Genomic DNA, 129707 nt, shown 5'->3' on the forward strand with positions numbered 1-129707 from the left:
GGACAAGGAGTTAATAACTAACCTAAGGGTCATTGGTAGCCTCAACGCCAGTGATGGCAAAAGTGTATTTGCCAGGTGCAAACAGAATCACATGAAACAGTAACTTAATTTTTATTTAAAACTACAGAGGCCATTTCCCAATGCTTGTAAATATTTCTGACTGGAAAACTTGGAAAAGCTCAGCTAAGCATGGGAGTCTTTTGTGGATCCCCTACCAGATGAATGATCACAAGAGATCATCGTGTGCGTGTGTAAAATGCCATTTTGCTGGGTATAGATGGAAATATAGCTAAATGGAAATCACCCTGGTTAAAAGGCTATGTGAAAGCAGTGATTAAATAACAAGCAGTCAGATAAAATATAGAGAAAGAGAAAGCAACAGGTGGTTAATATAATTTATAAGTTAAAAATACATGTATGAGAAGTCAAAATAAAGCAATTTAAAAAAAAAAAAAGTGACCAGTGTGGCTTTAAAGAGAACATTTAAAAATATATTAGGAACAAAAAAAAGCACCTTTCTCGGATATATAGAGCTTTAACAGCAAAATTGCAAAGTCAGAGGTGTTCAGTCCCCCTTGTATTTCAGTTCTACCGACAAAATAAAGCGGGGGGGGCCTGGAATTTATTATGTATGATGCTATGGATGGAGTAAAAACTTTGCGGTCTGTAGCAAAGGAAGGTGCGAGAGAGAAGCTACTTAAATTAAAGAGCAAAGTTTCTTCAAGTAGCGAAGGGAACATCCTTAATCATAGTCTTTTCACAAATCTTGGGAATCTGGGGAAATTTGGAAGATTTGGAGGATTCTTACTTCGGCTCCGGGGGTTAACAAAGGATAGAGCCCTGGGAAAATCTTGAGACTCACAAATGCCCGTTCAGTTTCCAGCAAGAGAGCCCCAGTTCGGAAAGCAATGGCCCAGAGAAGGTCACATGCTTTGAAGTTCTCAGTAAAAAAATGATTTCTCTTTACCCTCAGTGTGCTAAAAACCCCTTCAGTTCTGTATAACTCTCTAAATGAGCAACAGCTGGAAGCAAATATGGTTCATCAGGATTTCCTCTAGTTCCCTGCAGGTATCAGAAGGGAGGTTTTCGTCGATGTTCGGCTGACCAGACATGTTCTGCTGTGCTTTCTGGCTTTTGGGGAAAGAAGTAACATTTGTTTTCTTGCTTTGCTTTTTCCTGAGGCCTGAGAAATCACCTTCAGTCAAAGACAGCTCTTTGAGTGGGAACTGATCTGTGCTCCAAAGCACTTCTGCTGTAGATGCCTGGGGATGGTGTCCTGTGTCACTTGGTTCAAGGGCACAGTCCTCGACTCACTTGAGGTGCAGATGGGGCTTCCCCAAGGTCACATTGGCATAGACTGGGAGGGGGTTTCACCTTCTTCCACAGTACAGAGTGCACTTTTTTTGCAGGGCTGTCGGTTGTGTTCATGGATCGCTTCCCCACTCCTGCAGGGATGTGGGCACGGGGCTTGTCGGAGGCTTCTGCCATGCCTTGCCCTTGGCTTTGTCAAGCTTTGGGCTTGAAACTTAACGTAAAGTAGCTGGACAACACGTGTGTCACAAGTCAGCAATACACAGGAGGTCTCAGCAGACAGCCTGGTCGGCCCTTCTTCCCTCTGAATCTCTGAAAATACTTTCAAGAGTCACTTGAGAAGGTTCTGAACAATTACTAAAATTAAACTTTTTAAGATCCACAGACCAGGTACATTTTACCAGAGAGCTTAAAAGAGATTTGCTGAAGAGCGCTCTGAGCTATTCATGTTGATATTTCACATGTCCTGGAACACTGAGACAGTTCCAGATGACTGGAAAAAAAAGCTAGTTGTTGTTCCTGTGTTCAAGAGGATAAATGGGATTGCTCAAGCAAACGCAGGCACATTAGCCTGGCATCAATCCCAGGGAAAATTATAGAAAGGCTCATAGGAGACATGACTGGTAAAGAATTAAAGGATACTGATGCAATTAAAGACCGTTGGTGCAATAATATGGAGAGCAGATCCTGTTGGAAAAAATTAAGATCTCTTTTTAGAGAGTGATTACAACGTGACTGATAAAAGTATGTTTGCTGGCCAAATCACTTGATTTTGTGCGATGACTTTCTGATCTAAGCATCAGCTTGTACAGATGTCTAGGCTGTGCTTGTTGGTGAAGAATCTTCCACTGAACCTTTTCTTTCTTTTTTTTCTTTCTTTTTTTTTTTTAATGGGATCTTGTTTTATATAGGATTTTTCCCATTTGGAGAATTGAAACCATATGTTTTTGTTTTGGTGTATATTGAAATATCTCAGTTTGCTAAACGGAAGCAAAGCTGTACTTGTCCATGATACTGCAAAGTCTGATCACAAATGTAGGTATAATGTGCTTATGCATTTTGCTGTTCCATCGTAGGGGTAGGCTTTTTGGTGGAGTTACACCTTCATGAAAAGTTCTTGTGTCCATCCTGGACTGACCACAGCATTGTCTGAAATCCCATTCTTTGTGGGGAAACCATGAGGACAATTTCAAGTTTATCAATCTACAACCAAATCACACAGACTGTGGATTCTCTCAGCGGGCCTCTGGAGTTAGAACAACAAATCTAAAGAGGTAATCAATAGCTTTGAAAGCTCCCGACCTCTGAAGTTGGAGCCTAAGCCAACCTCTACCAAATGGAAAGAAGAAAGACAGGTCTTACCAGGAATTTTCCCCAGTAGCACCTTCTCTGCTAAGCCCTCTGCTGCAAAAGTCTCCTTTGAAAGCAGGCGGTTCAGGCGACCAATGCAAAAGTGAGACTATTTGCACTACCGCTGTGAGTTACGACAGCAGTGTGCAATGCTTCTGAGGAGTTATACCATCCTCTCTGTTTGCACCACAGCTTTGTACGGGCTCAGGCAGCCTCTACCCTGTGTTGCTCTGGAGGTCTCACCTCTGGCAGCACATGCCGTGTGGTGGATGGGTCAGAGTACTACTGTCCTACATAGCACAGTGGAAGGAGGTCAGTGCAGGCACCCTTCCACATTAACTTGACATTTCGTCTTTAATTCCCTTAAGTTTTGTCGCTTTCAAAGCGAAAAAGAGAACATAAGGGTCTTCGTTCCTCTTCCTCCTCATTCCTGTCCTTGTCGCCGCTGTGGCTTTCTCAGTCTTCTCCCTGTGCCCAGCAACGCCCAGCAGCTCTTCCTTCCCTCTTCCCTAAGGTTCCTCCCTCCCAGACTGTCCTTCCCCTTCTTGTCTCTTCCTTTGGTCCCTCTCATTTTCCTTCCTAGCCACCCCTTGTCTCCAGCCTTTCTACCTCACAGCTGGCAGCTTTCCACATTCCTCCTTGCTCCTGCTAGCCGCTGAGTTTTAACCTCTTGGAAACAATCTCTTCTCTCCCATATCCTTTAACCCGTTGCATCTGGAAGCTGGTGCTGACACAGCTGCAGCGGCAGAAGGGACCACTAGTGAACTGCCCACTCCCATGGCCACCACTGCAACCTCACAGCTGTTACTCCGCTTCCCAGCTTCCAGGTTAAAGGGTGGCTTTTTTCTTTTTTTGGGGGGGTAGGGTGGGGGTACTTTGAGTTTCGCATCAATTGCCATTCATTGGTTATTCCTGAACTGCTCCAATCCAAAAGGAAAGGAAATCAAATGCAACTGTGTTGATCCTGGATTTGCCACTTTTATCCTTCAAAAGGAATCTAAGAAGTCGCGTGCATATGGCAACGAGGAACCATCACAAAAAGGGATAGCATGTTAGATGATAGTAAATATTGACAGATACGCAGCAGATATCTGTCCCACTCCTTGCTTTTGCTCTCTCTCTTCCTTTCTTCATACTTCTATCTCAACAGCCAGCCCTGTTTCTGCTTTCTTCCATCTGGCAGCTCTCAGAATAATCTCACCCACCTGTTAAATGAGAGAACGTCAAGTTAAATTTACAGCAGGGCCTGGAAACAGGATGCTACAGAAAAGTATTTTAATTAAAATCCTCTAATTGGATGCATGCTTCCTTGTGAAAAGGGAGCTGCCAAGAAGGGCCTGATGTCACCACCTCTACCCCCGTTTGCCACGAAAGGAGGGCGATTGAAACCAGCTCTCAAGGTAGAAAGAGGAAAGAGCATTTCCAGGGAGTTTTCCAGGGTCACCCTTGCAATGCTCGTTCATGGGAGGTTTGCCCCTTTACCAGACTCAGAGCAGAAGATGGGACAACAGCTCTGCTACTTCTGGTCAGGCACTTTGCAGAGTAACAAGCTGTCACATGTGTGTAAGGATGGGGCAATGTGAAACCTGAACTCTGGAGAGAAATCCGACAAATATAAAGCCTGCCTCTGACGTGGAGATCACCATCGCACAAACTCTCCTGGGAACGCTCCGTGCTCCGCTTCGCCAGGCAATCAAGTGGGATTTTAAGACTGCAGTTGCTGGAATAGATGCATGAATGGAGAGCAATATTTTGAGCCAGAAAGCAAGATGTAAATAAAGAGCAAGAGACAAATGCATGGGGTTCCCATTTGGAGAGTCTGGATGACCATGTCTGTGCTTGCGGATGGGGCAGTGGATCCCCATCTGGACGCACTGTCAGCCCGAGATCTGCTGCAGAGCGTTAAATGCAGCGTTAATAGGTTAAACTGCAATTGTCCGGTAACTGCACAGCGCTTGGAGAGAGGGATAACAGTCTGGGTATGTTCAAACAAACAAGAGCGGGAGCCAGGAGGAAGTATTTGGGGAGAAGAGGGAATTAGCAAGTGCTGTAGAACTGCGTCACTGCAATGTAACTCTAACTCTTCTAAATGCTATGCAAATCCATCGACACTATATACTTCCTGTAAGCATGAAACCTCTGACTTTTCTTTCCTTGTTAGACAGTAGTTAACTGTTATGAAAAGAGAGTCAGAGAAAATAAAACGCACAGTACATGCCTCTATCTAAAGACATAGTAATACTACTAACAATTCACGACATTCTGCAATGTTTATAGGTTTTTCCGTTAAGTTGCCCACAACACGGGGGGCGGACGTTTGGCACCACCGCATTCCTGCACCTCCAGGTTGGTAAAGGTCATTTCCCGAGAGCCTCAGGTCACAGAGGAGAAAAGTTCCCGGCGCCCTCAGGTGTTTGCCAGCCCTCCTTCCTTGACAACAGAGAATCCTTTCATAAAACACATTCATTTTATGTTTCGATATTTTTATGCTTCATTGGCCTATTTAGAAATTGGAAAATCTTACATCCCCTCTTGAGAAATCTGGCAGGCATGTTTGGCTCATGCTGGGAAAGCAAAACCACTGGCAAACCCTTCAGCCTTTGCTAAAATTTAAAATGGACAATCCAACTGCTAAAGGCATTTTGAGCATCCTTTGGGAATGCCGGGGAATCAAGCATAAAAGAATTAAGACCTAGGGAAGGGTAATTTTTTTTTTCCACGGCAAATTCTGGGGTGCAAAAGTGACTTCCAGACCAACAGTACAGCTCCCGAAAACAGTAGGTAGGTCAGGTTTTTAGGGTAATGGAGAATAGAGAAGCCAAGACTTTTGTCCCTTCAGCTTTTTGAGTCTCACCTACATACTTGTCAAATGGAGAGCAAGCTTAGCAGCAGCTCTGAAAAAGTGTTGAATGCAGTAAATGCTTGCACACAAGGAGCACTATTTGCCTATTCTTCAGCAATCCATGTCACCAAATGTGCTCTGGAAAATGCTCAGGCACTGCTTTGGTGAGGAGGAGCAGAGCTGGTGGACCAGGAGTGCAGGGCCAGTGCTGCAGATCTGGGGAGGGTGAGAACAGGGATAGGCGTTGGAGAGATGCTCTTAGGACGGCTTGGAAAAGAACTGCTGACAGTAGAGATTACCTGGCCAGCCAGAGCTCAAAATGGATATTCGTGTACACATAACATCTTATACAACCCAAGATAATGGAAGCATCCCATGAGGTGCTTACCATGTTTTTTAAAGAAACACATGGTAAAGGTGCTCCACTGAATGAAGAACGACTTTAGTGTTGAACTAGTGCACAAAAAATGTCCTTGAGAGGCTGAAAGTTTCCGTAACAACATTGCTTTATAGCTGCATTAACCATAGTGTGCTACAAAAGGTATTAAATGAGCATGGAAGTAGGGTTCAGATCCTCAGCTGATGAAACATTTCTGTAGTTCGAAAAATTTGCATTGTGCTTCCTGCTAAAAAATCTCAGGAGTTTGCAGGCATACAATGAAATATTAAGGTTCTACCTAAAATCCTTTAAGTAATCTACAGCACCACGAGCGTTCAGCCATAGACTTAATTTGGACCATATGAACCTTGTGAGTGATTTTCAAGCAATCAGAAGGTAGCAGTTCAAGAGCAAGAGACAGCAAAATATCGCTAGTGCCATACTACAAGCCTTGCACAGTATATGCACAGAGTGCCAGGAATATCCAGTCCTGCCCAGTTGTTATCAGGCTGTTAAGCTGATATATAAAAGACAGTGAGAAGTGTTGTCACTTGCAGCAGGGATCAACAAGGCTGACTGAGCTCCATAGCAGTGACTATAAGTGGAAAAGTCAGTGTCATTTTAAAGAAAGTTTTAAAAAGAGAATAGACGATAGGAAAGAACGGAAAAAGCAGAAGATCAGGGAGAGCAAGGCTGAAAGGAACTTCCCTGCAACCATTTAGTCCTTCCCTAATGCTCATGGTGGGGAAAAGCTAAATGTGACCAGTCGCAGAGGCTCTTATAAGACCAGACTGCTGTTTCGATGAAGCAAACACTCACCTGGTTCAAGAAGCACCCAACTGAGGCAAACTGTCTGCAAGGGGAGGTGGTTTACGCCAATGGATGGTTGTTTTGGGTCTCCTGTTAAAACTCAACCCTGTGCTGCAGTTGACCTAGAAAAGCAGGGGGATGGCAATGAAAGGACTTCCAGTCAGTAGATGCTCATAAAAGACAAGCCTTGCCAGCATGCGGTGATGCTATCTGGCTGCCTTCTTGTGGCTTTTGGCAGCCTCAGTAATTGCAGCCAGCGTCTGAGAAAGTCGTGGTGGCTGGGCTCGCCACTCACTTCTCGAAGTTGTCACTCCAAGTTGGGTGTGAGGCCAAGCTGTGCGGCCAGAGCCCCGTGTGGGTGTGAGAAGCTGGCCCTGTCTTTTGTCAGCCTACATTTGCTCTTTGGGGACACAGCTCCAATTTTTAACGCTGCCAGCCCGGTATGTCTCACTGCTCCACTGGCCATTTTTAAGGAAAACGTTAATCACATGTATTAGTTACAAAGAAAAGACTGTAAAGTCCAAACCACTCAGGTTAGTAGCATTGTCACTGGCACACTCCAGAGCTTAAGGCATGCCTGAATCATTACCATCAGCTAAATCAGTGTAATATTTTTAACAAGGGACTGTTGCATTTTGCAAATGTTAAGGCTTTTAATGGAAGAATCCACCTAGTGTGAGTGCATCTCTGGGGATACCCCCCTGTCACATATGAACTGCAAACCAGAGATTTGGTTGCTCCACACGATGCTGGTGAGGCCCTGGCAGTGATCCGCATTGTGAACAATCTCTGTGGCACCACTGTTAGAAGATGAAAAGTCTCCAGCTTCTGCAACTGGATCTGTGCCCACTGCTAGAAGGTATCAAAGTGCTTGAATGCTTTGGGGTGCCTGAGGTCTGGAGAGTACACAAGCACCTTCCATTGCTTACCAGTTGCTTACCCTTCTCCCAGAAGTGGGTGGGAGCTCCAGAGGAGTGATCTGGACCCATCATTCCTACCCTGCAGCTGTAGCCACCCTTCCTGCTGCCTGTCCAGGACCACATCCTGGAGGGACTAGTTTTGGAAACCTGATAATGCAAGGGAGAATCCTGGGTGTTGTTCAGAGGAAAGGTTTGACTCTTTCCCTAGCAAAAGAGACACAGAGCTGGAACGAAAGCCTGCCTACGCTGGAAATTTTATCACATACTATAAGTTGCCAGGTTACTTGGTGACCAGCCGTCTGGAGCTGAGCTGTGTCGCTGGGTCCTGGGACCAGCTTCAGTTTTGTGTCTTTGATAGATGATGAAGAGCTGGGTGCTCCAAATCCCATCAATGCCCTCAGAGACCCTTTTTCTGAGCTGGCTTTGTGCTGTGAGCCCAGACTTGCTCCTTGACAATTGTGGCCAACAGCAGGGAAGCAGCATGAGCCAGGGTGGGCTAAGCCTGCAACTGAGACAAACTGAATAATCCCAGCTCCTAGACTCATGCTGTTCTCAACCAGTTCATCCCACCTCTCTGTTTCTCTCTTAGCTGGGCCTTACATCGACAGTCCCAAAGAAAGGCAAGAATGGCAATTCACGGTGTTTCAGAAGTGCTGTATAACTCCGAGGGACTGCACTGCATCCCCCACCACCAGTGCTCCCGTTGCTGCCATTTGTCATAATCAGCCGGTAAGTGTGTCCAACTTTATGCCGAGCAGCCAAGCAGGAAGGGGTAGCAAAAGTCCTCCCCACTTTTAGTAGAGTGTTACTCCATTAAGGCTTGGTGTGCTGTAGAAAATGCATTCCAACTGGGATTTCTGGGAACAGATCCTCACCCTTCCTAGAAGCCCAGTATGCGTAGCCTGTCCCAAAACCCTGCTAAAACTTATCTACCTTGACCCATGCACTGAGACGTTTGAGCCCACAGCCAGTTAAGGGAAGGGAAGATATCCCACCCCGGGCACTACTAATCCAAGAGCCAGAACCACCCTGCAACTCCTTCTCCAAATCCCCTTTGCGCTTAAGCATCATGTAACTAAACACATGGCTTTCATTGTTTTCACCTATTTCTTCATTTAAATGCCCAAAGGAATAATTTCCCAACACTTGACTTGTATGTGGTTGTTTCAAGTTCAAAATACAGCTGTCAAGCCCACACAAAACATGGACTCCATTTCCCACTCTTCCCCTCCCTGGTGAGGGAAGAGTTGCTGTTTGTCTTTCTGCTCTTCCAGCTCTCCCATTGCATCCCTCCCAACCTCTCCAAGGCTCTTCCCTCGCCTTTCTCACAATTTTCCTTACTGCTGTGCTCCCTTCCTCTCCTCTGCAGCCCTTGACTGTTCACATCCTCACTCTGGACCACCCTGCCCTCTCTTCTTGCTGTGCCTCGGTATTTCTCTCTGCTCCCTCAAGCTCACCCATGCTATCCATATTGCTTTTGGCCTCCTCCTCCCTGCTGCACCCTGGGCTGTCTTGTGCATCCCCAAGCTCCCCATGCCACTCTCACTACCTGTCCCTGCTCCTCAGCCTGTCCCTAATTCCCTGCCAGGCTTTCTAAGAAGCTGCCCCTTCCCTCTGCCTTTTGAGGCTCATTCTCTTCTAGCTGTAAGTGGCCTGCCAGCCTCTTAGAGGCTTTCATTTCCAGGAGCATCCAGCTGCTGGAAGACTATTGTCATCTTGGCTGAGGACCGGCTCAATTCAAAGTTACTGGGAGTGACTGCTCTGTTGGTCAAGAGTCTGAGAGAATCACAGAATCACAGAATCATTAAAATTGGACAAGACCTGTACGATCATCAAGTCCAACCACCAACGCAACACCACCATACCCACTAAACCATGTCCCACAGTGCCACGTCTACATGTTCCTTGAATACCTCCAGTGATGGTGACTCCACCACCTCCCTGGGCAGCCTCTTCCAGTGCTTCACCACTCTCTACGTAAAGAAATTTTTCCTAATATCCAGCCTAAACCTCCCCTGGCACAACTTGAGGCCATTTCCTCTTGTCCTGTCGCTAGTCACTTGGGAGAAGAGACCAACACCCACCTCACCACAACGCCCTTTCAGGCAGTTGTAGAGAGCGATGAGGTCTCCCCTCAGCCTCCTCTTCTCCAGACTGAACAACCCCAGCTCCCTCAGCCACTCCTCATCAGACCTGTGCTGCAGACCCCTCACCAGCTTCATTGCCCTTCTCTGGACACGCTCCAGCACCTCAATGTCCTTCTTGTAGTGAGGGGCCCAAGACTGAACACAGGATTCAAGGTGCAGCCTCACCAGCGCCAAGTACAGGGGAACCATCACTTCCCTAATCCTGCTGTTGGAAGATGGAGCCGCTGTGGATAGTGTTGATTTGTGTCAGTAGATCATGAGGGAAAAATATCAATATCAGATAATTCAAGCCTTGTTAGACATGGTTATATGTTGAATCCTCTCATTCTTTTCTTGGGCTCCCTGCTTTCTCCTGAAGGTTGTTCAGCCTTCCCTCCGTCCTCAATGACTTCTGCTTTTCTTTTTTCCTACCATTTTTTCCCCTGGTGTTCAAGTTACAATGAGGGGTAAATTAATTAAATTGAAAACAAATGAAAAATAATGAGTCTCAAAAAATACCTTCAAGACAATGTCCAATCACAAGTATAGAAAAAGCTGATCTTGAAATGCCTGTACAAATCAAGGAGAAAGACTCAAAACCAAACTGCATGTGAAACTGCAAACGGGGCGGAGGGGGAGGCAAAAGGAAAATGCATGACAAATTCACATGAAGTGTCCCAGACAGCTTTTGTCTGCACAGAAATGGTTTTATGGGATTCTCTGCAGAAAAAGGAACAAAAAAATTAAGGAGTTGAGTTCAAAAGATCAAGTTGCATTTTCATTGATCTCAGACTTGTAAGAGCTGCCCCATCAATCACAGTTGCTTAAAAATTCCTATTAATGGCCTCAAGTGCTGGGGCTGCCCATATGGTTCATCTTTGTAACATTTGGGCATCTCCCTGGGAGCAGTGTGAGATCTATCAGTGTCAGAGCCAGACACTCAGTGCTCATCCCTGCACTCCCGCAAGCAGCGTAAGGAAAATACTATTATTACAGGACTGAGGAGTTCCATCTGATCCAGGACAAAAGTAGCAGCAGAGAATGAGAAAAGAATAAAGACCAGAAGATTTGGCTTTCAGAGATACTGGGGACAACTGCAGACCTAGGTAAAAATCCCAGTGTGTGGTCCAAAAGGCATATGGGGCAGCTTCAAGCCAAGGTGCACAGAAATAAACACCTGATTGCACTTAAGGAGCTGAGAAGAACATGGCTGGTGGAGGCTTTCAGATTGGAAAGGAAATTAAGAGGAGAATCCCCTACCATTATACTGAATTATGTGATTAACACCATGGTAGGCTGGAAGTCTTGTCAGGCACAGCTCGAGCTCGTCTTGTCCTGAGGAACAAGATCGGCATGATGGTAAATCACTGAATGGTGATTTTTAGATAGAGCTTTGTAGGTGTACAGACAGGAGCTGTGCTCCTCACTGGTAGCTGACTCATGCCCATGGGCAGCAGATGTACTTTTACTGAGATGAAGACCTTGGCTGTAGGATTTGGCATATGGACTTCCGTATTAATATGGACAGAATATTAGGAATGTGCTTGATGTGGCGCACATGTTTAAGACTTTCCCCTATTTCAGAGGACCATCCCATCTAGCCAAACTGACTCCATGCCCTTAATGCCCTTAGTTTTCCTTGGAGACATTTCAGATCCGGAGCCAAAATTCAACAAACAAATCTTTCTCTCTAAGGGGCACAAATTTCTCTTTGTAGTAAGTTCTCCTTCTTTGTTGCATTGGGAAAATTGTCATGAGGATGTATTTCTAAACTGGGTCTTCAACTGAAATCCACGCTGGATTTAATCAGCAACAAAATAACTCAGATACGTACACTGGAAGTAATTGTGCTGCAGCCTGACTTTGGTAAGAGTTAGAGGATTCACTTTGCCACTGTTGTCCCAGAAGCTGTGACAGAGCAAGTAGGAGCCACCGATATGGCCAGGAGGTCCTTTGAGTTTGCAGGGTCTTTCTGCAGAGAAATCTGTGAGGGAAGAAGAATGTTGACGATCCCTACTCCCCTCATGCTACCGATTTGCCCCCAAACGGGTCACAATTTACGAAAAAAGGGTGAATTATCTATAGCTAAACAAGGTCAATGCTGTGTCAGAGAGCGAGTGATCACTTTCTCTCCAGGTGGGCTGAGAATTACGTGGGATGCAAGGCTTAGGTGCTGCTCGCGCCGGACCAAGGCTGAACAAAGGTCTACCTCCCGAGGCCTGAGCAGAGGCAGTACACGTAATGCTGTGAGAAAAGTCGTGTGCCGCAGAAGCAGGAGGAGAGCTGAGATGTCAATGGTGTCAGCCCTCCCTCTTCAGAGATCCAGCGTGCTGCAGCGAAGGGCTTGCAAGAAGGATTAAAGATAAACTTGTTGAAGTGAGGTCTGCCGCATGTTGTGCGTGCAGGGACACTCTCCTGCTTCTCATCCTTGATACACACACACGCACGCATAGATGCACAATTCCTTTACAAGCAAGCTGTTTGCAAGCAACGATGCTGAATCTCCGTGCGCATTCACTATTTCACACATTTTCATCCGGTCTCCTTTTTCTCAAGTGCTTATGCATCAAATTTTTGAGAGGCCAATAATGGTTGCCTGCATTTTCTGGATGTCTTTTTCTTCTTGGTTCTACAGAGTGTCTCTCTTTGCAGCTTCAAGAAACCACTCTGGTTATTTTCTCTTGGCCAGTTTGATCCTGCTTCGTGCTCGCAGGAGAAAGAACACTTTTTCTGGTGGCTGCCTTAGGATCCCGGCAAGATGCCATAGTCTGGGAGATGAGAAATGGTGACCTCATGAATAGGGGGAGGGAAAAGAGGGGGCGAGACTGAATTTTTGGTTTTCTACATTTAAATCCCATCAGGCTTTGTGTTTTCATTTCAAATTCTTTCCAAAATACTGTATCTATTTTCCTCCAAGATTCTATGACCAAAATGACTTTACGCTTTGCCTCCACTGATTATTTTTCTAAATAGAAAGAAATTATTTGTCTTCAAAAGTATTTAAAACCCACCCAACAAAAAGCACCCAGAAATAAAGCAAAAAGTGGGAAGATGTGAGTGCTGTAGAAACAGGCAAGTCACAAAAGAGTTAAAGTTCTTTACGCGTGGCCAAGTTAAATAAGACCTGGAGGGACACATGGTTCTCCCCCCAGCACCCCCTGAACTCTGGGGTGTGGGCTCCTGAAATGCCTGGGAGGCAAAGTTGGCCCCCATTGTGTCTTGTTTAATTTGGCTGCTTGAAGTGCTCACTTTTTTTTTTGTAATTTGGCTCTTCCTGCAGCTCTCACACCTTCCTTTAACGTAAATGTCCTTTACATTTTCAGCATGCCTTTTCCCCAGCCCTCCATACCATATTGTTTGGACAACTGTCTCTTTTTCTCTGTGCACCTACACAAGGCTGCTGGCACAGGGCTGTGTTTATCCGCACGCAGCGGGAGAGTGAAACCAAACTGAAGAGCACCGTCGGCACAAGTACTGCGTTTCCAGGGGTGCACTTTTCAGCCTGGCAATTGTGCCCTGGAGATTTCTGCTGGCCAGCAGCAGGACTGCTCTGGAGCAGCACGCAACGGTCAAGTTTTGCTGCCTGCACAACCCACAGCCTTTGCAGCCTCAGCTGGAAACTCTTTCACCACCGCCTTGCCATGGGTCGGTGATAAAATACTAAGCTTGGTCCCACTAAGCCTGCATGTCTGGGTGATGTTGCAACAGCGACGTGAGAAATATGGCTCAGGCTACCTATGCTTGGTGGTGTCAGTCATCACTCAGCACTCTCTTCCTCCTGCCTGGCTTAAATCCTGAAAGTATAAATGGAGCAACATTACCTTTAATGCAGAACCCAGTTGGCCAAGATGGGGACATTGTCATCGCTTCTACCAGTGATTACAGTTTTGCAGTAAGTGGAGCAGAGACCGGTGTAGGGTATGCATGGTCAAGGGCAGATCTTCCGCTCAGTTTACTGGTATGTAAAATGGCGCTACACTGCCTTGACCAGCAAGGGAGGTGCAGGGATTACTTAGTTAAAGTCTCTAAGTGCCTTGGCCACGGCAAGCAGAGGATAGGTTTTCAAGTGCTACCGCAAAGAGGAGGTTGTAGGTATTTTTCTGGCTATATAAAGCAGCAAAAATTACCTTAAAAATTAATCAACATAAAATAGGAAAACCTGAAATTACATTTTGTTGCTATATGAAAGCCTTTATTTAGAGATAAACACCCAACAACTTTTCTGAACAGCAGTCAGCTCATTCTCACACTGAAGGTGATTCAGTCTGCACTTCCAGCATTAGAAATGTGTTCACCCTGAAGTATGTACCTGTCTGAAAGGGCAAGGCCCGAAGTGGGTGAGAAAAATGCAGGAACGGAAGAAATGCCAGCTGTTGAGACCAGACCAGAAGGTTGTGGGAGCGCATCCATCCATGTCGCTGCAGACTCTCTTTCAGGGGCTGCTGGGTCAGGAGACATCGTGTCTATGTCTGGGGACAGCATCGAGGACAGAACTTCTATCCTTTCCTCCACACACCACCAAAATAGTCCTAGAAGAGAGACTCCTGCTGCAATGCCTCTTCAGGGACTGAACACCAGCAGCCAATAACACTTTTCTTTTTGTTATTGCTGTGCAAAAAAAAAATTAAATAAAAATAAAGATCTGAAATCTGAAAAAGTGCAGTCAGAAACCTGTGGGGCCAGGAAATGGAAATGGATGGCTGGACACTTTGGGATTGTTACAGGCAGCTCTGGTTCAGTGAGATTTGCTGGGCTGCTGCTTTGCTGGCCTGGGAGATACATTAGAAAATGGTATTTAGAAATCATAAATAATCTCATTATATCGCTGCTGTTAAGCATTCTGGGAAACATGGATAAAAGCAGTGGAGAACTCAATTAAAGAACCCCTTAGTGGCACTATTGTGGCAATAGCTGAAGGGAGAAGAAAACATAGATATTATGGATGGATGAACCTAGAGAATGTTTTAGGTTTGGATTCAAGCTCAATTGAAATTGTGACCTCCCCACTTGCTTTGTAGGGGCAACTCATGGATGCTGTATGTTGCTCCTTCTGTTGTAGAACTGTTGGACATAGAAACGGAAAATAGCGTTAGCACTGGGCATCTAGTCCACAGCACACCCAGGACTGTTCCTGCAGTACTTTCCTGAGCTTTAGAGCTGTGACTGTTCCACAGCTAAATTCAGCTTGTCAAGCTGCTTGATATTCCCCTTGAATTTCCCTCTTCTTGCTGTATCTTCTCTCCGCATCATGTTGTGTATGATGAAAAGTAAATAATTGCTGAAACTTGGTGTCAAAGGGTGTCAAACTGCCCTGAACATAGGTCACGTTGACTTGTACATGGCTATGGCCCCATTTCGTAGATATTGTTCATTGATGCCAACACAATGAACACTGAATAGTCTACCAGCTTAGACCTGAAAGAGATGGACATCAGCAGATCTCTTCATATCAGGTACCATGACATGCTCATACACACACGATGTGAACATGACCTGGATATTAGAAAAGAAAAGGCAAAGGGCTAAGGCCACGTGACAGGTAAGCCTTGCTCCCTCTCTCTGCTCCTCCTGTTTTTTACTATTTGTAAGCCTTAGTTGACGGCTATGGTCACATTCAACAGACTTTTCCAGCCTTACATTTCTCCTATGCCATTGCAGAACCTCCCCACCATGTCCTATGTGGTGGAAAACACAGACCCCAGAATTATTTATTTCCTCAGTTCAGATTTGTGCATAAGTAGATAGGAGCCAGGGCCTTCATTCTCCAACAGAAAGCACGTATGCTAAATGAGGAATCACTATTAAACAGGTCTTTAACTCCAGAACTTCTTTGAATCAGACTGCTTCCTTCCCATACCATGGCAAGGATGGAAAATGCTTCCCAAGTCCCCTGTTACAGGGACAGACAGCTGAGATAACTCCTAACATGTCATCGTGTTTGTGTCACCCTGGAAATTAATAAAGAACAATTAGGCACAGCATAAAACCACTCATGTTTGTGTACAGACAACGTAACCAATTTTACGTGCTTTTAATTGTGAATGTTTAGTGTTTAGTTGCCTGATACGTTTAGTAGCTATAAACTGTCTATACAATAGCATATGCAGTGTAAACAACAAATTTAATACAGCACATTTTATGTGTAAGGAGTGAATACATTTCCTTTCAAAGGCTGATATTTTTGTTGATATGATTTTAATCTTTGTGGTCAGAAGCTAGAGCATCGCAAGGTCCTGTGGACAAGTTCAATTTCTCCATCCGAGAAGGAGGGCAGTTTACTATTCATTACCCAAAAGCATCTGAGATACTCACAAAACATCTTTACAGACTTTATGTTGTCCCTTTCGACATGTGTTCATGGCCAGTTCTTTCTTATTTTGGATGTGTGTGCTTTATTTTTCAGTTTTATGTAGGTTACTTCAGGCTAACTTAACCTCCTTTTATATACTCTTTTATTCTTTTTACTTTTTTTCCCCTCAATTCACCAAATTTTTTGTTGATTTACTCTGGTCTTCTGTAAAACTTGAGGCTGCTCCCAACTTTGTAATGTTCACAGAGTTAGGAGCTGGAGTATTTTATGGGTGATACTAGAGCTGTAGGAACTGATGTAACAAAACTGAGTGCAAGACTCTATGCAAGTAGAAGTGATTTTTATTTAGTTTTCTAAAAAAACATGAGACTGCCAATGCGGACATGGGACTCACAAGCTCCAAATATATGTCTCCGAGTATTCTGGGCAGAATCACTTGCATGCAAGGGGAGAACGCCATCAAACCTTCACTTCATCTTCCCGTTTTCTTTTCACTGGTGGTAATGAATTGGTTTTTAGATGGGTCTTTCATACCTTTCAGGAGTCACAGGTACTGAGCTTTCACCTTGGAATCTTGGTTAATTGCCCATCATAACCCTTGAGCGACATTGCTGCACGTTGTCTTCTCCAGCCTCATTTTGGTTAGCTTGCCATCAAGGCTTGGCTTCTTGTTGGGGTTACAGGAAGAGAAAAGGCGCACACAGCGTGCTGTAGTCTTGTTGCCATCCTCCCGTTTCCGTTTTCTGCTGTTGAGGAGTCATCTGTGCTGTGATTTTGGTGAAAGCAACGCATTCCTCGGTGTTCACCAGTTTTGCTGCTGTTGATCGCGTCCCTGGCTATCAGTACAGGCCATTCTTCGAATCCTTGCTCTCATGTTCCTCTGGTGCTTTTGCACACACACATCTGCATTCGTACTTCTAACTAATCTTAATATTTCTGTATACAGACCTTTGCATAGCAACATAATATAAACCATGCAGTAGAGTGTTGGCCCTGCTTTGGATGGTTGGCAGGCTGTACTTAAGTTTACGCTGGGTTAATTGCACCACAACTTGTTCCAGCTTTACCGGGAGAGGCAGCTACAGGTTAATTACATCAAGTCTCCAATCACTAGACCAGATTGTTTATTTAATATATCAAACTGACTGCAGTTTTTCTTTGTGCCCGTTCCTGGGCCAGTTCCACCAGCTTAAAATGCAGCTGTATTAATGTGCAATTACCTGACTGCACGTTAAGGGAAATGTTACAAACCAGCTCAGGTAGGAGAGGAACTCGAGGCCATGTCACCCCTCCCGCCGCCCCCTGGGCACCCCTGATTCTTACACGGGAACCACTGGGAAGGGGGTGGGTGCTGCAGCATGTCCCCAGGGCTGTCATCTGCGTAGTCTGGAGGGAAAAGCCCTTCCCAGGCACAGGCACCTTCACTGAGGATGACTACAGGCAGCCTGTCTTTTTGGCTGAACAAATTTAGAACATTACTGGAATAAGAACAGCATCTGTAGGAACTTCAACCAGTGTAAAATTATACAGGCTCCTAATCCTTCTCCCCCACAGCATGCAATGAGTTCCACATTGAGTCAGAAAAATAGACGAGCTCAGTGCTCCAGAGATAGATTATTGCACAATTAACCCTACTGTGGAGGTTTATTGCTCCTCCCTGGATCAGCCGATGCCGACCACTATCCAGCACAGAAGCCATGCTCATCCCTGGGCGGTCGCAACTCGACAGCGTGCAGCCATGTGAACTGCTCTTTTCCAGTCTAGTCCTCCGTTCAGGCAGGCTAGAACTATTGGAGATTTTTATTGTAGAAAGGAGCTAATATTTAGAGACATGTGCTCCTGCCATTCATGGTCATGTTGGGGTCCTCTGGGGTGCTCAGCAACAGTCACTGACATGGGAAAACAACCCTTGAAAAGAGTTCCAGGAATTGTAGCTGTATTCTACACAGTTTCCTAGACAGCAATTACAGGCAAATTAGAAGGAGCAGGCAGAAAGCTGAGTGAGCCGCTCCTCCAGCAGCAGTTTTTGGGTCAGCAGACCAACAGACAAGCCTTCAGAAACTCAAAATGCTGGGTTACAGACCTGGCCAACACGCCTGGTCCTGCAGGATGGTTCTCTAAGGAAGAACCAGTGCTGAAGGAGTCAGATGTTCCTTGGACGGGAAGAGGCTTATTTATAGCGAATTACCCCTTGGCCATACCAGCAGCCTCCTCACAAAGTTCTGTCACTGCTTTTAGAGCTGCATTTCTAGTGCATCTGTGGCATGTCGTTCCTCTGCCCGGTCCTCGGGTGCACTTTCAAGTTGTTGTTGTTCCATTTAGAACGATGCCCAACAAGCAACACCCAGCAAAACTCATCTGCTAGTGCTAGTCTAACATGGGATGTGTGCTCTGGGTCAATGCGCCTAGTTCTGTTGGGGAAAAAATCTGAACACTTTTTTTTTTTTTTTTTAAATGGCAGATGACTATCTGTCAGCCCTCACCTACATCAGTAAAACTTCACCCGGTGTGCAATAAATCAGCCACACTAGCAGATCATCTGCTCTAATTTTTGCTGTGGTATATTTAACATAATGTCACAGGCTGTGTACCCAATTTGTATTTACGTTTGTGCCCTGAGCATTTTGCTTTAGCACATAGTACTTACATTCCCTCCAAGAACACTATGTTGCACTGGAGTGCAATGTCCTGGTTTTGCTGAGCTGCAGGGACTGTGGTCACGGCTAATATTTATGTCCTGTGCCTGTCAGCGTGTTAAGGAATGAAGCTAAATAAACTTTGCAAAGCTGACAAACCCTCTCTGATTATTTTTGCCCCATCCTTTTCATTTGTGTAACAAGTTGCCAGGTTTGCATTTGGAAGGGCCTGTGCTGCAAGATGAGGGATCTCCTATCATCGAGATTTCCACTGCCCTTCCTGGCATTTGGATCGGGCTTTTAAAAAAGGGTACCTCTTCAAAGAGCTACGTAGTGTTTCACCTTTTAAATTTGCAGCATCTAACTGGGAGATACAGAGCCTTCCCTTCTCCCGGACTGGAAGCCAGAAGTCTGCATGGGCTAAGAGCAAATGGTCAGCCCAGGAGTGGTGGAGAAAAGACCCCCTGGTTTCTGCAGCTCTTGGTAGATCCTCTGGTGTCTAATAACATGCATATGCCAGATGAGACTTGGGGGGGTGGCGTGCATGCAGGATACCTGTTCCTTGTGTGGCTTCTTTGAACGAGGCGGTATCACATGGTGACCTTCCCTGCACTGGGAAAATGAGTAAGGGTCCCGTCCTCCTCCTCTGTCTCTTCTAAAGAAACGTGAGAACTTACATCTTTGAGACTGTGACCACACTATCAAAGCTGCTTAAAGTTGGCCAAGGGGTTCAAATGTTCGTGGTGAAGTAGGGAAGGAAAGAAGGGGAGAGGAACCACGCAACTGCTGCCTCTGCCCCCCACGCACACGTGCTTTGCAAATGAACCATCAAAGGGCTCCTGGATGAGAGCATAACCATGCCAGGGGGGCTCTCAAGCCCTGTGGTTAGGGCGGTCACCCAAGGAAAAGGAGTCTTCCAGGGGTGGCTGCTGTGTGTACCGCAACCCGGGCCGCCCACCGGGCAAGCTGATCCCAAGCGGATCTCCCAGATGGGCCCCGGTGCACCTCTCCCATTGCCCATTGCCATCACCTCGTCTCTGGGAAGCCTCAGTAAAAAGTGGCAAATGGCTCAGAGCCTTGCATCCCTACGGGGGTGGCAGGCGGAGAAGAGCCACTGCTGTACACAAGATACCTCCATCATACCTGAGTCCGCTTCAAATTCAATGCTCACCTCGTGTTTCTGGGGGGTGTCAAGGCCTTAAGCAGATTGTCTGCTCAGGGGAGTGTTACCCTGGGAGGATTTCACCCGTGCACCTAACTGAACACTGAGGAAATCATTTTGACATGCGTTAGCCTGTTATTTTTGATACTGCCCTCCAAACACGGCTCTACTTTTGCTTTGCACAGTGTCAACCAAGGAAAAAGTTTACTATTTTTTCCCATTTCACTGTTAGCTTGTTTTTAATTCTCACAGACTGTCAGCGTAGCTTTACATCTTGGGACAGGGAAGCCTCTCTCAGGTTTTATCCCTGTTATTTTTCAGTTGTGATGCTGAATATTCTGATCCTGACTCAACAAAACACTTAACCATATGCTAAGATGAAGGAATAACTGTCCTAACTAAGCTCTCTCATTTTATATATGTGCCACGTAAGACCTAAATAAATGTCTATAAATACGGTCAATAAATATGGTCAGTAAATGCTCACCCTAAGGTCAGTAAGTTTCATACTGAAGGCAATTGGATGGAGTAAGATGATCTCAGTGTGCTGAAGAGCTTGGCTGGATCAGGGACAGGGTACTCAGTACCCTGAAGGATCAGATTGCTGAAGAGTCTGGGTGACAATTTCAAAGCTCTTCCCCACAGATTCCTACTGAAATGCATGGAAACTGGGATTGCAGTTCCTCACACTAATTCTGAAGGTTGTGCCCTACATCTGTCTTTTGCTTTCTTCAGTGACTATTTCCAGTGATAATTCTTGTTGAGATTAATTTTTTGTTTTAATTAAGGTTAGAAACATATATTTTGATACTAAGAATGATTTTGGTTTTGTTGACTCACATTCTCTTCTTAGCTGAAATACTTACTCGCTCACAAAGAATTAATTGGAATAAATAAGAAAGAGCAATCTAATGCAAATAGCCAGCAGAAGGAAATACTGGTTCACACAACATACTATTAACTTGTAGAAATCGTTGCCATAGGATGGAGTCAAACGCAAAAGCACGGCAAGCCTCAAAGCACAGATTGAAGAGTATTTCTGAAAGATTCTGAAAGGACTTTAGAAAGGCTATAAAACTCCCTGTTTCAAGATTAAACCGATTAGTAGGGGTAAATAGAAGACAACAAGGGGAGGGGCAGGTTCTCTCCCATCCATAGTCCCTCAAACCCTTTTCGGCAGCATCCACGGCTAGACACCATAAAAGCCAGAATAGAGCCGGACAGACCAGGCACAGAACTGGGAATGGTATTGGTATATTTGTCTTCCCCTGTAAAAATAAAAATTAATAAATGCTTCCAGAATTTATCTTTCAAGGTCTTTCTACCTTCCTGGTGCTTTTTCAATTCAGAAAACAAAAATTATTGACACAAGGAAAGCTGTAAACTCTGCAGCCATAACTTACAGCCAGGTTTGGGGGGGCTTCAGCTTCCCCGCTGCTTTCAGTGTTAATGTCTCAATCTCGTATTAGGAATGTAGTGCAAATGAAAAACTGACACATACCCCAAGATGACATTTAAAAACGAGAAACAAATTATACTGTTATTTGTAAGTATTATTTTCTATATTGACTGTGAAAAATTATTCTGAAAAGCTTTTTATTAGACTTTAACAATCAAAATAACAATTCTAGCTGTCCGTAAGACAGACTTCCCATGAAAGCAGGCACCTTACAGATGTCAAGCACTCAGTTTTTAAAATTTCTTGAGAAGACAGAGTTTTAGTTTTTATTGTAATATTGCCTGGACTTCACAATTTAGCACCATGTCTTCATTTCCTCTGCCTCGCAAACACGCATGGCGGTATTTTGAAAATGTCTGTCTCTAGAAGACCACTGCGGAAGCCTCACAGACAGAGAAAAACACAGAGGGAACAATTGCAAAGATTTATTTAGCGCATTCTGTGCTTGGCACTTAGAAACAGAGTTCCGTGCATAGGGCAAATCTTTATACACCTTTTTCTTCATACATATTTTACATACCATTTTTATTGCCCTCTTTTATATTCATAATATTGAATCCCTCACTAGGCATATAAATACATTTATCTACAACACCTCACAACAAATCTCAATAATATCTGTATTCTGTTACTTGGTATTTGCATTTTCACACAACTTAAATGCATAGCTTGCACCAAGCTACAATTGTTTTCTTACTTTTAAAGGATTTGAAGAAAAAAAAAAAAAAGAGAAGAAAAAAAACAGAAAAGAAAGATGTCAAAAGGCAACGATCTATTTGGTTAAACAGAGATCATGTGTCAGGCGGGAGGCTGGCGAATACTCGACCTCACTGTTACTGAAATGCTAATGGTTTTCTATGGCAACTCTTGCATGCAAGGTGAGGGAGGCCGGCTGCACTTCCGTAGAGCAGAGCTCTCTTTTCTCATCGTTCTTCCCCATGAGCTCAGTCTGGACAGTTTCCTCCCACTGGGTTGAGTGCTATGGGACACACGTTCCTCACAAAGGCTGTCATCCTTTCGGTTTGGGTGCATCGCTTCGGGTCACGCCAACAGGAGCTGAGCCCCCTCTCCCCCATCCATCTTTCCAAAGATCAGTCCCCACTTACGTCTGAGGCTCACTTGTAGGTTAAAACTTTTCTCTCTCTTCTCTCTCTCCCATCTCCGTCTGCAGGCTGGGTGCTGGTAAGCTCGGCCCTCGCAACGAAACCGCTCGTCGGGCAGAGCCATAGTGAAAACGCAGAAACATCTTTGGGAGGAGAAGCTCCAGCCCAGCAGCGCCATTCCTGTGCTACAGCGGGAGAAGGAGCCGAGGGCCACTGGTGCCTTCAGAAATGGGCTGAGCTGCTCCAGCAGTGAGGAATGGTCTGGGAAGGGGGAGGTCTTTAAAGCTACGGGCAGTGCAGCTTCAGAGGACGAAGCCTTGGGAGTCTGCCTTTCTTCGACACCTGGAGGAGACAGCACAGGGGCTCGGCTCCCTCCACACCGAGAGCTCACACAAGCTGAGAGTTAATGCGTAAACGGTATATTCAGCTGCTTCTCTCCAGCTTCTTGTTAAAGTCATGCCCTTCTCTCTGCAATGTCCAGAAAGAGCAGATGCTCCATGCCAGGTCTGGAGGCCCTGGGCTACAACAAGCTGCGAAGGCTGTCAGTCGAGGCTTTCCACAAGGTTCTGTGGCACATACCTAGATGGCTCGTGTTCTTATTTATCATTACGATACTAGTTCCACTATAAGTTTGAAGGCAAAAAGGTACTGGGATGGGTTTACCCCTAGAAATGACGAAGGTCCGGCTGCCTTCGATGCCAAGGAGGGGCACGGCTTGTTAGACCATGTGCACAGACATCTGTGAGGAGGAGCCCTGAACCGCACCGTACTGTCTGTTGTCACAGGCATTGGCCGTCTGCTGGTTGCCGGAGGGAGGGCTGATCATGTGCATCCCGTGATCCATCCCCGTGGAAAGGTATTGCCTCTCTCCGAAGGCCCCACCGGATGGGGAAGAGCAGAGTAAAGTGCTTTGGGAGGTGGTGAGTTTCTCCGGGCTCGCCGCCAGCCTGGGGGAAGCAGGGAAATTGTATCCATAGAGGTTGTAGGGATTGTGCAGGGAGAAGGCGTTGTAGGAGCTCTGCTGCATGTGGCCGCCACCGAACATGTGTGAAGAGGAGGAGGTGGAGGCAGGGTTGCCTGCTTGCATGACATACTGAAACTGGGAGCTGGGGAAGGACCCCAGTTGGCCGCTGTACGCCTCCATCTTGCTGTTGCTGGGCAGGGAGGAAGGAGTCGGCATTCCTGAGATCAAGGATGGAGTCCTCTGAGGCATGAAGGTTTCGGAGGGCTGCGAGGCAGAAGCGGTGCCGCTCTGCAGCCGGTTGTAGCCACCGTCGCTCAGCCCTGGGTAGCTCTGCAAGGCGGCCATGTTGCTTCTGGCACACGGGGGATAATCAGACAGGTTGAGGTTGCAAAGCTGACTCTCCCGGCAGCCAACGTTGAAAGTGTTGGGGGCCAGATGAAAGGCTGGAGGGGAGCAGGATGGAGAAAGAAGGTGAGAGGAAGCGGAGGGCGACGGGGTCCCCGTGCTGGAGGTGGTCGGGGAGGTGCCTGTGCTGCCTCCTGCAAAACAAAACACATGGGAGGATGTTCAGAGCCCGGGACCACATCTGCAAACCGAGACGGTCTCATGAAAAAAAAGCTTAGTTTAATAAAGAAACAAGGGTGGTAAAATAGCCGCTGGAAAACTCAGCCTTTCTTGGCAAGAGCCCTCGATTTATTAATAGCATCCCTTGGTCCTTCCTGATGCTTTTTTGTTATGATTTTGTTTTTCAACGGAGATTTTCTTCCCTTTTAAAATAGGAAAGAGAAGCAAGCGTGCCACAGAGCAATCGAAGGCAGTGGGAAAAGCTGCAAGGAAGCACGGCTCCATCAGTCAGGAGATCTGGCATGTTTATCTAGTCCCGTTTTAACAAAAAAAAAAAAAAAAAGTCTCATCTCCCTCTCCTGGTCTGCAGGAAGGCCACCAGTCAGTGGGCTGCATGGCCCCGCTACAAACATGCTTTATCATCCACTCGGGGGGCTTGTGTCGGGAAGTGGCTGAAAGCATGTTGGACTTCTGCACTGTTCAACAGTGTTTTCGGATGGCTTGTGGTGCAGCGGTGCCGCTTTAAGCCAGAAGTAACACTAAAACGAAGGGACACAGTTTCAAGCTATAGCCTGTTTCACCAAGCAGAGATAGGGCATGTGTCAGGCTTTTCAATCCTGTGCTTTAACTTTTAACTTTATGTTGTATCATGGGTGTTAACAAAATATTGATATATATGCATGTCGGTAGTATCAATGTATTATACATTCTTCATGCTATGAATGATAGAATTGATTATTTTGCACAGCAGAGATGCTCACATGTTCTGACCTGGGAAAACAATACTGCGTAATACTACCAAGAACAGTAACAAACTGAAAGTAAGTGATAGGAAGAAGCTGATGGCACAACTTCGAGCTTGAGAAGATGTTGTTTATAGGCAAGATTCTGAGTTAGAGGAAGCTTGCTTGGTCAACCAGGAAAATCAGTTCTGTGCTTAAGGAAATGCAATTTTCTGGTGTGAAACGTATTTTTTTTGTTTGAATGATTCCCTTTGCATCAGATCCCATTTCTGCATTAGGGAAACTAACACTGAAGACTCTTGTAGAAGGAGCAAAGAGGTGCTGGGGAAAAGATTTGACATGGGGATAAGTAGAACCAGAGGAACTAGGAGGACAACTGGTGAGGCAGCATTTTGGACAGGCTAGAAGATGACAGGTGAGAGGCCAAGGGACTGGAAAAGAAGGCGTTAGAGTGGGCAGCTGAAATTTAACCAAGCCGGAGATTGCACATTGAGGATCAAAAGTAAGGGACAGCTTTCTCTTGCATTGCCTTGTGGAAAAAAAACAGCAGGATTTTGAGACCAGTCTAGGTCTGCTGCAAAATGGGGGAGGAACTGAATGCAGTGCTGCTTGATGAAAAGAGAATAGGTGATGCTAATGGTTAAGAGACGCACTAGAAGGACAGGTTCTGCGTCAGCATATGGTGGTGAGAATGTAAGTAAGATTATACCTCAGCACAGGAAAGACATGGACCTGTTGGAGTAGTTCCAGAGGAGGCCACAAAAATGATCAGAGGGATGGAACACCTCTGCTACGGAGAAAGGCTGAGAGAGTTGGGGTGGTTCAGCCTGGAGAAGAGAAGGCTCCAGGGAGACCTTATTGCTGCCTTTCAGTACTTAAACGGGCCTTAAAAGAAAGATGGGGACAGACTTTTTAGCAGGACCTGTTGCGATAGGACAAGGGGTAATGGTTTTAAACTAAAAGAGGGGAGATTCAGACTAGATATAAGGAAGAAATTTTTTACGATGAGGGTGGTGAAACACTGGCACAGGTTGCCCAGAGAGGTGGTAGATGCCCCGTCCCTGGAACCATTCGAAGTCAGGTTGCACAGGGCTCTGAGCAACCTGACCTAGTTGAAGGTGGCCCTGCTCATGGCAGGGGGGTTGGACTAGATGATCTTTGGAGGCCCCTTCCAACCCAAACTATTCTATGATTCTATGTATGACTCTCTAACACATCTAGGATGAAACGGAATGGGGCGTTAGAGTGAAAATATAACTTTGAGACATTAATAGTATTTGGGATTTTTTAATTTTAAAAAATTTTGAAACAAGAGCCAGAAAAAAAGAAAAACAGCCTTGGGTGAGCACAGCCTTGAGTGGTTGCAGCTGACCCAGGCAGCATCAAGAAAATGCACATTTCTGTGTTGCTAAGTCAAAGCAGCCGTTCCCATTACCAACCATGGGGATGAATGCTTATTGCTAAGCCACTGACTCCTTTTGACTTTCATTCAGAAGCATAAAAGAGAAGCACTGAGTCAAATCTACATTAGCATTAATGAGAAAACGTGAAGTTTCAAAAGGCATCATGGACTTTCTATATTCCCTTCTTGACAACACTGAAATGCTCAAACTTGCTAGTGCACTTTTGCTCCAGAGTTCAAAGACTTTCTGTGTGAATTTCTAATTTAGTGTTTATTGTAAAAGGTACACTTCCCTGGTTCATTTGAAGTCTCTGACAGATAATCTGTGGCTAATTTTGCTGCAGTAAGTTAAGACAGTAGCTCCTCCAGCCTTTCTCCCTGTCTCTCTGTTACAGGTTGTCAATACTGCAGCAGGATCGGCAGAAAGGAACGTCTGCCTCTACACAAGTAGTTTCATTGCAAAGTCTATTTTAGTTGAAATTAGTGATCAAGGTGAGTTTGAACCGAGGTACACAACTACAAACACACATTTCCTGTTAGCCCTGCACTAAAAAGCATAGCCTCTGACAGAGAGGGCAGGCAGACAGCTGAGTTCATAGATCATCACTTTGCTATCAAAGCTCAAAATACAGAGGTCACATAATCACAAAACAAATACAGCACAAAGTGAGATGTATTTAACCCACAGTAGTTCCGCACTTGATTTTTTACACCACATATTTCATGAACAAACTTCAGACGGTGACTTACTTGGCTGACAGTGTCTGGAGAATAAGTAAAAATACATATGTATAGATGTATGAGCATTTAATGATCTGTTTGAAATAAAATACGTAGAATAAATCTATAACTACAATGTCTTCATTTCAGCCTTCCTTTACCCCATAGTTAACCTTTAGAAACTATGCAGGAGAGGAGCACGCACACCAGTTACCTCAAGCATTAGGTTTTAAACATCTGCTAAGGAGTTACCATTGAGTCGTACCCATAGCTGAGGCTTTGTCTCCACAGAGAGTAAGTAGAGATCTCTGATCAGCAATCACAAGGTATTCTTAATGGTTCCAAAACTGAAACACTGAATTGCACATTTCAGTTTACCCCAGAAGAGGGACTAAAGTGATTCTGCTCTGAATTATCCCTATTTGCAGGCCAACAGAAAAACCCTGAAGTGACAACACAGTGATTAGGAAACAAAGTAAAAAAGATTTTTTTCTTTTTCACTGTAACTTTAAAATGATGAGGAGGTGAGAGATCCATCAACGGGAGCAAACGCCAGACCTGACAAGTGTCTTTCAAGCATGCTTTGCTGCAAATGCCAACCATAAGCACAGGACACACCACAATTCTGCTGCAACAGAGCATAATGCAGGAGCCTGAAGTTCCTGATCATTTGCAGAATAATTTTTACGCCTTCAAGTGGAACAGGAAACAAGACAAAGCAAGGCTCATCTCAGCTCACCCTCTTCAGAAGGCAAACAGCTCTACTCCGCTCTGAACGATGTTTCTGATCTGTCTTTGCTGGCAGCACAAAGTACTGGCCAAACACAACCTGGACTTTTGTGAAGTTATAACTTGGACTGTAGTTGTTACAAAGTCAGCCAAATACCCCTAGAGATGGCAGCAAGCCCAGCAAGTATATCCACACCATACTAGAGTCTCAGATACACAGATGTGTATGTCATTTTAATGGAAGGAATGAATACAAACCAATCTAGTTAAACTGATACACAAGGCTGTGTTTAGGTCTGGTTTAAGTCAAATGAAACCACATTTAAGGAAGAACAAAATGAATCTCTCAATAATTCTCCTCTGTTCCTTTTCTCTACTCGCTATTGCCCCGGAAATAATTGCCAACACCAATGGCGTTTACCACGAATGTCACAGTATCTCTCACCTTCACACTTACCGTGATTCCAGAGTGATTAATGACTACTGTGTCCGGTCTTCTGAAGATCGTTTCTGGCCCTGCATACATCAGTCCCAGCTGTTAGCAAGTCACATTTGTATAAAATGCAAGGTTCGTAACTTCAAAACCCCCTCCTTTGTATCTGAACCCTGCCCCACAGGGCAGATGAAAGCGTCCGTCCTCACAGTGTCCTGCCGTTATGTCTCGGGCTTAGCCAAGCCCTGGTGCCATTCTGAAAGGAGCCTGCTCTCTGTCTGGGCAAACAAGTGATAACTAAGTTGACCTTATCAAAGGGACAGGAGCATTTCCAAAGGGGGGGAGTGGAAAATGATCTGGTGCAAGAAAGGTCAAAAACTACAAACTGGACCAAGAAGTAAGAAATCATTGGTAACGAGGGGAGGTGGGAAAAAGAAGAATGAAATCATGGTGGAAGGCAGGGAAACCCTGTGGAGAGGGTGGAGTGCAAAGGCAAATCTTCTTCCTCACGTCAGCGTTCTCTCTTGTGAACACCATATAGAAATGGTGGCTGTGCACCAGTGTCAAATACCTGCCCACGAGGAATAGGGAAGAAACTACAGCTTCTCATCTGGATACAAACAAGAACGGCCATTAAAACTTCATCTCAAGTAGCTTATGACTGGTCACCTGTGACCTTCTGAGCCTTGGTAACGGTTCTGTCTATCTATATGTTCCCAATAGACTCTTGCTTTTGCTTTTACCTAGACTGAGCTTGTGTTAAGGACAATTTCAGAGTAAACTGCAAGTCCAAACATACCCAGTCCACAGGTATGATGTGCCTTAAAATGAGGGGCTGGAGTATTCTTGAAGTATTCAGCACGCCAGGGTGTCTGAAAGGCAAAGGGGACCTCTTCTACACAGGGTAGGTCACGTAGAGAACTTCTAACACCGCAGTGTAGGTGGAAAACACATCCGCCAGCAGCCAGTGTTAGCCAAGGGAGCTTTCTGGCAACCGGGAGATGGAGGGAGAGCATCAATGCCAAGGGAGCCTGAAGCAATTTTGCATGGAAAAATTTCTGGGATCTCTCTTACGAATGACACCACACTAGTCAGTTGACCCACACCTTATCCCAGCCTCCTTTATCTGAAAGATGTACATAGATCACACTTTGGACTCTACTGCAGCGTACTCTCCTTGCTAATATTTCCAGGCATCGGTTGCTACCATCACCTGCAGTGCCTCTGTAGAAGCCTCTCCGTCCTTGAAGTCCTTGCTTAGTGCAGAGGAGGAGAGCAAGCGCAAGCTGAAGCTGCGGTCTGCACAAGATATCCGAACATGAGGGCCATGCCCTGTGCAATGGTAGAGTCTCATCAGACAGCTACAGGTCAGAGCTTTAAAGTAGTTTGGGCAACTTGATCGCTGCCATTATCTGACCACATCAGCAGGCTCCAGCTTTTGGTGCGGTTGGGCTCGGGCAATGACAACCTGGTATTCACCACCTTGTTAAGAACAGATGTGGCTGAGGGTCCTCAGAGCTTGTGCCCTGACTTTCCAACAAGGATGGGAACCGCAAGGTGATTTGTCTTAAGATTTTACATTTTGATGTGTCAGTCAGGACAAAGTTATTATTATATGAAGAAGCAAACGCTTCTTCAACAGCTCAGCCCACTTCCACCTGCAAGCTAGTTTAGCTTATCACAGCCGCAGATATGGGCTGCAGGTTCAGCACGGCCAACCTATAGCTCAGAGGCTGTACTCAGCCCAGAAGGACAGTGTCCAGCCCACAGCCTCGGCCCAGCCATCTTCTCCCACCTTTGGATGTGAGCAGGACCTAGCCCGAAGAGCAGATGCTTGGGAGCGATCGGTGCACAGCCTTGCTGATCCGTCTCCTGGAGGAGCCACAGCCCCTCTTCTGACACACACCCAACAGGTCAGCATCTCCACCGTGGGATAGGCATGTGTCCGAGCACCTGAGGGTGCGGGAAAGAGGGGCTGTGGCCACTAGTCATTCACCTGGCTCGCGGCTCTCCTCCTGGCACTTTGCTTGAGCTAATAAGCCCTCCTGAGAGGCAGTTTATATTCACTTGGGCACAGAGCCATGCTAATGCAGCTCTCCAGCTTTCCAAATGGAGCTGGCTGGGAGCTGGCATGTCTGTGGCCAGCGTGGAGCACAGACAGAGGAGCCTGTCCATGCAGATGTACTCTAAGTCACTCCTGAAAGCTCTGATTTTTGTGAAGGCTCTACAGACATGTACACATATGTAAGGGGATTTCCTAAAGCATGGGAGAGACCAACCCTTCCCGGTTTTTTGCAACGTTCTACCCTTGGACACAACAGTAAGTAAAAGTGATGGCATGCATGCAGGAAAACAAATTTGAACAAAAAGGTAAAATCCCTTTCCTGTTCTGTGCACTCGCACATGCATGCACCCTAAGTAAGGTTTATGAAACTTACTCCCTGTCTTCCGAGTTACTGTACCTCTGGATGCAGAACAAAAATGAAGTACTTGCCCAAAGGTGGAAATCTGAGATGATTATGAGGGAAGGTTTGTGCAGATTGTCAGGTGATCTGACTGATGGATTGTGAGGCCAGAGGGTGCCACTGTAATCATCTAATCTCATGGCCTTTAAAAGCCAGGCATAGCACAAACCTGGATTCATTCCTGCTTCAAGCAGCACATGCCCAGTCCTGCTCGATGCCTACTTGCATCTCCAGGCATCTAAATGCCACAAAATCAGGTGTCGCTCCTGCTTTCACGTATCATGACAACTTTTGTCTTGCAAGTATAACTGCCAGCACAAGGTCTCTCTTCCCATTCCTAGTTTTCCAAAACTCAAACTTACAACCTTCAGAAGGACTGAAAGATTCTTCATCACATCATTCCTGCGCCACCGCTACCCCTCTGATTCCTTTCTTCGCCACCTCGGAAAACTAAACAGCTTTGATGCCTCTTCCTAGTCCTCTCACCAAGCAAGGGCAGGGACACCTGGTCTGTGACGTGCTGGACTCTTTCTTCATTCTTTCCCTGTTTCTAGGAATGAAAACTTCCCTCTTTCATGGGAATGAGAGCCATTTCTGTCTTCACAGAGTGTAGCTGCCTGTTTTCTCTCTAGAGCCCTTGGCCAATTATCAAATTATGAATCCGCTGGTAAAATCTTTAAAAGGCCCAAATGAGAGCTGAAATCTACCGCATGCCAAGTTGCTGGGTTGGTAGGGGAAACATAAAGAGTGCTTTGTAGTTCTTTGAGATACAGCTCACAGAGCACAAAAAAGATGGTTACAGATTTAAGGGGGGAAAGTATGAATGGTACGGTACAAAAGTGAGAAACGAAAGGAAATTTTATTTCAGATTAGTAAATTATAGCGAGGATCTTCTTTATAAGTTTGCCTCAAATTACAAGAATCACTGGAATTAATGGTAAACCTAACAACTCACAATAACACTTCCCTTTAGCTCTTACAGATTTCTGCCACACAGACTGAGCAGTCAGAAAGTTAGAGATAAAACTTGCTTCAATCATCCTCCAAGATAGAATATTTTCAATCTCTAATGGTAAAAAACAACCCTTTTTCTAAGATGGACAAAAAGTACAATTCAGGACATCTGATTTCCATTCCTGCCTATATCCAGAGCACCAAGAGAGCTTTCCCAAAAGTGAGAGACGACATCACCTTCCCAGTCCCCCGAGACTGTCATTAATGTGGTGGGTGTTGGTCTCTTCTCCCATGTAACTAGTGATAGAATGAGAGGAAATGGCCTCAAGTGGTGTCAGGGGAGGTTCAGGCTGGATATTAGGAAAAAATTCTTTACTGACAGAGTGGTGAAGCACTGGAAGAGGCTGCCCAGGGAGGTGGTGGATTCACCATCACTGGAGGTGTTCAAGGAACGTGTGGATGTGGCACTGTGGGACATGGTTTAGTGGGCATGGTGGGGTTGGGTTGATGGTTGGACTTGATGATCTTACAGGTCTTTTCCAACCTTAGTGATTCTGTGGTTCTGTGATACACGGTTTTCTCATTTAAACACACGGTATTCTTGGGCCAACTCCACAACGTGACTTTCTGTCTTGTGTGCAGGCGGTTGTAACGCGGCGTACACAAGACTTTTGTGAGCTGTACATCAGCTCCTACAGAAATGTCTCCTGTTCCCCTTCATCAAGTACAGACAGATCAACTCAACTCAGGCTTGGAGGATGATGAGCAGCCCACTTCAGTGGAGAAAACTGCTCATCAGTGGTAATTATGCACTGTCCCTCACATTTACAACCATCACCTGGGCACAGACATTGACAAGGGGGTCGTGTAATGAAAGCTACCCCAGGAGATGACACTGAATGAAAACAGGATGCAGAAAAGGACTCCGTGTGGCACAAATCCTTCAGAAAGTCGCAACAGAAACTGCTGCAACTTTGCAGCTGAGACTACCTGAAATTGTGGCGGTTTCTTTGACGGTGACAAAAGCAAACTGAATTGCAAACCTCTCCTGCCATTCTTGATGGAGTCTGCTTTGGGCCAACACAGGCCCTGGAAGCTCCAGCATATTAAATGATTAAAAAAATACAATAAACAACTACAAAACCTGAGAAGCACTGTGGTTCAAAATTTCTGAAGTGAGGAAAAATGTCTCAGTATTGTGGCAAACTCAAAGCACACGCCACTTTCTACTTGTGACAAAAGAATGTGCCTCTCTGAGGAAATTGTGCAAATCTTCAAAGTATAATTGCCCCCCTCCATTCACTCATGTGAAATCTGATCACCACCCATGAGATAACAGAGATTTTAGGCTTCAGTATTTAGACTTCGGCGTAAACCCTCCCTGGAGTAACAGAGTGCTTCAGGCTCCTTTCAGGTCGTCAGGGAGCGGCACAGACTTTGACTCTCAGCCCCTTGTGTCACATCTGGGAGGGTGTTTTAGCTTTTCACCGTGAAAGATGAGACCTTGAAGCACCAGAAACACCCCTTCCCTAAAGAAAAACTGTCTGCAGCTCTACCAAGAAGAAGCTGCAACAGTTTGTTCCCTGTTGCTTCGTTTAGATGAGGCAATCTACTAGCCATTTGAAGTATGCAGCAGAAACCAGCTCTTGATCCCAATAACTCTGGCAACAACTGCTCTGTTTCCAATCTCCTCTTCAAGGTCAAAAGAATCAAGAAGATAATTGAGACCAAACCCAAATATCTGACCTCTGCCAACAGCCTAGACCATTCACAATTGATTTCGAAAGGAAAGCAGTGTCCAGATTATCCTGGTGGCATGGCTGAGAGAACTGATGGCTGCCGTCGGGAGGCAAGTGGCCAAGCAGATGTATTCATAGGTTGTTCAGCCTCCTTTGACATCAGCAGCTCCGCTCTTTTGGGAGACGCTATTTTGGGGATCTGGGATCTCAGATAAAGTCAAAAGGATGTTAACAGTTACTTGCTTCTTTCTGCCTCACGGTGCCTCTGATGCCGCCAGATGAAGTTCTGGAGGGCTCAGTCTTCCCTCCACTTGACACCAATACACATTTGTGCATTCATGATACTGTTTTCAGATGGGTGCAATCAGGGCAGCTCTCTGAGCACCACACCCGACACAGAGAAGAGTATGCCAAAGAAGAAATGAGTAACCAGCAGTACAGAAAAACTTTGGCAAGACAGAGGTGATGCCTGCCCGAAAGGGTAATGTTTACAGTCAGGGAAGCTGGAAAAGCAGCAACACCTCAGCTCAGAGTATCTGTCTCCCATCTGCTGATATATCATACAGCCTTAGGGTCTGTCTGGACTCATCGCTACTACAAGAAAACATTGTTCCTTTCCAGCAGTAAATGAGCAGATTGAACCTCTTCCACACAGAGGAGAGGGAGCCTTTTGTGCGTATCCTTGCCAACACAAGACTGCAGTGTTACGATGTTCCCTCTCAGAGGAAGACGGTAGAAGCTGTACTCAATCGCCAGTTTGCACACGCACATGCTCTAGAGATAGCAGCATATCTGCTCCCACCAGAGATACCTGCTGATACCAGAGATAGCAACAGTTGTCTTACCAGCGAGGAGCACACCCCTCTTTGCTTCCAGTACTGTTTTAGACAAGCTTCAAGCTTTTGATGCTAATCTCAACAACCATTAACAAAGATTTTACAGACTCCCTAATAGGTGGCCTTTCTATGTCAGGACTCCAGTGCAAGATCAATGGAGATGCTCAAATTGATGGAGAACGGGTTGAATCTACTGAAAGTAATTGGTAGAGTCCTCAGCAAAGGCACTTATTAAAGCGAAAAAAAAAAACATTTGAAAGGAAAGCTGCCTTGAGAACTCACCAGTCAAAGCTAAGATGTTTGACTCTGGTGGACTTGGTGCGCTCGTATCGAAACCGTAATTTAATGGTGAAGTAAAAATGTATGTGCCGCAAACCTGCCGATACATCACATCTTGTGACTCTCATACTGGTCCTGAAATTCTGCTTGGGAGGCAATTCTTTTTACCAGCTGCCATGGTACCTTCGATTTACTTCTTGCATAAGTCATCAGCTTTTGTAGGAAGGATCAGATACTGATCACTATTCTAGCATTGTCACAGTGCCTTTCTAGTCTCTATGTCCTGGCAAAACTTACAGTCACTGATAGCAATCTGCTCATCTCAATATCCTGTGGGAAACTGTAAATCACATAGGAGCCAGCAATGGCTCTTTTTACTCTTGGAAAGTGACACAATCCAGAGTTACTGGAACTCTTATTTTCTTTTTCCTCATCTCTTTTTTTTTTTTATGTTCCCTGTTAAAACCAAGAAACTGAGCCACATATTTTTAATAATGAGAATCTGGATGAGGTTCAATCTAAATTTTGAAAATATATTCCAATTAAAGACTTTAATAGATTCTTGGCTTTCCCCACATCTCATTGCCATGTGCATTCAATAATCCCAAGCCCCCTTTTTCCCTAGTAATAAGTAGACTGCAGAGCGGGTGACATCATTCTCCAGAAGGTCAGCCTCTCCTGGACTGCCGTTTTCTGAACATTTTTTGCAAAGTTTTTGTTCGAGGGGACTTTCCTTTTTTCAAACTGGCTGCAGATCTGCTGTGATTGTGTCAAACATGGCGCTTGCCCTTGTAAAGCTGCAATGACTTTTGGACTGCGTGCTGCAAAAGGGAGGTCAGAGAATTTCACTGACAGAAACGGCATGTTCTTCCCCTTGGTAGGGCAATACGGTGACCACTCAGGTCACAGACCTGCCGAGACTTACTGAAGCGCTTTACTTCAACGCCAACACGTGCAAATAAAGCTCGTGGACTGCTAGAGTCAGTCGCACCAGGCATCTGTGTGACTGGTCGTGATATCAGGCTCTCCCGCTTGTGTGGCAGCTGAAACCTATCACTGTGTAGATTAGAGAGTTATTTAATCCCTGTATGAAACAGCTGCATCCAGCGCGCCGAGTATCGATTCGGTGTGTCACTGTGGCCCTTGCTCAACATACAGCTTGGGCCAAACAAATGAGCAAAGCACTAGGATTCATGTTGAATGGGAGAAAGGATAATGTGGAAAAAATTAGAATACCTTTAGATAATTATATCATGTGGATGCATCTGGAATACTCGGTGCAGACTTGTTTTTAAAGAAAAGATTAAGGACCTGGAAAACTTCCCACTTGAAGAGAAAAGAAATGACTGGCGCTATTCACTGTGAGAAGCACAGAAGAGGGACAAAAAAACCTGTAAAAAAATTAATTGTATGAAGAAGGTGGAGGAGGGGGAACTTCTGTTCTCCTTATCTTGTAACATCCCACAAAAAGGGATGAACATTCAGTCACTGCAGAAAAATCAGAGCCACCGTAACGAAGCATATTCCACACAATTGTGTCATAAAAACATGGAAATCGCAGTCACAAGAGTCTATCGAGGATGGGCGACACAAAGCTACCATGTATTCTTCTCTCTGCAAGATTGTATAGGCTGTAAAGATTCAGTACTTGATCTTCTTTTCGATTAACTATGCAAACTGAGCTTTCATTCTCAAACACCTTCTCCAGCCAGCAAATCATTCTACTTTTTTTTGTCCTGAATCCTCTTCAATCTCTTTCCACCCTTTAAAAATACGTACAGTAGAAGACTATATTGTAACGTCAGTTTGCAGCTAGGAAATTGTCTCCCCACTGCTTACCACTATTTTTTTTCTACACTGCATGTGCAGTGGCTTATCCACTGAGACCTCCAAGTTCTTGCCAGCGCCAACGCTTTCCAGCACACTCAGTAGGTATGTACGTCCTATGTTTTGTTCCCAGACACATGATATTGTATCCGGCTGAACTGAAAGCCACACTTTGTTTGAATGCATGCAGGTTACCAAGCAATCTCTATTGCTCTTCATACCTTTGTCCCCATCATTACTGACCCCTCTGCAGTCTTTATGAGACCTGTAGCTTTTAAAAACTGCATTGTTTCATTCAGTTCTCGACAAGTTAGTACTGGAACCAGTCTCTGCAGAGCAACACTGGGACTGTTCTTACTGGATGGTGTTTTCATGTTTATCACATCAGCTTTGAGATCAGTCAGCTACTCATTTCTTAATACACGCTAATGCTAACTTTTCCAAGCTGGCACATGTGGCAATAAGTTAAATGCTCTCCAAAAATCCATCACATCTATACAGTTATTTCTATCAGTGAAATCTCTAACTTCATCAAATAATTCAGTTGGGTTTGTTTGACAAAACTGTTTTGGAAAGGCAGATAACACTTTGATTTCATGAAAAAATTACCAAGTGACAGAAGAACAGCTAAGAATCCATAGCAATCCATAGCACAGAAAAATCTAGCTGGAAAGCAGCGAAGGCACCATATTAATACTGAAGTCACAAGCTTCTGCCCCAAAAAGCATCATTTTTTCTACCACAGTAAGGGGGATTCATCTCCAGAAAAAACAAGGCTGAATTCCACAGTTCCTACAGGGGATCTGCTCCAGCACTTCATTAGACTTCATATAACTGGAGCCTATAGCTTTTTTCCTATCCACCACAGACAGCATTTTATTTCAGTACTATTATGTACTCTCTCCCTCCTCGCCAGGCTGAACAACCATAACTCGCTCCTCATCGATGTTTCTTCCTAGGCATGTGGCCGCTTTTGCTGCTCTTACCTTGTCTCTCTGCAGTAAGTATGCACTCCTCTTAAGCTGCAGTGGACACATCTAGTCCCAAAAGTCTCCTGTAGCCCCAGTGCAGTTTCCCAACTAACCATTCAAGGGATAAAATGGAGGCTTGCAATTCCTCAAAGGTTTATTCAGAAACGCCACATATTCACCCAGCTTTAGAGACAACAGCAGACTAGAATTAAAGTGTCTGTTTATTAAAATAATACCCTGAAAGCTTCTAATTCATAAATATGCAGGGGTATGAGATAACAGCATGCAGCTTAGAGCACTGAACCTTCAGGTGGGAGAGAGGAGTAGAGTCCCAGGCAAGTCTCTTTCGTGAAAAGACTGGCTAAGGCTCAGAGGGTCTGAGGTGCAATAGCTTATCCTGAAGTCAACTGTTAAACACCAGTGATTTACTCACCTGTCACACAGTTCATGTGCTGGAAAGCAAGGAGATGAAGAGGTATGGGCACTGTACATCCTGGTCATCTTAGGTTTGGAGGGAAGAATCACATGTGGCTTAAAGCCACCTCAGCATTTCTTGCTCTTTCTGCCAGCAATTCCAAGGCCTCCAGACTAGAATATTTGTGCTGGCCCTTGGGGGCTGTCCCAGCAGCCAGAAATTAAAATAGAGTGTGTTTGTACCTTGGCTTTGCACCTATCACTGAGAGCAGGGGTCAGCTTGTTGCAGCAACCACGGGAGAGATGAGCACTATGATGGAGGGAATATTTCTGATTTATTATCTTGGGGTTGTTTCACATGGCTAAATGCAGAGCTCGAGAGCACTGTTTCGTAGCGAGTTTGAAGTTTTGCAAGGGACCTGTGGACACAACTTTAGTTAAGGGCTGCCCTAAACCTAGTGGTCTGTGGTGCAGTGGTGGTGGTCTGCACAGAGCCGGCTGGTCACAGGGTACTGGCTTGCTTCCTGGTTTTTCAGCTGCCAAACTATATTAAAACAAGCTAAAAATACATTAAATATTTTCCTTTCCTAATATTACCTTACCACGTAAGCAATAGCTGGACTTGCCACTAGGACGTTATCTGATAACCAGCGCAGAAGAGGGGAGGTTTGCGAACCCAAATAGGGGGCGAGACAGAGGAGGGAGGCTGCTTCAGCGACCGTGACCAAGAGCAAAGGCTGTTATGTTTCTATTTAAGTGGGTGATGAAAACGTTTCTGAATCCCTGTTTTAACCCACCTCCAACCACACGCCTCGCTGCAAGTGCTCCTCAACACATGCCCCTGAGCTTGTGCAAAACCTCTCCTGCCCTGTGCTGGGCAGCCCTGGCAGGCATTGCTGCTGCCCTCCCTCTGGAGGAGCCCATGCCATCCCCAGGTGGTTTTGAGGTCTGGAGGGAAGTTTTGGGGTGATGCCAAGCTCAAATGTGAGAGGCTGAAGAGTCTCTTACACCAGGCATGCATTTGGTTTTGACGTGACAGGTGTCACATTTGAGCATGGCTTTGGATTGTTTCTTTTCTTGCATTTATATTGGAATAAAAAAAAGCACCAGGTTGCCCTGATACCTCTCCTCCCAGTGATCACTGTGTTTTTAACTAGAAATAGCTGCAGTGAAGTGAATGGGGAAGTCCTATCAGTGCAAAGAAAAAAAAAAGAATGGTAACAGAGCCTGAAACTGGAGATGAAAGCCCTACTTAACAAACGAGAGATGTAAAGGGCAGAAGCTATGAAAAGACACAGCATGAACAAGCGGAAAACACTTGGCCTACCCAATAATTCTTCCCAGCCTCGTACTAACAGAAACGCTCTCCAGCAAGGCCCCCAGCTTTTGAAAGCGCGGCAGCATGACATTGGGGGGAGGCACATTTGTGGTCTCCTAAAGCTTCCAGAGGACACATGCCCCTTCCCCTTGCGCTGCCATGCAAACAGCAAACTCTAACTGTAAATGGAGAACAACGTGTCTGACGTGCTGGAGTGTTTCCTCGGGCTCTTAACTCAACAACTCATGCCGTGTACTTGGGCTGGTTCTCCCAACCCTGCACTCTTTCCTGGTCCTCCTTCTAGCTCTTAGGTGCACTGGGGACACCAGGGAGATGAAGTGGTTGGACTGTACCTCATGAGGCATGGCCTGTCCACCATTTCCATCTATCCTCTCTGCTCAGTGTCCTTTCACAGCAGTCAACAGCTCAACGAGGTGCATGAAGCAACCCCTCCGCCCGCCAGACGCACAGCAGAGTGCATTGCTGCTCTTACACCCTCTTCTCCTGCTCTTTCTACAGCTCTTTGCATGCCCTTTGTACGCTCACCTTGCTGCTTCTGCATGGTAGTGAAGTCTTCGAAGGTGAGGGTGCGCACGGGGGGCCTCCAGAAGGCATAGGTCTCCATAATGGCCTCCAGCCCCGTCCTGTGCAATGAAAATAAAACAAGGAGAGAAGAAGAATGTCAGTTAGCTGGCAAGGGTATCAGTGCCAGGGGAAGAGGGCTCCGACTTCACTTGACAGGCTGCCAGTGGCCACCAAAAGGTCACCTTGGCATCTGTGAATTCCTCAAGCGAGCCTTCCCGCACAGGTGCTAGCCACTAGAGTAAAATGGATTTCAAAAGCTCCTAACAGTCTTCCAGCACCTTTTTCTCTTTTTTAACAAGGATCCCAAACTTTCTGTCTGCTTTGCAGGGGACACGTGACCGTCAGCTCCTCAAGGCATGCTTTACCGTGGAGCGGGCTTCCACACTTTGTGGATGCAAGCTGTGATGCAAACAAGGGAGGTCTGGGATTCAACCTTCCTAGTCAGAGAGATTTTGTGAATTGCCTTTCCCTGCCACCTCCTAGTTCTGGACACTGCTTCGAAGTGCTACGGGAAGCCGTCCAAAAAGGAATCTCCTTGGTTTTGGACTTCAACTAGAAATGCGTAAGAGGATTGCAAAAGACCAGTGGCATCTCTGCTTTGGGTCTCTGTCTCACTGCAAAGACTGTACCAAAGAGAAAAAGCCAAAAATCAAGTGAGAACTTTTCCTCTTGAAGGGCTGGGGTCTCAGGTTTGTTCTTATTCTCACCGCAGAATGCTAGCTCTGCTGAAAGTCTCTAACGCCACAGGCTCAGTGAGGACATATGCTCATTATCAGGGAAAGACCCCCAAGTTCTTTGCAAGACAACCCCCTGGGGTTTCTTACCAGGAAAGGCTCTCCTCTGTGGAAGCTGCACATTGCTTGGTTCCCCATTCCTCACCTTCCCCTGCCTCATTTCCAGCAGTAGGTTATAGCCCTCGCACTGACCGAACATGACTAGGGATGCTTCATCAAACGCAAGAACATATCCCCTTTCAATGCAAAAGGCTCTAACATCCCCAGAGTCTCTCATCAGACGTTGAGCTGATACTGGAGCTGCCTTTTGCTTCTGAAAATGTCTTCCTGCACGTGCCTCCACTCACTCAGTTAACTTTCCAAAGTCTCCCCGGAAGCTCGGATGCTTTAAATACATTGGAGTTGGCAAACCAAACTCTGTATTTTAAGAGGAGGTTTAGAAGAGAGGTTGTTGCATGGTGTTTATTAGCTGCTAAGCTGTTAGAAGTAGAAACAGAAGACATCTCTGCATAGCAGTCTCACACTAGCGCTGAGCACATTACAACAGAACTATTTGGTTAATACAGTGGCCTCTGCCAGCTCGTGGAGCTCAGAGACAACAAGGCAGCACAGAATGTGAACCCTTCTGCTAAGCTGGGCTCTGTGTGCAAAAGCAGCTCGTCGACTACCGGTACCACCCCCAGGATTTCCTCCGCTCCCTGTGTGAGAAAGCCACACATGTTCAGACTCCATCCACTTCTCGACACACACAGCTGGGAAGAGAACAGTGCCTTTTTGCAGCCTCATGAAACGATCCCCAGCCCAAACACTGAGGGAGAGGACCTTCTGCTACCATATATCCTGGGGGCATAAAATGCCCTGAGCAAGTCGCAATGCAACAAGACCTACGGTTGAAAGGACCTGCCTCGATGATTAAAACCAAGTAATACATCCAGAAATGCAGACTGAAAGTTCCAGCTGTGCTAATCCAGCTGCCACAAGGATCGTGCGGGGAAGTAGGGAGGCCAGCTCACTAAAACTAGTGTTCACACCGCCTGGCTCAGTCATTAGATCCCTGGGCACATAACCCCACTCTGCACCAGCATCCAACTTCCAGCTCTGCTCTCATGACTCCGTCCCAGTAAAATCCAACCCCTACACGGAGGTGGCTCAGGGAAGCAGTAAAGGCAGGTTAAAGCTATTACCCCCACCTCTGCCTGGAGCTTGCATCATTCTCAGCTCAGCTTGACTCACAGTTCAAAGTTTCTAGCTCTCCGTCTACCACTTTCCCCTGTATCAAGACAGTTCTCACAAGTACCGTGTAATTTGTACTTCTAAAAGAAAAGGAAAAAAGAGAATATAGAGAGATAATAAAAAGAAGAAATAAAAGAGTAAATCAGGAGTAACAGACTGCTTTCAGGGGTTGGACTCCACTGTGCCTGTGAGTCCACAGAGGGTAAAAGGCAGCAAAACTGCAAAGCTGCTCTATTCCTGCCCTGTATGCCAGGGAAAGGAGGGATGCCACCAGGGACCCACCTCCTCCTGCTCCAGGGGAGCAGGGCTAGAACAGCCCCTTCGCTGTGGACACGGCTCCTGTCACCCTCCCCTTTCCACACTGCAACTGCTGGCAGCAACACTGTGGCTTTACAGATTGCCGTGTAATGCTCCAGGCAGCACTGCAGCCACCGGTACCTGAAGAATGGATGCCAACCTCCACAGTTGGCTTGAAGCCACCTCTTTCCCCTTCCTTCTCCAAATGAGACTCCTTTACTCCCCCAGAGGTGTGCACATGTTGAACATGCATTATGAAACACCCTCCCAAAGTATGTGGATGACAGAGCTCAAAGTTATGTCCAGTTCTTCTTTACACAAATTTAGGTCCCTGTATACCAGACCATCCTTTTTCTCCTGGTTTGGTTTGTTTTGTTTTTTTAATCTTTGTGCAGAACAAATGTTACAGGTCTTTCTGAAATAGTATCTAAGCAGAACACATCCTTACTGAACTTTCAGGTTCTTCCATGCATCAGACAAGATCCATGAGACAGCAGCCTGTTGTGCTGACCTGCTAGGCACCTACCACCCCACGTATGGAGTACTGCAGAAAACCAACGTGCAGCCATTGCAAAACAGCATGGGCCAGAATGCACGCCACCTTTGCGTGACTGATTTTACAACTTTACTAACCTTTCAATATATTTTTTTTTCTTCTTCCTGTGATGTATTCTTATTTTTGTAAAAAAATGGTGGGGTGAGGGGGTGGGAACCAAGAAACTCCATTGTTGTCAACTCTAACAACCCTCTCTCCCATAGCAGTTTATGACATTAGTGTGGTACCGAGGTATCCAGAACTACATCAGTGACCTCCACCACAGGACAGAAAGGTAATGCTCTCCTAGTCAGCAGAAATAGGAGCACTATTCTCTGTGTGTTCGAGCCCCAACAGGGAAAACAAACCCCACCTGGCCAATGAAGAGACATTTTGGGACAGCAATAAATGCTGACAAAACAAGAATTGTTTTCAGCATTTCTGAAATCTCAGCAACTTCTTTTGGGCTTTGGTGAGGGCTGCTGGTACCAAGTGTGCTGAACGTTATCCATGTGGCATCCACTTTCTCTTCCAAAGAACTGCACCGAAAAATTGACTTCAAACTGTCTATCAGGCCATAAACCCTCCCCTCTCACACCATCTTTATGAAGGAAGTAAAAAAAGTATCAGAAGAGGACTCACTGCCAGCTTTATTTTAATAAGGTCAGTCCTTTAAAAGGTATCCAAAATTCGCTCTCTCTTTTTCATTCATTTTTTTATTTTTAGTGCTATAAAGTTTTAATAATAGGCAATAAATGAAACCGTTCCATTGTCTGAAAAATGAAAAAAGATGTACGAGCTATCTGTGCACCTCCATAATCCATCCCATATGGCCGACCTTGCCATTCCCGCTGCACGCAGGATTCAGGTCATCGTTTCATTGTTCAGTGGGGAAGCCAAACTATTGGCTCCAAGCGCCCTCCTGGCTCTCTTACCCTAGACAAAAGCTCAAAGAGCATCTCCAACACAAACAACTTTTATCCACCTCAGCTGCCCACATCTGAAAGGAAAGTGCCGTTGTTTGCCTTCAGCTTAGGTTTTTTTCTTCCCTCACCCTGCTGGGTTTCCTGACTGTTGTCCCTGCTGGCTTCCTCCCGGATAAGGAGCTCCCGCAAGCATCCCACCGTCAAATGAACTTTACTCAGTCTCCAAATATAGGTTCTGTGGCATTAAACCTGCCGCCTTACTACCCAAATATTTGGCTAACTGAGCTCCATATGTCAAAAGTCTGGTTCTCAATCTCTTGAAGTTCAGGAAAGCGACCAAAACCTGCCCCGTACGTACATTACGTAGGTATCCTTTCACCACCAGGACCAGTTCTCGTTTCACTTTTACAGATGCTTCACGTGCAAAGAGGGACCAAAACTCATGTAGGGGGAAACTCTAATAAGCGGGAACTCAGATACAGCCTTCTAACACAGGTTAATTCCCTAATCCATCAAGGCTCACGGCTACATTGCTGAACACCATTAGCGAGCATGGTTTGAGTGCTCAGAGACTGCAAAACAACATCTGGCTGCTGAGCTGTTTGCATCCTTCCCTCTGAAATACCTCGCTGTTCCTTCTCCCAGCACAAGGACTGAGGCAGTCAGCTGTGAAGGGAGGCAACCATGCAAACAACTGAAGGAGATCCAAGACGGGATCTGTGAAAAGATCGCTCCCCCAGATGGGTACGGGCAGTTCCGTCATGATGGGGTGTCTCAGAGCAGCAGGTTTTTAGCAGTCTCTTGTACTAATGAAGGGAGACCACAATCATAAGGAACCATACGGGAAGGCTGTGAGCTGACAGAATTGAAAGATTTGGAAGGGAAGCTAGTTTTAAAAACAACAGTCAATCCCATAATTTCTGCAGCAGGCAACAACAGTGAAACCACACCAGAATAAGAAATAAGTGAAGGAAAAACATCCCTCTCCATTTCATATAAAAGCCTCAACACAAAGCAGAAAGGAAATGTCCAAGGGAAGAAGTGGTCTAAGAATTCCTCTTCTCCCACCATGCTCTATTTTTTCCAGTGTTTTTTTTTCCTCCATCATTTGCTGGCAAACTCTAACCATGGCTCTGATTCAGTATCCTGATGTCGGTGGGCTATGATGCCCTGGAGCAGCCTCAGACACTCTGTGGCCCCTGGTGCTGCCACACTTTGGTTTTTTTTCTTTTAAGACCTTATACAGAAAACCTCTTGGACATACACTACACTTTCCTGCTTCACAAACGGCCCCTTTTTCAAATTACCCTGTTTCTTTTTCAAAGGAGGTCTACATTTTCAGTGGGACGTTCTCCGGCTACAGCCTGATGGCCGTAGCTGACCGAAGTTGTTGTGAGGACATGGGAAGCTACAGAGCATCATGATCGTCACTCAGGTTGACCACTGATCCTGATGAGATTAGAAGATCACAAGGGGAAGAGGAGCCAGCCAGCACAGTTAAGAAAAGTCCCATTTGGAGAGGCCTTGCCACACACAGCTTGGACCGTAATGCTTTTCTCCCTCCTACGCGTACATCTATCTACGTGTCCTCTTCAAAGGGAGCAGCTGAGCCTTAGAGTGTCCTCTGCTAGTTGACAACAGCAATGCAACCTTAGCCAGACCACTGCTGGTGAGGCAGGCGCCTGACTGCTATATATGCTTGCAAATACCTTTGCCTGTTTTTTCTTCCTAAGGCCTCAGGCTGCTCTCTTTGATGTGTAATACCTTAAAGATTTTAATTCCTCTTTACATCAGCAGAGAGCCTTACTGAGCCCTCCCCACAGCTGCAGCCGTGTAGCAATTTCCTGCCCTTTCTTAAATCAATGAGCTACAAAGATCAGTAATTCCCAACCTTTTCAGGAAACTGTCCAAATTCACTGGGCTAGGACCTTATTAATGCCTTCCACGTTAATCTAGCCCACCATGTACCTGGAACTGCATCAATCCCTCTTCTAAGGCCAGCCTCCAGTGCAGCTGTATCTCTGCACACAGGGAAGACCTTGCACCCGGGGCACATACTACTTCCCCCACGCAGGAGAGGAGAACAGAGTAAGTCACATATGCCTCAAGTATCAGAACTGAAGCTCACAGCGGGAATTAAAGAAGGGTGGTAACATCTCTTTGCATAGCTACAGTAAGATGAGAACAGAGGAGCTGAGCTAGGAAGTCGCTAGGTGGGTGAGATGTCTTCTTTGTTGTCATGGGGAGTGTAGCGTTTAAATGGGTGATGGGCAACACGGGACAGTTGCCCATTCACTGAACAATTCCCATACCAAACTATGAACGAGGTAGCAGTCCTGGTGAACACACACGAGAGGAGCGTGCAAGTAAAAACTGAATTACAGTGCCCATGGGGACAGCAAATGGGGGCTACGCACACAACTTCCACTCTGGTCTGCACGTTCAGAGCCTTGCTTTACAACCCTAGGGTTCTTGTAACGTAGTCATATGTGTCTAATTCTATAATTAATTTCATGTTTAAAGCCTTTGTCACACTGATTTGAAGGGTACCCACGTCTGAAATATTTGGATCTGCTACACACTCTGCTGGACTCATGAATGGCAGAAAAAGTTGGAACTTTTTGTTTGGACTTTCTTATTCTTTTTTGATAACTCTGTAATGTCTTTTACTAGCACAAAAGGTGTTTTGATTAAAGTTCCTGTGTACTATTGTGTTGTTAAAATATAACGTATTCTAAATCATGTTTAAGGTGTTCTACTTAATCTTTTCATAAAAAACCTGACGAAATTAAGCAACACAGTCGAAGTGAAACAATTTGACATCACTGGAGAAAACCTGAAATTGTTTGAAACTAGAACATTTTCGCACTGTTATCCTGCAAACCTATCAGAAACTCAATTTCCCTTCTAATGTAAAGCGAGCATTTGTGTTCCAAGTTTTGGAATTTCCTGTGAAAACGAAAATTAAAAAAAGCCCTTCAGCCAGCTCTACATATCATAAAGAACAAGCAAAAGTATCTAGGTCGCCTCTCCTACAACTTTCATTATTTTGCAGAGTGTTAGCCTGGGACCTATTTGTCTGGTTTACAATCTGCAATCCTCCATTTTTCTATCTCTGTTCTTCATTTTAGTAACAACAACAAAATTTTCTTTTTAAAAAAATCTACAGTATCTCTACAAGTTCATTTATTTTACCTAATTCTTTGAATATCATGGCACCATATCAGTAATACATGAACAGTTTACTAATAACTTATCAGAGATGCTAAAGAACATTTTAATTGTGTTTCTCAACAAGTGGAAAAGCTCAGAGGAACATGAAAAAAATAGAAATGAGCATAAATAAATTAATTATCCAGCAGGAAAAAAAAAAACAACAGCAAAACATATATACAGAAGAAAACAGCCTTGAAAGCAGTGGTAACAGAATGGGTACAGAGGTAGCAGTGAACAGGAAATTAAACATATGACAGCAAAAAAACACAGTCACAGAAAAAAAGTTGTCAAGCAGGAAAGTGATAATCTGTCTTTACAGATATGTCGTCTAAGAGTATCTAAAACCCTCATCGGGGTTTGGGAATGCAGGATCCAGGCGGAAACAGGGTCAGGCTAGCTGGCTAACCTGGAAAGTATTTTCTAAGGAAGCCAATATTATACATTGGATCTGTTTAGGCAAAGTAAACCAGTCCTTCTAACTCCTCTAAGAACTAGTCTACAGCAAACTTCTTCTGTAAGAATTAATTAGGATCACAAAGCGCCTTCCTCAGCCTTCGACACACGCCCTGTGCACTCACTGGGGGAAGGAGAGAGATCAGTGAGGAAACACAAACAAGCTCCTCTTACCTGTTTCTCCCAGAATCTCTGAAACCTTTAGCGAAGGGGTTCCTGTCAATTTTTAATCTGGTGATCTACAAAGGAAGAAAAAGCGAATTAGTTGATCTCTCAATTTTTTTTTTTCTATCAACAGATGAAAATCACTGATAATTACCACTCTTGCCCACACCACCGGTAAGATGATCTTTCACACTTTCCCCAGACTTATATTAAAGTTGCCCTTCCGTTATCCATGAACAGATCATCTGCGTAGCAAATGAACAGTGCCCGAGGCAAAAACCTGACAGTATCGGGAAACCTGGCACAGCGCTGGGCCTGAGAATCTGTTCCCAAAGGAGCAGCACACCTTGGACCCAGGCGCACGACCCCAGGAGCTGTAACTCATCGATGGCCATGTGCTTCGGGAAGCCAGCACACTGCTCAGGTTTGGCTGGTATCTAGGTTATCCCAGCCTCAACACTCTAGATATCCAGCAGCTGGATGCACTCATGGACCTTCAAACAGTGCTAAGGAGAAAAGGCCAAGCAAAGCACAGGTTACAGCCTCCAAAGACGGCAGCTGGCCACCTGGTCATGGGCACAAGGTGCTGCTGTTCCAGCCAGCATCTGGGTGGCCCTTCAAGGGTTTTCTGGTCTGGAAACCACTTTTTTTCTTTTTTTCCCTCCTCTAAACAAAGACGACAACAGCTAGGCTGAGTGCTTTTAGGGAATCTTCCTTCCTGCTTTATTTTTAGACATGAATTCCATGTTGGTAAATATGGAAAATAATATTGGGATTTTGACCTTGCAGCCCGTGGTATCATACTCCCTGTCGGCTATTCCCCAAGCTGGTACAGCACGAGAGCTTCCCTCTGCCAGCCTTACCTTCTCCTGGAGACACTGTCCCTGGAGCGAAAAGAGAGCGAGATCTCCAGATCCTATCAAATTTGAGGTGTTTTTGCTGAAACTGCTCAAAAGGGACTAGTTTAATACAGACTGATCTGAAGCGGATTTGCAGGTGTTTTGCTTCTGTCAGAACCAAGCCCTTACTCTGGATATTAACCTCAGATCTGGAATGCAGCTCCTATTTTTGCAGAAGCTTAATTTGTGAACTTAATTTCCGCTAGCCTGACTTTGCAGCTGTCCTGGGACTTGTGTGCACAGAGAGAGATATGTTCTGTGCAGGATGGAATTACAGCAGAGGGAAACCCTGTGGTGGATTTGCTAACATTTTACAATTGTTTCCAGAGACGCTTCTCCCAGTAAGGCAAAGTTTTACAGCCACTGGAGGGCACATAGGCAGATTCAGGGGATTTAAATTTATTTTTAATGAGAAGGCTTCTCCAACCCATCAGAATCTCCTTGACTTGTATTATAAAAATCCACTCCACAATTTTGAAGGGGGCACAATGCCCAAATGTTTGGAATTCAGAGAGCCAGGAAGAAATTTCAGTGCTGCTTTACACTGAGGTGGCTTACAGAGCCAGTGCCTGACAGACATCCCTCCCTTAGCACCTCCTTACCTACGTAATAATGTCTTATAGGTCCGGTCATTAGGGAAGAATGACAGGCTTCTTTCCTGTCATTTCTTCTCCTTTCTCTATCCTCTTTCCATGTCTGGTCTACAGTTAAAAGTCTGTGGAGTACATGCGTTTGGGCGAGGGGGGCAGGAAATTTCAAATGCTGCAATGGCAGCAAACCCACTGTTGTGTTGCAGTATTTTTTTCTGCTGGAATAGTTCATCCATTTTGGATCCTAATTTAAGTCAATTCAAGGGGACCAGACAGAGAAAAAGTTAGGAGTGGGTATCCAGATGCAGTCATGGGAGCACTGTAAGTACGTGTGCTCCCTCCTATATGTGGCAAAATAAAAACTCTGAGGTGGGTGTTGATCTCTTCTCCCATGTAACTAGCAATAGAACGAGAGGAAATGGCCTCAAGTTGCGCCAGGGGAGATTTAGACTGGATATTAGGAAAAATGTCTTTACTGAGAGAGTGGTGAAGCACTGGAACAGGGTGCCCAGGGAGGTGGTGGAGTCACCATCACTGGAGGTATTCAAGGAACATGTGGACGTGGCATTGTGGGGCATGGTTTAATGGGCATGGTGGTGTTGGGTTGATGGTTGGACTTGATGATCTTACAGGTCTTGTCCAACCGTAGTCATTCTGTGATTCTGTGTGTGATTCTGTGAATTTAGTGAATTGTTATAATTCACAATTGTTACAAATTGGGTAAATATTACAAACGGCCCTGAGCTGACTTGACATGGGTCTCAGTACAAGAACGTCCACTGCATTCATGAAGTCATTCTTCAGACACACAGATGTTGTCATGGAAAAAATATTTACTTCACCATTTCTGATTCCAGACTCCTCTGCAATTTATGGCAGAAAATTGTATAACCTGTTTCCCTAACAGGCTTGATAACAGATTATTTTTCTTCCAAGCCGGTTTGTACCCTCATTCTAGCTTATAATGGTACCTTGCGCTCTCTAAGTGGACACACTACTAACACAGCAAAAAGCTTCACCAACTGAGATTCTGTTTCACATGGCTGGAAAAAAAAAATTATCTTACACGGCCCTTTTAATGCCATCACAACCCCCACCCCAGTAAGGAGGAGAATGGCAGGAAGGGGAAATGGGATGTGCATAGTACCCCTCACCTGAGAATAAAACAGGGAGTATTTTAGGAAGAGAGGCACACTGAGCCCAAAGCATGACAAAGGTGGGGTGAAGGCTAATGGGAATCCCTGAGCAGAGGTGGCTGGCAGATGAGCAATACGTAAGGAGACTACGAAGGGAACGGGTGGATATAAGGAGCTCTCAGTGTGTGCAATGAACATGCCTGCAGAAGCGATGAGGCAGGCCACCTCCTCAAAGACTAGGACACCGTCTTTCACTGGCCACTGAAGGAGAAGGGGGAGCAAATGTGTGTAATCCACAACGAGGCCTTTCCAAATCTCCTTTCTTTGCTGGTGTCTCAAATGCTTACATTCTCAGATGCTCACATTTTCCTCACAATTAATTTCCTCTTAAAGATATAATCTCTTTGGGGAAAACAGGGACAGACAGGGAATTCTGTAATCAAACACTAGTGTGCACTGAGATTACATTTCTTACTGCCATGAAGTCTAGTTGAAGAAAAAGGGCAGATCAGTAACAAAGCTCAGTAGTCAAAGTCTCTACAGATAGGATCCCACTGCGGCAACATCTTTTCCTTATGATATCCGGAGTCAATAGTAACAGTCTCCACCGGGAGCTGTGCAAGATCTGAATCAAACCTGAATTATGCATGAGAATTTCAGTTCATAGGCAATACGTGGACTGCTGCTGCTTATGTTCAAAGGCTTCTTTTGTCAGCAAACTGATGAGATTGTTCTTCTCTAAAACTTTTTCCTTCACTGCTAAAAAAAATTTAAAACCAACTGTGTGTTTTCTCTGTGAGATAACAGATCTGGACTAGTTGTACAGCCTTAAAATTACAGTTTGTACCATGAGGCAGGACAGAAATGTGAACACAATACATCTCTTTATGGTTGACCTCACCTTCTTACTTTTCCGTAAAAACTGCAGGCACCTTATCTGCAAGGTGGTTTTCTAGCTAGATACCTCATGTCTACACACTACCCCATAGCAAGCATCTTCTTTTTGTGCAGAAAAAAACCCCCAGTGAGCCTGTAAAGTGTACACTCTTCTTGAGCTACGTTACTTAGGGAAGGTAACGTCTCAAACACAAAGAGCACACAGATATTTTTATGAACACCCAACATAAAAGGAGCCTGAAGGCACGCAGCTTTACCTGTTGATTTTGGTAGGCTGTCACTGTGGTGAAGACAGTCTCAGGGAAGTTGAAGGTTTTCACCCCATCTCCTGAAGGAACTGGCTTTGTAGGAGAAAGATCACTGCTGAAGTCCTTGCGGATGACATGAACACGGGGCTGGTACTTATGCATAGAATGTAAGATTATCTGAAGAGAAAAGAAAAGGAGAAAGAAAAGGATTTTATTTTTTTTTCCCAAATATTCTACACTACATCCAGATGTACAAGGAATCAGGGATGGACTAAGGGCTAATATGAAGAAAGTTACCCTTTTCTTACAAGTATGTATGAGACAGTTTGTGCTATGTGCAGAGAGAAAGGGGCTTTATAGGGTCAGGCAACATTTTGAGGAAAAGCACTGAAGTAGGGGAAAAAAGCTCCATAACTCCAGAGAGAGACTACAGACACGTGAGCCCAGCAGGACACAGGAGCATGAAAGCAGCAGCAGCAGCACCATTTCACGTCTGAGAAGAGTGAGGCTGGGGCAGCAGGCCCCAGGATTAGCTTCTAACTTACGTGGCCTTGATCATCGAGCTCGTTGTTGGTCAGCTTGAGCTTGTCAAAACTGACCACCTGCCTCATCCAGGTGTCTCCAGAAGCCAGGGAGTCGGGATGGATGTAAACCCTTGGGGGCACTGGGGAGTCGGCATTGCCAGCCACCATCCACTTAGAGCTGTGATACACATACCTGAAAGAGGAAGGGGAGATGGCTAAGGGAACTTGTCGCTCACTAACTCACTGAAGGAACATTTCCAGGGCTCCCCTTCCCCTGCCACCCTACCGCACGCACCCCAAGCTCTCATTTGCAGTCAGGGGAGAATGTGCTTTATTGCAACCTCCTACCTTCTAAATGAAAGCCAGATTACCCCTGAGCCACTTGTTCAGACTTGATTCCTTATTAAAACCACCTTTGCAGTTATTTTCCCTGCAAAACTCTGCCACATGTGCCTTCTCAACTCCTTAACCCTCTCTGAGCCAGAGTAAGAGGCTAGAAAATATGGGTAAACAAAGCCCTCTCTGAAAATATTAATAAATGCCCTGTAATTTCTAGAAATCTGCACTGGCTGCCGGGCCAGACTGTACAAAACACATGTGTCTTCACCCAGAAAGGGCAAAATCCAATGGATACCACAAGAACAATTGATAAAACAGAATTTCTGGTTTGAAATGTTGCAGAACTGGAAATTCCATACAGGATAACAAATGTTGGGATTAGAGGAAAAAGTAATTTTTGTGCTCCTGGTCTTTTGTGATCTTTTGTATTCCTGATCTAGCCACCCTATATATGCCATAAATTTCTCTATCACAGCTTTGCCTAGACACTTTTTTTCTTTCTGTCCTGTGGCTCCTTCAGCCCGAGACATTTCACAAACGGTCCTGCTAATACCTTCTGCCCTGTTCTGCCCCTCATTGGGTCTCTACTCAGCTCTTCTAAGCTATTTCAGTCCTTACCTACAGTGACTCATTTCCTGTATTTTCACAAGAAATGCAAAAAAAAAAAAAAAAAAAGAATCTGTTCCTTTCACTGCTAGACTGCTCTATGTGGCTGCACAAGCTAACAAGGACAGGAACATGGTGTAAGACAGTATCTTTATTTTTGACATCAGTGCTGTCAGAACCACACTCAAAGAAAGGGGAAAAACATCTAGCTGAGTATCAGCCACTGCCTTGATGCTTCCCAGGAAAAGCATTTTCCTGAGAAACACTCTGCACAATCTGAGAGCCAAAATGTAATATTTAGCATTTGAAGCAGAGGATCAATTCCTGAATCCTTGAAATGTGGTGCAGTCAAGACTATTTGGCAAAAAGACTTGCTCTCAGAGGTCTTTTAATGAGTATAGATAAATCACCTCTGTCTGGATAGCTTTCTGGGATGCAGAGGACCATGAGTTTTCCAGAGTACTTTTTAGGATCAGAAGCCCATTAATATCAGAGAAATCTTTTCTTCCTGTCTTTCAGCTCAGCGGTGGAGATTCACCAGAGGGTTTCTCAACGGCTCCACACTGCAGGTCAGGGCCCATATCCCGTGTGGCTGCTGTGCTGGACAGTGAACACTTTTAAACCAAAAATCACTCAATTGAATTCAGGCCAGACCTGAGGCACCCATCTTAGTTCAGCTGCTACTTGCCCATTCCTTTCTTGCTGAAGTCCTTCTAGAGGATCCAGATTCCCCATTGATAACTCCAGTTATCAGTTCCCTCAGACAGTCGTTGCTAATCGTGTCAATTGTGAAATGCATGCTAGGCATCTCCCCGATTAAAAACTGCTATTGGAAAAGAGCAAGATTTCAATCTAGAAGTGCAAGAGAGTACATTAAACCTCTGGGTTTGTGTCTCATGGTTCTGGTCAAATCAACCATGTTGGTGTAAATCAACATGGTCTCCTTCAGCATACCTTTGCAATGGTGTATAATGGCACGTGTCTTTGCCAGGCTGTCATTGTCAGTAAGTTATCATGAGGTTCCTACCTCTGTGCCGAAAAAGCTTACCTGTATCTCTTGTTATCCACAGGCACAATGTCCATGGCAATATAATATTGCTGGTGGGGATCCAAGCCTGTAATTTTCACTCTCATGGCTGGAAACATTCTCCTAGGAAAAGAAGAGTAGAAATAAGGAAGAAAATGGTGAATAAGGAAGGAAATGGTGAATAAGGAAGCTGAAGGGGCTCCTTAGACCTCTCTCTGACACCAGAAGCACGCTACTTTACACAGCCCAGGTCTTGGCATGACTCCTCTGGGCTTGGTGTGGGTAGCAAAGACTGTGCTGGCAGTGGTTTCAATCTTCAATTTCTCACACTTAAGAACAAGAGTAGCAGGATAACAGCCAGTAGGTAACAATAAAACACTCCCAGTCAAGCACTCTCTCTGTTCCCAACTTCTAGCAGACAGTTCTGCTATGCTCCACCCAAACTGTCCCCTCTGGGCATTTCTAGGATGGGCAGTGTACCTTCTTCCTGCTGTTTTTCCCCCTGGCCATCCATCTATAATTATTCTCTCATATTCCGTTAAATGCAGGGTCACTTTAGTTCTCTTTTTTGAGAAAATCGCATTTCAGCATAGGGTTTGATAGTAGTGGAGTAATATTTACAGCAAATCCATTATCCCGAAAGATCCTCTCACTCTTATGTTTATAGCTATTTAAGAAAAAATGCCTCTCAAATGAATCTGCTGATTAGGCATATATTTCTCATTTAACAGAAACACTGGCATTATCATCATGGTTTCCTTGAAGTCCTGGTAGTATTTTGTGCAATCTTTTTAATAAGTGTTGCCCTTTCTACGTCATATGATTCAGATCTGTCTCAAGCATTTTCTCCTGACAGGTAAGTTATGAAACTTTACACCAGCAAGAATCAATTCCCAGCCTTTCTTCTTCTGTCTGAGCACAAGTTTAGCTCTGCTGTGCCCTAGTCACTGTCCTGGAGGTGTTGGTAGCTAGGCAATTATTTCAGAAGAGGACAGCCAAGAATGATTTTAACCTCAAAGCATGTCAGTGTTAGTGTGGCTATGGCATAATTTCTCCTTCTTAAAAATTTTCTGGTTGCTGGTAGTCCAATTGCCATTCTACACTTCCTGCAAACAGCATGCTGAGTCAATTGTTTATGCCATATTATATTTGCAACTAATGCGGTATTTTAACGTCTTCGTGAAATCTGAGGAGCAGAACTGGGTGAAGTGCAAAAGGAAACGAGCAGCAGAGCAGAGCACTGAAAGAAATCCTGTGCTGTTTCACTGACTGTTAACTCAAACCTGAGCTCTACTTGAGTGGCTTCTCAGCCCTTCTTATCTGAGAAAACTTGAGCTGAGGTCCTACAGGCTGGTGTTACTCGGTTGCATGACTTCTGCCCAGAAGATACAGAGCTTTGGTAGGAAAAACTCTGAACGTACTGGATGCTCATAGGAAATTGCATTCTGCTCCTCTGATAAGTAGATATAGCCTTGTGGAATGAGGGTAGTTTGGATGGAGGGAGGATATTAAAGGGGAATTTAAAATCACAATGCCAAAATTGTGGAAAAGTGTACAAGAAATGTCTGTCCACTGTTTCTAGGGGCCATCCCTAGAAAGCACTGTGACACTTTCTTTTCTATTTAGTGAGGAGCTGTGAAATGTCAGAGAAGAAGATTTAGATCTCCTCCCAATGTTTCTGTTTCTCAAGGTATTACCGGCGAACACAGCGTGGAGGAGGAAGCAAACAGGAAAGTTTACATCAGTGTCTCCAATCACATCTCTAATACTGTGCACTGAAGGGATGCGGCCACGAGAAGCTATTTTATTCTTTCCCAACCAGGTCACATAGGTCCACTTGCAGAAGAGAGTGGGAAGGAGGAGGCTGGTGCTCAGCCTTCGCCCTACCTGCAGCTCTTCCATTTCAGGCCACTGAGGAGGAAAGTTCTGACCTATTAGTAACTGCATCTGCCTTGGAGAAGGGCATTTATCGGGGGGGGGAAGGGAGAGCCCCACCCCACAGCGGCCGGAGCACAGCTAACGTGAGTTACGAGAAACATAAAACTGTCAGAAAACTGTCTGCAGAAACCCTTCAAGGAGAGAGCAGATTTGTGCAACTAACGGCGTGAGTTTGCTAGTTGAATGATTTGGGGGGAAAAAAGGAAGAATGGATTAGTCTTTGGTGGCTTGAGGGCATTACCTTGTTTCTACCACAATGGCTCATTAAATCTGCCAAGCCAAATGGGTACAGGATGTGCCATTTTACAGTCCAGCTCTCCTTAATTGGAGAGAGGTGGCTTGGGAGCAGCTTAAGAGGTAGGTCATGTTTCAGAGGGTTGATGAGAAACCCAGGATTAAATCTGAGTCTCTTTGGGTCTAAGTCTGAGCGCTGTATTGGCAAAATTGAAAGCTGTGTGTCCCAAGAAGCTCTCTCCAAATCTGCAGCCCCGTGTAAAGTTGCAGGATAGCCTGTGGCGTTGTTTGCTTATGAAATGCCTTGTAAAAGATTACCACAGACCATTCAACAGGCTTAGAGGCTAATCTCTAAAATGATCGGAGAGAGCTCGGCTGATCCCACTGCTTTCTCGAAGGTTTAAGCGTACTTTTAAAGTTTTGTAAATTATTACTGTTTTTCTTTTTCTGTGGGTGTAAAAGTAACTCAGGTTTCTTTGCCATAAGGATGTGGCCTGGAACTGCCACAGCAGGTCTCCAGCAGCACTGCTGCGTGGAAAGGGGAAAATGGAAAAGGCAGAGGCACACAGTGGCCGCTCAGGGATGTACTCAGGTGTAATCCTGGTTTAAGTCCCTGTGCTCTGTGTTTCCTCTTGGCTGGCTCTCGGCCCCCCTATAGAAAATGTGAGGCTCAAAGGTTTGGAAGGAATTCAGGCCATTTGAATATGGCTGTATTAATAAACAGTCAAGAATCTTTCATCTAGAAAGATATCAGCTGGCTTTATAGTCAACAGCTACAGACACGAAGGCCATCTGTTTTCATAGGGAACATGTGATGACACTTGATATATATTTTAGGAGGAGGTTTTATATCAGCAGCAGTTTGGGATGATCAAGTTATTTATATGTTAGCTTTACCACTCAGCAGGAAAACAGTCTTCCTAAACTTAAACTGTGAACTTACACACAGTACCCTTTTAGGGGAAATCTGATGTGATATGAAATATGTTATTACAATTATTTCAGGACCACTTAGAAGTGTTTTATAAAGCATTTTTGCAAAAATCATGTGCCTCAGTCTACTGAACTCCTGTCTCCTTCTACAATGAGAATGAGGCTCATGAAACTCTGAATGTGAAGAAAATTAATGATATATAAAGATGTCTAAAACTGATTAAAATAATATTTGCTAGCACAGTAGTGTACTGATATTAAGAACCATGTTTGGGAACTGTCAGCAATAGAAAGAAGTAGTTGGATTGTGGCAGCCAGCATTTTTTTTTTTTATTGTTAAAATTTTTATTTAACACAAAAATCTATTTTCCTTTGTGAAAACTGTTCAAAGAAGGAGGATCACAGCTATATCCCCAAACTGGAGGGTTTTTTCCCAATAGTGTAATGCTTCAGTTTCTAACCCTTAGGAGTCTCAAGGTGCCAACTGGATAGTTTAGACTGGATATTAGGAAAAATTTCTTCCCTGAAAGAGTTATCAGACACTGGAACGGGCTGCCCAGGGGCGTGGTTGAGTCACCATTCCTGGAGGTTTTTAAAAGACGTGTGGATGAGGCGCTTAGGGACGTGGTTTAGTGGTGGACTTAGCAGGGTTAGGTTGATAGTTGGACTTGATGATTTCAAAGGTCTTTTTCAACCTAAATGATTCGATTTGATTCGATTCGATTCGATTCAATTTTAGCTCTTATCCCTGCCCCTTGAGCCAGCATATGTGAAGCTTGTGTCAAGTTGGATTTTTCTTCAAAGTTGGCCTGCTCTGAGTGGAGGCATGGGTCAGATGACCTCCAAAGATCCCTTCCAGCATAAATTCATTCTCTGTTTCACAGCTTAGTTTTAGAGAGGCCAATTCCCAGCTCGGGGATAAGAAATTAAAAGGTACCTGGTGGGTTGTCTCAAAACACAAATGCAATTCCTTGAAGCTCTTCAGACATTGGAAATACTCTTGTACAAACAGCTTAGTGAGCAGAAGTCAGATGAGAGTTTAAAAGGACTACAGAATGTACTGTACAGTTTTCATGACTGTTTAGTGTAATCATTTATACACTGCGTAAACAACAACTCAACTTAAATAAGATGAAATTTGCTGAAGGGTGACATGTGCTAAATGCAAACCCTAAAATGAAGGGATGTACTCTTCAACTGTAGCAAAAGACAATTTTTCTGTTGACAGTCATAGTCACAGAGTAGTCACTTCCCAGTCATAAAATATCTGATTGAGAAACTCTGCAAAATAATCTGATTTAGGTTTGCAGATTAAGTGTGCACGGTGTTTACAATGTGCATGAGTTTACAGGGCAGGGTGAAGTTATCATTGCTATTTTATATCTCATATTTCCTTGCATTTAAGACCGGTGCCAAATATATATTTCTTTATAAAAACAAACCTGTGAGGGAAGGCAAGGCAAAGCAAGGCAAGGCAAGGCAAGGCAAGGCAGGAATGCCTTTCTGTTTCCCTCTGCAGCATGGGATCATGTAGAGGAGATGTTTGTGTGGAGAGGAAAAGCTGAGGGCAGGGTTTGGGAGCAAAAGGATTTATTGTTTATGAGGGAGAAAGAGCCCAGCAGATCTTCCCAGTAGCTCCCAAAGGGGACATTTTTCTGGAAGCTGGAGAAAGCCTATCTGGCTGACTAGGCCAGGACCTCTGGGCAGCAGTTTGGTAGCTGTAGCCTGCCAGACCTTGTTCTGAGAAGTCCTCTCTAAGGGCCCCTTCAGCATCAACAGAGCTTTGCAACAATATCCTTGCTGCTGTCTTTAACTGAAGAGCACTGTGGTGCCCACCCTTCCTTCCACTGGAAATAAAAGAAAGCATTTGGTAATGTAAACAGCCCCAAGTACACGTTTCAAACAACTCAGACTCATGGTTTCAGGGAGGCAAACTCCAGACAAAATACCATTTAACCCATCAGGAGGCACAGAGGAGTCAGCAGAGGACAAGGTCACCTGTTCTACTCACTGCTGGCTTTTTCCACTCTTATTACTGAGCCTGGCCTCGGCACTTAGGTTTGAGCCATCCTGCCGTACAGCTGTGATAACTATGATATGACAGATGAGATCATTTCCCTCATTGTTGAGATGAGATCCTGGCTCTGTGACAGGTAGAACCTGGGTCCCCAGAGGAATACCTCCTGGCAGGACTTGTGTGCGTGGCCGCACTCGTACAACCACCTCTGTAAACAGTAGGCAGCGCTTCCCTTCCAGAGCAGGACTGAAGCACTCCTTACGGTGCATTCCCCCAGTAATACATGCACACCGCTTTCCCCTTTGGGCAGCACTTCTATGCAGCGTAACTAAAAGTTACCTCTGCAGCTCAGGTGACCGTGGACTTTAGCTAGGGATTGCAGGGGGTTTGGGTTTGCCAGGGTACGTGCGTGATTACCGTTGGTCAAAGGGAGTAGAGAAGAAGAGTTAAAGATGTTTTTAGGACTAGTTGCTTAAATCAGTATGACCTGGGGCTTAAGTTAGATTTATTTTATTTTGTATAGAGTCTAAGGTTGCCTATCAAACAAAAAGGAGATAAAAGTGATTGCAGATTTGAATGCACTGCAGCTGACAGAAAGCCATTTGCATCTTTTGCACAAAGAACAAAGGATTCTTGCTATAAGCATCTTATTGAATTCTGAATAACAACGTTTTGATGGAAAGGAAGAAATGAAAAGTTCTAAGAGGACTGAAGTAGGTTTAGGAAACAGACAAAAAATAGACATCTATAAATACAGCATCAAGAAAAGAAAAAACAAAGCAGAATGAAATAGGAGTGGGAGCCTGAAAGTTAAAAAGTATAGCAGGCCTGACATAGGCAGGATATAGCTCCAGAAATATGTTTGAAATGAGAACGTAGGTTAGAAACTAGCATTACACTGTAAGAGCAGAAAGACATTGCGGGGTCAGGCAGGAACCAAGCAGTGCCTTACGAGTCACAGAAAATTAAGGAGCAGCTGTAGTTATAGGCAACTGAGTCTGTAATTATAAGGGCTTTCAAAACAAGAAGGCCTTACAGGACTCACACAGGGTTTCCAAAGAGAAAGCAACAAGAAGAGAAAAATCTTCCCTGTGGGAGGAAGAAGTTGCAAATGACACTGTGCGTCTCTCACAATTTCAATAAGTAGTAGGAAATCTTCAGGCAGTAACAGCAGTTCTGCTATTTTTGCCAGAAATCATACAATCTAATCTATGGGATGCATCATATATCATACATCTCATATGGAGAAACAGGACTGCTAGACTCAGCTCTCACCCATCACAGACACATCCTCTCTGAAAGAAAAATGTTTAATCTGAGAGGTTAAACATTTAATTTGTGAATTTTATCATATCTATACGGACCATGCCCAATAAACAGATGTACTACCTAAAGAAACTGCCCATCTCTTCATTATGTTTTGCAGTGGTTAACCTACAAATGTAGTCAGCAGGGAAAATAATTCCCTCCAATATTGTTAACATTGCTTCTGGAGAAGAACATCATCAAGCAGAAAAACTACATATATTTAGTAGCTATATAGATTTTGTGTGGGCAGCCAGTGATGAGCCAGCTGGCTATCAGGACTCAAGTAATGATAAGCATCTTCTTTCAGGGAGAAAGAATATTATTTAGGATTGTAAAGAATATATGATTTGCACAGTAAGTTATGGCTCTGTATTGTGATACATGGTCTTTCGTAAGTGGAAAGATTATCAAGGCTGGAGCTTGCAAGGGCACTTGAGAATGCTATTAATGGTGTTACAGAAGAAAAACTCAGAAAGAGAAATATTCTTTATAGTCCTTACAGGTTTCCCTACATCTATTCCCTACTAAAAATTATAAAAATACATATTTTTGGGCTGCTTCAAATAAAGTTAGGGTGACTATCTTTCTTAACATGTGCTGTTAAACACCTCTGACAGCTGCATAAACAGGGAAAGAGATATTTCGTCAGAAAACGCAGACCAAGGTTTTCCCCAAAGCATAGAGACCTCTCCTCCAAAACATGAAAACCAAAATCTTTGAGCCAATATCTAAGAAAATCAAAACATTTTTTTTTTTTTTATTTGGGGCCAGGTTGAAGCAAAGATAAAAAATCAGATGGGGGAAGTGAATCTGTATGTTTTGGTTTGGGGTGCTTCTTTACTAAATGGGGCTCATTTTTCCTGTCATGGTGCTTCACTGGAATTGTTGTTCAGCTGCATCGTGTACCCACATGGAAGGAACTATGTACATCTCACAAGAATTCTTACTTAGCTTCCTCTTATCACTGTGTCATTAGGGATATGTATCTATTGTTTGTAATGATGATATGTGATGTGGGAGGCTGTATTTGTCAGAAAGGCAACATGAATGGCAAGTCCCATGAACCACTGCTGACATGAAACATTTCAATTCATAAATGTCAGAACAATAGTTTTCTATCAAAAGCATCAAAATACATAGTTCCAATCAACAAATAAGAGTTTATAGCTCAAAGACAGCAGATGACAAGTTTCAACAAAAAGCTGGTTTTTAAAAAAAAACAGCAATCTAGTCAATATTGTAATTACCTAAAAACTTCTAAGGAACTACAGAATCTTGTTGGCATATGTATCAGTCTGACCGCATAGAAATTTTTTGTTTTCTGAACTGATCCAAAGTATTTAATTTCATTATGTTTTTTCTCGCCTGAACATTTCACTGTGTTTTTTTCCATGAACCCTTCCTTCTCCAGGATGCCTGCCAATGCTGTCAAGGCTTTCATGAGAAGTTGCGTTGAACTGTTTGCAAAATTGCAGTGGCCTTGATGTTGCAACTTCTTCGGTGACTTTTTTTTTAAAAAAAAAAACATAATCAGGGTATGGCTTTTTAAGATCCCAGAAGGGTTAGCCACTTCATTAGGAACTGTGTGAGCTGCTGAGATCATCTTCATACCAGTAAGCTCTGGGCATTTTAGTCTGCACTGGTGTTGGTGGGCTTCAAGATATTTATGCTGCTGTTAAGTCTCTGTACTCCATCTATTGTAAGAGAATTAATTCTAGTTAATCCAACAGGTAACAGTATATTATTTTGATTTTCTGAGACAGCATGGCCCAGGCACCAGGACAACAAAGTCAGAAGCAAGGAACTTGATTCTGCCAGTGTCATATTTAATGATGCTGGACAGACCACTCAATCTGTTTAGGTCTCAATTTCACCCCCTATTAAAAGAGGATAATAATAATTTTCTTCACGTCTGCATTGACATCTCCAGGGAAAAGGTGTTGCATAACTTCTCCCAAGTGGCAAGTGACAGGACAAGAGGAAATGGCCTCAGGTTGCACCAGGGGATGTTTAGGCTGGATGTTAGGAAAAATTTCTTTACTGAGAGAGTGGTGAAGCATTGGAACAGGCTTCCCAGGGAGGTGGTGGAGTCACCATCACTGGAGATGTTCAAGGAACATGTAGACGTGGCACTGCAGGACAAGGTTTAGTGGGCATGGTGGTGTTGGGTTGGTGGTTGGACTTGATGATCTTACAGGTCTTTGCCAACCTTAATAATGCTGTGATTCTGTGATAACATCAAGTGTTCTAATTCCTGTTACTTCGCCTCTTCCATTCGAGGCGGAAGGGCAAAAACAGCTGCCCACTCTGTACTGACGCAAGATGCTCCCCGTGCCAATGAGATCATATATCTAAAACCGGGACCTAATCTGGTTCTGATAATCGCCTTCGGGGATTATCTGGGTTGTTTGTCCGATACAACTTTCCTCAAATTATCTGGACTTCCTGGGGCTACAGAGCGACTGCACTCACATCACAAGAACATAAAAAAACAAGTCTAGCTGTTCTGGCAAATTCGGAGAGCAGAGGCATGAAACCAAATGATAAACAATAGAGCACCGTGGGTTTTCCCCAAAACTTGGGGGCAATTCCCGGCCGCACGTCCGCGGAAGGGGCGGGACAGCTCCCGGGGCAGTCACGTGGTTTGCTGGCGCTGGCTGGCTCTGTCCATGGTGCTGACCTCTCTCTTCCCAGCAGGACGCGGCATTAAAACCCCCCGAGGGGAAGCAAAGAACACCACGTTAAGGCAAACGTGGCTGAAAATCCCACATCGCTTATTCTGTGAGGGATCTAGGGATTTACAGTTAGCTTCGAGTTGTGTTTTGGCAAACAGATTTCCAGCCATTTTTGAATAGTAGACAGCAATGAAGATCTTACCATTGGCTAACGGCACGGCTGGGTGAGTTTTTCTTTTTTAAAAAATCTTATTAGGGGCTCTTCCTAACCTCAGCTGGTATGGTATTACTTGCAATAGCATAGAGAAACATTAAGCCTGCACATTTTTGATACAGGAAGTCATTAACATTTTATCTATTTAGAATTGCAGGAAGACATTCATTTGGTGCAAAGGTGAGTTTGAATTCCACTATATTTTAGATTAAATCAACTGGCTCATGAAGTGCTACAGGAACTTGAAAGGAAACTCAAATGGCTCACCCCCAAATTCATAACTCATCTTAAATTCAGTACAGCCAACAGCACAATGATCATTTCCTGATTTATTTGCTCCGAGGCAAGACTATCCTCAACAGCTGTGAGTTCTCCTTTGGAGCCACTGAGTCGAGCAGTAATATGAAACAACTTTACCTGTCTTACAAAAGCTAGTAGGAAATAAAGCTGTGAAACTCTGACAGCCATTTAGTTTTTCCTGCATATTTATTTCTTAAAAAAAAAGATTTTTTTAATTTTGTTTTGTTATGATCTGGTTTTTAACTAGACAGAAAGCCAGAGATATCTTACCTGCCTGCTTTCGTGATGATCATCTCTGTCCCAATGTCATGAAATCTTTTCCAGAGGTCAGCACACTGCAGCTCTACCTGGATCTCTTCCATGGATGAAGGTGGGGGAGGCTGAGGGCCTGAGCCACCAGACGTAAGGTCAGAATGGGAGCCGAATGAGCAGGACGTCCTTTCTGCCAGCACCTCTGTGTCTGACCCAGTGCTCTGCTCCGAATCTGCAAAGTAAAGGCACCAGGTAAGACACTTCAGTTCTACCTGCTGTGAGTGGTAAAGGGAGGGAGGAGGAAAGCCAACAAGGGAAGTGCTAAAGAACAGTACGATGGCCTTTTTTACACACACACACATATATATATTTATGGTTTGTTGTGATTTATGGCCCAATTTGGGGCTTTGGGTTTCCAACATGACATCTGGCATTTTTGTCAAGTTTTAGAAACAGCTGAAAAAAGGACCTTCAACATAAACTATAAATAGTAACAAACATCACCACAATGCTGGGAATGGAGTGCAAAACATAGATGAAAAAAATAGAAATGAAAAAAAAATTAATTCAACCCATCGTTTCAATCCAAGATTAGATGGGCTCACTGGAAAACTACACTCCGTTTAATCGAATATCCTCCTGCACTACTATTGAAGAGTTGGTTATTTGTAAACAACACTTTTTTTTTTTCCTTTTAATATCCTTGTCATCAAAAATAATGAAAAAAATATTTTTTTTATTTTGCTGTTTCACAGCACCGTTTTGGAAATGCGTTTTACTTGCTCCTATAATATCTTTTTTGGAACAATGATATTTCCTGGGAAAATAACCATGCAGGTTTTGGTGAGGAAAATGTTCTAGGCTACTGAAGGACAAAAAGGGGAGATAGTAAACATATGGAATGAGATACCAAGGAAAGCAATTGAAGCAAACTGCAGAAAAGAGCATGTGAGACAACCACTTCTCTTTATGGGGGAGAAGAAGAAGAAGAAGGCTTGCTCAAAAAATAAGCAAACAAACAAAAAAGTGAGGTTGGACTGGTTTAAAAGACCAGGTTGGCGTGTTGAGTCAGATGGCCATTTCTTTGCCAAAAATATCTCATGTCTGTATTAGGTGGGTATGGTACATATATGGTCCTAGCTCTCATACTGTAGGGCTAAGCTGGAATTTTGCAAATAGCAGTGTTATTTTGCAACAGGGTGCACACCCACATTACATCAAAATAATTCAGAATACATCCTGCAAAGCAATGGGTTTATGTTTTGAACCTGATTTTTAACAAATTGGCACTCGTATTATACAGATGATCGACAGAGGAGTAAAGTGATGTGAAGCACACAGTCAAATGGCTCAAGAAGAGCTTTGTAGATTTCGGGGATGATACAGAAACAATACTTTAATGACCTCCTTGATCACTTAAATACAAGCATCCCAGTGAAGGAATAAAATAGCCATTTATATGTATTCCCTGCACTTTAAGACAGAAAGAGAGACCTCTGTCTGAAGGGGAAACATAAGGAGACAAAAAGTAACAATCTGTGTTAAAAATGCGATGAAATCACCCCAGCTAAAATTCCTTCCACACCAAGCAAGTGCCAGAAAGTCTTTAATAACCCTGAGGTCATGCAGGCTGAGCCTCAGATTTATAGTGTTTCTGAGAGACAGTGTCTCCTGGAGCAGCTTGCGCACCAGTGCAGAGGGCCGTCGTTAAGAAGAGGCTGGGGGTGAAGATGCCACCTGCAGAACCACCAGCCCCAGCTCCTGCCACATGGAAAAATTTCTGGAAAATTCATACTGCTGCAGTGGCATGGACGTAAACTGTTTGGTATGTGAGAAACTTACAGCCCCCAGTGCGATCAGGAAGCCTTTCTCTTCTGTGAAAACCTTAGGTGAATACATCATTGGAGGGTGGGCTTGGACATTTTCAGTGAACTTTGCCAACAATTTAGACAATCTGACAGTACAATGTAGAAATTCTGTAGGACATTAGAAAGGTTCAGTATGTATTGCTCCCAATTAATTTTGAACACCTGGTCCTTTTTGTCGCCCACTGACGCCCAAGATGGGCTGAAGCAATAACAGGTCCATCCATCTAAAGGAGTAGCACAAACCTACCAACAGAGGATTGTTACACGGAGACCAGTACTACACCCAAAACTGATATCCTAGACACGAGCTGATTCAAGATAATAGGAGATAACCTGCTGGGATTCTGTGGCCACAAGACAGAGAATCAATCTGAGAGTACAGAGGGGCTGAGATATTTGCTTCCTTCTTGAGGAGCCCAGTGATGCAGGAGCAAAGTGATACCTACCCGCTTCCTCTAGCTCAAATTATTCCACCTCAAAGGGTTGGAGCGGGTAAGCCTGAGTAGGGGGCACTATGCTCAGGACGTTTGTTTTTCTAGTGATGGTTAATCACTTTATCCTTCAACAAAAAGCAAGAATGTGCTTCACAAATGACAGCAAGAGCTTTTTGTATGTCTACTTATGTGCCGAACCATCAACGAAAAGTCTTACAGCTTCTGTGAGGTCCTAAGAAAGTAAACACTGGGGGTCTGAAGAGACTCGACCTAGGAAAAAGCTTCTGTTACAGAGTCCTCGTCTCTGAATGAGGTCCTAGCCTGCAGGTTTGCATCTAAAGAGACTTTCGGGCCACATCATCTGTGCTTGGTGCAGGCAGACTCAGAAAGTCTGTGCGTCCTTTGAAGCAGTACGGTAAATGGCCAACAGATGGCACTTGGCTAGATGCTGTCCCCGCATCCTTCCAGCGGTTCCTGGACAGCCTTCAAACTGGGCCTGTGGCTGGAGTCTTGGGGATCCCTGGGAATTGACTGGAATTGCATGCTGCAGAAAATTAAATATCAGAGGCTGAACCCCCCCCCTCCCCTCGCTGATTTTATGCCGATGACATTCTACTGGTTTTGGAGGGGTTTTTTGACAGTGATGGAAGTGGAAGGAGAGCCACATCGTTGGATATAATTTGCCATGCTGGCGTAAATCAAAAATCTCAAAAGAAATTCACTGATTACTGATGTGGCAGTACCTACCCAAACATGCGATACCACACACAGGAGAAAAAAAAACTTCTTTTCTTCCAAGGACTATTACTTTGTGCCCTGAACTATGTCCTACAATTACCCACAAATTAGTGCACAGAACAGCAAGTACCCCTCCTTCCTCCAATTTTGGAAATGGGAGAGGGGGAGTCACTAGTGTTGCTGCTCTTAGTTCAGTCTCAGTAGGCACTGAGATGGGTTTTGGTGTTTTCTTCAGCCTTTCCTGAGCTAAGCCCTCCTGAATGGTGTCATCCAGTTGGAGACACTGAGTTCATTCCAGACCCAGGGAATTCAGGGGAAGTTAAGTGCATCTGACACATGAAAATCATCCCTAATGACGTCCAGCTCTGTAAGACTCTGTGACTCTTAGCTAGAGTTCTCTACACGTGTTAGGATTTTGGATTAATCAAGAGACAGGTGTCAACATCTGTAAGTGAGCAACATACAGAGGGGTGCAGGGTGAACCAGTCTCGATATGTAGTAATTAATTGTGGCAGCTGGCAGCTAGCACAGCTCAAGCCACTCTGCTGCACATACTTGCTCACAGTGAAACAAGACAGGAAGGAGATCTGAGTTTTCTTCTGACATTCGAACAGGGAGCTTGGTTTTCTTCCTTCGCAGTTTCAGTGGGGTGCAGCTTTGCTAAACGCAAAGACATTACTTATACTTTACGTTGGTGTAAGCAGAGGGAATTAGGGAACAGCTCCTCAAGCTCCACAGAATCACAGAATCATTAAGGTTGGCAAAGACCTGTAAGATCATCAAGTCGAACCATCAACCCAACATCACCATGCCCACTAAACCATGTGCTGCAGTGCCACGTCTAGAACATGCCTGTGAACACCCTGAGGTGCAGATTGTGGCTGGTACCACATATTGTGTCTGACTGAAGGACAAACAGAAGGATTTCTGAGGAAGATGAGCTTCCTAAGATTTCTTCTAGCTCCAAAGTGACAAGATAAGATTCTTTGCCTCTCCTTAAAGAGATGCCTTGTACAAAAGCCCACATGCTGAATCTGAGGTCCAGCCACAGGGAAATGCAGAACCCCATAAAGTGGCTTCCTTCCAGAGTTAGGAGACCTTCTCAGACTACTACAATAGGAATGCTGGTTCTCTGGTGCCATGTTAGGTTGCAATCTGTGCCACTTTTGGCGTATGTTAGGCAAGCAGCAATTAAAACAGGTTTATGGTTTTCTCTTGCTAGGGTAGAGTCCAGTCCTTCAGAAAGGATACTTCAAAACCAAGCTCATCCATTGCTGGCAACTAACAAAAGTGGGAGCAGATGCAACTGAGGTTTCTAAACCTACAGTAGTCCACTGGACTTTCAGTTGACACAGTCTCAGGTCAAAATGTTCCTCATTGCTTTTATAGGCATCCATGAACTTGCGCCTTCTGATCTTACCTACTTTTCTTTACAAGGTCTTTCCTCTCACCCGTCTGCTTGAAGAAGAGCCCTTCCTGCTGCACCATAGCTATTGAGGTGAACATCTCTAAAGCTCCTGCTTACTGCACAGTTCATATCACTCTGCGTCTTTCATCTCCCTCTTCTTGCGAACCTCTCCTAAAACCATCCATTTCCACTCTTGCTTGTTCCTTATGTTCTTTTTTCTGATGTTTCCACCGATTATTTCTGCTGTTCTATGGAGTGATGTATAGCTGGAAGAAAACACAGCCCTTTTGGGCTGCGTGGAGAACGACCTGCTGACCACAGGGGAATGTCAATGCTTAACCCCTCCAGTCTAATACATTCTCCCTGACAATACAGAGAAAAGTTCATAAAATACTGCCCCTTGTTACAGGCAGCTTGCTGGACAAACAGGCTGACCAACTGTTCTTGACCATGGGACTTGGCCTGATCTGTCAAAAGCAGCCAGGCTTTTGCAAGCATTGTATTTCAAGGCGTTTGAAACTATCAAACGGGACACTACTGAAAAGGTCATGGAGAAGACCCATGGGTTCAATGTGCAAAAAAACCTCTCTGAGGCCTGAAGTATAGCTCTCTTTCACTGTCGCTGTGCAAAAAGGCTGTTCCCTTTCTACTACCCTGTTGAATGGCTTCCTATCAGCCCTTCTTACCACACCGACCACATATCCAGCTACTGCAGTTTAACAGTGTCGGACCTGGAGAGAGGACATTTCTCAGCACTTTCAGCAACCGTTGAGCCTACCAACAAGACCACATGGTCACTTTCAGAGCTCCCAGGGATACCATGGCTGTTGCTGAGATTACAGAGGAACATTAAACTAGTTCAGATTTTTTCTTTCTTAATCCTTTCCCCATCTCTACTATCTCCAGGTCGCCCTGGAAATCCTCAGCTCATAATTTCTTTTGATCCACAAATTCCCAGGCTTCTTGTTGGCAGATAGGAAGGAAAACACCATTCTCACAACCATGGTGACTCTGAGGTCAGCATCCCCACTGGGTGCCCCAAGATGATGGAAAATTACCCCAACTGGCTTCCTGCGTGAACACTGTGCGTTCTGGGATCAGAGCCCTCTTACGCAAAACAGCAAACTGCTACTGCCTGCCTTCTTCCGACAACTCAGCTGCCTAGAATTCCTCATCTACATTCCCTGTTTTTTCATCAGTCTGGTACAAGAGGCAAACTGGTATGTGAGACATTAAAAGACATTAATTTTCTAAGCAACTTTATACATGGATCTTCAGCAGAATTTTCTCTGCAGCTGGAGCACAGCAGGGAGACTGCTCCCCTTATTTAACCAATAAAACAAAATGAGCTCAGTTTAGTCCTTGGCCATATCACGCAGCTCATGTACTCAACAAATGTTTTACTCCAAGGTATCAAAGAATGTAAACTACAGGAGTGAGAACAATGACAAAAACCTTATATACATAAAATGCCACCTACCTAGAGGAGCCCAAAGGACTCTTTCTCTTTTTTCTTTTTTTTTTCTTTTTTTTCTTTTTTTTTTCTTTGCATACGTGTAGCTATCTAATGCAGATCCTGTCAGATTCCATTAGCATAAAGATTTCTCTTGGGTGGAATGTGGCAGCTGTTACAAGCTGTTAGGGTTGGTGGGGTTTTTTTGAACTGTTTATTTTTGTTTGCAAGGTTAGTGAACACTTAGTGCAACAGGTGGTCCCTCCCTCTCCCCTGCAGTCAATTTGCTGGCAATCAGGATCTGCAGACTACAAAGAAGGTACAAAATTCTCTCCATAGGCAGAGAAAAATTGGGGGATGTCCCTTTTTTTTTTCTTATGAACTCAGCTGAAATTAACAGAGCAGACACCTTGCTTTTGCTGCTGGTTGCAGGCAGATCTCATGTTCTTTTTAGATTTCTAATTTTCAAACTGGCTACTGCCACCCCACAAAACCAGCAGCATAGGAACCATGAAGATAGCAATGGGGCGTTACGGAATTCGGATACAAAATGTCACACCCCTATGAAAGTGAAAGAACAGAAACTCACCAAGCCCGAACAGTTTAGGAGAGTGGAAGTTCATCTGGCCATGGCGTGGTGGCTACTTCAGGTATACAACCGTTTTCCCCCAATAACTAATACTTGGGCAGAAGCTAAACCAAAGACGTCAGTAACTTCAAAATCACACAAGAAGGCCAGCTGTGGCAAAGACAGGAGGACCAGCAGAGGTGGAGGAGGAGGCTGGAGTTCAACAGAGCTATTCAGATTAGCACGGCTGCATTTTACGCAGCTGATCTGGCAATTGCTCTTGCTGTAGGCAAAGGTTTCTAAACACTTCCCAGGTGATTGTAACCATATGCACATGCTTCAGGCAACAAATAACACCAAGATAGTTCTGCAGGTGTTCTTATATATTGTCTTATCCCCCTGAACTGTTTTCCTTTCATCCGCATACCCTACTACATCAATCGTGCATTCTTCCAGCATTAGGCCCATTATCAACTCCATACAGCTGGAATTTGTAACCTGTTTATTACTGATAACAGAGTCATAGAATGGTTTGGGTTGGAAGGGACCTTTTAAAGATCATCTAGTCTGTCCCCCAATAATATTTATTATTATTACATTAGTGAATACAAGTTGCAACCAATATCAGGATTTACTGATCTGGAGACGGTACAAGCTTGTCCAAACCGAGAACTTCATCTATACTCATGCTGCATTGCAATCTCAGACAGCCAAAAGAAGCATTCAAGTAACCGATTTCCAGCCCAAAACCCTTTCATGAAACCACAGCAGGGCAAAATGGCATTAATATCAGCAAGACTCAAAAAGATGAAACTAGAAGACGTTGTGTAGATGGGAAAATGTGGCATAGACAAATAGAGACCTGATACAGTCACAAATGAAATCAATGAGAGACAAGCTGATTCTGAAGTGAAGAATTCCTCTGGCTCTTTAACCTCAAAGACTTCTTCATCCTTCTGAATTATAATTTTATAAGGAGTTTTCGTAAGATGACTTGAGCTAGCAAAGCTTGTAATATACACTCAAGCTGATGGCTGCCCTTACCAAAACAAAGACTGAATATAAGGCCAGTATGACATGGAATTATTACACGTCTATATCCCCATGGCAAACACAACTATTAGGAGAATATAAAAGCAAACACAAAGACAAAAAAACACGGTGGCTTTGGCTCTAAATGCAAGTCTTGCATCAACTTGACTGTGCACTGCCAAGGACTGACTGCCTCTGCCTTGGCTTATTCCATGTAAGACTCCACAAAGGGACACAAGACCCAGCAAAGAAAAAATCACCCTGATTCACTGGTAAGCTCCAGCTGCTCTGCTCCACTCCAGCAATGCAAAACAGCTGGAAACCTGGTTTAACCAGCAAGTTAAATTGGGTTTATGGCTTCACAGTATTGGCAAAGAAGTACAAAGCAGCTGGAGTTTACTAGTACACTTAGCCCCTGGGGTTTGCCCTCAAAAGTTAACTCTTGCTCCAGCCAGGAGAAAGAATACCAGCCAAGGTTAAACTTTAAAGTTATTTTTTTATCTCACAACCTATTGTATTTCTTAAGAATGCTGAGAAAAAGAAAGCTTACGCATTTTGCCAATATACAGTTTAGGACCAGACATTCAAGAGACCAGCTCCAGTTTCGAGCTGCCTCAGCTAAAAATGGAGATGTTGGCTGCTAGGCTCTGAAGTCACCCCTGGCAAATACAAGTTCTCATTACAGAAGTGTAAGCTAGGTGACCAAGAGTGTTCTGAGTAGTATCACAGCATAGGATTTCTTTGTAGACTTCATACCCAATCCCACCATATTCTCTCAGGAAACCTGCCTGCAGCTCATCAGTCTGTGCTTTAGATTATCCATCACAACTGAAAATATCCCATCAAATGGATGTCAACCAATAACCTGTTCTATAAACTCCCCCATCTCTGGATTGAGGTAATTTGTTTGCTGAAAAATATTTTGTAAGCATAACCTTTCCCCAGCAGAGGCTTCTGGCAATCGTATTTCAGGAGAACAAACCCCACTGAAGTAGGAAAACTTGGACTCCGTTTGTATGAAGTTGTATTATTGTCTTCTGGAAAGCAAAAAATAGCTTGGGTCTTCAGTATCTCAGACTAGCTTTGAGGAAAATGCAATTTGAAATTTCAGTATAGAAGAAACCAAGAGATTCCTAAAATTCCCCGAGGAGATTCTCTGCAGCTGTCCATCAGCATCACCTTAGGCCAAGGAATCACCAGCACAGCCTCACAAAAAGACTGCTCAGCAGCAAATATGGAGAAAGCCCATACTTAAAATGGTAAAGGGCTTAAAAAGAGCACGCAGAAAAATAAGTTTCGGTTAAATCATGAGATAAAATAAAAGAGCGAGCATAATATTCAAGAAAATGTAGAAGGACACAGGGAATGGCAACCTTTAAAAACCTGAGAAGTACTACAGAGAAAGTGGGATGTTATTAAAAGAAGAGGGAGGTGAAATTGATGACAACTTTAATCTGGCCAAGATCCTGAACTGTACAGACTACAAAGAATTTGTCTGGCCAATGTCCAAGAGTTTTTGTAAAATTAAAGAGTGGAAATGCACTTGAAAGTTAGGGAAAGCTAAAAAAAATACGAGACCAGGCATTAGATGCATTATATGCTGTAGCCTGTAAACACAGAGTCATTATTCTTATAAATAAAACCATACAACAAATATTTAGAGACCAGCCTAAACCAAAATGTTGGCTCTAAATAACCACAAATTGTGCAGGAGTTTGAAACTAGATCCCAGCTCAGTGGCAGGCCCTTCCCTGATGGGAGCGGGCACAAGCTCTGGGACAGTCTGTTTCTGGATTCTGCGGCTTGGACTGCTCTCTGCCAGCCAGGAAAAAAATATCATTCGTAGAAAAGGAAAACATGACACAAGATTAATGCCACAGAGGTATCTATTCTCTCTGAGACCAATGGGAAATCGCCGAGAAATTTAAAATGACTGCAAAGTCCAGAAAACGTTGCCGTCTTTTTGTAGGTATGAACACAGCTCAAGCAAACGAAGATTAACTTTTTACATATTTGCAAGCTGATATTTGGTGGCCTACAAACCACAGGGAAAGAGACATTACATACGTTTCCCTATACCGTGGTGGTTATCATGACAGCAGTATCAGGGAGCCAGCTGGCATCTTAGTAACAAGAAATGTCTAACCCTTTCCCGAGTCCCGCTGAGCTCTTGGCACTGCTGTCTCAGGGCGGTGAGTTCCACCGTGTAACTGTGCACACAAGAAGAGAAAGAGTCCTTTTTCACTTTAAAAAGCATTGCCTTTTCAGTGTGAGTGTTCATTATACAATGTTATAACGAGATAAATACCACTCTGCATACTGCTTGTATTTCCTTTCAAAAGGAAATCATCAGGAAATTTCCATGGGAATGGTTTTACAAGAAAAACCCAGCTCCATTAAGCTGAAGTTCCAAGTTTAAATTGTTTCTTTTGTTCACAATCTACAATTTTCTTCTGGGAAAATAGTAATTATCAGGCTAGTCCTGTTGAACTGATGTTTGGGTTTGTAATAGTTCAACAAATCATTAAACTACATTTTTTTCATCCACATGCTACATTAGCCAAGCTTCAGACCCCCCACCTCCCTTCCTGAACCGGACTTTGGAAGACTATCTGCCCTAGTACAGTCTTGATTGCCCTCTATCTAAACTTCTTGACTGTAATCCAAATCCTTTCAGATTTTATCCATAACAAAGCTTCTCCTTGACTCTAAACATTTTAATTGCTCGCTCTCTGAATCTGTTCTTTTATTACGTCCGTGCGTGCGCACACACACAAAGACACATAACTGTATGTATGGGATTGAATTCTTAAAAATGTATTTGGCTTTGAAATTGGTGATCTGCCCCTGGCTCACATAGCAGAAATTATATATTTTCAATGGTACTTTCCGTTTCTTGCAACCTAACGTTCTGTTTGCTGTTTTGATCACCTCTGCAGAGTGACCAGATGGTTTTACTAAACAATGAGCCTGGGGCATTTTTCACAAGTGATAAACATATTCTTCCTCTTATTTGCTTCACGTACAACCGACTCACATCCAAACCAGCCAATTTTCCTGCCTCTGACTATGTAGCCATGCAGGTTAGGGTCAAGAGAGAAGATTCTCAGAAGCACTTGAGCACGGTGCTGATGTTTTTAACTTCTAGTGTTTCAAGACTGAGCCAGGAACATAAAAAAGTACTTTTAAAAGTGACAAAACAGAGGGTGGAGTTCATATGAGTTCATGGGGGACAGAACCACGAGAGACTGAATAGGTCACAGCGCTGCATTACAAGAGTGTGGTGTATGGACTTGGAAAGGATGCCTTAGGAACTTCCATCCAACCTGTGCGGTGAAAGGCAACCGTGTCATACAAAACCAATTTAATTTGAAATCTGAAATATCAGACACACATGCCAAGCCATGAATGGAATCTTCCCTTCAACTACAACCAAGAATGTACCTTATATCAATCTGAAACAATTATCTTAACAACTTTAAAATAATCAGGCAACTTAGAATCATAGAATGATAGAATTGTTCAGGTTGGAAAAGACCTGTAAGATCATCAAGTCCAACCATCAACCCAACACCACCATGCCCACTAAACCATGTCCCGCAGTGCCACGTCCACAGGTTCCTTGAACACCTCCAGTGATGGTGACTCCACCAGCTCCCTGGGCAGCCTGTTCCAATGCTTCACCACTCTCTCAGGAAAGAAATTTTTCCTAATATCCAGCCTAAACCTCCCCTGGAACAGCTTGAGGCCATTTCCTCTTGTCCTGTCGCCAGTCACTTGGGAGAAGAGACCAACACCCACCTCTCTGCAACCCCCTTTCAGGCAGTTGTAGAGAGCGATGAGGTCTCCCCTCAGCCTCCTCTTCTCCAGGCTGAACAACCCCAGTTCCCTCAGCTGCTCCTCAAAAGTTGCAAAAGTGAACGATGCTTAGGATGAGGCTGTTCACAGAAAGTGTTACAACTGTGAAAGTTTTCGAAGTTGCGAAAGCTGATCCTTCCCTCCACATCCAGGGAGTGGTACCAGGCACTGATGTTTAAGAACATCTTAATAATTAAACCACTGCCCAGATGAGCTGAAAGCTTGATGTAGGCAGCACATCAACAGCAGCTGCAGTTGACAGAAGACAGGGAAGGGGATGCTGAAAGAGACCTAGGGGTGAGAAAGGACAGATGAGTGGACTTCTGTACTGTCTCATTCGACCAGATGAAATAACCCCCTGCAATTCTGGGCAGTGCATACAAACACCACGCTTCAGTGAGAGCAGGGCTGGGGCTGCGTTTAGCAACCAGAGCGTGAGGAAGCCCTGGAGCTAGAGGCTCCCGCTTCACGTGCAGCAGAGGAAGGAGACGCTGAGTTATGTTCCTCCTCAATCCAGCGGACAGGCAGGATGAGGAAGGGGCAGGGGACAGGGGAGCATGAGCTTCATGCCCATGCTAAGAGGTGGCACAACAGCAGGTATAAGCTGTTCTCCTATGGAGCAGCAGTGCAGCAAGGAATGAAGTCATGGCTGAGAGAGACTCCAGGCCCTCCCCAGCTCCACCGCAGCAATTAAATTAAATTAACCCCACTCAAAAGTCAGACAGTCTGGACGCTCTGAACATCAGATCTTGAACACTAACCATTTCACCCTGCAGGTCTGCTCCTGTCAGGCTGCATAACTTGTTAACGCAGACGTTGCCAGCAACGGGATTGTGGAAGTTTCCACGTGCTTCCACAGAGAAACAGCAACACAAAACTGGTGGCTTAGCCTGGAGGATCAGTCTCAGTGCATGTATTCTTTCCTTTTCCCTTAGCATCCGTGCTCCTTGGATGTGTATTTGTGGCTTGGCTTTTTCTCTTCTCTTTTACTAACTGTCTTCAGCTCAAGCTCCCAAAGTCACATCCTGACACATTCTGCCAACCGCAATCCCACACGTCAAAATCCCTACATGCAGTCACACGTCCCGATTCCAGGAAGCACACACTGCTGGACTTTGTTGCCTTCCACTGAGCCACCCTGATTTACGCCTGCTGAAGCTATGGTCCCGAGCGTAACAACACCTACACTGAACAGTTGTCCCACATGTGTATATCCTGTTAGCCGAACAACAGATGCACCAGCATGCATCCGCACACATATTCCAACATCTGGAGATCACAAGCTAACTGTAATAACTCCATGAACTTCATTCATCTTTACAAAACTCACAAACACTTCATCTATACATCCACTGAAGAGGTGTATAACCTTTTCCACTTCACTGAAAGAAGTATGTGCTCTTAACCTGGCATTCACAGTCACACACACAGAAATACAACCAAGCACTTGCACTCCTTCTTGAAGCATACATTTAGTCCCTTCTGAATAACAGGGCACAAATGGTGCTTGACTTAAACACTTCACAGATGTTGCACGTAATGTCCGTACAGACATACACCTCTTTATTTCTCAGTCATACCTGTACATGTGCCTACATGCCCTTACCTGCTATGAGGCTCACTTTTCCACTTTCTGGCTAGAAGTCATGCCAGAATAAAACTGATAAAAGGAAATGAAGAATCACATCCAAATATCCAAATATCTGTTAGCTTAAAAACATCCCACTGCTTAACACTAAAATTGATACTCGCATAATTCAGCATTTCTGGATGTTGGAAATTTCCAGTCTGTTTTCTTTGTTTCTCTCACCCACATCTAATCTGAAAGATATGTTCACGGAGAATGTGGGCAAAACCTTCTGATAGTTTGTGCTTGGTATTTTAATTCAGAATGCTTGTGTCTGCCTGGCTCTCAGTCCGGCACCCTGGAAACAATGGGGTGCCCCACCGTGATGTTCTCAGCAAACTATACCTTACAGCAAAATATGCTGGAAAGCACACAGTCTGGAAGCACTGAAGTTGCAACGGTCTCAGGGTTTGCCTGATTCCCCCAACATCAACACCAATGCATCTGTGGTGACCTCAGCAACCTGTTGGCTCCTGTGACCTCAGATAGCATCCTTTATGGATGTCAAAACCCGGGCTAGTAATTTTCTCTGTGTATGAATACCCACACATTTTCAACCACGCAGAACTAAACTATTTCATAACCCATTCTTTTAAAAACTTTAAAAGCATGTACTACACTTGAAAAATTATACGCATATTTTGAGTTTATTGAGGTTTTTTCCCAACCATCTTCTCTCTAAAAAAGTTAGGGGTTTTGACAGTAGAAAGAATGGCTTGCTGTATCTTACTGCAGATGAGAAGAAGAAATGTGATGCATTCTACTGAATTACTTTAGAACTTCTGGTTAGAAAAATGAGGATGACAATTTTCATGAGGAAAGGAAATCTGCAAAACTCTCAACATTTTCAATCTCCACTATAGGTAAGAATGCGAATGCGCCATATATTTTTGAAGTAGAAAACAACAAGAATGTACATCACCGTAAACTTCTACTTCAGCCTTCAGAATATGAGTTTAAAATTATCAAGTTTCCAGTTCTCAAGTGTGCAAAAATCCCTGGCGGCTAAATGAATATACTTTAATACAACAGCAACTTCTCAGGGTTCTGGGTGTCCTGGAAAATCAGCTCCGATTGACGTGATTTGTTCCACTGTGCTGTTAACTACGAAATCGAAGGGTGTATGTAGTGCTAGTATCATTAAACATTTCATTAATAAAAAGACGTAGAGACAACGCATTGATTTTGCAGTCTTCTTGTGCCTCCCAAAAAGCCCTGTTCAACCTCACTCGTCTCTCCAGCGTTAGAGCTTGCACATTGAGACACTCCTCCAGCGCTTAGGGGTTTCCATCACAAACAACAGTGGCACAGAGAAAACTGATAGCGTGCTACTGCCGAAACCACACAGACTGGAAAGACAAAATCATTCACACTAGAGCCTAGAGACAGAAAGACACCCATGGACACCAACACACCAAGAATTCAGGTATCTACCAATCCTACCAGTGCTGGTTACCATTCAGCATATTCCACAGGAAAGGTCTTAATGAAAAAGCGTGTGACTTTCTGACATACGGACGATCAATAGCTCACATCCTTCCCAGGCGCTGCTGTTGATTTATCTCACTGGTCAGCTCAAGAAGAGCAGAGAGGCAAAGCAGAGTTTTAACTGTCACTGGGGTTTCATTACAAGTGGGGTGTAAGTGCACAAGCAGCCAATTAGCACATCCCTTATTGGTCCTCTAAACATATTATTTCACCACTTAATTTATCATCTCTTGTGCTTTTGTGCATCCTCCTGTGCCCTCCTCATTGCTGAAATGCTGCCATCTGTGCTCACAAGTTCCTTTCAGCCCTTCCCATCCTACAGCATACGGTGGTTGGGGAAGCACTGAACTAATAAGAGATCCACCAGTTCTCATGGGGGCAAAGAGAAGGAAAATACAGTTTCATTTCAAAACTATGTACTTTTCTCCCCATCCCTTCACCTTTCCTTCAACCATACTTCTGTCACCTTCTTCTTGTGTGGTAAAATTTGATGGGAAAAGCAGCCCAAGCTTGTCTCTAATGCTGCTGAGCTTGACCATGTGGCTGCAGGAGGAGGCAGCAATTTCCTCTCCTAGTACAGTTGTGAAGCCCCACAGTGACGCTTCAAAGCAAATCTGTGACCCACCCCTTCCATCCTGGAGCCCAGCAGGGTCTAAGAAGCAGCTGGGCTGCTCTTCGGTGAGATGCTTTGTGGAAGGCAGGGAAAGCGAGGGAGGGAAGGCAAGAAAACAAGGATAAAACAGAAGTTAAACAAATGTACGGAGTAAGAAAGGAGAAGGAAGAGGCTGGGGATTAGGACAGCTTATAGGAATTGGCTTCTGGACACCAAATGCTGTAAAGAGAGGACAGTCCAGGAAGTGTTAGAACCCGGTACCTTACACCTTCTCACAAAACACCCAGCAGAAGGAATGACAGTGAGCCAGGCTAATGTCCTCAATGCCATACAATTCCTTCCCTCCCTTTCCACTGCTGGCTGCAGCTCAGATCTGCTCGAGCAGATGAGATTATTTCCTCCTCTGTGCGCCAGGTAAGCAGGGACCTCTCAGCCCATCTCAGCAGCTTGCTTGCCCACTTCCATTTCATGTTTGGAGGAAGATATGAATGTAATACAGAAATGTGGGGCTGCTTCAATAGGATACCTTTTGTTGCATGAGGCACCCGGAATCCTGGCTGGAGAGTCTGGTCTTTGTTTAAATCTTACAGCATTTAGGTGTAAAGAAACTAAAAAGCCTTTCACCTGTCTGCAGACTTCTTCTTCTCCCAGCTCTGAGCAGACAGCATGTCTCACAGCACTCCTCACTAACAACACAGTACAGTTGCAGGGCAGTTCCACTGAGCATAGAGGAAGAAAAAAAAAATGAAAAGAGAAGAGAAGAGAAGAGAAGAGAAGAGAAGAGAAGAGAAGAGAAGAGAAGAGAAGAGAAGAAAAGAAAAGAAAAGAAAAGAAAAGAAAAGAAAAGAAAAGAAAAGAAAAGAAAAGAAAAGAAAAGAAAAGAAAAGAAAAGAAAAGAAAAGAAAAGAAAAGAAAAGAAAAGAAAAGAAAAGAGAAAAGCAGTTGGCTGAAATTAAATGACTATTTCCACAGCTGAATCTCAAGGTGTCTTTGCAAAATGCCAGTTTCACAGCCACAGGTATCTTTTTACTGCTAAAACAAGTTAGGATATTTACAGAACGGTAAAGTAATGCACTTTGGCAGCCTCGCTGGAAAATAGGAGCAATGAGTTTCCCCCAGAAGGCAGCAAAGCAAATCCAACATTACATCTATTACATCCCCAACCTCTCTCTTACTTTCTCTGCAAACTGGGCAAACCCCTCCCAAGCTCACGATGTCAAGGATTTTAGAGAAAGACAGCTAACTGCCTTTTATTTATGTTACTGTTAAAAATGTGCCTTTCTTGCAGGGAAGACGCAGTTGGAGGATAACCTATTCCACTGTTTACTGAGTGGGAGGAATGGAGAAGGTCACATCCATGAGACATGCTTTGTGCAATAATTCTGGTGCTTCTAAATCCAGCGAGGCATCTCCACGTGGACTTATAGGCCATGGATACTTCTGGGTTACTTAGATAGCAAGCATCATGCCGGGTTTGTTTTTTTCTTGAGTAAAGGATACTTTACACTGATTGGTAATCAAAAAACTTCAGTAAGAACCTCCCACGCAGAGAAGCCCTTGGAGCACAAAGCAAGTGTCCCGTGCAGGATATTCTAGGGCAACCTATGGTGTCCCACCCATCTCCACCCCATCCACCAATCCCTCCATCCCACCCACTTCCATCACACTCATCCACCCTCACACCCCCAAAACTTGTACTGCTCAGGTCCCTCGTGCTTCCCGCAGCACACGGCCGTGCCGCACTCCCCGGAGGGACGGGTAGCAGAGCGCTCCCCACTTCACGGCACAAACAGGAGGCACCCACTGTCCCCCCCAGAATCACAGAATCAATAAGGTTGGAAAAGACCTGTAAGATCATCAAGTCCAACCACCAACCCAACCCCACCATGCCCACTAAACCATGTCCCGCAGTGCCACGTCCACACGTTCCTTGAACACCTCCAGTGATGGTGACTCCACCACCTCCCTGGGCAGCCTGTTCCAATGCTTCACCACTCTCTCCGTAAAGAATTTTTTCCTCATATCCAGCCTAAACCTCCCCTGGTGCAACTTGAGGCCATTTCCTCTTGTCCTGCCCCATGGAAACCCGAGCCACAGCCATCCCCTCCTTCGAGAAAGGCTGTGACAAAGAGCGTTCCCTCACCCCAGGGAAGACCATGGCTCTCTCCTGCGCGTAGCATGGGGCACGTGCGCCAGCACACCCCTCCTGCAACCAGTCGGTTGCGCTCCACCTCTGAATGTGACATTATGCTTTTCCCTTGCTACCCTGCACCTAATCCATTATACAGCAATAAGTGTTGTCAGCTATACATTGAGAAAGAACAGGAGAATGTATACCAGAGAGTGCTATAAGACAGCTGCTCCTGCCATTCCATAAAGGTACCGTTCAGTTGTCTTGCAAGGCTCCCCCTCCTATATGAAACTCACGCAGCTCAAATTTCAAAGTCTTTCTCAACAGATTTCAGCAAGTCCACACAAAGCTTTGTTTGGATTTCCACCGCAAGCAACAGCACACCTCCGCCCTGACACCCAGGAAGCGTCCCAATCCTACCCATGAGGTACCAAGGGAAAACACCATCTGACTGGGAGAAAACTGTGTTAAAAATTCAACCCTTAAAATTTACCCTCCAAAGCTTTTCCCTGACATCGTTTACCTAGCCTACCTCACAAAATATTCATCATTTACCAGGCCAGAGATTCAAATGCTGTAAGATGGCTGGTGCGAATAGCTTTCTGCAAGCATCACATCTGCCATGGAGCAATTTTGGCCCTGGGTGGAGCTCCTATATGAGGGCCTATGTGGACTCGGGCAATCATTATGCTAAACCCCCAAGAAGCACACAAGACTGAGCAGCCAGCTTGGGTGGTGGGAAGAGGAACTGAGATGCCCCAAACCCATCTTAAAGAGGAACCGCTGCGCATCCATGAAGTTGGGGATAACTGTTACACACCCTGAGCTGGGCTTGATCCAGATTTTGATCTGGTGCTGAAAGACTCGGTAAACCACTAGCTGTGTCCTAAAGACCTGTTGGTGCTAATGCTACATCTTCAAAAGTGACACTAGCTTTCTGGAAAGAAATCAACTGAACCAAAGCTGAGCTCTTCAGAGCCTACCCAAATGGTCTTTCGTTCTCCCTGCGTAACAGACAGCATCATCTTCAGGTCCAAATGCTCTGTTTGTCACCCTCTTAGCCTTACACAAAAACTGCACACTTGCAAATAAAACACCTAGCCCAACATTCACAGGTTTATGACACAAAAACCTGCTAATAATTACTGTAGGAACATTACACTTTTTTTTTCACATAAATGTACATTTTTATCGAACTCAGGAAGATGGAAAGAGTAGCAGGGCTTAAAGCCAAAATGTTTGTACTTACACCTACTTTTATCTAACTTTCAGGGCAGAACATACAGGAGAGCAAGTAATAGGTAAGAAGTACATTGCTCCTCTTTACATGAACAGGCCAATGCTACATATTGCAATGACCAAAGCATTAATCTACTAGTCGAAAATAGTGGCCATCAAATTTTTAGTTTCTACTCTTGGTCTAGCATTTAACATCAAAATGAGCAAACAGAAAAAGTCCTATTAAGACCACCAGCCAAGAGTCCAAGGGCAGCCTCTAGATGTAAAAAAAGGTCTCAGGTCTATAGCTGAGCTAAAGAATCGGTTGCTTTTCATATAACGGTGATAGAAGTGTCAAGAAAGGCCATGTGTAGGGCATCTTGCAGAGGGTGATACACAGCACTAATGGCTAGTAGACAAGAAGATTGTTAAACAAAAGCAAATGTCTGCTCTGAAATGCTCCTTCTGGAAGACTGCATGAAAAAAGAATGAGACTGAACTTTGCCAGGACAGACACCTCCCTTCATCTCCAACTCTGCCAGGTGCCCACCCTGTCTGCGAGATATGTGATGAGCCGTTACTAAAGATTACCCGTACCTAGAGGTGTGAGACCCGAGCTCATAAGGAGAGCTGGAGCTTCCTCTGGGTTTCCTGCGTAACACATTTCTCTACAAGGCTCTGAGCAGTCCTTTCTCTTTTACTCGGTTTCTTAAAACCCATGTACACCAGCAGCCTATCTCCACATTGTGAAACTGATGTGACATTAGCAAATCCTGTGCCTTTTTATGATAAATCCATAAGATTTGTCAGCACCAGTACTGATAAGATTTGTCAGTACCGGCATCTTGTCTAGTGCAAAATCATTTTTTCTGGGACCTAACACAGCCTTGCCACAGTTACATTTGTGGAAAACACCATTGCAAGGATAAACTGAGCCCTCTGCTGTATCACATCCCTCCACGCTCTTACCTTTTTCCACTACATCATACAAAAATGAAAAATATTCTTGTTTCAAGGACCCGCTCAGCCTTTTCTGTCCTCCCCCCATACCCACAGAAGACACCGAAAGGCTCTCAGTGCCACCAGTTATTCCCAGGTACCGAGGTGCTACAGATCTCAGTGAGCACCACTCTGACTTCTCCTATGGCACCTTCCACCCACGGGAGGAAACATTCACACAACAGCCAGGTCGTTCTTCTTCCTCCAGCCTTCCCTTCAGACTTGTCCCCACCAGACCCATCTGAAAGCACTGGGAACAGTTACAGTACAGCCAACTCTCCACCCTCACCCGCTGAACTGATCCCTTTGTGGTTCCCCCACTCTTGCTGCCTGCAGGAGCGGGCAGAGGAGCTTGGGAACCGGCAGGGAACTGAGCAGGAACTCCAAACGCAAAGACCTACAAGCAGTGAATACTGCTTCTGTCCCATCCCCACACACCGACCCACTGAGCAAGTCCTGCCGGAGCAAGGACTGTGCGCTACTATTTCACCCTCACAGCGAGAGTGGCACAGCACTCGGCTTCAGAGGAACTAGGTATGTGTACCTCCAGCTATAAAATGTTTGTTTAACTGCTATATTGAGCTGCTGGAGTGGAGCAAAGCAGCCTTCAGACTGCTTAGCACCTGACCCGCTGTTTTTTTCTGATTTTATTATATCTCTTTACAGTATCATTGCTATTTCACACTTTATTTCTTTCACAATCCTTAGACTGTCTATGCACTCCTGGTGATTTACTGCATGTGATTTCCTCCCGTTTATTTATGCACTCGAATACTCCACAGCTTTTTATTTCAAAGGTTTGCAAAGCACTCGGAAGAATCTGCCAGGAACATACGGCTCTTGAGCAAAAAACAAATTACAGTTCATACCAATCAGTCAGACAGGCCAGCGCAGTATGCCTAAGAAGGAACAGATCTTTCAAAGTTCACAAGGCAGCATGCGTGCCTTGATAGTACAAACCACCAGAAAGCAAAAACCTCTGTGGTAGCACAGACATGTTTTAGTGCGGATCCCAATAAATGCTTTAATTTCTGCATACAATTTAAAGCAATTCTATGCAGAATTTGTCAGAGAAAACTATTACATTCCAGCTTCTTCAATAAGCTTGAGCAATTTCTCACTTATTTTAGACCAAGGTTGGTTTGAGGGGGCTTACACAAGGGTTACACATGCCCAAGAGCAAAGACACACATCCACTTACATACAATGCCCTCGCACCCCTGCCAGGACTATTCCGCTGTGCCTGTACTTGCCTGTGCTAGAAGCGTCCTGGGGAAGTCCAAGCTGAATCACACTCACCAGAATTGCTCAGATCTGAGCCACTCCCTCATAGGGGCTACGATTAATTCACAGTTGCTACCTCAAAGTAGCAGTAAATCCATTTACATTCACCGATGGCCAGACTGCCTTCCTGTACAAACACAAAACCCTCACACAGAAGGCCGAGTCGGGCTCACTGAGGACTTGCACCTCAAGTTATTGCTGATGGCACCGCTATTGGCTTTACAGCAGATAGAGCCACCACACAGCCTGAAAACAATTTAACGCTAGCACCAGTCCAATAGCTTTTGCACCCATGCATTCCACTGTGAAAGGACATCCTCCCCTGCACAGGGCTCTCCCGGGTGGGGAAGGAAGGAGCCAGGCTCCAAGGGAAAAGAGATCTGAAAGCTGCCAGGGACAGGAGGAGCCTGGGCAGCAGATCCCTTCTCCCAGTTCCCTGGCTCTGCTCCTGAAGTCAGAGCATCCAGCAGGGACCGTTACAGGAGAAACACGGGTGAATTTTAGGTCCAATTCAGTTACTGTCTCAGGAAAGGTAACCTTCAGACTTCCTAAGCTGAACACTCCAAATTTTAATTTTTAATATTATAAAAACCTGTTCCTCCTTAGAGGCATGGGGCTCTCTGATCTCAGTAGTTTTAAATGGAGCGAGCAAAGTATGACAGGGACGATAAGAGCAAGAAGAATACAAGGAGAAAAAGGGTAGAAGAAGCAAGACGAAAAGGACCTGGAAGGACATAGTGGATGGAAATAGATGACGTGGTGGCATTATGGGGAGAAAAATAATTTAAGGGAGGGGAAAGGAAAAATAAAAACAAAAAGCCAAAGAGGGAATGAAATAAAGGAAAAGGGAAAAAATAAAGCAAAAAGAGAAAATCTGCCCACACATACACAAAATAACTCAGTGACTGCAGACTTACTACCCAACAAATTGAATCACTGAAAACATTCTCAAGAATCTCCTACGTGGCTTGGAAGCCAATGCAAACACTCAGGAACCACCTCTCCTGCCAGAGCGAAGGCTACAATACTTTTTGTTTACCAAAATTAAAGCTTTAATTGCAGGATTCCCTAAAAGATCTGTTGGCTCATATTCCCCCCCAAACTCTTAAGACTGTCCTGAGTCCACAGGTTTTCAGAGGAAGGAGGTAGAAACACTGCAGGTTGCACAATGGTGAGAAAGGGGAGAAAGCAGGGGAAAAGGGGAATGGGAGAAAGCTAAAGAGATCAGCACGAGAAGAGATTAGCAGAAGACAAGACAGTGAAGAGCTATAACAGCACAGCTTTAAAAGAGCATAGAGCAAATAATAAAGCAAAATAAACATCAAGATATTAAAAGGATGTTAGAAAGACATAAAAACATGAGAGAAAAACATAAAGAGAAAACAGACTATGGAAAATGCAAGTCAAGCTGAAATTCAGAAATTACTCTGACACTGCTAAATGGTTTGAACAGCTTCCCAGTGCTCCGTGGGTATAATTTCTATACTTCTGTGAGATGCCCACGTTGCATGAAGCAGACAACCACAGTCAAGCGGGCAGAAAGCCACATATGCTGGATTATGGAGGAAATCTAAGAAACTCCTCTAATACTGAATCTTAACCCAGCACTGTATTTCCTTGTGTGCATTTGACTCAGTGCAAAGTAACTCCTGTTCTCTTCTCAACCACAACAGTTACATCTATCAACCTCGATAGCATTTTGCCTCATTTACAGTGATACTAGGGATTTCTAATTAGTCTCCATTGTGCTCTCTTTCTGCACAGGTATAGCTCAGGCAGCAAACCAAAGGAGAATCAGCTCTCCAGTGTAATATACTGGCGAAAATATTTCTACAACTCCATCTCAAATGAGCAAGCTCTTGCAGAGGACCTTGGAATGCACCCACTCATACAGCCAAAGCCAGGACTTCCCCTACCATCCTGTGGCAGCTTTATTTGGATTTATTTGGAAAACATGCAAAGACAACGTGTAAGAGAACAGATGACAGCATGAAACCACTGTCGTATCATTGGGCTCCAAACTGAGGTAGGACCTCTCTCTTCTCCACCAACAGAAGCCTCCAATACCAGAAAGCACTCACAGAAACCCAGGGATGAAAACTGCTCAGCTGCCTCAGCTTCTGCAGCTGTTAATCCAGCTGCAGAACAGGAGAAAACATTGTACACCGCCTTCAAAATTCCCCCGATAGCAGGGAGAGGGCGGGTCGCGGTGCCTTACACAAAACAAAGAGTAACAATAGAATTTATTGCTGTCCACATTGTTTCTCCCCTGTTTTCTCACCCACCGACACCTCTTGGTCAAAGGAGGTTGAGGGACTGCCAGCAGAAGGCTTGGCTGGGTCCCACGGTCCTCTAACATCAGTCTCTTGAGGAGAAGCCTGTAACCACGGTGCCTTATGAGGCTGCGCACTGGCAGGTGGAGATGGAAGTAGATGGACCATGACACAAAGCTCATGTCATCAAGCAAGAGCAGAGGCTGGCTGGCTGCCCACTGCCCAGCCACGGGGATGGGGGTGTGGGTGGGTGTGTGCATTTGTACCTGCAGCAAAGGATCCGCTGGGAGAAGGAAGGCAGCAAGGAGGCTGGATGTTCAATTTAGAACGCTAATTTAGTAATACAAGACACTAGTGTTCTTCTTGACTCTTTGTTGTTCTAGTCCAGTTGAGAAAGTGATGGTAAAATGAAACTCTAGCTGAAGCTGGTCAAAGAAAGCTGATGAAACATTTTTTCTTCAGAAAATGCAATTTTGTGAAAGTAGAAGTGTTTCGAAGAGGTATTATTGTTGTTTTATAATTGAAACTATGTCTAATTCTCTGTTTCCTTTTGATGATTACAACCTTTTTTGTACTGACATTTGCAAAAATGTCAATGTTATCAGGTCCACATATTTTTCTGAAATGTTTTGCATAGTCCCACTTACTAAAATATTTTACCTTGTACTATATACAGTGATACAGAAACCAGAAAAATAAAGTAGATACCAGGCAGAGCTGTGGAGTAAAAGAACAGATGCTGGAATGATCCAGTCGATGGAAGGAAAAGCGAGCAGCTCTTGTTCCCTTTCCACTGCAGTATGTGATTTTGCAGGTGTCCTGCTCTGCTGCAGGCTCCGGTTGGAGTGGGAAGGCTATACGGCCACATGCCTGTTACAGCGTAAAATGTCCTGAAAGAGCATGACTCTTCCCATTCTTCAGCCATTCCTAGGTTAAATCCATTCCATTTCTCAATTTACAAGCCAAGCAAGTTTGGGGAGGGTTTTTGTTTGTTTCTCTTGGTTTTGGGGGGGTCTAACCTTGCAAGCTGGCCTGCGACTTGAGACCCAAGCTGAGCTCCTTCTAAGAGGTTCCCCTCCACTGAAATAGATTTTATTCTTGCAATTGCAGCAACACCTTTCCTGATGGAAAGCAATCTCCCTTCTCTTGCTACTCTGACTCTACTGCAGCAGAAGAAAGAGGAAGTTGTAAAAAATACTTTTTTTTTTTTAAAGCAGAAATTACTCTAAAAGCAGCCCTCCACAAAATAGAGGTATTTACACATAGTGCTCCTAAGATTACAAGAGATTTTTAATTTTAGCACAGGTTTTTGTTTATTTGTTTGCTTATTTGTGGAGGTACAATTTATAAGCGTCAGCTCTGCCCTCTGACTAAGAATCACTCTTACATGGCCTTTAGGACACAACCACAGAAGTAAACAATGTTTTAGAAAGTACTAACTCATTACTCCCCGATTCCTCTGAAAACCTGTGCTGCAGCATAATCTTAAGACAGACAGTACCCTCTGTAAGTGTACCCTAAAGTAAGGCAAGGTCTAAAGAAAAGCACTTTCTTTGCCACGAACAGTGAAAACCAAGGTTTCGGTGCCATTCACTGTCATTTCTTCAGGATTCCTTAAGCGGTTAATCCAGCTCCTCCTATAGAGCAGGCAGGCACCAGCCAGCTGAAAGTCGTCTGCAGCGATCTCCTGTTCTGCTGCCTTATTTTTGTTCGAGTTTAGGAGGGTTGCTGGTTTTTTAGCATGAGATTTCGATGGAACTGAAAATATCTCGTAGCATAAACTCCGCAGCATGCTGTGAGTAATTTACAGCTGCCAAAACCATCTAAATCAAATCCCACGAGGGATTCTTCTTTCTTCAACTCATGCACGTTAGAAAACAAAAATGGCCAGCAGCCATCCTCCTTCTCCTCCTCCTCTTTCGCTGAGCAGATTCCTGCAGCTGGAGCAATGTCATTAGAAGCTGCACTTAGGGACTCCAGGGCAGAAGCAAGGCGCAGTTTAGATATGCGACTCAAGCGGTTCGATTCACAACAGCAGCTTCACCATTTCTTTTCTTTTCCTTTTTTTTGTCTTACCAAAAAATGGGAAGTGGGAGAATTTTGGAGGTGAACCTTGTGCTCTGAATTCTCAGCATTGCACAGGGTGCCGGCCGTACTATTATTTGTAATCACCATTCATCCGACTGCATGCAATGGCGGTTCAGGCATAAATTAGGATTTAATGTCTAACTGGTGTTCTGCCTGTACGGTTTTTGTGATCGTGTTCAATTAAAACAGGTTTTTAAGGCAAACACTGGGAAATCTATAAAACACCATGCAAACCAAATAAGCACACAGAGTGATTCAGGTTTTTCCTCCAAAAAAACCCACAGGCAGTTTTGAAAAATGTGTGCCTTGATTTATTGATTGAGGAAGTTGTTTCTAAGGAGGTTTTTTGCCCTCATTTTTCAATTTTCAACCTCCGAAGAGAAGCCTCAGGACTATGTGTGTGCAAGGTGGGGAGTTCATCTTCCATAAAATGCTGGAGAACATTGGGATGAAAACCAGCAGAAGACACAAAGTATTGGATGAAGTCCTCAACCATACAGAAGACAGAGAAAACAACTGTTAGTCAGGCTCACAAAACGCTGCTTGAGGGACGTCACCAAATGGAAATAGCGAACCGAAGCAGAAGGGCAGCAAAAAGAAACAATGCCACGGAAGGGTTTCAGAAAAAAAAATAAAAATGTAATTGCAGAAGGACTTGGTGAATCGTAAATGTCACATTTCATGACTCGTGGGCGAAACTCCCCACCCGCTCTCATGACTGCACTTGCTCAGGTCAAAGGAGCCCAAACGGAGACGTGCACGACCCGGGTCTGCGTGGGGCCCTGCAAAAAGCAGCCGAAGGTGGCAAGGAGGCTAAACAGAGACGCTGCTGCCGTCGGGGCCTGCTCAGCTGCTGTTTGGTACAAAAGAGACCGTGGGGCCCCTGTGGAGAAGGTTCAGAGCAGTTCCCAGGGTTTCCTTCCCTCCGCTCCTCCCGTCCCACTTCCCTGCCCTGGGCTGAGCCCGACTGCTCGGGCTGGGTGCTGAAGTCTGGATTTACGCCTCTGTGCATTCTAGTTGCTGTACAGTAGTTATTCCCAATAGCTTTTGCTCCTTATGAAAGGCCGATAATAGTTATTTGGTGAACACTGACAAAAAAATGTTCTGTTCTGAAAATCTGTATGGGCAATATGCTGTGCAGCCTGGCTATAAACTGCTGGTTTCCTATTTTTTCCATAGTCACACAGTTTTCCCTAGCTCTAGTGTGGCGGGCAGGCTTTCCCGTGAATTCTTCCTCTTCTAGAGGATGGAAGGATTCCAGCCTTTTACTTTGTCTCAGAAAGGTGAAGCAGTGAAGCCGTCCTCCTCTTGCAGAGCAGTATGTGACAGACCGTTCGCTTACACTTCTCGTTCCCCACCGCCGCAGAAAATATCGGTTCATCTTCCACTGCACAATGCAAACCAACAGCGAGAGACGCTGATCGGGTTTCTGTGTGGGATGATTCCCGTAACCAGGTCCTGTGGTCCGCTCCACAACAAAATTCAAACTAGGTTTGTTTTTTTTTTTAAGAAGCTTCTCATTGTCTTCTGAGTCCCTCAAGCCAAAAGCAATTTTCTCCAGCATTCTTCGTACCGCCGCCTGCATGGGGTTGCGGTAAAAGTTCATATATTTGTAAGGTCCTATTCAGAGATATTTTCAGCGCACCAGAAAATGAAAAACATTTTAACAGAGGAGGAAAAAATTAGCAACATATTAGCTAAAACTGACTTCCAATTTAGAGCCATCAGCAACCGCTGGTATAGTTAGTACAGAAAACCTTTCCAGTTCAGGTTTGGTTTTGCTCTGTAATTCACTCTTACATAGTCAATGTGACCTGAATTATGCCTTCCTGATGCTTCCCTTATGCAGAAGCAGTTTTGCTCTTCAATCTCCCCAACCCCCTGTTTTCCATTATTTTTATGACGTTATTTTTCATACCACTTTCCTTTCCGTGACGACTTTTTTTTTCGCCATGAAAACTTCTGAACCTGTGAATTACACCAATTTTCATGCCTCTCCTCCTTTACCAGGACAGCAAACTGCACTTCCAAAAGACGGGTTTTCTGCAGAATGTCTCATTCATCCTCCTCGCTCCAGCCTCATGCAGTCTGAGCAGGTTTCCTTCTTGCTCATATTAGCCCCTCTTTTGTCACCAGAAGCTTGCCTGGATGTAATCTGTATTTGCAAAACTCCTTCCCGGGCCTTAGAAAGGTTCTATTAGAAAGAATTAATTAAGCAGTGTTACTAAGAAAGCCAACACTGAACCTTACGGGGAAATCTGCAAGCTGGGTGAAGAGTAGATTATTTCACTTTACCTTGAGTCAGCTCCTTATTTTTAAAATCAATCTCAAAAAAATGGAAAAAAAATATTCATGCCACTTTACAGGAATTCTTCTTCAAGGGGCTATTGAGACATTCAGGAGAACTATACTAAGCCAACAAAGTTGGTAATTTAAAGCGGATTTGCTAAACTGCATTAAGCCACTTAAGTGGAAATCCCTACTGATAATTAAGAAGACCTTGATCTGATTTTACATACTTCGTCTCTAGAGAAGGATTTCCATGTAAATTAGCTAACACATTAAAAATTAATCCATATTAACTTTCCAGCATATCCCTCTGTAGCAAAGTCCGGAGTTAATGTACTGCCAGTATTACCATTAAAGTTCAAAAGGTTTCAGGAGCTCCTGAGTAGCTATTTGAATACCTAGCAACTGTGTCAATGAAGAGAAACTACAACAGACTAAACACGCTGCTTTAACCATGACTATTTAAGAGTCCTTCAACCCTGTCATCTGTGGTGGTGATTATATACACTTCCAACTTATTTCAGCAGAGCAGGAGGCCCTTCGTCACATGAGCTAAATGCATAGGACGGAGGCGGTAGGAAGACAGGTCCAACAAGAAGACTGCAAGTGGAAAGCTGCCAAAACAGCTCGTTTCATCTGCAACCCGCTCACCGCCCAAGTCACAGGGATCATTGGAAAAGCAAGAGCAGAGAGGGATTTTTATACAGAATCGTTAATTTTTCTGATGGTCCAGGTGTGGTGGACAAACTCTATATACAGGCTACCACTTCTGCACTCCCTCCTGTATCCCTATCATCCTCTTGGGCATGCGCTGTGCCTGCGCGTTTTCTGCAGGGAAGGTGTCAGACCAGTCCAGCTGCGCATGGCTGTAAATCCACGTCTAGCTTTTGGCTCCTGCTGTCCCACACTCCTGACGTTCCTGATTTACCTTTTAATTGGTTTTGCTTTATGGTTTTGCTTTATTTTCACCATCTCTTACCACCACGTTGTGAACATAATCCCAGCATACCCGGTTGTCTATATACCGACAATGTGTACAGAAAGAATTGGGATAATATTCAAGTTCTGGACACTTTGGAGGTGGCAGATCCATGTTTGCTTGTGCAAAATTTCAATCCTTTTCTTGCTGTCCTCCACCTTATTTATTACCCACTGTTACTCACTCCAGCAGACTCAGGAACCCTTACATTCTTCTTGGTAATATAAGGATTTTCAGCCTCTTACACTGTAAGTACCTCTAATGGCTAAGAGAGATGAGAAAAGATCTTGGTTGTGCTGCCCTTCATGATTTATGAGATAATGCTGGTGTGTGTTGTGAACAACTTACATTTTGGCTCCGTTTTAGGTTATTCTTAAGTGAAATGAGTGAATTTGAGCAGAACGTATGCCTGTTTCTAAAGACAATGGGGAGGTTGGGGATGTGTTTTTCATGGAAGACGATTGGGAAGTGTTTGCTTTTGAAAGAAGCAAAGGAAAAAATCTCAGAAAATCCACTCGTTTCCCTGTAGTTCAGTGTTCTGTGCAAATGCAAATGTATGTATATTCGTATGCACTGACACACATCCAGTTCAAACCAAAGAACGCAAGCTCTGGTACTATCGCTATTTTCCCCTTCTCTAGTTCTTGCCTTCTCCTAGGAAAAGAGATAAACAGCAGTAGTTATCCCTGCTGCTGCTGCATCCTCCCAAGCTCCTTCCCATGGCAGGGTAAAGGAGTTAGAGGGCTGGAGCCTGCCTGCCAAAGCAGCATGCTCACAGGACAAGCCTAGAGAAACCTTAAATGAACATGAGCCGGCGGCAATTTGCACCAAATTGGAGTGGAATGGAAATATCCCTCTGCAAAATGTCCAATCGTTGTTCCAACCCACCGGCCTGCAGGAAAGGAGGGAGATTTCTGGTTTAGGACGTGTAAACTGCTCACTGGAGCCTCACCTCGTCTCTACAAACAACCGAACCGTTTTTAGTCCACTTTTGAAAAGTAAAGAAAACCACCCCTGAGCAAAGGGCAAGCACAGTGTATTTCAGAACGGCTCTCTAGGATTGCAGTAGAGACCACGGTGCTACCTATTATTTACATAATATATTAGTATTTATATTATAATATATTAGTATAATATGTTAGTATTTACATAATATATTTCACACAGTCAAGTGTCACAGAATCACAGAATCACTAAGGTTGGAAAAGACCTTTGAGATCATCAAGTCCAATCGTCAACCCAACACCACCATGCCCACTAAACCATGTCCCGCAATGCCACGTCTACACGGTTTTTTAACATATGCCAACATTTTGGACCATTTCGTGTGGAAAATGACGATATTCCATGTTTCGTGCATGTTTTGCAGACATACCTGAAACCCTCAGTTCTGTTGTGATCTCTGCTATATGCACGAGCAATTTTGTTCTTAAATCTGTCTCCCTGTTTTTGTATTACTAGAACCAAAAATTTACCTTCAGTCTCCTATTCATTTCTTGGTAATTATCTTTTCTCTCTGCACTGAGCAGTTGCAATTGTTCGGTCTCTCAGCCTCTGAAGGCTTGAATGTCAGAAATAATCCTGAGCAAAGATCAGGCTCTCCACCAGTGCTTGATGACGGAGGCAGCACCCTGCCGTACAACGGGGGTGACTTGGTAGCCACCGACCCCAGGCTGCAGGACCAAAGAATGGAAGCCCTGTGTCCACATGAATTACAGCAGGACCGAGATTCCCCAGGCCCCAAGCAGCTGCAATTCTAGTATTACAGCAAACTATCAGCAGGCAGCAAGGCTTCCTGATAGCAGGTGTGAGAGCGTCCATCCATATAATCACTTTCATAAAAATAGTTTGCTTGAGGGTGGGGGCAGAAGATTAACACTTTTTGTGGCTAACAGTTGAAGGGTCAAATTGTGTTCTCAAGCCTGACCCGAAAGTTGGTTAAAAGTGCGCGGCTATTTGTATTTAGAAGCAACTCATGTCAATGTCCCAATACAACTTGGATTTGCGGATTGGAAAAGTCGGGGTCCTTAGGAACCCATAGCATGAGGGAAGCAATGGGCAAAGGAGGCAATTTTGGCCAGAGCTTTAAATGATTGGAAGGAGTCAAGGGCAAATTAGCCAAAACCAGCAAGGAAGTCTGCATTAGTAAGTGTTAAATGTATCAGGGAATTTACAGGCATAACATTCTTCATCAGAAAACAGCAATAAATATTAGCTTGTAGCCTATAAAGCTAAGAATGCTGCATTAACAATATCAATGCACTCAGATACATTAATACAAATACAAAACAACAATTACTCATGCCTGGGACTCAGAAGTAGGACAGAACCATGTAAGAATGATGAAGAACATTTATATTTATTAGTAACAGAGGAGGATGCTCAATAAATTCAGATCAGTCCCCTAGGAGTAAGGATATTCGACTTGGCAGGCCGAGACCACTTGTGCAGAACAATTCTACGAGACTTGGCTGAAGAGATCTCTGGCCTGCTGTGATGGTCTTGAACATATCTTGGAAATGCAGGGGAATGCTGAGAGACTAGAAGAGCATCAGTAGGAAGGGAATGGGATGAGCGGAGGAGCTCCGCTGATGAGCCTGGTGTTCCTTCTGGGCAAGAAGAACACGAAAGCCGGGAAGGGATCCCATTCATAAAATCACCAAAGAATAAAGATATAAATAAAGCTATATCACATAATTCTATGGAACATAAATCTTGTCAGACAGGGCATGCTAAAGCAGGCAAACGCAAAGTTGTATATTTAGGAACAAAGAATGGGAGCCAAACCTACAAACTGAGGACTGTGTTTTGAACAGTGGTGTGTCTGAGAAGGGGTGGGGGGTCACAGCGACAAGCAACACGATATGAACTCCCAGTGCAATGCTCTGGAAAAAAACAAGTAACTGTGTTTAAACTGGGGAGTATTAAGTGGGATTTGAGGCAGTTTTAATCTAGATTTTTAGAGTTTTTTGAAGTAGCAGTACTGCTACTGGAATACTGTATACAGTCCTGTGCACGCATATGCTAAAGGATGTTTAAAAGTTCAATGGGGTAGAGAAAAGAAACAGCAAAATTACTTCTGGTCTGGCACCAAATGTGTTACAGAGAAAGACATAAGGAGGTCTGCCTGCTTCATATACCAACGGAAGACAGGGTGAGTTTATTACGATGCAGGAATATGCTTAGAGTACAAAACATGAAATATAAGAGAATTCTTTAATTTCCTGGAGGATGGAATGACAAGAACCAATGCAGGAAGGTGAAGCCCTTTTCTGGGGAAAAGAAGACACATGTTCTTAGCAGTGGGGTGGTAAGTCCTGCCGCCAGCGATGCTGAATTCTCCCGCTTCTAAACCTTTTGGATGAAGCCTATGTGCTTTTCTAGAAGATATGCTTTAGCTAAATAAAAAGGTGACTGAGTAAGATGCTGCAGCCTGTGATATGTGGAAAGGTAATGAGACAATCTAACCGTCTCTTTGGCCCTTAAACTCTGTGTATCGAAACTGCCATTACTTATCACGATTAGAAGGTAGGTGGGTCTCTGTGGATTTTTGTCAAAGTAACCGAGAGTGCTGTTAGGGCCGAAGACCATTCCTTACTCCACACAAGGATACCATAAAGCTCCAGGCATCTCGGATGATTTCATTAGGAAGAAATAACTCTTTTAGTCCTTGTGCTCATTAAACTTAGAGGCTTTTGTATTAGAGCATTGAACAATGAAGAAGCTGTTGGCTTTGGAGAATGATGATGACTTCCAGGGGGCTTCACAGCCCATTTTCTGTGTGAGACTTTGACCCTCTTAATATTAAAAGAAAAAAAAAACTAAATAGAAGTTCAACATGTGCATTTTCACTAATACCATATGACAGCAAATATAGAAACGGTGAATATTGCTTTGCATTGTAAGAGAAACATATCAGCTGCTAAAGTCATTTATTGGTAGAAAACAGTAAAATACTATAGCTAATCAGTGTAACACCAAGAAAAGCCTACAAAGGCCACTAGGAGCCATCAGTAGGTTATTCAGTCCACGCCACTTGTGGTCTGCAGCACATCCCCGCTAGTGGAAAAGGTTTGAGCTGCAGTGTTAAAGTACGTACCGTACTTGTGTTTACTTGTAATAAAAACAAAAAGCCACTGTTGTGAAAGAATGTTATTAAAGCTAGAAAGCCAAAAGTTCTCTTTGGGTTTCACTACAAAAAGGATGCAGACATCACAGGAGTGATCAGTTATCTACCCTATTCAGCTCCCCTGAGCTTCCAAACCAGCGGGAGTTTGAATCAGAAATAAAGCGGAAAAAGCCTGAGAGGTAAAGCAAGTTCCTTTTCATCCGATGCAGACGGACCAAATTCCATAATGCCTTTCACCTTCCCGCCAATGGCATGAATCCAGAGGATCTCTGTTGACAGGAGAAGTATTATCGGGAGCGCATGTCTGCATCAGCTTCTGTGCTAAAGGCAGCTCCCGAATGCATCGATTTGACAGTAAATTTGCAGCAAAGCCTGCAAGAGTAATTTAATGTTTGCATTAGGTCCTGAATTAGGTTGCTTTGCTATTTCCCTTTGCATCCGGGAGCATTTACTGTTCTGGCTTATCCTATACTCTCCTCTGTAGGCTCAGACGGAAAGAACAGGGAGAGGTATTTTTCTGCTTGCACATTTGTCGGGCTTTACATCTTGCAATGTTTATGGCTTTGATGTGAATTTTAAGGAAAAGCTTACACTGGGCTTTGCGTGGGCAAATTTGCCACATTCTCCCACTTCATGATTTCATCCAAACCATACTCCAGAAGCTCTGGTTTTAATATCCTAATGCGTTTTTTTAATTCAGAATCACAGAAAAATCAATACTCAGGAAAGCAACACCCTCAAACTATATAGAGTTCCCCTGTTAAATTACCATCTTCAAGCTCTCTTGATCAGGTCTGATTTCCTCTTTAAACTCCTTTAAAATCTCTTATGAGCCTTGGAGATCACTGTAGAGCATATCCTGCTTTCAAACATGCTTTCACAACTGCTCAAGGTTTCGAGAGACTTAATAACAAGCAGCACTTCCCCCGTCTGGGCAGCAGAAATCTCTCTAGCGAGGCAGGGTGCCTTCCTTGCCTTGCCTTTCAAAGAGAGCAAAAGCTTCGGGGACACCCAAAGTCTTCTGCACTGCCAAGTTACCCCGGATGGTGAGGCCCCCTCCATATGTACGAAATAAAACTCCTAGCAGACACCCTCCGCTTGACAGAGACACCATCTTGAACCAGGCACGCTGCCACTCGGGTTCAGGCAGCCTTTTAAACCCCGTCCTTCGTTTGATTTGAACTATCTGCCGCAGATCAGCAGGCGAACAGCTGATTTTTGGGGAGGCTTTCAGGCAGGCTGGCAATCGACCCCGCTGGCCAGGCTGGCAAAGCTTTTAAAATCATGATGCCCACCCTTCCCTACTCTCTCAGCATCTCTCTCCATTTTGCAAACACCTTCCACTTCAGTGGTCAGTACCTCCTGTTAAGGAGTAATTTCTGGTCACTCGAATTTGCAGTTGCGCTCCAAAGCGCACGGGATGCAGCAGTGCTCAGAGCCCCAGAAGGGTGGCAATAAGGTATTTAAGACAGGAGAAATTCAGGATGGCTAAAGTTAACTCAATGAATGTTAGGGCAGCGATATGGAGTATGAAACACGGGAAGCAAGGAAGTAAACCAAGTGTAGTAAGAAGCCTGAAAAGTTATCTGAAGATTTGTCATCTCCTCTATCAAGACAAGGGGGGTTGTGGTGAGGTGGGTGTTGGTCTCTTCTCCCATGTAACTAGCAATAGAACGAGAGGAAATGGCCTCAGGTTGTGCCAGGGGAGGTTTAGGCTAGATATTAGGAAAAATTTCTTTACTGAGAGAGTGGTGAAGCACTGGAACAGGGTGCCCAGGGAGCTGGTGGAGTCACCATCACTGGAGGTGTTCAAGGAACGTGTAGACGTGGCATTGCGGGACATAGTTCAGTCGGCATGGTGGTGTTGGGTTGATGGTTGGACTTGATGATCTCAAAGGTCTTTTCCAACCTTATTGATTCTGTGATTCAGTGATTCTGTGAAGGGGATACTTGCTGTTGCAACAGGCAGCGTTGAATTGTTTACAAAAACATCAGCTAAAAGGAGTAGAACAACAGCCTTGAAGTTTAAATGTTAGAAAAGCAGCAGCTGGAAAGCTAGTAGAACAGATGAACCGATTCAAACGATGCCTTTAAATGTTAAATGGTTGACCAGCTGAAGTCAACAAGTTTTACAAGCAATAAAAAAATAAATATAATAACACAACTGTACAATTACAAGAAGCTCCTTTGCAGGCCACCAATGAAAGCTGCTTGAGATGCAATATGAGAACAGACACCATACTGCTCTTCAGGCCATCAAAAGGAAAAGGGGTGGCAGTTTTATTAGTCAAATACCTCCTTTTCATCCTAAAAGCCTGGGGTTTGAAGATGGCAGATCTGTTCTGATCAAAGACCTCTAAAAGGGTAACTTAAAAGAGTGTATACTCCATACTGTTCCATCCAGGGACAAGCCTCTTTCATTTCATTCTTTTTTTTTTAAGAATTTTTAATAAAACTTAGGAGAGAAGAAAGAATTGTAGTCAGTTCATTAATCCAGCCCTCGATAGACCAAGGTGATCAGGATTTGCAGATAAGCAGGTAATTTAAAGCTAGTCACCTTGTTAGATGCTGGTAATGTTCAAAAGGTGGTAAGCTCTTAACTTGGGGGATGCTCTTACTGTCGTCAACCGTGTGATGCGTATTCAGGCACCAATGTGTTCCCTCTCACTAGCAGCTTGCTAAATCATGTTACTTCGATGTCTCTGGATGTAATCAGTCAGTACCCTCACTCCCTGTGCCTAATTTTAAAAGACTGAAATTTAAAACAAATTATATTGATAGCAACTGGATGGAACTCTGTTCATAACTTAGGGCAAAAGAAGTATCTATAGCTTTTTCAGAGTTATCTAAAAGAAAACAGTAAGCTCAGTGAGATAAGAAAACTCTGTGGGATGCTTGTAAGGCAAGGATAAATGGTAAAGTTACCAGTAAAGCTTTCCATCTTAAAAAATCAAGAACCAGTGAAGAAAAAGGCCTGGTGGATCCCTTTCGGTCCGAGATAAGCAGAAAGGTACTAAAAGGTTTTGTTAAAAAAATGCATAAATCTACAGACATTGAAGGGACTGGATTTCCTGCAAGTCTGTTAAACAGAACCAGCCTAAAAATGCATAAACCAAAACATTCTATAAGGGAAAGATGGTGGACAGGCTTTAAAAAAACGCAGCTAATATGGCAGTTTCTTCAAAAGGGACAGCAAGGGACATCTGGTAACATGTTGAGAAGAGATGCTGGGTGATTTGAGACTAAAAGGTTTTATTGATTGCAGGTCAATTCTCCAAAAGCCAACAAGTTTTAAATTGCTTTAAGGACTTCTTTCCCACAGAACCACAAGAAAAATACAGAATTCTTGGATAACCCACTTAAAAGGAGGAAGTGAGGACTATCATCGACAGTCTGAATGCAAATAAGGCAGCGGGAACAGATGGGTTTATGACCAAATACTGTGTCATTAGACCTATCTATCGAGATCATGTGAAGAAGAGGTAGTTTCTCTTCCAGAAGAAACAAATAAACTAGAATTGGAAAACCCAGATAGTTGCAAAGCTTGAAAAACATACAGGTTGGACTTCTTGCCCCTGGATGTGGAAATATGATTGATTAAATAACAGGAACTTACAGTCACGGCACTAAAAGTACAATTTTGAAGACACGTTGAGGACTTGCACTTATGCTCTATAAAGATCTTACAGCTCGTCTGCTAGTGGATTGAATCTCTTCAAGGGGAAGGCAGTTGAGGAGGCCTTGCTGACAGCTGACGGATGTTCATTTTGGCCACGAGGAATTAAGCAGAATTCTCAAAATAAAGCAACTGGGGGAGAGATCAGAGACAGGACCTGCGCTAACTCTCTGTGAAACCTTCAGCACGGGATGCCTCATAAGCAGTGGTGATCCAAACATGCAGATGCAGCTCGGCTTCTACACATAAAATTCTTAGGCAAGATAAAAGGGAAGTGTTGGGTTTCTGCATTTCCCAAAAAAAGCTCAGATACAAAACTATTGCGGATTAAAGACTCAATGAGATAGCTGGATATCACAGATCTTTTAATATGTCATGGTGTATTAGTCTGGTCCAAAATATCAAATTTATTTTTTTAAAAAAAGGAACTTTAAGAAACAGAGTACGAACAGAGATTTCTGAGATGGGCTAAAAAAAACCTGTGACAATTAATATACTCCCTCACATTCTTTTCCTGTTTCACTACTTACTTGTATGTGTACCAGACAGCACTTTAAAGACTTGAAAAGCTGTTGTCATGCATTTCATCTGGCAATAGGCAGAGCCAAAACCAAACAGCTCCGTACTATCAAGGCCTCCCACCATGGGAAATCTTACAGGGCTGAAAAAGCGGCACATTATTACAGAGCTCAGCTGAAATAAGGAGCTCGGCTGAAGGATGTTTTGTACTTGCGGGCAAAGGCATGTTTGTAGATTGATGCAGAATGAGAATGGTGTGAGGAAATTTCTGAGATGAGTGCTGCATAAGAAAGAGATTAAGGACAAAAAAAATTAAAGCCACCGCTTTACTTGGGCTTCCTTTATATACAAAGATAAACAGGAAAAAACTCTTTTCCCTTCATCTTTCCCCATATACCGTCGTGGTTAAAAATAAAAGATTCTTCACTCAATCTAATGTATAGTTCTGTTTGCATTATGACAGCTGTCACCCATTTAGATTAACTCTTTCTGAGGAGGATATCAAATCTTATTAAAAGATCTGTGATATTAAAGTAAGAACTCCTCTCTTCTATCAGCCGTAGCAATCAGCAATAATCGTGTAAAAGCTCTCATCTGACCTTTTTGCCCTTTTGAGCAACAGACATAGATCAACTCAAGGGAAAAATGGAATATTTTCTAAAATACATCTCATTTTAATGGATAAACAGATACGTCAGCATCGGGAATGAGAGACAGAACACATAAACTACTCATCCTCCAGGCAATTGCTGCACGTTCTAGCTGTGTTCTGGTCTGGGGTTTTTAGTCGTCTAAACAGAAAAATCTCTTTGTTTTTGTTTTTGTTTTTTTCTTTAGCGGAAGGTAAATAGCTTAGGAAGTGCCTGGCCTGATGATCATGTGCCAGACAACATCTGGAGAGAATTATCAGCAGTAATGTTGCTGTAGGCAAGATGGTCTAAGAGTATGAGCATGGGGAGTTTTCTAGGGAAAAGCAAAGAAAGAGGATTCTGAAACAAAAGGGGGAAGCTGGACTGTTGGGGAAGAGGTAGTAAGAAATGAGCTGAACAGAAAGTAGCTTAAAGTAGCCAGGAATAAGCAAGAAGGAGCAGGGTTGATGTACCCAAATAAACTATCTGTTTTGATGATGGATGCTTCTTCCCAGCCAGGCAGGTACATCCTTGACAGAAAAGGTGTGTCCGGCCAGGAACCTTCTTCTGGGCATTTCATCCCAATTTGCTTCTCTGCAAAACCCCAGAGTGAGTAGGAGACATCCTACAGAGTCTCAATAGACTGAAGAAGTAAAAGGCACTAGATGTGCAGGATCAAATTAAAGCCTCGACCCCATGGCTCAAGCTCTTGTAGATCACTGACAGGCAGTCATAGGCACACAGGAGAGATGCAGCCCAGCCCGACCTCATCTGTATGGCTTGCATCGTGCAATTCTTACTTTTGTTGAACAAAAATAAAAGGAATTTATCTCAGATTACACAGATAATGCCTATCTCACTGCTGTTCTGCCCAGTGGGCTGCTGTCTTCGTAATTCTGTCTTTCTGGGTCAGCCTCACATAGCATCAACAAGGGAAAATTCACTCAGGTCACTGGAACTGATTTACAGCCACAAGAATGTGGATTTTGTCTTTGTTTTCCTTTATGCTTCTTCCCCTTTTCTCTACGGTAATTTTTTAAAGATTTTTTTTTCCCCTAACGTTCTTGGGCTTCATGTGCCTGATACTGCAAAGGCGGATACAACTAACTTCAAAGAGCCGTCCAACTGCAGGCGTGGCTTGCATGGTATGGATCTGGCCTGCTGAGCTCATGAAAGCAAAGTTTCATCTGTTTTGTGGATCGGGCTCTTGACCTGCCATAAAAATAAATGCTATCTTCTACAGTTATTAAATGGTAGACTGTTTCTTGTTACTACTGTGGTATACGTGTCTCTTCCATATGCCTGTCGTTAAAAATAATAAATTGGGTTCCCTTATCTTACGGAGATCTCTTATTTTCCCCTCCTGTTTTGGTCTCCTATTCATTTCCACATAGTCTTGCTGACAGACTCGCACAGTTCAGATGAAAACAAAATGCAGCAGCCTTTTTCCCTCTGACAGGAGAGACACTAGCAGTTCACACCTTCATCTGATGTTCCACTTAACCAACAGCGCTCTCTGAACACTTAAAGGAAGCAAAGTAAAAATCCTGCACAATATAAGAGGAAATAAAGTTGCATACAAAGATGGTATTCCCGCTACTCTTCTCCGCTGTTAAAACAGTCATGACTATTTCATACGCTGCCATTTTCTGTCGCTCTTTGTTAATTAATTCTGTGTATATTCTTCCTATGCCATGAAACTGCAAGTGTGTATTTGTATCGTGCAATAACTGAGCAGGATCTTGAGTATTGTAGAGATGGAACATTTCGCCAATAACAATGCTACTGTTCAGGAATGACCACTTATCAGTTATCACTAATATTTTCCATGCAGTCACTTCATTGACATACAACTGATACTTAAAAACAGTCTCGGTCCCCCAGACTTTATTCCTTATGCTTCCTCCAGTGAGCGTTACACTTCACAGTGAGTGCACCACAAGACACATAATTGTTTTTCTGCCTAGTTATTCACCAAATAGTTGCATCAAAATCAGCAAACCTCCTTCTACTTCTAGATGTAAACTTCTTACAGTAAGTTTCATTTTTGAAGGATGGGGATTCACAGGTTTGGTTGCACCAGAGAAGATGTCCTTTGCCCTATCCCACCCCAGGCACCTAAAACACCCCATTTGATTTTACACCGTTAACGTTCACTGCAAATGGTCACTCACGCACTTTTCAGGATAAGAAACCATCCAAAGGCACTTTCTGTCTTGGGGGTTTGTCCTTTTTACCTGTTTGTTATGGTTAGCTTAGTTCCTCCATCCTAAATGCTTCTTTTGTGAAAAAGGCAATTTCTTTCTGTTCGAAAAAGCACATTATGCTACATTTCAGATTGTCTCCTTAAAGTCTTAAGCTATTTTTTTATCAAAGCAGCATCAACATATGAAAAGTAAAGCCTCTCAAGATATATTACTGATCACTGTGATCATCTTCTTCTTTCATACTAGCCACCACAATCTTACTTTCATGTCAGGAATTACACTGTCTCTGAAGTTCTGCTAGTCAAACGCATGCAAATGTGCTGAGAAGTTGTGCTGTTGAATACAATGTGAATTCATCAGACGTGCGCATGTGCTGAGATGCTATCCAGGAACATTTCTCAACTTTTTCTACATCACTGGCCACCTAGACCCTTTGAAAAAAGAACGACTCATGGACCAAACCAGATGATGTTGCCACAACCGTTTTCCCTTACAATCAAATAAAAATTTGCCAAACATTTGATGTTTATTTATTACTTTCATTTCCACATCTTGTTTTCTTGCTCACAACTGTACTTGTGTTTCCAGGGTGTTTCACACATGACCCATAAGCTCAGCCCCACTGCTGTCAGATATAAGGACTGTTCCCATTAACAGTAACCCTGCTACCATTAACGGTAATATGTGTAGAAGCTGGCTCGGTCACAGTTACACAGAGAGTCATTTGCACAACGTATAAATTAACATCAGCGGGTTTAGCTCTGTTTATATTGAATTCATCTGCTGAGAATCTCTTTACACTCCCTCCGTGGCATTTCCATGCATTGTTCCACTCTCTCCCCAGTGTTCAGCTAGAAGGACAATGGGAGAAAGTAGTTCCACATTTCCATCTATCTACACACAAACGGAGTCAGCCCATGAACTCTTTTTTTTCTTATTTTCTTCCCCCAAAAAGCTCCCAGGGCAGGAAAGGAATGCTGGATCAGGCCTGGCCATAGTCGTGTGTTCCCTAGCATCCCACAGAGGGATGTTGTTGCTATTATTTTAACAGCAGATCTCTGCTGTTGTTGCTATTTTAATGGCAGATTTTAAAGCTTCCGCTGACATTGGTACAGACCCTGAAGCTCAGCTAGAGAAACAGAGGTGGCGAGCAGATGGTGATACAAAGGAGGAATGTTGTATCTATAAATATTCTGGTGAAATTCATATCCAGTGTTCCACACAAGAGCCAGCAAACTATACTAAACCCTTAATATGGGGTTTAAATTAGTCTTATGTGGTAAACGGGTTCTTAATTTGGGTTTCCCTTCTCAGAGGATGTAACCATTTATATCAAACCACTGAAAAAAATATGAAAGGTTAATTCTGTATTAATTATGATTAGAAAAATGTTAACATTTACCAAATAAGGGGAAACATTTCCTTCTGAGTTGTCAGGGTTTCTAAAACAGCCCAAGGGAGAGGCAGTGGCGAAGGCACAGTGTTCTCTGGGAAAATGCTCCTGAACAGTTTGTTAGAGTCAGCCTTAAGGCAATCTTACAGTAGAGCAGGTGAATGTCTAACAACCCAAATCGCCTGCTGGAAGAAACCAGTGAGTAAAATGACATTCATAAAATCCTGAAGTGTTTTAACAATGCAGTTCAATACACTGAACTTCTCAAAACAAGAGTGAAGGCTGAAGCTTTGCATTCAAACGGTAATCTTTATTTCGCCATCTCTGAGCGTACTTTAGATATCGGACACTGGGTCTCACACACAGACAGTGCCTTTTAGCAGCATGTGCACAAGCATTATGCAGTTGGTTTTGTTTCCTAAAGCGGCACTCAGCTCTGAAAGTTGAAGAATGAAGCCATACACATGACAAAAACTGTGTGAAAGTGTGGAACATAGTTTTTTCATCATCCTTTCATAAGCACATAAAATAACTCTAGCCTGAAGCATCTCCTTTGAACACTGGGGTACAAAATGTAAGGGAATAGATTGTCTGTCTATGTGTCAAAAGTTTTAGCCGTATTTCTTAGGAAATTAGCCTCACATGGGGCCATCAGCTGGTCAATTTTCCCTTTCCCTTTAATATTCTGGACCCACTGATCCAAATTGACTCCCTGGTCAGCTTCAACCAACTTTGACAGAGGGAGAGAGGTCTCAAGGGAATTAAATTTCTACAAATACAGTGAAAATCAATGGCTAAACAAATTACCATCCTCAACGAAGAGGCTCTCTTGGCTACTCGCTCCATGTGCTCATCCAGGCAGAACGTCCTGAGACAGGAGCCAGACGGAGAAAACGCTACCCTGTGCCTGGGTTGGGACTGGAATTGGGATGCTATGGGATAGTCAGAGAGAAGTATGTGGAGCTGAAACTGTTGGTAAACAAGAGGATAAAGCCATTGGGAAAGGGGCAGGAGGAGCTAACATTTCTGTGACAGGGACATCAGGACATAATGCAAGTCATTTGTCCAGCTGCTTGCAAGAAGCTTGCTTCTTTCACCAAAATACCCTTTAAAAGTCATCAAGAGTTCAGGGCCCAGAAGAGCAGAACCAGGCCTTTAGAGTGGAAAATGCTTATAAAAGCTTCCTGAAGTGCTGCTATGTCATCGTTCATATTATATTTTACAAGATCTAAAAACTAACATCTCATCTGTGCTCTGCAAACGGCTCTCAGCAAAATAGCTGCACCAGCGTGCAAGAAGAGAGAACATGAACTTGTCTACCAGGGCTCAGTTTTGGGGCCGGTCTTGTTTAATATCTTTATCAACAATCTGGCTGAGGGGATTGAGTGCTCCCTCAGTAAGTTCACAGATGACACCAAGTTGGGCGGGTGTGTTGATCTGCTCGAGGGTCAGAAGGCTCTGAGGAGGGATCTGGACAGGCTGGATCGATGGGCTGAGGCCAATTGTATGAGGTTCAACAAGGCCAAGTGCCGGGTCCTGCACTTGGGTCACAACAACCCCGTGCAACGCTACAGGCTTGGGGACAAGTGACTGGAAAGCTGCCCGGCGGAAGAGGACCTGGGGGTGCTGGTTGACACCCGGCTGAATATGAGCCAGCAGTGTGCCCAGGTGGCCAGGAAGGCCAACGGCATCCTGGCCTGCATCAGAAATGGTGTGGCCAGCAGGACTTCGGAAGTGATCATGCCCCTGTACTCGGCGCTGGTGAGGCCACACCTCAAATGCTGTGTTCAGTTTTGGGCCCCTCACTACAAGAAGGACATTGAGGTGCTGGAGCGTGTCCAGAGAAGGGCAACAAGGCTGGTGAGGGGTCTGGAGCACAAGTCTGATGAGGAGCGGCTGAGGGAGCTGGGGTTGTTCAGTCTGGAGAAGAGGAGGCTGAGGGGAGACCTCATCGCTCTCTACAATTACCTGAAAGGGGGTTGTGGTGAGGTGGGTGTTGGTCTCTTCTCCCATGTAACTAGCGATAGAACAAGAGGAAATGGCCTCAAGTTGCACCAGGGGAGGTTCAGGCTGGATATTAGGAAAAATTTCTTTACTGAGAGAGTGGTGAAACACTGGAACAGGCTGCCCAGGGAGGTGGTGGAGTCATCATCACTGGAGGTGGTCAAGGAACCTGTGGACGTGGCACTGTGGGATATGGTTTAGTGGGCATGGTGGTGTTGGGTTGATGGTTGGACCTGATGATCTTACAGGTGTTTTCCAACCCTAATGATTTTGTGTGTGATTCAGTGCGAAGAAATAAAGATTGCCTCTCTTCTTCATAACTTTCCTGCAACTGACGTCCAAAAACTGCGTAATAGCAGAAGACCTTTCCCCAACTTTTATCTCAGGTCGATACCCAGAAAGAAAGATAATTTCTCACCTAACAGCTCAGCCCGCTATCATTCGCATTCTTCATGTTGGGCCTGACAGAGGTTTATGCAGTGACTTTACCCAGCTCTGTAAGATGACAGCAGCTTTGTAGTCTTTACCTCAGCCAGCTCTAGCATGAGTTTAAGGTAGCACGCTATGGCTAGACTAGGTTTTTCAATTAACGTCATGCATGCCAGTATCATACTTTAAATCTTGATGGCATCTTTGAAAGTATGTAAATGATTTAAGCACACTTTTTTTTTTTTCCCAACTTCAAATGCAGTTTAAGCTTTTACGTCCAAGTCAATGTCTAAATTGCATCTGATGTATTTCCCAGTGACTTCAGTGAGACTATTTTTCTGAATAAGGACATAAAAGGGGTCACAATTTCATTTTGTTTAACGTTCTGTCTTGTGTTGCCACCATAAAAGGTGACTTAATAAATACTGCAATTTCTGAATGGACTTATCTTAAGTTCCATCACCAGAACTGCTAAATATGCAAAACAAGATCAGGCACCGGGGAAATGAAATCAAAGTCCCACTGGAGTTCAATGGCAAGCAACAAAAGGGCTTGACAGTTTTAGATTGAAAGAAAAATATAGAAAGAAAATAAAGAACCTGATTCCTCACCTCACAACTACAATAATTTCAATACACGCTATTTTAATAGCTATTTCTGCCTAGAACTATATACTTAAAACATGAAAAATTACATTCCTCTCTGAAGGGTCTGTCCCTTACTAAAGTTACACATCGCATCTAGCGTTTCTATAATTGACGTATTAGAGAAATATATTTTACTCCATATTCTCCATTGTTTACTTTGCGCCACGGACAGAACTCTGTGCAGTTTCCATTTCCCCTAGAATTAGGCGCTGATCCTACAAACACACACATGTGAGCTCACCTTTCCTGCTGGGAGGGATTTCGATGGGAGCCTCGCCACAATAAGGGACATGAATACATCTTGGCAGGACCAGGGCCTCGGATAGCAAGGAGGAAACGGGCTAACAGAAACCACCTTTGCAAACACAAAGAGGGAAAGATCCCAGGAACAAAAATGAAAGTTTTATCCACTTTTAAATGCCAGCCAGAGTATTTAAAGGGAGCAGAAACTGCAGGACTTCAGAACTGATCTCTTTTTTTTCAAATCTGAGTTAAGAGTGTCCCTTTAAGGATTTATGGCACGGCACAGCCCAGGGTTTGCTTAGCTTGGCTTTTACTAAACTATTATTTTCTTTTGCTAAGAGACTCAGTGACTCAAAGTGCAGCCTTTTCTTCCTCACAGCTGTTTGCTCCCATGCTAGCGAATATTTTCCCTCTAGCTTTTGCCCTCGCCTTGCTCACGGGACGTAAATGATGCAGGAATTTCGGCTGCTCTGCTTCAGTTTAGCGGAGCGATAATCTTCGGCAAACGCTTGCAATCTGTCTTTCATTAAAACACTTTTTTGCACTTCTGTTTAACATGGGGAATTTTTTGAATTGCCCTTCTAAAAGAGGATCTCACCTCCACTTTTGCCTGGAGGGAAAACCCTTGCTGCCACGAATGTCTCTTCCGGATAAAAGGGAATGCTCTTGTCATCGAGTGGTTCTCACCAAAGACAGCAGACAGTTCTGCCTTCAACTCCTGAACGTTAGGTACTTGCCGCAAACTCAATTGGCTAAATCGATGCATAGAACGATGCTTCTCCCATTAAAAAGCAAGGCAGCAAGGCATTGTTTCGCTGCCCTATACAAAAACAGGCGTTTAAATTCCATTGGAAAATGAAAGTAGCTTTCACTACCAAACACCTGAAACCTCTTGCAGAGCACGAGTCCCTTATTTTTAGCCGTCAAACGTAACACTAGTATCTAATACTTGTTGCCATAACAAACTCTAAGTGCAAAATCGGAACAGAAAAGATTGGTATTTCTAAAGTACTTGAGATATGTTAAATGTTTAAATTCAGTGCCCTAGAAAAAGATCAGACTACAGTCTGATGAAAAAAAAAATCATATCCAAAATATTATTAGTGTAAAATATACATGTACATATTATAAATCTATCTGTATGGAGGCTTATACATGCACACAATGTGGAGAAGGTATATAGCAAGCAAAGCGGGATTTGAACCGAAATGCTTTGCTGTTCAATATTAGACAGTCGCTTTTTCTGAACTTATAAGAGTAGCGGGAATTTCTTCCCTGCAAAAGATCCCCAATGCTTAAACAAAAGAAATCCTAGAAGAAAAACAAAACAAAAAAGAGAGGGAGAACTACATTCACTAAAAATGGGGAATATTGGATATGTGTCGTAAGGCGTTGTCACTGTTAAGCTTTTGTTTAAACACAGTGAGAGGATGGGCTGGAGTTCTCAACCGCTTGCTGAATCCGGCCCCAAATAGGTATCTACCGACTATTCTGCAGAGAAACAAAGAAATGAACACTTTAAAATCACTTTTGAAAGTCACGGCCTCATAAAAAAAAGCCTTTATATCTGTGCGAGGGTAGCCAAAATTTAATTGAAGAAACCGAAACTGTTAGAGCTCCAATTTTGCAAATCCCTCATGGAAGGGACTCAATCACTGACTGATTCCCGTGCTTTCCTTACTAAAGCAGGAGGCGTTTCCAGCCAGTAATTTGCATTGGGAATCCTGTTACTTTTAATCGCTCAGCAAACTCTGCAAACTAAGCCTCCAGCTTCAGATTGCTCTCTGCAGCCGCAAATAAGAAAGTACTGCTTTCTGTTCCCTTGTTTATTTTTAAGATGAAGAAAAGGTTTTTCTCCCAACATCTTAAACAGAGGAAGACGAAGCATATCTCAGGGATTTCTGATTTTTTTCACAAAATATTCCTTTATAAAATGGAGATTTCACCTGTAATTCATTGGGCACTGAAACCAGACAAGACCTCTGTTCTACTTCACAAAACTCGACTCTCATTATTTCTTCATCGTTCATTTAGGGTTTCCACCGTACTGAGACTTGAGTTCCTACTCAAACACCGCCGAGCGTCCCTTTGAATTTATTATTAAATGATGTCAAACTCAGACCACAGGTGGAATACTGACAAATCCTGGCTGAAGTCCCTGTTTCCCTAATGACAGAGATAGCAGGGAAGAGTTAAGCACATTTGACCCGCTCAAAGCAGCAAAGTCTGGCATACGAAACGAAGATCGCATCTTAGCATGTACATGGGAAAAATTTAGCCAACCGCAGTGTAAACGGTTGGTGTGAATGTTGTCTTATTAAAGGAAGGTGACTAACCAGCAACACCTTCAAAATATTATTTTTTGCACAACTGTAAGATCCAGAAGTCCTGGATGTGGATTGACGCTCGGCTGCACTGTTAAACGTGAGCAAAGGAGACCGTCGGGCTGCCGCAGAGAGCCAACAGCCTACGTGTGTGCAAGAGGCCAGTGCTAACAACGAGCCACCTCCTGCTTCAGAAATCAAGCTAGAGAAGCACCCTGATTTACAAGACGAGACAAAAATACCGCAGCTGTGAAGCTGGAGTAAAGAAAAAAGGAAGCGGAAACAGGGAAAAAAGAATAAACAAAAGAAACACACTTATTTTTCAGGCAAGAAATACAAAATAAGTAGTGTACACTTCATTAGATGACCATAATAATAAGCTTTTTCTTCCCATTTATCTGCACAGCAAACATCGGTGTGTAAATGCTACAGTGGATAGCAACTATCTGAGATGTAATTATTTATATTTTAATTCAGGACTGCCAAGCGTTTTCATGAATACTCAGCAACTGTCTGAATATTCATAAATAAAACGATTAAGGGTCAGTTCACAAATAAATATTCTCATTCAACTACAAATAATGGTAAATTGCTACTATTTGTAATCCTCCATTTAAATCACGTGGCCCTAGCCAGAGTGATATTTCCAAAAACTTTCACTGCTGTGCGGAAAAGCTGCCTCCTTCTTCCCTCCCCCCCCAGGAAAAACACACAAATAAACAAAATACAAGTAGAAATTTCGAGTAGAGGGGGAAGACTGAATTTTCTGTAGTAGTTGATTATCATAAGTCAAGTTTAATGACTTCCTTAACAATAAGAAATGTGCTATGCGTAATTTAATTAGCAATTAGAAATTGCCTCTAGGTACACCTATATAATAAATAACTACACTCATTGCAATAATGACTAACAAGTTCTCTCAGGCACATAAAAACTCCTGTATACTGACCAGTTAAATATTAATAATATAAAACACTGAAATATCTGATTTTTATATACAATGGAAATCAATAATGCACAGCCAATGCAACCGCATAATAAAATCGACTTAAAACAACTCCACGTGTAACATCTATTGATTCTAAAAAGGCTGAAGGCCTGAATAAAAGTAACAAAAGTAGCAAATAGGGTTTCAAATATTATTCTAAAAAATCCCGTGGAGTTCACTGTAAGAGAAAATATTTCATCTAGACGAGTCTTTACAATTTTTCCTGAAATTCCTGATTTTTTCACATCAAACCACGGAGAACAAAGACCATGGGAAGAAACCTTGCTCTTTTTCCTGAATGCTTCTGCTTATTTGAGAGGTTTTCCCTTTTTTCCCCCAGGCCTCTTGCATATCTAAGCTACCCCAAATGACTACGTTTGTCTGGTATAATGTACTAAGCTGCCTCCATAAACTATTTGGAGCAGTAGATGTCATTTATAGGAACCATGCCATGCATTATTTGGGAAAACCAAACCAAACCGAACCAAACCAAACAAACCGGAGGGTAGCCAGATGCAGGGAGAAAGTCTGAAAATAGTTTCTAATTCCTCCTCGTGCCGCGAGCGGCCAGTGGGTGGGAAACGACGCCCTGAGCCGCTCCCTTCCCTGCCTCCTTCTCCTCTTCCCCACGGGGATCCCCTCTTCTGCCTGTTTTTCACCCCCATTAACTCATCTTGTCCTAATTTCACCACCTTTTCATCCCCAGGAGGACCGCGCACGTGCGCGACTCAACGTCAAAATGAAGCTGTGACAAGGGTGACCAGGTCCCTTCGCTGCTGCGTTACGTCCCTCGGCCCCACCAAGCGAGCGATGCGGGGCATCCAGTCCTCACCCAGGCTGAGCTACAGCACCCCTCTTCTTCATCTGTTATTCCTCGACCCTTTGCCAGCCCAAGGACAAGTCAGCACCTACAGAAGCTCGGGGACATCCCACTCCAGCACAACCAGGGGCAGGGCATCCGACACGGCAAAAGGCCAGCGGCGACAAACGCCCCAGACATTTTCCATCCCCTTTTCTGGTTTATCGTATGACGCAATAAAAAGGCAGGAGCGCTTAGAAATCCCAAAGACGGGTTGAACTGCTTTTCTGTTAAAGGTTGTAACCTTTACGATTACTCGCTCGTGCGCTCACTCAGTCAAGCCTCTCGCCGTTTTTTCTAAATCAATTATTCCCGAATTACCCCGGATAAATAATGCTCAGCACCTTAATGTAACCCGAGCAATCAGTCTTGAAACGCTCTTAATAAACGGCTGCTTCACAATCGAATCTTTCATTCCGAGAAGCAGAGCGAGGTTTTTTTCCTGAAGCTGCGTTATGTGACTCTATTTTCACAAAAGCCATTAATTATTGTCCATTTCTGTAACGGCACGCTGCGAGGCACTTCCACAGCCGCCCTCCCTTTCCCCAGCCCAGGCGCAAGCAATTTCCTGAGTTAGGGAGTAAACAGAATTACTATGTAGGGAATAATCCGAGCAGTCTCCAACGGGGCAGTGTAGGCTTCCTGCCTCTCCGGCAGCGTTGCAGGGACCTGCGTAACAGAACTGTGATCTTACAGTCTTATGTGGGGAACACTCCCAAGCATTGAAGTCAGGAACGGGACCAGCTTGCCGCTACGCAGATGGAGACTTTGCTAGGGTTGTTTGATGGTAAATGAAGACTTTTTTCTATTTGCTCCAAGGAGCCCAGCACAGGAAACCCCCAAATCCTACAGTACTAAATCTTCTATTTATCTTTTAAATTCTGGAGCAAAATAAGAACCATTAGGCACCCACGGCCATGTGCTGTATTCTGTGTTTTCCCAGTTTCCTACAACCTTCTGGCATAAAAAGATTAAGTTTTCTCAAGTAAAAAACAACTTCTCATTTTAAAAATAACAGACTCCGTGCCTCGTACGGAGCGCTGTTTTATTGTGTGACTCAATAAAAAGGCAGGAGCACTTAGAAATTGCAGAGACGGGCATAACCCAGAAACCTGCATCTGATCCAGCCTGATAGTTTTCACACTATCAGGCATTTGCAGGAAAACCGAAGAGCAGAGGAAAACGTGAACCTTCCATAGCATAAAAGTGATCACCCAGGCATTAACCTCACTGTCATGATTATTTTATTCATACGGACTGCAGACGAAAAAGAAATCCCTGTACATAAATCAAAATTATTCCAGTCCTGACAGCTGTGCTGAGGGGAGGCTATCGCGCTCTGTTTAGGGCATCTCAGAGCAGAAATCAAGATCTCCGTGGCCATTACAGGTCCTTAGGGCTACTGAAAATAAGGTCACAAAAGCTGCACCCTTGAAACTCAGCACCATAAAGTCCTTTGAAATGCAGATGCTCGGCACCTTGCAGCATCAGGCCCTCCCTCCTTCAGCAGCCGCCTCGTCAGCGTGCTCCCACACAGCCTTCGCGTTACCGTATTTTGCAACGTCACGGGACGCCTCCAGCGTCTTTGTTTTCTAATTTTGCACATACCTGATAAATACAAGAACAAACTCAGGGGCAACACACATCTTTGCAAGAGGATATGTCAAGTGAAAATTCCGGATTGCTAATCCTAATTGCTAGCACAACCTCGAGGCTGAAGTCTGCTTTTAAAAGAGCCGGTGAGAGTGTTTCCACTAAGGTCTGAGGGGGCACAAGGGAATGCTCAACAGGTCTTCTTCTACTGTTTTTTTTTTTTGCCCGGGTAAGAAAGATTGCTCCAAACACAAGAAAAATACATTTGCATGTTATCTGTGCACAGTGCATCTCCGTGCAAAGCTGAAAGAGGGATGACAGGGCAGCGCTGGCATGATTTCTCCATCAAACTAAGTGATGCTTGTAGAAGCAATGACAATAACTCCTGTGGACATTCAATAACCGACCTTTTAATAGGATCCTCTGAGCAGGATTGAGGACAATTCAGCACGGCAAGTAGGTGGGAAAAAAAGTCTGCCTGTGAATCTCTCCATCTGTTCCCAAGGTCCCTGCTTCCTCAGCAAACTCACAGAACTGATCTGCCGGCATTTCAGGGATAAACCAGCAAGAACTTCTCCCTAACCTACTCATGGTACACACCACACATTTCTAAATGTTGTGACATGTTCTCCTTAGAGCTGTTTTCTGTCCGTGAGCATCCACACAGTCTGTCAGCACTCCTGGTATCTTATTTAGGGACACTGCTATTAGCTGGTGCAGCTTCTTCAGAAGTCTACAATGCACGGTTCTTCATTGATGGAAAGCAAAGGCGCTCTAGTGTCTTCAGTTTTCCCCTTGGTTTTGGGGTGGATGTCTGATCAGGGAGTTCTCTATTTCCTGAAGCTCCTAAAAGGAGAGGCTTGGTTTTGTTAATTCATCGGTCATGGGGAAAAATGTTAATGCTAACCAAGAGGGCATCCAGCCCCTGAGTGAAGTTGAAGAACTGGAAGTCATTCACGATTATTCTGCGTGCCCTGGCCCACCAGTCTGCAAACAATTTTTGCTGTGGCTGCATTCCTATAAACGTGCCGATTATTAATACGATTTGTGTCAGTTCTTAACCAGTTGGTTAAGCGCTCTTTAGAAACCGTAAATCGGTTCTCTTAAAGGCGGTTGGCAATAATTTCTTCCCAAGCTCCTTTCCAAGAGCTACACGTGTGGGCATTGCTGAAAATGGTCATTTAATGACATGGGAAGATTTCCTTCCCAAAAAGCAAAAGCCTTAAGAAGAATGAGCGGGTGCAGGTGCAGTGAAACTGTCCGCTATGACAGGGACCGAGTTCTACCGTGCAAGAGTTTAGCTGAACTTTTTATTTTTCCTACCCATATAGTGAATTGACCAAGAAAATACAGCTTTGGAGAAACGAAAACTTATTTATGAAATCCTGCAGAATTTGGCAAATAACTTTGATTGTTAAAAGAAGAAAAATTGGGAAGCAGTTTTGAATGTCCAAATGCTTGATTTCGTTATTATCCAAATCAAAATGCCTTATTTTTTAAATGGCAAATACATTTTGTAGTTTATTTTTAAAATATTTTTTAATTCATTTAAACAAGGAGGTTTGGGGATCCGTTTTTAAAATGGTTGCGGAACTTAAAAATGTGAGGTGGTTTGATGAGATAAAAATAAATATGTAAAGGTTGGCCAAAACATAAGCTTTCCTGTTTCTCAAGAAAGTAAAAAAAATTAAAAAAAAGCTTTTATTCGACCAAACCTAAACGCCTCCTCACCGCCTCTGCTTTTTTTTTCTGCTCTGTCCCCCAGGTCAAAATCCTCCTCTGAATTGCTCTGTCGCTGCGAACCAGCGTGAGCTGGCCTAAGCCGCTGGCGAGGTGCAGCCTTCCCTCCAGCAGCCGTAAGCCGGCCGTTGCAACGCACAGCAAAGGCTGGACACCCCAGCGTCACGGGGCTTGGACTCGCACGGTCCTGTCACTGGCAATACCGCCAGATCAATAGCTCAACCCAGCAAACGGCGTATGGAAATAGTATTGTAAATGTTATTGTAACAAGGGCTTTTGTTGCTTCTTGGATTGATTTACTGAGTCATTGTTTGCTGATCTTGCAGAATATGCAATTAAAAGATGCCCCCGGCGTGAATATTGTTGCTAGAACTCGAATCGGCACTACACTTCCTCTCAGAGTTTTGAAATTTCTTAAACTGCTTTCAAAGATATTTCGATTTAATTTTACCATAAGACCATGTTATCTTTCCCTAGCCCCTCTCACCGAAGCACGCTACAGCTTTGACCACAAGAAACGCGATGGCACCATATTTTGAGACCGCAGACGCTTCGCAGGCAGAAAGGTTGGAATCGTAAACTATTTTAACCACTGTTGGAAATACCCAGCAAAAAGCGACACCGTTTTTTTTTTCTCTGAAAACAAAAATGTCTCAGCCTTGCTGCACAGTACTCTCTACCTGCGGAAACTCCCGTTCGAATAAGCCGGAAAACCCAAATCTGTCACTGTCCTGCTCCGCTGAGCTGCTCCGGGCAGGACGAGGCACTGGAGCGGCGGGAAGCCCCCGGTTGCCTGTGTACAGCCGGGTAGCCTGCGGCTACCAGAGCCACACAGCTCCCCGGCTGGCAGAGCGGCCGGTGGCCTGTATACCCACCCCGCTTTTGCTGGCAGGATTGAAACAGAACTTCCCACCCCGTTGCTGCATTGTCTTCTTCGGGAGGATGTCAGAGAGCTACGGGCTAGGTTGAGATCCCGTCACTCCACCGACAGGCACCAGCAAGCTCAGCCGCTCCGGGAAACTCTGTACAATCTCTGAAACGCTGTCAGTTTTAGGAAACTTCAGCTTCTTACATTGAACTTGATTTTACATCACCAGTGTAAGCTACGGATCTCAATACGGACGCTTGGAATGATTTAAATCACACTCAAATAGATTTTACTTGCAACAGGAACTGATGTAAATGCCATACGAGCCGGTCTCAATATATCCAGGAATTTTCCGAGTGCTCTCGGACTGATTTTAGTGCATTTTTTAAACTAGCATAAGCTTATTGATCTAGCTGAGACGGCAGGAAAAAAGAAAAGTTAAAAAAAAAACCCACGCTTCGACCTTTGAAGACATAAGGCTGCAAGCAAAGATCCATACAGGAATCCAACTGATTAAAATAAGAACAGTGATCCCTGTGAATAGAGTGACTTAAGCGGCACCGCCTGTGTTGTAAAACAATGCAAACGCTCTTTCCTGAATGCAGCGCTCTCGGAAGACATCTTTCAACTTTTCCATCTGAAAAAAGCATCAGTTTTCTTTACAGGCAGATACAGATAAAGCAGGACACTTCTGCCCGCGGAGAGGCTAGCTGGGCTGATATTTGATATAAGCGCTGGGTCCCAAGTGGGAGGAGGGAGAAGTGATTGATGGTTTGTAAGGAATTACTTGACTTTTGCTTGTAACAGAAGCTTTTTGGATTCTCCCAAAGTTCTTGTCAAAGACAAGAAATGTCTTTTGAAAGAGCAGCTTTCCCCTTCCCAGCAGATGGAATAAACCTGCATAAAAAACGCGGCAGGTTTGAAATACACAGAAAAGAAAGGAAGACATTGTTTGACACCCTGCCTTTTTTCTAATGCTCCGCTGGTCTCTACGATTTGTCTCTATTATTCTGTCACCTGCCCTCTTGATACAGCGTGAGCGATTCAACTCTCTGCAGGAAGAGTTTCACAAAGCCGGCAGCCAGAGTTCACCGGCTCAGTAAGACGCCTATCACCGCAGAGACGAATCCTGCTCGCTCTCTGTCTCCTCCGGCTCCAAGGTCAGAGTTGTAGGAACTTGACCAAGGCAACCCTTTCCCGAGGGCCCACCGGGGTCTCTGGGCTCTCATCTGGACAGCTCCATCTGCCCCTCCAAATGTCTCCCCTGGGAAGAGCGAGAGCGTTAGCTCTGCGGCCGGCGCTCCGGGGGAGTGGAGGCATTACCAGGGTCGCCCCGTCACGTTTCCTTCCATCGTATACACAAGGGAGCAAGGGATCTGAGCTCAGTATCCCCTCCTTCGGAGGCGAACTGATGATCCAACAGGTGGAATGAATTCGTACAATCCCAGTCACACGCACATTCGTTAGAGAGACATCGCATCAATAAATCCCAGTCCCAAGCGCTTCGGCCGAAGGCAGAGCTGAGGCGCTCCCTCTTACACCCCGTTGTTAGGGAGCATTGCTCCTCAGCGAGCCTCAAGGGCCGCGCAACGGACGGCATGTACCAATTCATCCCACCTCAGGAAAGAGGCGAGAAAAAGTTCTCTGCCAGCTCTTGAAATCCTAGTCCCATCCGCCCGACGCTCAAACAAAAGCTGAAGCGAGAAATTATGTCTGGAAGCACATCGAGTCACTCCCCACTCGCGGGTTTAACAGCCGCCGCTCAAAAAACGCGACTTCATCAACACGAGCATTCAGAAGCAGTGGTATAAAAAAAATAAATCACGTTGTTATCAATCACATTTCTCCCGCTCTTACAACGAGTTTGCCTCTCCGGAGGGTCGGCGGGCTGCAGGGCTGCCGCAGCCCGGCCGGGGCAGGGGGGTGCCCGGGGAGGGGGCAAGGGGGAGCGGGTACCCTGCAGCGGGGGGATCGGGGGGGACGCCTGGCACCTCCCGGGACGGGCAGGAGGGCAACACGCCGTGGGAAAAGAGCTAGCGGGTGGTGATCTAACGGAGAAGCGGCCGTAAGAAAGACGTCGGAGGTCTGGACACGCGTGGCGTGGCGGCTCCTCTCGCTGCAGAGCTTCCCAAGAGTTGGTTAATGCGGCTTTAGAAAAGCATACGGAACGAAAAACAATTTGCAAAGCAACGTCTTCGCAGGTTGACAAAACTAAACCTGCCGAAAACGCCCGTGGGGTTTTTCGGTTTGAACTGCTGCGTGCATTTTTAACCCACGGGATCAAAAATCCCGCCGGGATGGGGGCTACGAAGACACGCACGGGCGAAATTCGTTTGCAAACTCGCCAGCGCGCTCCTCCGCGGGGAGCGGGACCCTCCCGAAGCCGGGGAAGGGCCGGCCGGGGGCCGCAGCCGCCTTTCGGGGGGTGGGAGGCGTCCGCGGGGAGCCGTGTGTCCCCCCCAGAGCAAAAAAACCAAACCAACCCCGTGTTAAACTTGCGAGGAGCGGAGGGGCGCGCTCGGGGCTGCCTCGCTCCGTCCCTGCGCCCCCGGGAAGGGCCGACGGCAGCCGCCGCTGGAACGGCCGGTAAATAATCTATACATCAAGGGGGGCGACGCCGGGGCCCCCCGACCTTTCGGCTGCCCAGGTTGAATCTATAAATACCCAGGAGACATCCGAGCCCATTGTTGTGCTGCCCTCTGAAACCGAACCTGCCAAGGGGACGGAGGGGCGGCCGCCGCCGCCTGCGCCCCGCCACCCTCCTCCTCCTCCTCTTCCTCCTCCTCCTCCTCCTCCGCCGCTCCGCAGCGGCGGCGAGAGCCGAGGGCCGGGACGGGAGCGGGGGAACAGAGGGGGAGAGCCGCTGGAATCCCCAATTCCTTCTCGCAGCTTCGTGATTAAAACCCGCCCGTGATTAAAACCCCGCTTTATCCCCCTTCCAAACGAGCCTCGTAAAAGAGCACGTTAACTCTGGCGCTCGGACCCATGGCTGAGACAGAAAGAGCCGGGATGCTCGGGAGGTGATGGTTTCCACGAACCGGGGAGATTTACCCGCCGGCTTCTCCCACCTCTCCCCACGCCAGCCCCGACCCCTCGGCTCGCCCGGGAGGACGCGGCCGTGGGGCGGGGGGGGGGGCGCGGACACTCGAGGCGCCGCGGGGTCGCCTATATTGTCGCCGAGGGGGTCGGGCAGGGCTGGGAAATCGCGCAGAAGGGCTGAGGGATCGCGGCGAAACGAGGAGCGCTGCCCCCCACCCCCCCCGAGGTGTCCCCCCACGCCCCCTCCCCGGGGCACCCCGCGCCGCTCGCCGTGGGGACGGGGCGGAAAATCCCCGCGAGACGTGGGAGAGCAATCCCGATCCCGGGGTCCACGCGGGCGGGAGCTGCAGAAAGGAGAGCGAAGGCGGCGGAGGGGTTTCAGGCTTTCAGCCCCCCCCCGAGCCGCAAACGGGGGGGGGGTTATGCGAAGAGCCCGAGAAACGGGGCCAGCCCGGTTGTCGTTAGCACCCGCAAAACCCGCACGGAGCTTCCCCGCGGCGGTACCGGGGGCTCCCCGGGAGCACGGCCCTGGCAGTGCCACCGCCCGCGGGAGGGCCGGTCCGCAGCCACGTCCCGGCGGCAGCGGCTTGGCCTTCGGAACCTCTGGGAAGCTATAAAACCTCCCTTTCCTATTTATTTCTTTTAATATTTTTGGGGGGGGCCGTATGGCTGGAGATTTGGCAAGTTTAAAATACTTTAGGTGTAAAGTTGGTGCTTAATTGGGGCTTGTAAAGATGGAATTTGGTGGCCATTATAGAGCCGCTAATCAATTCGCACCCAGCAGCAAAGGTAGAGCGCGGAGTGTTTCGGTTTAATGAAGTGGCTGGGCAAATTACAGCGGCGGACTTTATTTAAAGTCTATCAACCTCCTAAAAACGATTTCTCAAACTGTTCTTGATTTCCTTTGCCTTATGAAAACCATCGCGTTTGTTTTCTGAGGTTTCAGGCATTAGCAGCCGTTCTCTCCCGCTCCCCAGGCTGGCGCAGGGGGAGTTTCCCCGGGTTTTCTTTCGAATTCAGGGAGAAATGGGCAAATTAAACTTCTAGACCGTCCAAAAAGATATCCTGTCGTGGCTAAAAATCAGTGAGAAACGGGTCGCAGGAAGAAGACGGACGCACGTATCTGCTCTGTCACTGGGAAGCGGCTTTTTGTCGGTTCGTTCGCCTATTTATGATTTGGAAGGGGGAAGACTCGGCGCCCCTGAGCTATTTTTTTGCAGTGGTCGGTGTTTTGGTGGCTTCTGTCCCCTCTCCTTTCCGCCTGGGAGCTCCCGGGCGGCGGATTTTACCTCCTTTTCCTTAGGATCCGCAGCGGGGAGGGCTGCCGCTGTCCCAAGCAAAGTGAAACGCGGTTCCTTGAGGTCTCCGGGATTCCCGGGCTGTCGCTCCCTTCAAAAACACTCAACAGAATATTTTTTTTTTTTTTACAGCGGGTATTTTTTTACACCTCGATCTCTAATTCTTCCTCCTTTTTTTTTTTTTCGGGGGGGTGGGTTTTTGATGCTGGGGTTTGGGGCAGCTGATGCTTATTGACGGCGCGGGGAACGTCACGCAAAAAATAAAATGAAAAATAAATTAAAAAGGCTTTTTCTTCTCCAAGTGCAGCCTTGGCGCGGGTGGGGGAAATTTCTACCCTTTCTCCTACGCGGTCGCGCACAGAAATCCCTTCGCCTTTTTCCCCCACACGAATATTAAAAGAAAAAATAAAGAGAAATTACCCAAAACGCCTTTTCTCTAATTGCGAGAGCGGGGCCGCTCCCTCCCTCCCCTTCCAAGGCGCTGGGGAGCGGGGCGGGGGGCAGCGCGGGCGCGGAGGCAGCGCGGGGGGCAGCTTTTGCGGACCCGTCGGTTCAGCGAAACGGGCGGGGGGGGGAAGCGCAGAGCGAGGGCTTCGCTTGGGCCGGGTCACCCCCCGCCAGCGGCTCCCGTTCACGTCAAGCCCCAGATGAAAGTTTAAAATCACACCGAAAAACCCGGCGAGGGACGGCTCCTGCTCTCTCTCCCCCCAGATGCCGCCCAGCCGGCGCCGCTCCCAACGCCCCGGTTCCCGGGAGCCACCAGGCTCGGCCCCCCGGGAGCCGCGGCCCTGCGAGGAGGGGAGACCCCCCCCCCCCTCCGCCGGCCGCTCCGTCCCGGGCGCCGAGCGAGGCCCCGGCGGGCCCGATCCCGGGGAGCGGGGAGGATCGGGCCCCCGGAGGTCTCGGGTGGGAGCTCGCCGCGGAGCGTGGGGGTGCGCGCAGCGGGTCCCCGCCGCTCCACGGAGCCCGAGCCCCGGCGCAAGGCTGATGCGGGGCGCCCGCCTCCTCCGCCTCCTCCCCCGAAACCGCCGGTCCCCGCGGGGCAGGCTCGGGGTGGCGGCCGGTGCCTCGGACGAGCGGCGCACGGAAGAGGAGAGGGGCGATCCCTCCCACGGGGATGGGGTCGTGCCCCCGACCCCCGCGATGGTCGGGAAGCTCCGGGGCGAGGCGAAACGCGTGTCCCGAGACACCCGGGAACGACTGTGGCGACCGGAGCGGGAGGAGAGAGGGAGCAGGAGGAAGCGGGGGGGGACGCGCCGTTCCCTCCCGGGAGATCGCGGAGCTGGGGCGGCGGGGGGAGAGCGGCAGCGAGCGGGAGAAAAGCCCCCGCAAAGCGAAAGAGAAGTTAAAATAAAAGCCAAGGAGTCTCCGCAGAATATCCCCCCCGCACCCCCTTCCCCCCCCCCCCCGGGGCCGGCCGCTGCCCGGGGCCGCTCTCCCGGCGGGCAGCTCCGCGCCGGGCTCGGCGGGGCCGGGGGGGGCCCCGGCGAAGAAGGACAGGCACTAACCGGGGTTGAGGTCCAGGCACTGGGTCGGGTCTTCACTCTCCCCCAGCTGGCCGGCGGGGCTGAGGCTCTCCATGGACAAATCCAGCCCCTTGTCCTCCCAGTCTCGCAGTTTCCTCTTTTTATTCGTCCCGATCAAGGCTTCTACCGAGAAAGCGTGCGCCCGGGAGCTGAGGGCCACCGCCGACCTCCGCCTCTCGCTCATCTTATCCCCCAGCCCGGACCCCGGGGCAGACGGGCGGCCGGCGGCTGGAGCGCAGAGCTCGGGGAGCGGCGGCAGCGCCTCTCGCCTCGGCCTCCCCCCGCCCCTCCCCGGCTGCACCCCCGGCAGAAGCGGCCCTCAGCCTCCCGGAGGCACTACATGAGGCTGCGGATACTCCGCGGGCAGCGCCGGGAGGGTGTGCTCAGCCCAGCGCCCGGCACTTGCTCAGAGGGGCTGCAGGCTGGATTTCATCTTTTTTTTTTTTTTTTTTTTTTTTTTCCTTCTCCCCTTTCCTTCTGTCTCTCTCTGATTGATCCAAACTTCTGGGATTTTTTTTTTTTTTTTTTGCCTTCTTTTTTTTTCCCCCTCCTAGAGTTAGGCAGGCTGCGTGCGCCTGTCAAGGGAAAAAAAAAAAAAAAAAAGGAAAAAAATAAAAAAACCACCCCAGCCCCAAACTCTCCCCGGCCAATGGGAGGGAGGGATCGGGAGAGACCCAAAAGCTGCGACCCAATGGCGAGGGGAGGGAGCCTCGGGCTTCGGGGCGAGGAATTTTGGCCATCTGAGTCCCGCAGCCCCGGCCGGGGGAATTAACTGTTTGGAGCACGGGGAGGCGGCAGGAGACCCGCAGCTCCCACTGCCGCGAGGTAACGACCCCCCCGCTGCTCTCTGCCGCACCCCGCTTTCCCGGGGGCTGCTGCTAGCTAATCCCCACGCAAAGCACCCGCGAGGGGCTTTCCCCCCCGGGGCTGCCGGCTGACGGGGGGGCTTGAAAACCTCATTCACCTCGGGCTCGCCGGCGGAATCTCGGGCGGGGCGGGGGGAGTTTCATTTCAAAACCACGCGTGTCCGCGGAGCGGCGTGGGCTGGCGCCGGCAGCGGGCCCGGTGGACCCAGACGCCCCCGGGAGCGCCTTCTCCGTGGGGAGGGGGATTTTTTAATGTATATGTATTATTATTATTCCCTTTCCCGCTTCTTTTTGCCCAAATAGCTAGAGCGAGAACAAACCCGCCGGCCGGCTGCCCGGATGGTCCCTGCTCGCCCGGCTCACCCTGCCCCGAAACCCCCCGGGCTGAGGCGGGGCCGCAGCTGCTCCCACGCTCCTCGGTCGCGCGTGGCGCTGGGGGGGGGGTGTGTGTGCTGCGTCCGAGAAGGTGAAGGAAACACCGTGGGTTTTCATTAGGTGGTGGGAGCACGGAAAAGGAGGCGAAGTCAAGCGAAACACCGGCTCGGGAAAATACAGCGGGGGTTAATTCGATGCCGATCGAACGCAGGTTCAAAAGAAACAATAAATAATTATAAAACAAGGGAGGGAATTCAGGTGGCTCGAGCCACGGTGGAGACGCGGGCCAATGTCGGGACGGGATTATTTTTGGCCGGCGATTCCCCGATGCTCCCGAAGGCGCAGAGTAGCGCCGGGGGGAGCGAGGGTTTTCCGACGGGGCTGGACACGAGTGGAGGGTGCAGGCGTGGGGGGAGCTTCCTTTAGCTACCAGAGTGACCCCCCCACGGCGGCCGTGTCCGCGGGGCACGGCGGAGCCCTTCGGCCCCCTCTCCTCGGCCTGCAGCGCTGGCCCTGGCCGGCGTGACAGCAGCCCACGGGGGGTTCCCACGCACGGAGCGGGATTTCGGAGGAAAAGCGAGCGAGAAGCCGTTTCTTCGGGAAATCCCGGGAAAGTTAAGCCCCGGTATCTAGGCCGAGGGGCCGGTTTTGTGCGTCCCCACCACCCGCCCTGCACCCCCCCGCTCCCCCCCGCTCCTTTCCCCTCCCCTCTCGTACTTTGACAGGTCACTCGCCGGGGGCTCCGCGCCGGCCACGGCGGCACTGCCACGCGGGGTGCCCTGTGTGTGTGTCCCCGGCTCCGTGGGGAGCAGTGCCGGGGGCGGGGGGGAGCGGCGGGAGGAAGGGAGCCGGCAGCGGGACTGACCGGGGAGCGGGGACCCGGAGGGGGACACATGCGCTTCCAGCGGGTCCCCCCGGCTGGGTGGCCTTCCCCCCGGCGAAGGAATCTCTCCCAAATAATAATAATTTAAAAAATAATAATAAAAAATGCGTTTCCCTCTTTCCGAAAGCCTCGGAAACACTCCTCTGGGAGGCAGACACCGAGGAAGGCTTCTAAAGACGCCGGAGGGAGACTGTGGAAAGAGAGCCCAAGAAAACAGGATTATTTATAGCGTTTTAGCGAGAGGAAACGGGGTCGGAAAGGCAGGGCGATGTAAACGAAATTTGGGGGCTGATGTAAGAGCTCAGAAACAACGTTTTCCACGGCGCTGAGTGGGGTTTTACGGGTGGACAGCCCCAGGCAGCCCGGACGGGGTTTGGGTCTCTCACCGCGGGGCTCTCCCGCCGTGTCGGCCCCCCCCGCGCCCGGTCCCGACAGCCCACGCAGCCTCCGCGGCCGGCAGCCGATCCACCGCCGGGGTCCCCTGCCAACACGGCCCCTAAGCGACAGTCCCCAGGGAGCAGACCCTCCCGGCAGGGCCGGCAGAGCAGCTCCCCGCCGTCCCGGGAGCCGTGCCCGGGGCCGCGGGGACCCACGGCCGCCGTCGGCCGCTCCCCTCCCTCCCGCCGGCCGCTCCGCCGGTGCCCGGGAGATGCAGCACAGCTCGCCCTCCCTCTGCCCGGCCGCACCGGGGGGCTGCGAAAACCATCCGCACAAAGGCGTTGCTGCTCCTCGGGGCGAGCGGAGGGAGAGGGCAGCCCCCGCGCAGCCCCCGCGGCCCCGCGCACACGGGGATGGGCCGGGGGGGAAGGGGAGGGCTGGGGCTGGGGGGGCATCGCTGCCCCCTCGCAGGGATCGCTGCCCGGAGGAACCCGCGCTCCTGCAGCCGGGGGCTGAGATTTCGGTTCAGCTTTTGCCCCCAGAGCTCGCTGAGCGGAAGGCAGCCGCGCCGCGGCGGGTGCCCGCGGCTCCCCCCGGGCGGAGCGCTCGGCGGGAGCGGGTCCCGGAGCCGGCCCCTGGGCTTCACCGGCCGCTGCGGTCCGAGGCCGGCCCCCGGGCCGCCGGAGGTGAAGGCGTCCCTTCGCCTGCTCTGTATTCCAGACCCTTCACCGGCGGGGGTAGCTCCCATTAAATCCAGGAAACTGCTCCCTGGAATAAAGCGGCAGGAGCAAGGGTCGCAGGGCCAGGCCCCGGGGTTTATAAAGAAATCATTCACTCCTGCTTTCAGGCGAGCCTGAAAATATTAGTTTCTATCTGGCAATATTGGGAAAGGAGCGAAAGAAGGGGAGCCGGCGCGGGGCGGGCGTGCTGGCCAGATGTGCTGCTCGCAGGGGCTGAGCCCAGCCGCCTCCAAACCCTGCGCCGCAGCACGGAAAAGCTTCCGCCCGTCCTTAAGCCAGACCTAGCCCGGGGATTTACCGTTATCTTCTTTTTTTTAAAGTTAGCAACGGAAAACACCGTTAAAAGCAGCCGGGGGCGCGGGCTGAAGGCTGCCTGAGGATGCGAGCGAGCGATTTAGCGGCCCTTTAACGCGACGCCGGTTCTCTTGCAGGAGGGCCGGGAGGATTTGGAGGCTGGAGCTCCCGGGAGAGGCGAGTTTCCAGCGAACCCACGTCGCCGGTGGGAAACTCGAGCGAGGTGATGTGCCCGGGCTGCGCGGGGTCACCTACCGCGACTGCGGGAAAAAATACGCCTGCCATTTATTTTTACGGTCTGCACAAACGGTATTGTTGCGTATTATTAACTAACTCACAATTATCCCCCTATTACGCCCTCGATTCGTTGCCCTCCCTCCCCTTCCCCCGGTTTTCTCAGGCTTTGAGAATTGAACCACCGCAAAATATTTACAGGCTCAAGTGTTTTTAAATGGGCTTTGTTTGTGTTTTACAGAATAAAAATCTCTATTAGTGTTTAAACAAACACCACGCCAGTCTCTTAAGCCTTCCAGATGTTCGCAATAAAATGTCAGGTTTTGCCTTTGGGACTCGAAATAAAATTTAACTACCTTCACCCTGTAATTATTCTCTTAGCTCTCCCTTCATAAATTTATCTGCTTTCTATCAAGAGAGAGAAAAAAATCCGATTATACCCTCGGACTATAAAACCCAGCCACTGCTTTCCCTCCGTTTTACCGGGAGGGCTCCCCGGCTCGTTTCGGCTCCGCAGCCCGAGGCGCGCCCGTTAGTTCTGGCTCTCCCGCAGTCGGGGCGGCAGAAGGAGAGACCCGGCCGAGCAGAAACGCCCCGGCAGGTCCCCGTCCCCCCATCCTCAGCCCCAGTTTTCCCGGAGGGGAGGCGAATCGGCAAGTTAAATTGTCCCCCCAGCTCCCGGCGTCGCTTCTCCATAGACCTGGCCGCTTTTCGGAGCCTCCCCGCGGAGCCCGTTGGAAATAGGCAATTACGATGGATAATTCCAAGAAAGCAGGTTCCCCTCGCAAAGAAAAGACGAAAATCCCGGCTGGAGACCCTTCTGCCTTCTCAGCCGCTAACCTGGAAGAGCACGGGCGGGGTTGAGAGCCACGCATTTTGTATTTACCGCGCCAAACTTCCCAACAGCCCGGGACGATGAGCGGGGCTCCGGGCGATCCCGGCTTCTTTTTTTTTTTCCGCCCGGCTGCCTGCGGGGCTCTCCGCAGCCTGCAGCTTTCCTCCTCGCCTAAACCCCACGGAGAGACACAGGCACGCGTGGTCCGCTCCCCGCTCCCTGCAGCCCGGGGCGCGCCCGCCCGGGCCACCCCGCTCCACACCCACGCGTGTCCCGGGAGCCACGTCCGGCTGCTCCCGCCGCCAGCTTTTTTATAATATATGTATTCCCCCCCGGGGAGAAACCTTCCCCTGCAGATTTTCTCCCTGCCTTGTGCTGAGGTCTCTGCTGACAGGTGAACCCGCGTGGCTGCAGCTCTCGGGTGGCGAGAGGCAGTTCCACGGAGGGCAGAGGCTGGCAAACCCGCCCGGAGAGCAGAGGTCTCCCCAAAAACGTTCCCCCGAGCAGGGGAGGGACGCGGAGGAAAAGAGGGGTCGCATCAGCGGGTCTGCAGCTCGCCACTCGCCACGTTGCCTTTCTGATAGCCGTGGCTGTGTGGGTGTCCCCCCCCGGGAGAAGAGGTGACAAAGCGAGACGAGGTCGCCCACGCGGGCAGGCTGGTGCGAGGGGAAGGGGGGGTTCGCCCCCCCGGGCGCTCCCCCAGTGGGTCGCTGAGGTTTCCTCGGGGCCTCCTTTTTCCTGCCCCCGTTCGCGGGTGGACTCGGGGGTGGTGTGGGCAGGCGGGCAGGGATCTCAAAGCGGGTTTGGGTCTGGGGTTGGGTGGTGGTTTTTTTTTTTTTTTCCCCATGAAATAAACGTTCCTTAGGGGATTTCGGGGGAGATCTAGAGGGTTAGGGGAGCTCGGAAGGAGCGGGGGGAAGCCGGCAGCGGGGCCGTAGCCGGACGAGCTCTAGGCCAAGAGCTTTAACCAGACCCACTGTCAGAGCCCGCGCACATGAGCCGGCCCCGGGGAGGTCGCCCCCCGGGCGACAAACATCCCCCGGAGGCCGAGGGGCCGCACCGGCCCGCGGGTGCCTCCCCCATCGCCCCACGCCTCGTTGCGGCGCGGCCGGAGGGATGCGAGGAGCGCCGGGACAGCGGGGCCGGGGCCAGGCGTGGGGCGGCCCACGCGCGTCCCGGCTCTACTTCTCCGCCGGGGAAGAAAAAGAAACCGGTTTCACATCGGTAGCAAACAGCATTTACACGGCGGCGCGGTGAAGAGCTACCTCTTCGCAGAGTATTGCCGCTGATACCGTTCGGGGTAGGTTGAGGGTTTTGAAGTTTTGGGGGTTTTTTTTGGTTTGATTTTTTTTTTTTCCCCCAGCCCCAACGCAACTCTCGGCTCCCAAACCCGCAGGACTGAGTGTGACGAGTGGGGAGATCGGGGGCTTCACCCGCACACGGGGCCCACGGTACCTCGCAGCCGCCCCAGCCGGGGCTGCCGGGCTGGGAGGAGGAGCGGGAGCGGCCACGCGTGTTTCCACCTCCCCCCGGTCCAGGCCGGACCCACCTGGCAGCCACGCTCTCCCCCTTTGTTCCCCCCCCTTGTCCCCACACCTCGCACACGCCGAAAAAAAGCCGCGTCCCCCGGAACACGCCGCGGGTCTCGCCCACGGTGGGTCTGGTGCGGGGCGGCTGAGCGGACAACCGGCCCCTTGTTACCGAGAGGGGCTCCGAGGGCCGCTTTTCCGGGGAAGAAAGCCGAGCTGGGCACGGCACCTGGATGCGGGTGCAGTCGAAAAAATAAATATAAGGGGAATTTTAGGTTTGTTTTCTCTTCAAGGCACAGCTCTTTGAACCAAGAGAGGTCTGTGCGCTCCCCTTCCTCATCCAAGGTGTGTTCTACTGTAAAATACCCCGCTCGGGGCCGAGCCGAAAAGGCAGGAGGCTTTAACGGGGCTGCTCCAAAGAGCGCTGGCTGCGGGATGCGATCGTCCTGCTGCGGAGAGCAGGCGTGCACCCCGCCGCGCTGGGCACCCCCCAAGGCAGGAGAGGGTCCCCGGCCCCACGGCCGGTAACTCCAACCGGGGCACGGCCCCGGTAACTCCGAACGCCGCTTATTTCGCCCCGCGTGAAACTGCTTCTGCCGTGCGAAGCCGGCACGGCGCAAAGCCGGCTGCGGGCCCCGCAACGCGGCCCCGCAACGCCCGTCGGGCCCCCGGCCCGGGCTCCCGTTCCGCACGGCAAACCTCGCCCGCTCTCGCTCCGCGCCCGGAATCCACCCGGCTTTATTACGAAGCGAGCTTTTATTGGTTTCTAACGCTGCTTTGGTCCGTTTCCAGTCACCACAGAGCTGCGGGGACCGGGCTGTCTCGGGACGCAGGCGGCGGCCGGCCCGGGAGGGTTCGCTCCCGGGGCCGGCGGCCCCTCGCTCGCCGAGCGCCCCGCCCGCCTCGCAGGGCTCCTTCCCGGCTGGAAGGCAGAAACCTTGGAAACGAAGGGAGGACGACGGGCGGTGCCGCCCTGGGGCACCCCCTGATCCGGCTTTATCCCTCCCCCGGCGCAGCCCTCCCGGCTCCCCCACAGCCCATCCCGGTAATCCCCAGCAGAGATTCCACACACACCCCCCCCCCCCGCCCCCGGCTTTCCTGTCGGGGTCACTTTCTATCACGATATTGGTACTAGGAGTGAATTTATCTTCTCTCTCCATGCCCCGGAGGAGACGTGGCCACGCAGCCGCCATCCCGCGCCCCCGGCAGCGGCCGCGGTGCTCCCCCCGCCGCGGGGCCTCCCCCCTGCCCCGGCGCTCGCCCCCGGCGCGTCCCCTGTCGGAGCGGGGCACGGAGTCGCCCGGGGTCAAGCGAGCGGCGTGGGGCATCCCCGGAGGAGGCGTCCGAGGGCCGGGCCTGCCGCCCAGCCCCGGGGGGCAGAGAGCCCCCTCCCCAGCGCTTTCGGGGCCCCGACCGTCGGGCCGGGCACCGGGCTGGGCAGCCGCAGCGAGGCCAGACCGGGACCGGGGGGTCGGTCGGGAGCGGACCCCCCCCCTCCGGACCCCACCTCCCGCCACGCAACGCAGCCTTTCAGGCTCTCGGAGACCAATGTTTTGCGGGCGGGGGGGGACGGGGGCGGCAGCCAGCTCCTGACCGCAGGGGCCGAACCGCAGGGACATCCCCGCAGCGGGGGGAGAGCGGAGCCCCCCGGGCCGGCCGGGGCGAGGGCGCGGGCGGGCAGCCCGGCAGCGCTTCCCGAGGCTGCCCGAGGTGGGCGCAGCGACCGGGAGGTTCCGCGTGAAACCAGGGCGGGGCGGCTCGGCCGCAACCGGCTCCAGCTGCGGGAAAGGCACGGCTGGCAGCGGGCGCCGGCTCTCGCCCGGCGCGGCCGGCCCGGCTGCGGTGGGGCTCGGGCGGGTGGGGTGGGAGAGCCGGCTGCGGGGGGGCCGGCAGCTCGCCCACGGGAGAAGGGGCAGCGAAGCACATTTCGAGGGGATCTGGCAGCTCAGCAGAGATCGGGGCGCTGAGGGGCTTCGTCTCCCCGGGGGGGAGCAGCCAGCGAGGAGGGAGGGAGGGAGGGAGCCCTGCAGAGGGGCTCTGCCTTTGGAAAGGAAAACTCCAAGAGCA

The 129707-nt window shown here is 46.1% G+C and overlaps 1 protein-coding gene across 1 annotated transcript; it reads right to left on the reverse strand.

Moving 5' to 3' along the window:
* Nucleotides 1-23126: 23126 nt before the first annotated feature.
* Nucleotides 23127-121690, reverse strand: TBX15 (T-box transcription factor 15). The gene is made up of 8 exons (XM_059823051.1): nucleotides 121489-121690; nucleotides 63066-63279; nucleotides 53198-53299; nucleotides 51226-51397; nucleotides 50690-50857; nucleotides 46920-46984; nucleotides 39313-39410; nucleotides 23127-23911 (listed from the first exon to the last, which is right to left on the reverse strand). The coding sequence occupies exons 1-8, from the start codon at nucleotides 121688-121690 to the stop codon at nucleotides 23127-23129; spliced, it is 1806 nt and encodes a 601-aa protein (XP_059679034.1).
* Between the last annotated feature and the right edge of the window lie 8017 nt (nucleotides 121691-129707).

This window comes from Gavia stellata, chromosome 1 (genome assembly GCF_030936135.1).
Source record: "Gavia stellata isolate bGavSte3 chromosome 1, bGavSte3.hap2, whole genome shotgun sequence".
Classification (NCBI taxonomy): domain Eukaryota; kingdom Metazoa; phylum Chordata; class Aves; order Gaviiformes; family Gaviidae; genus Gavia; species Gavia stellata.

Bases quoted from the DNA above. Each gene is read 5' to 3' on its own strand.
- TBX15 (XM_059823051.1), bottom strand. From the start codon at position 121,690: ATGAGCGAGAGGCGGAGGTCGGCGGTGGCCCTCAGCTCCCGGGCGCAC. The intron at 51,398-53,197 runs GTAAGCTTTTTC...TTCCTCTTTCAG, and splicing joins GTGGATAACAAGAGATACAG to GTATGTGTATCACAGCTCTA. The intron at 23,912-39,312 runs GTGAGCGTACAA...TTTGTTTTGCAG, and splicing joins TACCATGCAGAAGCAGCAAG to GAGGCAGCACAGGCACCTCC.